The 144,179-nt window shown below is 41.8% G+C and overlaps 1 protein-coding gene and 1 non-coding gene across 2 annotated transcripts; both read right to left on the reverse strand.

The window, feature by feature from the left end:
- Nucleotides 1-34,369: 34,369 nt before the first annotated feature.
- SLC28A3 (solute carrier family 28 member 3) lies at nt 34,370-89,353 on the reverse strand. Its single transcript, XM_064579878.1, has 18 exons — nt 89,276-89,353; nt 68,018-68,113; nt 58,832-58,914; nt 56,124-56,215; nt 55,124-55,313; nt 53,884-54,028; nt 52,525-52,638; nt 51,855-51,932; nt 49,709-49,789; nt 47,988-48,068; nt 45,333-45,458; nt 43,593-43,723; nt 42,080-42,248; nt 41,479-41,676; nt 36,991-37,072; nt 36,201-36,299; nt 35,841-35,961; nt 34,370-34,757 (listed from the first exon to the last, which is right to left on the reverse strand). The coding sequence occupies exons 1-18, from the start codon at nt 89,351-89,353 to the stop codon at nt 34,631-34,633; spliced, it is 2,091 nt and encodes a 696-aa protein (XP_064435948.1). The 3' UTR covers nt 34,370-34,630.
- On the reverse strand, nt 66,668-66,774 carry LOC123850294 (U6 spliceosomal RNA). The gene has a single exon (XR_006792261.1). It is a non-coding gene; the product is annotated as a U6 spliceosomal RNA (small nuclear RNA).
- Nucleotides 89,354-144,179: the final 54,826 nt, after the last annotated feature.

Below are 144,179 nucleotides of genomic sequence, written 5' to 3' on the forward strand. Positions count from 1 at the left end.
AACTATGTTAAATTCTTCAGCAAAATATTGGGGGTCCCTCCGTCACTTCAGGAAACTCTTTAACTATGGCTCCCAATTCAGCCATAGTCCAGGGAACATAAGAAACTTGGGTTCTATTTCAATCCTCAGAAGATTTAACTTTAAAGGGGCAGGTTTTAACAGATTCAGGAGAGGAGGGGGTGGAGGAAGCTTCAGAGGGAAAGAAGGGTTCTGCAAAAGGGCTGGAATGAGGGAGCAGAGATGAGGAAGTGCAGAGAGAATGGAGGAAGATGGCAACCAAGGCGAAGCTGGAGCACAAGATGGCTGCTGAGTGTCAGCGCACAGAGAAGGTGGCGGAGGGGCAGAAGAGACCTCAGACGCTACTCCCCCTTTTTTTAATTGTTTGTTCACCTCATTTAGTTTATAAACTGTAATGGAGAGAGCCAGTTATAGATTCCTGATAGCATTTGGAAGCTTCAAAATACCAGTTAAAATAGGACTCCCATTCAGTTTTGTCAATTTTAGGACCATGGTTATCCAATTCAGCTTTGAGAAAATTAAATTTGGGGAGATTGAAAGTTCCCCATAATGGCCACTGAAATTTTAAATTACTTCTGGTTAGGTCAGTCCATTTATTTATAGATGCACATGTGGAGGGACCATAGTTTTTAAACATAAAAGTGGCCAGAGTTCCAGGAGGGAAGGCACCCTCATAGCATTCTGATGACTGGGATCCCATTTCTTAGAGGTTTTTCAGGAACAACCTGGTTCCAGAAGGAATCAGATCAAAGGCCAGTATAGTTCTAGGAGGAACAGTCCAGTCCCAAACAGGACTTGGACTGAAGGCTAGCGTAGTTCCAACAGGAATGGTCTGATTCCTTTTAAAAATATTTTATTTATTTATTTATTTGAGAGAGAGCTCAAGAGACAAAGAGCAAGCATGAGGCGGTGGGGACGGGCAGAGGGAGAAGGAGACTCCACACTGAGCAGGGAGCCTGACACAGGGCTCGATCCCAGGACCCTGGGAACATGACCTGAGCCAAAGGCAGATGCTTAACCGACTGAGCTGCCCAGGAGGTGCCCCAAGAGCAGTCTGATTCTGAAAAGGAATTGGACTGAAGGCCAAATGAGTATTCTCAAAGATAAGAAAAACCGAGCCTTAAAATAGATCCCCAATAAAGCCTAGGGAGCTCAGAAACAAAGTGTAGAGCGTGAAATCCAGGAGAAAACTTACCCTCAATCCACAGGGTTGGCGAGAAAGCTGAGAGGCTATCCAGCACTGTGGGTACTGCACCTGTTTGCTCCCCAGCCCTGGAGCCATCAAGGGTCCTCTGGATCCCACCCCTGCCACAAAGTAATGTTAACCATAAAAATAAAAACTGTCAGTTATTTTACCAACAAAAGTTGGGTTTAATGGAGAATAAAAGAGAATCGCAATCTGAGACAAACTGTGGCAAAGCCACAGGCAAGTTCGGGGATCAGAGGAGAAGTATGCTTTTTTAAGGAGAAAAGACATAAGTTGGGAAGGCTGTTATAAACTACAAGTTAATTGGAGTAACCTAGACGTTTGAAGTATGGTGACTTCTCATTGGTTGAGCTGTTGCCCAGGGGGATAAAAAAAAAGTGACCCTTCCTCTGGCTAGAATCGTAGAGTACTATCCTCCTGCAAGGTCAAGTCCGTGTCCTCCCATTGTCTGCAATTGACTCTGGGAATGGTAGGGTGTGAGAACGCCCCTTGCTGAAACCTCTCGAATCCATTTTAGTGAGGTTTCCTTTTCCTAATTTTCATAGACCAAAATTGTATCCTGAGCCCTCTGTGGTGGTGAATAAGTGTATGCTCAGAGTTCTTTTTCTAGAATAGTTTTCATAGGAATGCAGGAAACTGGACATTTATCCAGGGACTTTTGTGTGTCAGGATTTCTGTGTGAAGGAGCAGGTTCAGCTAAAGAAAGAATACCACTTCTGAAATCAGAGAGCCCTGGGCTGGGCATCCAGCTCTATCACTACCAGTTGGGTGACCTGAGAAAGTTACCTGACCTCTTTGGATCCCAGTTTGTCCAGCTATAAAATGTATAGGGTTATAATAATATTAGCAAATAACAAGGTAGTATTTGCTACATGCAGATCCTGCTGGAAACACTTAAAGTTTATTTAATCATTTAATAATGTGTATCATTGATGGTTGTCAAGTGGATTAGCCCTAAGATGAGTACTTATTGTTCCTGGTTTATTACACGTTAAAAGAAAATTTTCCACTTCCAGCAGAGCTTGCCCAGGAGATACCAAAACGGAATGTCGTGTGTTATTATAGCTTGTTCTTACCATTGGAAGCTGATAAATGACCCTGAGCCTTCAGTGGCCCGAGGGACACCAGACTCTTCCTAGACCTAACTGAAGACTTTCCTGAGGAACAAACAAGGCTGTTTTAACCAACCAGCATATAGACCTATGGACTAAAGCAGTTCTCCAAAGAGTTCTCAATCCTTAGTTAGCATAACCACCAGGAAACCTCTTTTATGACACTTAAAAATCCCCTACTTTTCCCCTTCTGTGAGTTCCTCACTTAATTTACTCACAAGTGGGTGTTGCCTTGTGTGTAATTTCTCCTAGCACTGGTAGTCTTTGTTCTATTCTTTGACACGTAGGAAGTCAATAAGTGATTTTTTTTTTTTTTTTAAACTTTAAGTGCTGTTTACCTCTCAGTTTCCCTGTTGGGTGAGTGAGGTGAGGAATGATGTCCACAGGGGCAGATGATCCCCTTCTTTGTGCCTCCGTGCCCTGTAACCACCTCCCCTTGCTGAACAAACGGATCAATGGGACCAACCCCCAAGAGGGGCAACCAGGTTGCTTGGAACTTACATTGTTTTGGGGACTGTTTAAAGAAAATAATTTTTAAAACTTTAACAAAATTTTATTTGGAAACGGATATTTAAAGTAAGAAAGCAGAACCCAACAAATGACAATTTTAACACAAGTGAGAGGGAGCCTGGGTGGCTCAGTCAGTTATGTGTCTGCCTTTGGCTCAGATCATGATCCCTGGGTCCTGGGATCAAGTCCTGCATCCGGCTCTTTGTTCGGTGGGGAGCCTGCTTCTCCCTCCGCCTGCTGCTCCCCCAGCTTGTGCATGCACGCTCTTTCTCTCTCTGTGACAAATAAATAAATAAAATCTTTAAAGAAAAATAAAATAAAACAAGTGAGAAATTATAGTCTCCTAATTGGAATGCACATGAAAGATTACCTTTTTTTTATATATGTATCATAAGCCTCCAAAGGAGCTCGGGCAAGTGGAGGGCCCTGAGGCTTGAGCTTTATTAGCTTCACAATAGATCTCTCTGATGACAACACTTCTGACCTTTCAACCTCACTCCCCTGGCAGCTCAATGCTTCTGGCTTTCTTTGGCTTCCAGTAACAAAACATAATTTTGTGAATTGGGGGTGGGAAGTTGCTTATGTATGTAGATGGGTCAATCATTAGATACCGGGTCCTTTCCCTGTGGATTAGTACCCTCCTTGGAAATTAACTAACTGCTCTGAGCTTTGCTCTCTTTCTTTGTAAAATGTAATTAGAGGACTTGCAGGCTTGCCACCTGTAATTCTGTAAGAGGGATCAGTGATGCGAGTGAAGGAATTTTACATTTCATAGCTGCAAGTCCATGAAACTCATGTGATTGTTGGTTTTGCATGGGCTCTATCCTAAGGAAATCTAGTCAACAATACTCTATAAAAAGTAAAGTAACTAACAGGTAATTTAAGATATGGAAATTTATGCTATGTGCCTACAGACAAGTAATAATAAGTGGCTTTAAGTGATAATAAACAGCCTTTCTTCATGGAGGATGGGAGTGGTCTCTGATGGCTGTTCTCCAGATGCTTTCAGACACCTACCTTGAGGGTAAGTTCTGCATCTCCCATTGTCTAGCATTTTAATGTGCCCATAGCAGGCTCTATAAATATTTGATGAATAAACACATGCATTACAAAAGAATCCCATTTTATAAAAGTGGTATCTAAAAATCTCTCTTCCAGGGCATCTAAACTGATCTTACTTTTTCCTCCCTTTCTTAAATATAAACAACTTCTAGGGTCTGGGATCTGCCCCCTGGGATAAACAAATACCTTCTCCCTGGCAATTAAGCCCCTTTATTAGAGACAAGCAAGCGAAGAAAGGCTTTATATTTCCAGGGTCCAGAAAGCAGGCTGGCCCCAGGGTGGGGTTGGAATTTCAGGGCCTGGAGAGGACAGAGCCCAGGCATGGGGGCAAGTCCTGAAGAGCCCTGAGCATGGCTCTCAAGGTGCAGGACCTGGGGCTACCGGGAGTGTTCTGGAGCAGGCTGAGCCTGGGAACCCACAGAGAGTTTCACACGCCTGCTCAGGAAACCTGTTCCCGGCCGAACAAAGAGAGTGGCCAAATGGCGGACCACTTGCTCTCTGCAAGCAGCAAGGGCAGGCAGGAAACCAGATGCCAAGAGATTCCACGTCTGGATTCTGTAAGCCCCTGATGACTGGAGGGAAGGGAAGTGCAATTAGAAAAGGGACCGATTTGGACCTCCCACCAGGTCAGGAGAGTGGGTGCCTGAAAGGGATTACATTTGAGTTAGGCAATCAAAGACACGTGACAACATTCACAGCCCTCCTGCATGGAGCCCAGGGACCGAGTGGATAGGTGAGCACTTCCTAATCCGGGGCGGCTGTGTAGTTGGGCAAACTGGAGCTTGCAAAGCAATCTCAGTGGAGGAGGAGGAGGCTGGTTAATGGAGAGTTGGGTCACCAGGCTGAAGCCTTGGGCACCCCCGGGGCGTGGGGGGGGGGTATGATGGACCATGGGATGGAAACAGAGTGAAGCCCTTGGGCAGATATTTGAGTTTCATCCAGGACGCAGGACTCGGGGAAAGGCTCTGCTCAGTGCCTGTCAGAATGTGGTGGCTGGGGGCGCCTGGGTGGCTCAGTTGTTAAACATCTGCCTTCGGCTCAGGTCATGATCCCAGGGTCCTGGGATCGAGCCCCGCATCAGGCTCCCTGCTCGGCGGGAGGCCTGTTTCTCCCTCTCCCGCTCCCCCTGGTTGTGTTCCTGCTCTTGCTATCTCTCTCTGTCAAATAAATAAATAAAATCTTTGAAAAAAAAAAAATGTGGTGGCTGAGGAAGACAAGTTCAGGGGCTAGGTATGGCCTCTAGGAAGCATCAGGTTATTCTGGAGTCTGTTATTATACCTTATGCTGTAAAACATTCTAGCTCTTCCAGGGCCTTGGGGGGTTCCTCAGCTCGTCTGGGGACCCTACAGGTTATCATTGAAGACATCTGGGGATAACTCACCTGAAAGTGCTAGAGAATCTGCTTCAGGCCCAGTTCAGCCATTTTTCAGACCTTTATCCCGAGGTACTCCAGGCTCAGTGCTCTTGAGTATTGGACCAGACTTTCTAGGGATATTTTAAGCCATACGCCTCTATTCCAGGCAGTCTCATGGCCTTGGAAGCACCTCGGATTCCAGGGCCATTCTAAAAGTTTTCCCCAAACTTGGACCAAGTGGTTATGTGGCAATTTGGGGAACACGCCAAGATGACCCAGAAATCTGCATTCTGCTTTTGAACAGGAACTTGTGTACCCCCTCGAGGCCCCTCCTGGGTGCCCGGACTTATTTGTTTTGAGAGCAGATTTCTCGCCTGGAGTGTGCTTTGTGTGGGGTGTCAGGGAGTCAGGCGGGCTTTGTCATAGCACTTTGCAGCTGTGATTCATGTAACATTTCATTTCGAGAAATGGCATTTCTTTAAGACCCTGCCGTAAATTGAGATGAGATGATAATGTGTTTTTAAAGTACTTAAAGAGAATCAGGGAGTCAAGTGAGGTCGTGCGTGTTAAATGTTACATGGAGCTGTTGACAGGCTGAGTTAAGGTTTTTGGCATTTAAGTAAATTACCAGTGAGGGAGAGGGTTCCATCAAGCCATTTGCTGACATGAAACACTGCATAGTCCTCTGTGTAACAGCCATGCCTGCAGCCTAGAAACGGAGACCCGTGCATTTATGGGGACTCTGGGTTATTTTCCTTAGTTTCATTGTCTGGGCATGGGGAACCGTTTCAGAGAAAGGACTTTGCTATCACTTCACTGTCTTCTCTCCCTTCCTTCTTCGAATGATATGTTGGGTAAGAGACAGCCCAGAGCTCCTCTCCATTTTATGTTCTAGCATTTACCATCACATCAAGAGTCTCTAGGTGACAAAGGATTTCCAATCCTCAGCCTGCGGCCATTCATTTGGAGTAACATTTGATGAGAGTCCCATTACAACAAAACATGTGAAATAAATTCTTGTGGTATGTGTTATGTTAGGTTTTTGGGTCACTTAGAAAAATCAAATTTATGATACAGGGACATTTTGCCTTTCCAATCTTCTTTTTTAATTTTCCTCTCTTAAGTTCTTTCTTTTCGAATTAAATTTTTGGTTTTATCAAAGTAATAGCTGAATCTGGTTTTAAAACCCAAGTAGATTGCCAAAGTTCTTTAAAAAAAAAAAAGTCTCCCTTACACTTTTTTTCTGATTAGAAATCAGTGTATTTTAATTGAAGAAAATTTAGCAAAATTTGAAAAGGTTTTAAAGGAAAAAATTTAGACCTAACAGGACTCTTAAAATATCCAAATGATAAATTCACCTCTAATTTTAAACACAAGAAGCAGCAAAAAAGCCACAGGCTGTAAGTATATGGATTTGCATGATATATTTATATGAAATAAAAGGTTTTAAATGATTATATATGTTTTAAACTTCTTAAATGTCTTATATTTAATATTCCATATTCCATATTATGCCATGTTTGCAAAAAATCATTACTATATCTGAATTCTGTTCCAGGTCAGACACCATATATTTAGGCCAACGTCTTTTTCCAAACTTCTGGTTAGTCATCTCTTTCTTTGTATATAATTGAAATGTAATAATGAAATTTGATTACTAATTCATATTTTGAAAGATGAATTTAGAAAATTGGGTAGTACTAATATTTTCCACCCCTTCTCACCTTGTGTCCCATTTCCCAAAGGCAAAAATGTTTTTAACCATTCATTCCAATATTTGTGGCTGTTTAACCGAAGAATATGCTTATACCATTTCTTGATTTATTGATTTTAGACATATTCTCTCATCTCCCTGTTTGGCTAACAAGGATTTAGATTTCTTACACTGTGTCTCACTCCTCTGCCTCTCATCACACTTTATCCCTTCTTTCCATTTTATTTTATATCAAAACATTTTTTTTTTTTTACAAAATTCAATCAGTGTTCTCATCATTATGTCTTAGCTCTAGAGCGAAGTAGCGTGAATATATCCCACCAGATCTGTCACACGCTGATCAGTTTCATTTTCTAGATAGTCAAAATATCAGATAATTTTTTTTTAAATTTATTTATTTATTTGACAGAGACACAGCGAGAGAGGGAACACATGCAGGGGGAGTGGGAGAGGGAAAAGCAGGCTTCCCGCAGAGCAGGGAGCCCGATGCGGGGCTCCATCCCAGAACCCTGGGATCATGACCTGAGCCGAAGGCAGACGCTTAACAACTGAGCCACCCAGGCGCCCCCAAATATCAAATAATTTATCAACTCATTCCTCCCCCTTGCAGACTTCCCCGCCAGAGTCCTCCACCTCATCCTTCAGCTCCACATTGGACCAACTGTGCTCTATACCAGTTCATCAGTGGGCGTGTTGGGGCTACCCTTTGCACGATCCTGAGTTTTTCTGTGCCACTGTCTTGGTTGAATCCCTTTTTTCTGGGTCCCTTGCCTTCTCTCTCAGGTCAGTCCCTTCTTTCTCCACTACTGACTAGCTGTGAGATTTTGAGCAAATCACCTAACTTCTCTGTGCCTAGTTTCCTTTTGGGAATATGGAATATGGTGAGGAGTAAACTAATTAATATATGTAAAGCACTTCCAATAACACCTGGTGCAGCAAGTGCTTTATACATATATCAGCTATTATTTTGTTAGAATATATCCTTCACAAGCTTCCTTAAAAAGGGCTCAGGGGAAGTATGTTTTAAGAACCTATCTAAAAATATAATTTCCTCCATTTTCCTTGATTGATCATTTGACTGGTTAGAGTGCTAGGCTGAAGATAATTTTCATTTAGGATTTTGAAGACATCGTTCTGTCTTCCAACTTCCAGTTGATGTTATTCTGCTCGCCGGTTCTTTGTACAGGAGTCGTTCATTTTCTCTTAAGATTAGCTTTTGAAATTTCATTTTCATGAGTCTTTTTTCATTCACCAGACTGAGAATTTTCAGTCTGAAGTGTATTACCCATATTGTCCTGATTATTTATAATTTCATCTTCTCCACTTTGTCCATTCTCTTACAAGAACTTCTCTTAGGATGTTGGACTTCTTGGGTTGGACTTCCGTAGAACACTTATCTCCCTCCTCTTGCGGTATATCTTTTTGTCTTTTTGGTTCTCTCTGGATAATTTTCCTGACTCCAACTTCTAAGATGTCTGATAAGTTTTATTTTTACGTTTTGGTCTTGCCAGCAGGTGAATGCTACAGCAGGCAGCCCCTGAGTGGCCTGGGCCTCACTCCTCCCTTAGATTGCTTATGGCTTGCTTGTTTATGATGGGGATAATCTGTGCAAGATTTGCTTGGTTTCTTCTTCTCTCACTTTTGATTTTTTTTTTCTTTTTGCTTTTAGGTTGAAATTACATAGGTATTGAGAATCATCTGTGTGTTTTATTTAACAATTGAAGTCATTATATATAATTAATTTAAATGCTAAGACCTAGGGGAATATAGTCACAAACTGCGTTAGAATCTGTGTAGGAGGGTACAACTGTGAGACCAACCGTCCAATAGACAGCCCGGCTTTCCACGGTCACTTCTAAACAGAGAAGTGTCTCTCCTAGCAGGAGGCAGCGGAAAGAGGACCCTACCCTCCAAATGTGCATACAGGCCCACATACAGGCACACATACACCCCATTAGGAGCAGTGCTGGAACAGACTACAGAGGGCGTGAGGAGTTGGGTCTGGGATTCCCTCCTCCACCCCAAGCATCTTCAGAGACTGGGACTTTGACCTGATCACCGATAATTACACTTCCTGAGTTTCACTGACTGCTACCTAGAGAGAGTTGAAACTGGAGGAGATGTAACCATCACGGAATGATTGAGTTTAACTGGTTGAACGACATTCCATCCTTCTTAAGCGGAATGGGTGGGTGGGCGGGAGCCCAGTCAAAGAACAGTAAAGCCAGCTTCTCCCTTGTTCTTCACTGAACGGAGACTATTCAACCAGTCCTGTTGCCCAGAGAACCCCTGAAGAGGTATTTAGCAAACAGTTAACAGTGCTTAGCTAGGGGGGTAATGTGTGGAAGATTGTATATGTGGAGAATATGTCTCATACATTTTCACTTTGTGGATTATTGTAAATGATTTATATGTATAATGTGTGCTATTTTTATAATTATAAAAGGACAACAACAAAGTATAATTTAAAAATCCAGAAGTTGATCAGCTTACAGATGAGCAGTTTGCTGTGGCCTGTGGAGGTGGCGTGCTGGTCAGGTGTGCTTGCTGATGGAAGCCTTGTCATAAGGAGGAGTGAGAAAGAAAGGCCAGGGGGTGGGGTGTGCAGATTAATGCAAACCCATTACTACCACTAGCAACTGAATTGGAGGTTCCCCTCCACTAATGATGAGTGAGCAGTGTCATCTTCACCTACAAAACATTAATAGGGCACACATTTAACGTATCGTCCATGCCTGGATATTTTGAGAATGAGCAGGAATTCTAGGAATAATTCTGCTGGAGCATTAGTGTAAACCAGGACTGCCCTGTAAACAGGGGCATATGGTCACCCTGAGCACAGGACACTCCTACAACCTTGAGTATATGCCACGTGGCTGTGTTCTAGGAGTAGAGGTCACCTCAGGGCTGTACCCCATGCCCTAAAGAGGATCTCAGCACCTGAAACTGGTCTGTATAGTGAGTATCAGTGATTCAAAGGCTCTAGAGTAGCGCGATGCAAGCCCCATATGTAATTTAAAATTTTTCTAGTAGACATGTTAAAAAGATGAAAAGAAATGGGCAAAATTGATTTTAAGAATATATTGTATTTAATGTAACATATCCATGTGGTAGGCAGAATAATGGCCTCCAAAGATGTCCACATCCTCATTTTTGCAACCTGTGGTATGACAAAAGGGACTTGGCAGGTATGACTAAATTAAGAGATGGAGAGATCTGGATTAGTCTGGATTATCCAGGCCTGATCTAATCACATGGATCTTTAAAAGCTGAAAGCCTTTCCTGGCTGTGGTCAGAGGAAGATGTTACTACATAAGAAGGTCAGACAGGTGGAACAAGTCAATGGCTATGAAGATGGAGAAAGGGGGCTGTAAGCTGAAGAATATGGGTGGCCTCTGGAGGCAAGGAAACAAGAATTTTCCCTAGAGCCTCCAGAAGGAACACAGTCCTGCTGACACCTTGACTTTAGTTCATTGAGACCCATTTCGGACTTTTGACCTCCCAGACTGTAAGATAATAAATTTGTGTTGATTTAAGCCACTAAATTTAGTAGCAGTTTGTCACACTAGCAATAAGAACCCAATACAATTCAGCACAGTCTCGTGTCAACATTTAGTCATGTAAAAATTATTAACGAGATTTTAATTCATTGCTTTTCATGCTAAGTCCTCTAAGTTTTATGTGTATTTTACATTTAAAGCCCAGCTCAGATCTCAGTTCAGATCTCGCCCCATGTCAAGTGCTCAGCTCACATGACTAGTGGCTACCATCCTGAAGAGCAGAGTTCTAGACCCTTTGCCCCAGGATTCAGAAAGCTGAGGGCTCCCGGATGGAAGCATGTGCAGATCATCCTTCTAGCCACGTTTCTAGTCCTTCCCGCCAGTGGTAGTTTGCATATGTGTGAGTGTGTGTGTGTATGTCTGCCCCCCGTGTGTGTGTGTATGTGTAGGTTAGTTCCATGAGCATTTATGCTATGCCTGAGGGAGAGGGTCAGGGCCAGCAGCCTTGGCACACATCCCAGGTACCCCAGAGAGAAAAAACAAGGACTCTTTTTGCAGGTCTTCAATGTCCTTCTAGCAAGAACCAGCTTGCAAATTGATCTCCTGCTAAAGATCCCCTATCCCTGCCCCCGTCCTGCCAATCTTGGCCAGCAGCTAATTCTGGGTCTCCACGGAGGCCAGCATTGACTTGTGGAGGGTTCACATTCCATTTTTTAAAAAAAATATATTTTTTATTCGTATCAGATAATGGATTTTTTTTAAAGATTTTATTTATTTATTTGACAGAGAGTGAGAGCTCGAGGGGGGGTGAGGGGCAGGGGGAGAAGCAGGGTCCCCTCTGAGCAGGGAGCCCGATGCGGGACTCCGTCCCAGGACCCTGGGATCACGACCTGAGCCGAAGACAGATGCTTAACTGACTGAGCCACCCAGGCGCCCCACATTCCATTTTTTAATTAAAATTTTTTATCCCAGTTTTATTGAGATATAATCGACATACAACATTGTGTAAGTTTAAAGTGTACAATGATCTGACACACGTATATATTGTGAAATGTTTACCACAATAAGGTTAGTTAACACATTCTTCACGTGATTACCATTTTGTTGTTGTTGCCATTAAGGTGAGAACATGGGAGCTTTGCTCTCAGAGCAACTTTCAAGGATCCAATACAAATACTGTGAACCATAGCCCCATATCTGCTTTGGTCCTCCTACACTTGCACCTGGGCTGGAGCTGCCCCAGGATGGCTGCAGCACCGTGCTAACAATTCATGAATGGGATTGGAAGAGGAATGACAAATGGTTATGTTTCACGGAGGCAGAGCAGGAAGCATCTTTCCCGTATCTTCACTGGATCCGGTTTACGCTGAGGAGTTGTATTTTCTGCCAGTTCTCCATTAGGTTGTAGAGAAACATCACAGTGTATCGAAACTCTGGCAGAAAGATACAGTTGCCAGAAAGCTTGATTGGAGGCTATGTCAGAGCGCATTCATACAGAGGTAACACGAGCATTCAGATCATTCTTCCGGGCTTCTCCTAAAGCGTGATCCACAATTATCCGGTTACACAAGGCATGGACCAGTGGGGCTGCAGGACTAGGCAGCCAATACATCTCTTTAATTTGTTGGCATATCCCCCCATCAGGAGGAAAACCAGTGGAGGGTAGGGTGGCAGGTGCTATATTCTTAACTCCTCGTGTAATGGTTCTTCATAATATTAGATGTGCGAAAAGGGCACGAGAGACAAATTGCAACTTGCTAACGGTTGTGTTGCTGTCACAAAGCAAGCAGGGAAAAAAAAAACCCTTCCCTCCCCTTTCCCTGGAAAAGTACATGTTATTCTCACCTCTGATTAGATTTCCTGGAGAAGTGACCCATCACTTGGGCCAGTAATCCTAACGTCCATCTGCTTCTTCTGGGTCCCTGCTTCTGATTATAATTCATTTTTCTCGTGCACATGTTGTTTTGTATTTCTGATTAGGAATACAAAAGGTGAAAAATAGGGTGGCAGCTGAATATATTGATATAATTTGCTCACGTAATTTATGCTGTTGATGATTCTGGAGTGCATTCAGAGGCATTAGCCTTCTAATTATGGATTTTCACAGAATCTTTTGATATGCAGATGGCCGGTCAGCCCCAGAGTGGAGGACCACTATCAGAGGTGGGGGGTGGTGTGCGGGAGGTAGAACTATTTTGACTGCAGAAAGCATGATACATTGAATAGGTATGGTCAAGCTTTTCCCTGGGCAGATATCAGAGAATTTGCAACCTGCCATGTGTTTCTACAAAGTGCTGTATACATAAATAAAATGAATTCATCAAACCAGATATAGGAAATATTGTCAGGGAAAGTCTAGTCTCAGTACCACTGTTAGGAAATATTGTCAGGGAAAGTCTAGTCTCAGTACCACTGTGTTTTTATTTTTAGCTTGCTAGCAGAGACTAGCTCAGGCTCCCCTAAGTTTTGACTGTGTGTGTGTGTGTGTGTGTGTGTGTGTGTGTGTGTGATTGTGTGGGTTGCAGCCTCACTGGAGAGGTAGCAGTGTTCTCAAGAGGATAAAAGTGAGAGAGCATGGCACACTCTCACTCAACATTTTTTCTCATCCTTCCATCTTAAGGTGCATTTAAAGGTTCTGTGGTGGATAAAATCCACTGATAAAAGCTCTAGCCCTTTGTGAACATTTATAGGTTAGTGCAAGGCAAGGGGTGAGCTTACACTGGACATCTTATTCTCAGGAATAACATAGGAGGGTCCTGGCTGGACTGCAGGGCTGAGGGATCCTTACAGAGAAGAGCTCAGTGCACTTTCTTCCCACCTTCCTGAGCAGATGCCCAGGGCCGCCATGTTGCTACTTGCTTAGGGCAACTTGAGGTTTCCTTACACCTCTGCTCATAGCCCACCCCTTTACCAGATGTATCCCAAGCTCTTCCTTGTCACCGTGGCATTCAAAGCCCTCCAGGATTGGCCACAACCCTCTTCTAGAAGCTCATTTCCTTCTCTGTGCCTTCCTATGCACAGTGCTTCTAGTCAATTAAATGGCCGGCTCTTCACCACACAGATCTCATGCCTCCCCAGTCTGCCATTGCTCACACCTGCTGTGGTTTCAGAACGTCTCCTCTTTGCTATCTCCATGTTCCCAAATACTACACATTACTTCACCTATGTCACCTCTCCATAAAGTCATGCCCCATCCCATCCCTCAATGTTACCTCTTCTTCCCCTGAAACTCTGGTCCTCTCTCATGATAAATCTCTTACTCCCTTAGATAGTTATATATGTTCATGTCTCATTTCTCCCATTAGACTATCAATTTCTTGAGGGTAGGGGCCCACGTGAAATCTATCTGCCCCTTCAGTGACACCCTACCCATAAGTCACTATTTGTTGAATAAATGAACACAGCATTGATCACAAGCCATGGAGATGAACAGTCTCAGAGGTCACTGCTTTGTCAAAGTGAGTTTCAGGGTTGTTTTACCTGAGATGGGGATAGGAGGTTGTTGAAATTACAGATTCATGGAGCCCTCTAACACCTCCAGGATTAGAGTCTGTGGGAGGTGGGGCCTGGGAATCTGTTGGGGTTTTTTGTTTTCTTTTGTTTCTTGAAGGAAACTTATGTTCACACTTTTCATAGTGAAATTCACATTTTTGACTTTGCAAGACGTAAACTCCTCATTAGACAACTGTCATGGTCCCCTGCCCTTATTTTGGGGGGTTTAGGAACTCTTTTTGTGTGTGTGGTTTTTTCCAAGTTTTTATTTAAATTCTAGTCAGTTGGGCGCCTGGGTGGCTCAGTTGGTTAAGTGACTGCCTTCAGCTTGGGTCATGATCCTGGAGTCCCGGGATCGAGTCCCGCATCGGGCTCCCTGCTCGGCAGGGAGTCTGCTTCTCCCTCTGACCCTCCCCCCTCTCATGCTCTCTGTATCTCATTCTCTCTGTCTCAAATAAATAAATAAAATCTTTAAAAATAAATAAATAAATTCTAGTCAGTCAACATATATGGTAAAATTGGTTTCAGGTATAGAATTTAGTGATTCATCATTTATGTATAACTCCCAGTGTAGGCATCTGTGTTTTAAATAAGATCCCTGAGGGGCACCTGGGTGGCTCAGTTGGTTAAGCGTCTGCCTTTGGCTCAGGTCATGATCCCAGAGTCCTGGGGTCGAGCCCTGCGTTGGGCTCCCTGCTCAGCAGAGAGCCTACTTCTCCCTCTGCCCCTCACCCCACTCGTGTTCTCTCTCTCTCTCTCTCAAATAAATACATAAATAAATAAATCTTAAAAAAAAAAAAAAAGATCTCTGAGAGGTCTGATTTTTGAGAGCCTCTAGGGATTTACAAGATGTGTTCAGCCCAGTTGGGGTTAGGTCCCTTTAGGACAAAGATCTGGAGAGTGATATTGGGGGGCTGGAGCAATTCTGTTCCACTCATGTGCCAGAGTGGCCATTTTATCAGCTTTAAACCTGGGAAAGGCAAGCTGAGGTGAACTTTGGTTATGATTTGTAGGGAGCCCATCCTTGAATGCAGAGATTCCTTCTAAATCAGGGAGAAAAATACACTGTGGAGCAGACAGTTTAATGTGTGTATGCTCATCAACTGAAGCGTTGTCAAGGATTGGCTCCAGCTTAGGAAGAGAACCATGTCAGAAAATGCAAAGGTCACTGGTTTAATGAACAGAATTGGGTGTTTACTTATTAGTAAAAAAGATTTTATTTTGAGTAAAGCCACTGAGGACAATCAGCCAGGCTTTAGACTTCAGGGTGGAAAAGCAGCTCAGTTGAGATGCAAAAGAAAAACACACAGCATCCAAGTGAATATTTTAAATGCTTATAAAATTTTAATAGGAAATGGGAAATGGATTTCTGTGGACTTTAGTTACTGTGGCTAATGGGTAACTAAGGAAATACTCTATTCTTCCCTATTGATTTTTCCAGGTGATTTTAACCAAGTATAAAAGCCATCAGGAAGAAAAATAGCATCCCTAGCTACATAAGGAGAAAGCAAATAAAAAGAAAGCACTTCACCCTTTAGATAAAAAGCTTTTTCCCAACGAAAAGTAATATGGTGGTTGGGGGTGTCCAAAAAGGCAAAAAGGGACAAGTGCTTTAAAACGATGGCATAACCAGGATGCTGCTAATATTGAGAGTCGAGCTGCAGAGAAAATGGCTCAAGGTTCTATTTTCAGCTTTTCCACAGGTCAGAGGCAGCTAATGAGGGTTGTTGGCAGGGCGGCAGGCGTGTTTCCAGCTGAATTGGTTGTACAAGCTTGGACTGAAAGCAGAGACTAGGGGAGCCTTCACAGGGTCGAAGGAGCAGGTACGACAGCCTGTAGGACCCATTTTTTCTAAGTGCTGTGCTCTTTTTTTTCCTTTTAATTTTCAACTTGATGTCCATTAGGAGACATTTACCTGGTTGGATCATTTAGACAGAACTTACTGAGTTTCCGTTTGACCAAAGGCTGTTCATCCACTAGCCTTGCAGAGAGCTCCCTGTTAACTCTGAAGACTCAGAAAGCCACTGCAGGCCGGATGCTCACCAAGTAGTTCCAGGAGACCTAGCAAGCCTTCTTTCGAGACGGTAGGGAAGATGGGGACATTTCCTGGAGATGCCCAAAGAGTTTCAGTTGAACTAGACTGTCTAAATCTATTATAGTTGCTTGAGGCCAAATTCTGGCTTTGTGTGTGTGTGTTTGTGCACGCTTGCGTGCACATGCCCGTGTACCTGGCCTCTGGGACGGGTGGTATTTATTTTCTCCCCATCTCTCATCCTGGGCCACTTTGCCTTATCCAGGTTAATCGCACTTCTTTGTTGTTATTCTGGAAATTAGGCCATCCTGGTAGTCTCAGATGGAGCCACCTCGGCTCTGAGCTATTATGTGAAAGTTTTGCTCAGGGGCAGAGAGGCAAACATCTTCAGAGACATCTTCCTTCTGAGGCCCTCCAGTTGTACTTGCTTATAGGATTGACAAATACAGGTTTTTCCGGCCGTCTTAAATATTGTACCGCCTTCATCTTGAAAAAGCAAGTAGTACGATATGTACTGTGCGGGGCTCACAAGACCACCCAATAGCCTTTGGGTCCCTGGCCCTTGCTCCCCGTGGTGGTAGGTGCTGATGGTCTGTGTACCTGGGAGAAGGCCCCATTTGATGTCCCCTCTCAGGCAGTGAACTCAGCCACCACAGTTCAACAGTCTAACTGAATGGGGTCATTGTCACATTTATTATTGCCCCCAGGATGGAGACTGGAACTAGAAGTAGGCGGGGGTGGGAAATGGGATGGGGTCCCTCTGCTGTTGCCTAGTTGCAGTGACAATGTCCAGCCCATGAGACTGTAGTCAAAACAGATACTTGGATCAGGCCCCTCGGGGGGGGGGGGGATTAAATTCAGATCTTGTTTTGGAAGAACTTGCACGTGTGAGCCTCGCATTTTCATGTTGACTAATGAGTGTTCAAAGGGAAGCCAGAATCTCCTGTGCAGAACTCTTGAGAAAACCAATTACACAACACACGGGGCTGACTTCACCACTTGCGTTGTATCAGCCACATCCTGGGGCTTGTGAGCTTAAGGCAAGTTGCATTAACGTCTATCAATTACTTTGGACAATGGAGGCAGGGTAAATGCCACAGTCGTCCTCCTATCAGCTCTGAGCACTAAGCGGAAGTCTTGCCTTTCACCTGCTCTACCTCATGTACCTACTCCTCCCTGGCTGTTGGTCTCAAACTAGTTCAGTTTGTTCTTCTCTCCTTAGGGTATGGTTTTGGGATCACGATATTGGCTAGAAAGGTTTAGAGTCTGGAAGATAATTTGCCAAAATAACACTCTAAAAGTCACTTCCTGGTTGGATGGATTAAGCCCCTCATCCACTGGGTAATCCTCGCATCATTGATGGTGGGTAACCAAGGGTTACGTGTCTCCCAATGCAGCACAGTATGAAATATACTACTTCTCTGATGGATTCTAGCCAGAAAATGCTTTGATCTAATCCTTTGGACCTAATTTCCAGCTTACAGGGAATATGGGGATTAATGACAACCTAAGGAAGCAAAAAGGCAAATAAATCCAGAGGAATCCAGAGGATAGGACTTTACCTTGGCAACTGGCTTGCTCTCTTCAGCAGCTCCGTGATGTGCAGTAAGAGATGAGTGTTCTAGATGAAAAGAAATGTAAGGAACATGACAACCCAATATAACACATGCTCCTGGATTGGATGTTGGTGTAGCTAAACTAGCAATGACACACATTCGGAGTACAATGCCAGGGGCAGGGATTCGAAAGGTATTAGATTAGAGGAAAATTCATAAACATGAGAAGATGAATGATTACGTGTCAGTATGTATACAGATGACGTATAGATGATACATATAAATGTGCATAAGGAAATTTGGAAGGATACACACATAGGTGGTAACTGTGATAATCTTGGGGAATAAGAACATAATGTTTTAGTTTTCCTTTTTTTTATATTGACGTTTTCTAATTCCCCCTAGCTTTATTGAGGTATAATTGAGATATAACATTGTATACGTTTAAGGTGTACAACTGATGATTTTGTATACGTAGGTTTTGCAAAGTGATCCAGTTTTTTAATATTGAAAAGATACAGCTTTTGTAATCACAAAAGATCGTTAAGAAGAAGAACAAGCAAGAAACAATAATGGAAAGGGCCCTGGAAGCCAGGTCAGCTCAGTTGCTTGGGGGCTGATACAAAGGATTTGAACTGCCTGGGATTTAGCAGGAAGACCCCAACAGAGATCATAGTCCTGCAGCTACATAGCCCCACTATTTTCACTTTGAGGCACAAGTAGACAATTTAAAATTTGTCACAATATAATTGAATGTGCAGAGTGAGTTCCTACCCAAGATTTTTGAGGAGTGGGGATGGTTGGGATGGAGGCACAGGGCATGCTCACCAACGTCTGGGCTGTGAGGCCAGCCTGCCTCTGGTCAGGGCCTGCTTGGTTCTAGATGGGAAGCACCTCTTCTGCATAGGACCTTGATAGCTTTGTTAATCACCTGGTCAACTGCTCAGGGCCAGGTCTTATCAGTGACATTTTTCCTTAAAGCATTTCCTGGGAGGAGTATTCTGTAAGAGGCAGAGGGATGGCACATAGTTGGCCACCCAAATGTGAAATGACATTTTATGCTGAAATAATACCCAGAAAGCTCTATGCTATAACCAATGAGTCCTTTGTCTCTGGCAGGAGAGAGGTACTGAATGATACCTCCTGCATACTCAAATGAATGAAGACAGAGTGGCTTGTCTAGTCATATTTTGATGGTAAATCTAGGATAAGGAGAAAGAAAGCCAGAAATGGAGCCTGGAAGAACCGGAGAGGAAAGATGGCTTGTAGCACAATGACTTCAAACATGGTTTGCAGGGTCACATCTGCCCTCTGGGAGGGAGGTGGGATGGACCAGGGTATACTCTGTTCCTTAGTGAAATTGATTGTGTTCAAATCAGATCATCTGGCCTGTGTAGCCAAGTCCTAGGACGTGGAGGTACCAAATCGACAAACCTGCCTTCGATTATGGCTGTTATTTATACATTATGACTTAGGATAAGACTGATGTTTCTTACAGAACAGCTCTGTTTGGGAAAGGCTGTTTGTTGGTGTGCTTGGCCAACTTTTTCACCTTTAAGATGTGCTGTTTAAATTAGTTCATGAAAACCCTAAATGCATGAAAAGTAGAACTACCAAGGGAGAGGCGCCCGGGTGGCTCAGTTGGTTGTGTCTGCCTTCTGCTCAGGTCCTGAGCTCAGGGTCCTGGAATCGAGCGCAGGGAGTCTGCTTCTCCCTCTGCCTCTTCCCCCCCACCACTCATGCTCTCTCTTTAATAAATAAATAAAATCTTGGAAAAAAAAAAAAAGAACTACCAAGGGAGAAAACTGATGGTTACCTCTTGCAAGGTTGGTTAGCATCATGTACTGGTACATTCCCTGGCAATTCAATATTGACATTCGGGATTTTCATCTTAGCACGGTAATATTAATTAACACTGTTGAATTCCGTTAGCCACTGTGCTAAAATATTAAGATGTCAAATGTGTTAGCTTGAACCATATGATTTTTGTAGGTTGAATATGGTCAAATGGCAGCAATTTCATATGATTCAATCTACTAAGTGGCCTTTCCCTTAGAGGAACTTAAACATCAGTTGGGAGGCAGAACAGCAACTTATAAACAGATGTAAAATGATTAAGAACTGGAATTAAGAGGCCTTTGTTTTGAAATCAATAAGACATATATTATTAGTAAAGCCTTAAGGTTTTTTCCTGGCTGCATCCATGAAGGTGAATCTTTTCCACTAGATGAACCACAGTGGAAAGCAACTCAGTGACTCTATGCAACTCAGTTTTATCCCCAAATGTTATTTTTCTACCTTGACCATCCACCTTTGTCCTGAGCTGACTCTGGAAATTTTCACCCTCCACCCCTCACACCACCAGGATTCATGCCACGGTAGATATTTTGCAGAACATGCTGACTCTCTGAAGGCAAGTCCCCAAGAAGAGTTAAAAGAGCTGCTGTCACTTCTCTGGCCCAAATATGCAGCTTCCCAAAGTGACTGCTTGAGAGGACACCGGGCTCACTTAGAAAGCTCTGGTTGTGTTTCTTTTAAAATCACACACATTACTTCAGAGTCACACCTTGTAAGACAGGGCTCAGGGTCTCCAGAGTCCAGAGAGCATCATTTTGTTCCTCCTCTCTGCATTTTATTCAATTTCATATTGCAGCTGAGTGGCCGTGACCTGGCAGGTTCTTTTTCACGTTCTAGAGAGACTTAACCCTGGGTCATCTGTTAGGGCTTTTTTTTGGGGGGGGGGGGATTACTATTGTAATAATTACAATGCTCCTCAGATAGTTTTTGTCCTAACCACTATTGAATTTCTAATACAGAGCCCGCTGAACTGCTAGAATCACACAGATTCTCTCCTTGTTGCTTTACTTGAGAGTGGTTTTCTATTCTACAGGGTAGAGAAAAATCATGACTTTCTTGACACTGTTAAGTAAAAGGATCAAAATTAGTCCAAACTATGCTGAAAGTCAGGGAACAAAAGTTCTGGTCTCAGTTCTGAATGAACTTTCTGTGTTGTCTTAGGCAAATGTATTAACTTCTGGCAATACTAGTTTCTTCCTTGGGAAAATGAGGGCATTAAAGTGGATAATCTCCCAGATAGAGTCATATGCCTAAAACAACATAAGTCTCTGTAAAACCTTGTATATTGTTAGGCTGTTATTTAAATTATTCTATAATCCACAAACATTCACTTTTGTAAGGAGTAAAAGAGAAGATAGCTCAGAAATAGGTTGGTAGGAAAATCCAGGTATTAAAATGTGTATAGTAATTGGGTTATATGGAAATCATTTAGATTTGACTCTTCTTTCTGAGCTATTTTCATCTTTATAAGAAAATACTGTAGGGCTCCTGGGTGGCTCAGTCCTTAAGCGTCTGCCTTCAGCTCAGGTCATGATCCCAGGGTCCTGGGATCCAGCCCCGCATCGGGCTCCCTGCTCCGCGGGAAGCCTGCTTCTCCCTCTCCCACTCCCCCTGCTTGTGTTCCCTCTCTCACGCTGTCTCTATCTGTCAAATAAATAAATAAAATCTTAAAAGAATAAAATAAAATAAAATACTGTAACCAGAGGGTTCTAGAAATTCTGGAGGGTGCTCCTGACACCTAAAGTTTCTCAGTTCCTTTATACATTTGAAAATTAGGATTCATGGAAACAGAAATAGTCATTTGTATTGGAATAAGTTTATGGTCACCTTGAGGTTCCTTTTTGTGGATGAAGATTGTTGAGATGCCCATTTTCCTGTCTTGATTCCTTGCTGAGCATTTAGACTCATGCATGGCGTTTGCAGAAGTTTGGGCACTAATTTACGTTCAGGGCTAATGTGAGTTAGAATCGTTCAGTCCGTCATCCTGGGCCTCAGACATCAGTCAGTGTCCCTTTCCCCCTCTGACTTGCTCCAGTGTGAGGTTTGGATTTGAGCAAAGATTTGCTCCTGAGTGGAGTGGGCTAGAGAATCCTTGCTGGGGACATGCTGCCACCTTGTGGCCAGCTATGGACTTCAGCATTGTGCATTGTCCCCTCAGCCCAGGCTCCTCTAGGCTGAGCCCAGGGTGGAGAAGCCATTTATGACAGGCATTTCTAGGCTTGGGGATGGCCAGCACAATTATGTGGGCTCTGTCCGTTATTTATAGACTCTTTTCTGGGTCATCAAATATTTGCATTGCATCCCAGCTCCCAAAGAGAGCCAGTATTCCTTTCATTTTTTAAGAGTGGTTGTGAAGCTGATGGGATGGCAGAAATGGAGAAAAGTTAAGTGTTGGAAATATCTGATCTTGGTTCTGCTCCTAAATCTATTCAGGCGTCAGGCAAGTCCCAGATCTGGAGTTGAAGGCCAGGTTTTTCCTGGTTCTTCAAATCAAACTGTTCACCTTTGGGAAACCCCCACCCCCACCCCTCTGTACTCAACTAACAGCTACAGCATTTTACCAGGGCTTGCCACAGGTCTGTTACCACATATCACAGCAGCTCTCTGTGGTAGGTACTACTTTTATCCTCATTTTGTAGCTTTACGGAGATTCAGAGACACTAAGTAACTTGTCCAAGGTCACTCAGTTGACACAAGGAAGAACTGAGACCCAAACATAAGTAGCACATGTCCCCACTACGAACCCCTCCGTCCAGTGTCTGTGAAATGAATTAAAAACACCTACTTCCCTGCACAAAAAGCAGATGTGAGATCAAGGGAGATGATAATGCAAATGAAAGCATTTCTGCATCTCCCCAGATGTTGGTTGACATTTTTAAAAGTTATCATTATTACTATTATGATGCATGCTGTTGAGATTATTGCTAACTGCAAGCAAAGATTGTCTATTTCCTAAATGGAAGAGAAGAGTGACTTCAGGCCACATAGATTAAGGAGTTCCTTGCAGTTGCTGTTAATACTGTTCTTGGATCCTCTCATTTTCTCATTTGCTGCATGGTTTCAGATGAAGCTGATCCTAATTAGAGATTCCATTTGTGGGAAATGAATTTATTTGTAAATTCAATATATAAATTAAAAGGCTGGCTTTGGACCATTGGGGAAACTAGACCTGTGTGATCAAGTTTTAAGGTTTTGGCCTGTTGCTAGGTGAATTGGACAGTTAATTTAAAATAAAGGTAGGAATAAAAGAGGTGCAGTCATTCTCTCTAAAGGATGCAGAGGACTTCATTTTGTGTTCTGTGTCAGTGGGACTTGAGATCCTTGAAATGACTGAGTATCCTGCAGATAGGCGCTCATCAGTCTGCTTTCCCAATGGAAATGCAGTATGTGTAGCACGAAAACAAGTAATGCTCCGAGTAAAACCCAACCAAACAAAAAGCAATGCACCCTTCTTTTCTCAAAGTCAGTGTTGGGCTATCAGGAGCACACACGAACAAAACCTAGCCATAAAGTATAAAGGGACCCCATTGGATGCAAAGTCTATAACCATCTGATTGAGGTAGCACATATTCACCACTCATTGCCCACACACTGCCCTCACCAAATCATTCCTTCAACAGGATAAATCCAGAAAGAGGCCCACGTTTGACGAGCAAGTCTTTGGAGGGCAGGACCCTGCTTGGAAGGCTGTCGAATCAATAGAGCAGGCATGAGGATCCATCAGAGATTTTGAAAATGGATCCTCGTGGCTTTAGGGTTGCCTGTCTTGCTGCCCCTGGCAAAGGGGTGGTGTGTTGGGGACCATTTTGGTTTCCTGTAGGAGATAGAAATTGCTGACGTTCACCACTTTGTGTTCAAGTTGGGACACACGACCCATAAGTTAAATATCTACATTTTTGGTGCCTGTGCTTTATGGGTATATGAGTACCTTACGTAGCTGAATTTTACTATCTACCTGCATTGTATATTCAGAGGTCTGCAGGGACTAGAAGTAGAAAAAACACAGGTTGAGTTCCTCCCCCTGGTACACTCACACACACACTCACACACAGAGAATTTTTAATGGGTTTTACATAACCTATAAAATTTAAATTTATATAACTTTAAGGATGTGTTGAAGGAGAAAATAACTCAATAATAAAGACCGAATGGGGTATGTGTGAAAGGAAGGACCTATCAATTCTGCCCATTTCTCATTGGTGGTGCTGGTGGTAGACAACTTGGATCTGGGTTAAGTGTATAAGAACTTGGCTTTTTTAAGCCCCTTCTTGTCATCCCACAAGTTACTTCTCTAAGTCCTACCTAGCTAGTGTTTGTGGGGAATGGGAAAGGGAGCATTCAATGTAGTAGACTACATAAACCTGTACACAGGGTGATTTCAAATTATCTACACTTTGATTCTCCCAGCCTGTATTGAAGAACATCATAAGACATATTGTTTCTCCCATAAGGAAGTTGTTGCCGTGTTGTTAATTACATTACATGATGGATGTCCACTTTATGAAGACTCTTAGGATAAATTAATTTGTTCACAACATCAGGAACAGTTGTGTTTCTCCTGGACAGTTAAAAACAAACCTCATGACACTGAGAATTGTGTCCTTAAAAGTTTTACTGTCACATTAACCACTATAAGCCTGAAGCTAAATTTGCAACTCATTCATAGTAAATATAAAGACTTTATGGTATATATTTTTGTGTTAAGTTTATTTCTGACTCTTAGTATGTTTCTATCCCCCACTCCTACCCCCATTTATATTAGTAGTAAAAATTAGGTTTGGCTCTGGGGAATGGAAAACCCAAAATACCAGTGACTTAACCAAGATAGAAGCTTCATTTTCTCTTTGGTAAAATTCTGGGTAGGCGGTCCAAGTTTGGAATGGCAGCTCCATGATCATCAGGAACCCAGGCTTCTAATATGTTTCTCTGCCATCCTCAACACATCTTAGTACATGACTTCACCAAGCTGTAAAGACAGCTGGGAATGCCGTTAGCCAAGTATTGTAGCTAAAAATGAGGAAGGGGCCATGAGCTATTTGGGAGACAAGTAGCAGGCTGTGGCAGGTAGATCTATTTGCAATTTAGATTACTTAATGGATCTTTGTGAATCACTTTAAATTGTCTCCATTCTGGGGGAGGGGGAATTTTAAGTAAATGAAGGAATAAATAAGGTTACATTCCTTAGAAGGCCGGTAGATCTTGTTATTGTTTCTGTTTGACATGTTTCAGAATCTCAGAACGGGCTCTTTGACGCAATGGAGTTCCTTAACAGTTTCTGTGGATCCTACTTTGAGATGCTCAGATGACTAAGTGGCCGCAGAGGTAGCACTGGTGAGCTCGGGTTATTCTTTTTATCTCTGAAAGCCTAATGATCAATATGCATTCACCTGCACTGAGGCTGTAAAGGAAGATCAGTTTTCTTTGATATGAAGTGAATTTTTAATTTTTATCGATGCAATAGCTTAATGTGCTTCTCTCTGCCAATCAGGTTGGGGGTTATATAAATCTTTGATAAAAGAGGGGGGAAATCATTACATGCAATTTGTTTGGCAGACAAATATCTTTCAAGCAGCGTGGTTCTTGGGGTGCAATAAGGATGAGGAACATGACAAAAGGATTCAGAATAGAGCAAAGATTTTGGGTGCTGCTCGCTAGAATTGTCATCTTGCCAGGCGATGGTAAAGTTATGGAGCTCCACGACAGCAGTATCTTTCAAACCTGAGTGTGCATAGGACTTTAGGTACACTGTTAAAACTGCAGATACCTGGGACCCACCCCTAGAGGTTCTGAGCCAGGAGCTTGGGGACAGCATTTGGATAAATACTGGGCTAGAGGATGCTGAGGGTCTGAAGTTAAACATTTCTAAATGAGTTAATAAAACTTTCCTTTGAAAAAGAACAAGAACAAGGCATTTAAAAATGTAGTTTGCTTTACATACTTAATTTTCTAGATTTCTAAAGGGACCAGCAGTTCTCCTCCTGCCCCCCCATCTCTTTTGTGAAGCTGGACCATCAGACCAATCAAACACAATAGAATTCCTGCCTAAATGTTAATGATTTGATGAGGGGCCTTTTAGCACTTGCTTGCAGCTCATGGGCACCTGACGGGCCAGGCACCAATGGGCTTGGAGAAAGCACCCTTCAGTCCCTCCTCACCATGGCAACCAGTACTCACTGATCTGTGTGTCTATCTGTTTCCGGGCTGGTAACTCTAGAGGGTCACCTACGACGTCATAGCACCAGGAGGAAGCTGCAGTTGATTTTGGCATTCCAAGTGCCCTGGAAACAGGGTGTCGGTCCCAGGCCCTGACTCATTCCTCTCTGCAGTTTCCTGGGTGCAAAGCTGTTTGGACTCTGGGAGTTGGGACCTGTGAGAAATAAGGTGTGGGGGGCGGGAGGGATTTGGGGGCATGAGTTGTTGGTGGCAGATGTGTGTAAATTGGAGCTGTCAGTTGGGCCAGCAGGAAATAAGAAGTATGAGTCTTAGGGGAAGGGAGCAAAACACATTCATAAAGACAGCTTGAAATTTAGGCCAGGAGGGGAATTACAAGTTCTTCACTCTATGTGGAATATCCAGACACAAGGAGAATCCATCATCCTTGGTCTTTGAGTGTTTGTGGGGGGTTATGGTAAAATTAGGATTAGAAAGAGAGAGGGATGGTAGCCTTGGGTTTTCCCCAACATTTTAGTATAAAAAATTTTTCAAACATACAACAAACTTTCCCTCAATCAACACACCTCATCCACCCAAAGCCATCATCTTTAATGATTAGACCAAGAACATAATGGTAACAACAAAAAGAACTACCATTTACTGAACGTAACAACAAGCACAGTGCTAGCCACTTTTCTTAAATGACTATCGCATTATTTGTCAGAATTAGAAGGAGGTAAAAGTATCCTTTGATGATAGGGAAATGTAGTCACAGAGATAAGTGGTTGAACTAGAATTCAAATCCGGTCTTATTGGACATTGTGCCTTGGCAGGCCAGTTCCAGCGGGGAGAGTAACAGCCCTTGAGATTCCCTTTAAACTGGGTGAGTGAAAAATTCACTAAAATCATCTCAAACCTACCATCAAGGTCATTGGTAATATCATTTTCCACGTGTAAAGGAGTCTTTAGTTCAAAGTATAATGGAAAGCTAACCTTTGGACTACTGTAATGTGCAAACTCTCTGGGTATCTACTTTTCTTTGTACAAGAGTGAGGTAGGCAATATTTTTCTTCCCTTCATCATCATTACTGAAATTCATTGATTTGGCTATGGGCCAAACATTCCACATTCATTTAAATCTTCAGGCTAATTCTCTGGGATAGGTATTATAATCTCCATTTTAGAGATTGTAGGGGAGGGAAACATCTTTTCCTTTACCCTCTTAGGTTCTGTGGCTGGAGCCCATGAATTAAACTTATAAGAGATAGATTAACTAGAGAAGCAGTTTATTTCTTCTGCCTATGGGGGATTCAGAAGAAAGATGTGAAAACCCAAGGAAGTGGTTTGACCTGGGATTATACCATTTTAACAAAGAGTGATCAATTGTGAAGTAAGTAGATAAGGGAAGGGAGTAAACTGTGGGAAGGAAATTGGCAGTAAATTGTGCTTCTGGGGGCAGTGAGTTTTGGAAAGTAAATATATGGGGGAACTAGTGGAAGAAAAGAATTATTCAGGAAGATTATACAGACTCAAGTTGTTGCCTTTCCCAAGGCTACCATCCCTCTCTCTTTCTAATCCTAATTTTACCATAACCCCCCACAAACACTCAAAGACAAAGGATGATGGATTCTCCTTGTGTCTGGATATTTCACATAGAGTGAAGAACTTGTAATTCCCACTTCAGTGATTGAGTTGTGCTTCTCTGTGGTTCAGGGCACAGAGACACCTTTACAAATGGTAGTTAATGCCCTGCTTTTAGAGAGCAAGGGGGAGGATGGAGGGCTAATTGCTTTCAGCTTGAAACAGTCCTTATACTGAAGTGGCATCTTTTGGGGTAGCATACTTTGATCCCCTTCAAGATCAAACAATTGATCCTCACTGGAGTAGATAGATCAATGTAACTGAACGGAAAGTCCACATACACCTCAATATATGGAGCTTTGTTATGTGGTAAAAGTGGCATCTCAAATATACGGGGAAAATATAAATGGCCAGCATTCAATAAATGAAGTTGGGACATGGTTTTGCATGGCAAAAAGTACCACAAAAAAGTAAAAATACAAATGACAGTATTGGGGAAATATCACAGACAATTCATATCACAGACAAGAGATTATGCTCCCTAATAGATAAAGAACACCTACAAATGTCAGAGGAAAAGAAAGCCTACCCAACAGAGATACTCAGCCTCATTTAACAAAAACAGTGTAAATTCAGACAACACCAAGATGCCATTTTCTTTGCATTGTGCAAAAATCCAAAAGTTTAATAAAACACTGCATTGTGTTTGGCTGATGAGAATATCAATCAGTCTAATCTCCATGGAGGGCAGTCTGTGAGTATCTTTCAAAATTTTAAATGTATATGCCTTAAGTTTCAGCAGTTCCATTTCTAGAGATTTCTCCTACAAGTACATTCACACACGTGTAAAGTGAGACAGGTAGATGCTATTTACTGCAGCTTTTTTTTTTTCTTGCAAAATATGGAATACAACATAAATAGAAGACTACTAAATAAATAGTAGTAAATCCATATGATATGTACAAAAGAATAAAATATGTACGTAGTGATTTAGAGCCTTAGGATACATTATTAAGTGAAAAAGAGCCAGGTACAGAACAGTCTGCTTAGTATGCTGCCATTTGTGAATACTGAGCACAGGGAGCTGACCCCCTCTCCCAGCAAAGGAGAATCCATGGCTGCTCTCCCGGGCAGCCAGAGGAGATAGAACAACAATTCTGGATCCTGCTTTTGCTGGTGAAGTTGCTGGTCCTACCCTAGAAAATTCATCTTTAATCAGATAAAGATAACCTGGTATGTCACTTACTAACGGCTTTCACAAAGTGGGTACCAGTGACTAGTGTATGAAATCCTGACAAGCACAGGCTTGCTTTCATGTTTCAACTACCTTCTCGATTGCTAGCAGAATCTGGGATTTTGATTACAGGTAGTCTTAGCTTTGTACTGGAAATATATAGTCCATTCAAAGATTGATCATTTGGCTTTGCCTTGAGGCTTAGCATAAGATGGAAAGCATTCTGTTGGGACATAAATCTCTATGTGTCTGTAGCATTTTTGAATGTCTTGCAAGGCAGTCACTGTGAATTTGTGCCAAGATTTGACTACAAGAATGGTTATTGCAAATGTGTTACTAATCATGAAAAATGGGAAACATCCACTATGGCCAACCATAGGAGGTAGATTAAATTATGGTACAGTCATATAGTGGAATGCTCTGCAGCTATTTAAAAATGATGAGATAGAAGAATATTTAACAACTTGCAAAAGTGTTCACCATATATTAAGGGGGGGAAAGCTGGCCTCAAAATAAATCACAATAGTGATCTCATTTTAAAAGTATTATACACACAGACACTGAATGGCTATAACCACAGATTATTAGCACTTGTTATATTTTTGTGATATGGGTAAAGTTTTTATTTTTTCTTAAGATTATGAATATTTTTCTAAAACAAATATGATCGATTACTTTTGCAATAAAGTATCTGATGAAAGCTATTATGAGAAGGGATAGAGGAAAAATGCCTGTGAGTGCCTTTTCCAATTAGCTGCAGTGGCTGATAGAGGAACCTACCTCCAGAACCAGAATCTCTGCTTTGTCCTTCCAGGCCCATGTGTAAGCTCTCTGGATCTCTGCCCTGTGCCTCACCATGGCTGTCTGGACAGTGTCTGTGCTCTGCACCTGAGCAGAGACACTTGTAAAAACTTCTAACCTGAATAAAATCTCCCCCCCCACCACCCTGCCCAAGCATATTCCTGGTATTCCTACTCAGAATGAGGAGAAAACGTTTAAGAAATTAATTTTATTTTCAGGTCATCTAGATGACCAGCCCCCTGCCAATTTCAGGTGGAATTTGATTGAATTCTTTCTGAATACTTCAGCAGCTTTTGAGAAAGAACTTTCTTGAGCGTCCAGCTGCAGCTTCCTGGGAGCACGTGATGCTTGTTTGAGAACGCTGGCTGGAGTCTGTTGCTATGGAAACAGCAGTCAAGTGAGATTGCCACAAGAGGACCTCTCCTGAGTCCCCAAGAACTTACTGTTTCCTTCTGTTTGGTTTAAGGAGACACAGAAACCCTCATTTTCTGAATAACCTGTTTCCATGGCCAGACATTGATGAATGGATGGTCAAAGGGAGCAAATAATTCTTAACTCTTCGTGATGTCCTTCTCAGAAAGGTCAGGTTGGATTCTGATGGGTGAATTCTAATGAGAATTAGAGTCTTTGTTTTGCACAAGTGCTTTTAAGAACGGGCCGACCTTTCCCATCAATGGGATTAAACTTATTATAGCTCCAAGTAACAAAAATTTCAGCTAATGGATGCTTCTGTACCTTGCAAGCTGTTGGAACCAAAATCTGTTATGGTCTGATCGGGGTTCACCTTGCATGCTCATCAGGCTTTCCTACAGGACTTTCAAACTTTAATGTGTTTTTTACATTTCTTATGCATTTTATTTATTTTTTTAAGAATTACTTATTAGAGAGAGAGCATGTATGTGAGTGGGGGAGAGCAGAGGGAGAGGGAGAGAGAGAGAATCTCAAGCAGACTCCCCGCTGAGCACAGAACCTGATGCTGGGTTCGATCTCACGACTCTGAGACCATGACCTGAGCTGAAATCAAGACACTGAGCCACCCAGGCACCCCAAGGGAGGTGTTCTTTTAAGTGCTTTACATGATTTAACTCATTTAATTCTTACAAAAATATGGGGGAGGAGATAGGTTTATTTGCATTTTACAGTTGGGGAAAATGAGGCAGAGAGAGAGTTATATAAATTTCTAAGGTAAGGGAACTAGCGTCTGGGGCCAGGGTTTGAACCCTGGCAGCTCAGTTCCAGAGCTGGACTCCCAGCTGCTGAAACATACTTCCATCCCATCAGAAGTAGCAACTGGCTTGTTGTTTTCCATTTTCTGTGAGAGCTTTTCCAGATCCAATAGCAGAACAATTGCTCATTTAAGCAGAAGGAATCTGGTTACTTAAAATACACCTATTTATGTTGGGTATTAGGATGCTTTTAATGATTCCATTTAGCTTCAACATAGAACACACTACTAAATTGCAGACTAGCCGTGCAGAGTATCAGGAAGGCCAGACTCCTGAACTTGGTTTTTTAATCATTGTAGAACACAGTGTTGAAAGACAGGCAAAACTGTGTGCCCCATGTTGCCAAGAAATGGAATGTGAAAGTGATTCAGGCATCCGGCTTGAAAGAAGACTCATCCACTTCGGTTCGTTACAACTCACTGTGGTTTATTATATAAAGAGAAAACTTAGCAGCGACACCAAAGTGTTAACTGTGGCTGATTTTGGGGCATAAAGAGAGGTGGGAGGAAGATTTCCAATTTCTCAGTTATACACTGGCGTATCACTTGCAATTTTTATTAGGAATATGCATTTTTGATGAGACTTCAAGAAGTTTTTTTTTTTTATAAAGATTTTGTTTATTTATTTGAGAGAGAGAATGAGAGAGAGCATGAGAGGGGGAGGGTCAGAGGGAGAAGCAGACTCCCTGCCGAGCAGGGAGCCCGACGCGGGACTCGATCCCGGGACTCCAGGATCATGACCTGAGCCGAAGGCAGTGGCTTAACCAACTGAGCCACCCAGGTGCCCCAAGACTTTAAGAAGTTTTTAACAGTGATCCAATTAACTGTTCCTGCTTATGTGGAGATGAGCCATTTTGCAATATTCATTTATTCATGGACTGAACAAATATTTCCTGAATGTGTACTAGATGCCAGGTGCTAGGTACTAGAGATACATAGGAATTAGTAGTCTAGTGGTCAGACAGACATAGGGACAAACAATTATGGAATGAGGTAGATACTCTGCAGTGGAAGGGATTCAGAGTAGACCAGGGAATACTGTACCCAACTCTGCCTTTAGCCATAGTAATCTATGAGTTTGGTGGCTCTATGTGCCTGGGGTGGGGGTGGGGTTGTCTAGAGGAGATGGAAACATTTCTGAATGACCTAGGACTCTACAATTCTCTTATTTTATGGAAATGACTGGAAGCATGCTCAGCATATGGAAGATGGAGGGCTGATTCTGCATGTTAACATAGGGTGCAAGACATCAATTTTTCCCTAATCCCAGTGTCTCATGGCAAAGTGGTTGCCAGAGGACAACATTCCAAGGTTGTCATTTAAATGCTTTTCTCTGTTGTATGATTACAGGCTGTATCCCTCCTATCAGAAATTTGTCCTCCTATTTTGCAAAAGGCATAATGGGTAAGAGGGGCTGGCTTGATGCAGATTTATTGTTTACTTTCTAGAGTCCCTTGAAATGAAAATGCCAACTAGTCCACTAAGGACCGGGGTTAATATGACTCACTGTACATCCAGAGGTCAATCACATGGCCTTTGTAATAGAAAAGAAAACATAATTACCCTAAGCTTATGCTGTCTTTAGATCCAGAAAAAAAATGGGTACCTGTATACTTTCCTTCCTGCTGGAGCTTAAAGCAATTTTTAAAATTAAGTAACAGGTTGTAAAAAGTAGCTTTTCTCAGGACCATATGGTTCATTAGCGCCGTATGGTGCACCTGGACCAGACATTTCTTCTTAAGTCCTGTGCTCCTGCCTGTTTAAAATGTGAATGATTGCCTCCCCTGTCCCTGCCTCCTGTACATGGAGAGTAGTTTAATCCTTCCTGGCACACTGTGTCCTTCAATACCTTCTTTATAAGCATGCCTGGTTTGGGAATTGTTCTGTAATTGGAAGTCAGCTTCACTGGGCAAGTGCACACCTTAAGCTCTTCACAGTGGCCTACCGGCCTAATTAAACTACAGAAATATTAAAACAATTATTTGGGAGCACTTGCAAAATGAATGATTGTTGGTAATCTGTATAGTTAGAGGGACCTTCTCACTCAGATCTAACTGCTTGGGTGTGCCGGTTTTACCAATGAAATTAAAAAAAAAATCAAAGTAAATTCTCCATACCCCAGGACTACAGTCTATTCTTTGCTGAGACCGTAAGGCCTCTGCAGGGTCAGAGAATTTGTTTATAACCATTGCTTCTGGATTGGTGACAGAAATGCCATTTTTGCAAGGCAGTGGAAAACAACAAAGAATAAGAAGCAGCAAAGCAAACTTTCATCTTGATTAAAAATAGGAAACATTCATATCTGGACCCATAATACTGTGTTTAAAAAACGTCCTTCAGACTAGTGGAAACTGTACTGGTGTGAAGACAGACACAGAGAGAAGTATGGGGGCTTCAGATTTCCCAGGCAGACTAGACAGAGTGCAGAATTCTTCAAAAGAGATGTCACCGCCTTGTCTTGAAACAAGCTCAGGGTGCATAGATTCACAGCAACATGCTGTCAGCACTGAGTGACCTGAGACAGCGATTAAACAAACATATAGGAAGCACACAGAAACCTCAGAAGCCTGTGGGTAGGTGGGTGTAGGATAAACTGAGGGGAGCAAACGGCCCTCCAGCTTTTATGTTTGCTAAAGAAGAGTGGAGACATCATCATGTGCCCAAAACTCCATTAAGTGGTTTCACTGGGAGGAGGGAAACTTCCAGCCACCCAAAGCCATTCAGCATTTTATGAAATCTAAATACCGATCAAGTATTGCCAATGAAAATGTAGTGTCTCAAGATATGCTCCAAGTATGAAATATAGACTAGATTTTAAAGGCTTAGTTCAATAAAAAGAATATAAATTCATTGAAATGATAATTTCATGGATCTATTGGGTCAAACGTATTATTAAAATTAATTTTACCAGTTTCTTTTTACGTTATTTTATTTTATTTTATTTTAAAGATTTTATTTATTTTTTTGACAGAGAGAGACACAGCAAGAGAGGGAACACAAGCAGGGGAAGTGGGAGAGGCTTCCCGCTGAGCAGGGAGCCCAATGTGGGGCTCGATCCCGGGACCCTGGGATCATGACCTGAGCCGAAGGCAGACGCTTAACCAACTGAGCCACCCAGGTGCCCCTCTTTTTACCTTTTTAAAGTAGCGACTAGAAAATTTTAAATCACATGTGACTTGCATTATATTTCTGTCAGATAGCCCTGCCATAGAATAAAGCCACTGGTGTGTGAAGTAAGTGGGCAGGTATTGTTCAAAGTAGCCAACACCAAAACAAAACCCCCCAAAGTGGATGCTTTTCCTTAGAAGAATGATTAATACATATACATAATATGTCATGGACTATTATGAAGCTTTTGAAAAAAATAAAGTTTTGCCAGTGGACTAATCATATGATTAGCTTTGGGTAACGGAATGTAGTAGAAGTGAAGGGTCCTTCCTAGCAGAGGTTTTGCGAGCCAACGTTTTTTCCCCCGTCTCCCGACATACCTCACATAGTGGCTGCTTCTTTCGCATGAGTCCTGGAAATGAAGACAACATGAAATACAGCCAAAATTGACCCTCAATAAGCATAAGGTGTAAGGGAAAAATAAATTGTCAGTCACCAAGGTTTTTGGCTTATTTCTTATTGCAGCAAAATTTAGGGTAAGATGACTGGTATAACTCTCTAAACATACAGGATTTAAAACCTGGTTTTAGAATGGTCTAAATGTTCTCCTAAAGGGCTCTTGATTTATGTAGGACTTCTTCAGGGCAGGCAATGAGTGGTTGATAAATGATTGATCCTTCTCCATGTGAGATTCAAGTTCTGGCTACTTCAGGTCAGCCAGGGTGAATGCAGTGACCTCCCCTGAGATGTTTTAGAAGTGAGCCACTCTGGGGGTGGCTGAGCCATAACCCCATTGTTGTGAGCCATCATTTACACCTGCATTCTGGTAAAATCTCATAAAATTCTAGGGTCAGGAAACATCTTTGGGACTGGAGACAATAGCTCATCTTGAAATATCATAGTAGTTCTCAGTGGGGAAGGGTTTACAGAAGGGAGGGAAGAAGGAGAGGAGGATGATGCTGGACATCTGAAGGGTTCACTGCTGTTTTTCCTCTTTCCAGTTGAAGCTGACTCCATGATGGAAATATCCATCCATGAAGAATAGTGGTTATTATTATTTTTTTTTCCTTGCCAAAGCAGAGTTCCTGGAGTTCCATCAGAGAAGTAGCTGAACTCAAAATGCATTAGAGATCCAGCTGCAGTTCAGTGTTGGTGGCAACAATAACATGCAGCAACCCCTTAAAGAAGACAAGCTGTGGTTTCCTCCTGGGATGACCTCACCAGGGCCTTTGACAATAGTGCTGGTGGAAAGCAGAATAAAACAGTTAGTTGAGCCTTAGAAGACAGAAACAGTAGATGAGCAGGAGGAGACACATTAAAAATAGCATAGGGTGGGAAGCTGATTTCCTCCCTCACTTTCAGGTTAGGGTGGGTTAAGGACAGAGGCTCCAGAGAATTGGTTTTGACTCTCAAATCCTGTCTGGCCTCAAGGACTCCCCCTCTTTCTTCCAGAATAAACCAAGAATCAATCCTCATAAAACACATGCACATTAAGAAGGGCAAACGGTGTTGGGATATTGATTTTGCGGATAGAAGCTGTAGAGCGTGGGAGTGGCCAGTATGGGTCACTGGTGGCCCCTCATGCAGTGTAGCCCAACACCATCACTATTGCCATGTCGTCAGGACAGCCCGCACTGCTTGATGCCCTTGAAAGAGACACAGTACCACCTACCTAGTGCTTGGGTACTAGTTAAGGGCATGGACTCTCTGGGCAGAAAGACCTCCATTTTGTATCTGGATTGTGCTTACGTTCATTCTGCTTGGGACAGTGGTGTAGCCTTCTCAAGGCCCGATTTTATCGAACACTAAAAAGAGCAATAGTTCTTAACTTATACGGTGGTTCCAAGGTTTAAATGAGCTAATTCATGCAAAGGGTGTATCACAAAGCTGGTGGCATAAGAAATGTTTGCACAGCACTTGCTAGTATTATAGTTCCTAGTCTCAGCTGAGAAAAGTCAAGTTGAAAGGTGATTTAGAATTGTTGCACAAGTTCTTATTTTTCTCTTTTTAAAAGATTGATTTATATATTTGAGAGAGAGAGAGTGTGTGAGTGTGAGTGGGGGGAGGGCAGAGGGAGAGGGACAAGCAGACTCCCCGTTGAGCAAGCAGCCTGATGAGGGGCTCAATCTTATGACCTTGAGATCATGACCTGAGCTGAAATCAAGAGTCAGCTTGACTCAACTGACTGAGCCACCCAGGCGCCCCACAAGTTCTTATTTTTGAACACAGAGTTATAAAGTTATAAAAATAAGTGGATGGGGTCTTTAGGCCTAATTTGTTTATTAATAATGGATATGAAGAAGTCAGACTCAAGAATACAATACCTGTTCAATAGAGTTTGACAACAAGATACCACATCAGTTGTGTTTGCAGGTAGACTGGAGTTGAAGGCATTCTCTAAAATGTGATGGCAGTTGATGTCTATGGGGGTGCTGGAGAGTATCCCTGGAAGTGAAATAGAGTGCCATCCATGTTATTAATTAACAGCGTTACCGAGCCCTCCTGTTTTTAGCTTCTCCACCATGCTCTGCACATTTCACTTTACAATATGCTCAGCAGCAACTCTGCATCTCAGCTTCTGGCAGCAGCAGATGCTGCATCTTCAGGGTGGGGGCATGGCCCCCCTGAAAGCTGCCATTCTGTGGGCTCCAGGACACAGGACACAAAAGATGGGCATGTAGTACCTGCAATGCAGGCTGTCATGAAGCAGGCGACGGTCCCCGCGATCAGCGCTCTCATTGCCCCTGAGGCAATATCGTGCTTTCTGGAAGGAGCCATGGATGCTGGGAGACATGGAAACAGGAGATTAATGTTGAGGTCATTGATTGGGAATCCCAAACTCCCAGCCCCTGAGAATTGTTCTGGGGCTGGGCGTCTCAGGTGTGACATTTCTTTCTTTCTTTTTTTTTTTTTTTCCAAATTAACTGGGAAAGTCAAGATTCAAGAGCTTTGTGATGAGCTCCACATCCAGAGAAATTCTCTGGTGGGGAAGGAGGGGAAGAAATTTGTCCACACCAGAAGGCCCAGAAGCTTCCATTTTCTACAGAAGAAGCAAGTCCTATGTTTTATTCTAAGTTTCACCACAGTGTCTGGAGGGCATTGCAAAGCAAATGGATTTCAAGGTGAGATCCAAACATCCGCAACTCATCATCACCATCTACTTCTATGCCTGTGGCAGACATCACTAATTAATCACAGCATTTTCCCACTTGCCCTGGGCCTCAGAATCCTTCTCCACGTGGCCATTATAAATCCACTGGAATTGCATGCAAAGTGAAACCTATGTGTCATCTGAGGTTAGCTTGGGTTACATAGGAAAACTATATTGTAGAGCGGGGATAAAAAATAGACCCCAAAGGATTTACTACTGTCACAGGACCTTTTTCCCCCTGACAAATAATGTTACAGAGCAAGATGGAGATCGAAAGTATGTTTATGTCACATATATTGTTGAAGAATATTCTTTTCACTTACTGAGTCCACTGATCACTATTCCTAGGGAACCGAAATTAGCAAAGCCACAGAGAGCATAGGTGGCAATAGTCTCAGAACGAATCTGTAAATAAGCATAAACACACAGAAGTAAACATGGTGTGACTCAGCTTAGTTAATCTGACATCCTAACCAGGCTTCCTTTTCTGACAATGGAATCAATATTGACAAGTGAGTTTGCAACGCATGGTGTCAAACACCTGTTGCTTCCTAGACTTTTTTTTTTTTCCAGTTCCCCTTGAATTTTGAAAGAGGGAAAGGGGCTGTGTGGATTAGGAGACTCTCTACAAAGGATTTGGAATCGGTAGTCTTAGCCTCTACAAATGCTACTTTCTGCCCGATGATAACTCCTAATATTCATGGCCACTTGCTATAACGTGCCAGGCACAGTGCTAACCTACTGAGGATATCAAATTGGTCCCAGAAACTACTCACATTACATTTGTTTGACAAAGGACTTATTGCGAATGTGTAAAGAGCTGTTATAATTTAACAATAAGAAGACAAACACCCAATAAAAAATGGCTAAAGAGATTTCACAAAAGACATGTAAATGGCCAACAAGCACATGAGAAGGTGTTCAGCATCATTCGTCACCAGGAAAGTGCAAATCAAAACAATAACATACCACTACACATCCGTGAAAATGGCTAAAAAATGGACAATACCAACTGTTGACGAGGCTGTGGAGCAACCGGAATCCTTGTACGTTGTTGGTGGGAATGTAAAGTGACACAGCTTATTTATAAAGTACAAACATACTTGGCAGTTTCTTATCAAGTTAATAGATACAGGCTGTATCAGTCAGCAATAACACTCTGGAGTTTTCCCAGGAGAAATAAAAACATATGTACATGAGTGTTTATGGCAGCTACACTCATAATAGCTACAAGCTGGAAACAACCCAAATGTCCTTTGACAGACAAATGGATAAACAAATTATGGATATCTGTAAAATAGAATACTACTCTGCAGTAAGAAGGAAAATAACTAATGCATGCAACAACATGAATGCCAAGTGAGTCCATTTGCATGAAATTTTACAAGCAAAAGTAATTTATAGTGAACGAAAGATCAGGCCATCTGGGAATGAGGGAGTGGGTAAGGGTACTGTTGACTGCAGCTGGCCATGAGAGAAATTTTCTAGGTGTGATAGACATGTTCTATATATTCACTGTGGATGAACTTACACAGGTGATATATTTGTCACAACTTGTATATACACCAAAAAAGGGCCTTTTTTGTGCATAAATTATACTTCAGTGAAAAGGCATTATATTAGTAAAAAGGAAACTCATAGGACATCACAGAGGGTTCCTTTCATTCTGGTTGTGGTGTGTGTTTGCCTTTCTTTGGTCCTCAGATCTAACCATCCCATAGGACTATTAGGTGTCCGCTTAGCAGTGGGAGAATGAGTAATAGTCCTTTCATGGGCAGTAGGAAGATGGGAGGTGAATTTGTAGAAGGATGAGCATGGCCCTCTGGCTCTACTCTGACAGCCAAGAGGTGTTGCTCAGACCAGATAATTCTTTCTCAGGTTGAGGGACCGATCACAGGATACTCAGAAGATTCAGTAGACTTTGTGGTTCACCAGAAACTCACCCAATCTGGCAAAGGCACCCACACAATTGAGGCAATAATTTTCTTTTCCAAAACCCTGAAAAATCTATGATTTGGTTTAAAGAACAAACCAGGAAAATACTACATTCAAAAGTAGTGGTGCCTTTTTATCCCCCAACTAACTGGATTTTTTAAAAGCTCACATCCAAGACTCGAGTGGCCATGGTAAATTTTCTTGTTGATTATAAGGCCCCTCTTCTCTTTCATGGTTTTCTCAGAACGCCTTTGTTGATATTTTCAATCAGCGTGCATATAGCAGGCAGGAAAAAAAATTTCATGTATTTGGGCAGTCTGCTGTTTCTGGAAAAGCTCATCCTCATTCCCTGCTCTCTCTAGTGCTTTTCATTTAGTTCAATTGGCTTCAAAAACAGGCAGGCTTATTAAGAGACCGTGGGGAGGGAGATGGCACAAAGCACTTGAGATATGTCTTTCCTGTTTCTGGGGATCTGCAGGAAGGGATTACACAGATGTGGCCATGTAGGGTTTTATAATAAGAGGAAAAGGAGGCTGAAATGATACTGCCTTGCCTTTTCCCATACATGTGCAAGATTACATGATGGAAAGAGCTCCACTGCTTTGGGAGATGAACAGTATATCATACAGCTCTCCTAGCACCTGAGCAAACGTGCTGTATGTATAAAGACAGTCTTCGTAGCACTGCTTCCAACGGCAGAAAATTGGTAACAGTGTCCATCAACAAGAGACTGGTTAAAATACATAAAGGTGTGTTCATACCAGAGAATACTATTTCACAGACACCGATGGGGAAAGGCATACGAGATGTGTTATTACATGCGAAGAGTAAGGTTAAGAGCTTAATAATGGTAGAGGAAAAAGAGCTGAGTGGCAGAGAAATAGGGAGGATGACTTACTTTTCCCTCTTGCCTTTTTGTACCTTTTGAATTCTGGACCATGGTATGTATACATTAAATGTAAATAAACAAACATGCAAAGTATTACTTTTATGCTAAGAAAGAAAAGATCACGGAGTAGCGAAGAGCTCATTCTGCGGACAACATGCTACATACATATTCTGACCTGGATAACACTGGGTTTCGCCTCATAGACCCAGATCTTATGCTTCGGTCATGTGGTGCCTTTTCCGGGAGATGCTGTGACACCCCCACCACTTGTTGGTTCGTAAACAAAAATTGCAGGGACTTATCCCCATTTTGTCGACTGGAAATAAGAAATTGGGAAAAACAAAATGCTTTTGCCATTATGACTCAACAGTAGCAGAAGCTCTTGGGCTCCTGTTTCCAAATACCCTCTGTGGGTCTGCCTCTGGTTGGGCTCACCCCCAACCCAAGTCAGCCCTCCTGTTCTGTCTATTCTCGTAATAACTGTTCACAAACCTGTTCAGCACTGCCAGGATCGTGAGCTTGCTTTGTTCATTAACAAAACTACTTTCTCCTGGCAACTGGCAGTTGGGGATGGAAAACAATTCACTTAATTTAGCCCATTGTTTACTTTTGGCAGGGGAGCAAACTGGTTTGTGGTGGCATCCAAACAGTGAAGACATTCGGCCAAGCTCCACCGCATGGCCAGTTGAAGAATAAGCATTTGAGAAACAGGAGCCCTACAGAGCCTCTGTTATCAGATGTGTGGGTCAAACGCCCCTGACCATAAAATACAGAACAGTACTCTCCTGGAGTCTTTGTAGAATATGTGGGAGTAGATTTGCATGTTTGGTCTTCAGGAGACTGGGAGAGATGGTGGTGGTGTTCAGTGGTAGGCAATCTTAATTAGAACCTTGGGCAGCATGCTTTTCCTCCCCTTTCCTTTTAAAGCCAAATACATGCCTAGAACATTTATTATAAATCGCTTGTTTCAGTGAATAATGGTGATGGTCCGAAATGTTCACCATTTCCCCGAGAGTTTCCATGTGCGTGATAATTCTGTTTTTCAGGAAAGGAAAAGCTGGAGACTTGGCTGTAAAATATGACCTAAGTCTTGGCTTCACCTGAGTTCCTTATCCCATTCAAGGCCAAGCAGACATGAGCATCTCCTTGGAGCCTATTGACCTGAAGTGCTGAGATAGTTGTAGGATGCTTATCTCAAAAGTTTGGACCATAACCCAAGCTCTTCTCTCACCTCACCCACTTGGAGAGGAGCAACTGTGTCTCCCTATTTCTTTAGGATGTCCAGGCACTACCTTGCCTTTGGCAAGTTTCTCAGAGTTCATGAATTTCTAAAGCTGGAATGAAGAGACCTTCAAGATTATTAGACAATGAGCCCCTGAGGCCACCTCATCACTTGTTCAAGGCTGTGCATTCAGGGCATAGTTGCATTGCACGTAGAAGCCATGTAGCAACTATTTGTTGATTGACTGACTCCAGTCCCAGCTCACAGGACTCTAGTTTTGGATCCACAGCTCTCAAAAGTAAATGATCACAGGAGTAAGGATTAGCTGTGTTGACACACACAGACACACGCATGCAGATTAATTCAACATAATGGAAATTATGAGGTGCTGTGTTCACTATGGTTCCATGAGATCAGGGATATTTGTTCTGTTTTGTTCTTTGATGTATCCCCAAGTGCCTGACCTGCACCTGCACCTGAAGCACCAGTGACTGTTTGACGAATGTGTATACGTGATAAAGAAGTGTATTCTGGGGGCGCCTGGGTGGCTCAGTCGGTTAAGCCACTGCCTTCGGCTCAGGTCATGATCCTGGAGTCCCGGGATCGAGTCCCGCATCAGACTCCCTGCTCGGCGGGGAGTCTGCTTCTCCCTCTGACCCTCCCCCTTCTCATGCTCTCTCTATCTCATTCTCTCTCTCAAATAAATAAATAAAATCTTTTTTTTAAAAAAAAGAAGTGTATTCCGAAATCAGTGTATTTACTCACCGACATATATTGCTGCACACCATCCACAAATTTGGGTCCAGCCTCCTTTCTTAAACTGATCAATTTTGAGAGGTGTTCATAAGCCACAAATTCGTTGAAAAATGTCTTATAGCCTATGAGTTTGGCAACCATAAAGCTGTCTTGCCAGTCTACTCCCATCATGAAGGAAAAGGGCATGAAGATGTAGGAGCATATTACCTACAAAACCCAAAAACAGATACTTTATTAGAGTGGTGATTTACTTCCAGTTCTTCTGCCTAACCCTTGTGACAAGATTTTTCCCAACCCCTCTGTGTCTCCTTTAAAGCATAGAAATCCCCTCATATTGCCTTGCCCATCTCTATCCATTAGGAGTCAAGATTGGCTTTGGATCATTTGAAGTAACCTGGATACCTGGCGTGAGGTCAGTCATTCTCTCCTGGAGGGTGGTAGGAGATTGGGGGGTGGTGAGGGGCAGTGGTGGGAAGATGGGAGATACATGATAAGTGTGTGCATCATGTAAGTATACTACAGGTATTAGGGAAGGCAATTCACAAACCTGTTTTATTTTTCAACAAAGATAGGCAGAAACAAAATGAGGAGAGACATGATGGAATTATACCTCAAAACTCAGTTGTGGGTAGTCAAACATGTTTCCAAGCCAGGACAGGGCTGCATTCACAAAAGACAACAGGGACAGGAAGGCAATCAGATTCACAGCTATGTTTGCCACCAGGGAGATGGATGAGGATGCTCCCTGTGTTGCGGCTTCTAGGAGGTTCCTTGAATCACTTTATCAAAAAAAAAACAATTCCAGAATTATCAAGGTGTTGTCAGTGGATGGACATCACAGGTGTAGAAATGGCATAATCAGAGCTCATTGGTTAGAGACACAAACTCTCAGGCTCATTCCTTGGTCAAAATACCTAAATTCCATGAAACCATGATGGCCTTTGTAACTGCTGAGTGTAGGGGCACCTGGGTGGCTCAGTCGTTGAGCGTCTGCCTTCGGCTCAGGTCATGATCCCAGGGTCCTGGGATCGAGCCCCGCATCGGGCTCCTTGCTCAGCAGAGGCCTGCTTCTCCCTCTCTCACTCTCCCTGCTTGTGTTCCCTCTCTTGCTGTGTCTCTCTCTGTCAAATAAATAAATAAAATCTTATAACTGCTGAGTGTAGGTGGTGGGCATATGGGTGTCTAACTGTTATGCTACTCTGTTAATTGGGGGAGGATCAATAATGAAAAATTTGGGAAATGATAAAAATATTATAGGTTTTAAAAATTACATTAAGGTAGCTAGCAGAAAATATTTATAAAATATTCATGGTATAAGAACTAATAATTCAAAGAAGGCCTGAATATCACTTCATTTAAGAAATGGAATGTCACTGTCACCTTTGAGTACCCCCTCTTCCTTAATCTCATCCTCTTCAGTCTCAGAGGTACCTGGCTCCCTAGAAGTTGCTTATCATTTCCTTTCTTTTCATTTTTCCTCTATGAGTGTATGCCTAAATAATATGCTGTATAGGTTTACACATTTGCTTAACTTTGTAAGTGGAATCACACATATTCCATACATGCATTCTTTGACAACTTGCTTTTCACTGACTGTACCTACATACAAACAAGGGATGAATCTCAGCAACATGCTCGTTGATGGATTCTGTTATTGAATTAGATTCTTTTGACTACCCTAAACCCCTTCATTTTTTTCACCCTTTTTTTCTTTCTTTTGTACAGGGCAAAAGAAAATGAATTGACGAGGGGCTAAAGATACCTATATCACACCTTCATTGTCCTATTATATAAGAGACTTCCAGAAATGGTTGTCCCATGGCTCTCCAATAGTCATAAATCAGGGCTCAATAAACACTATACTGTATTTTAAATGAAATATCTACAATGAACCGTTAAGGAATTGTATTGACATTCAAGTATTTAGGAAGCTTTGCAAATATCGAAAAGAGATTTTTTTTTGGAAGTCTCGTGAAGTCTAATAGTCACTGGGAAATTAAGTTCACCTTAATACCGTGATTCACTGTACTCTCCAGTGATCAACTTTCCGCTGTGCTTTGTATTTGGATCCTCCCCCCGCCCAGGCAACTCCCCAGCTTGTATGAATTAGGCGTCCCACTTACCCACTTTCCATTTGCATGGCATTTTTGAGGGTTATTTTAGGTGTTTCTGTCTCAGGCCAAAAGAGTTTAGCCACGGCCAGTGAGGCAGGTGCAGACATGACTGAGGCAGTTAACAGGTGGGAGGGTGAAACCTGTGATTTCGGGAGAAAGAAGGTCAGCTGAGGTTTGGCTTTTCTGTTGTGTTCAGGATGAATGGCCCAAAAGCCTTACAAGGGAAGAGAAGGGCAGAATTGAACCCTATGCCAGAGAAGTGTTTCTTTGGAGGCTTGGAAGCGCTCAGTGAGCCAAGCCGGCATCACCTTGAGAGTCAGAGGGAAAAGGGAGGAATTGGTGTTAATTGACCACATCCTCTGGGGAGAAGCCCCAAACCAAAATCTAATCATTTCAGAAGAGAATTAATCCTTTGTAAGAACTCCCAGATTCCTCTACCTCTCTGTGGACCTTTTGAATGTTTAAATAGTCCCTAAAGCCCGTATTTCATCACGTCATCAGTTTAGACAGGGGAAGCATCTGAGGGTGCAGGAACGGATACACCCCTCTGTCCTCCTTTCGCTCTCCTGAAATCCGTGGTGTCTTTATATAATATTCATTTATCCAGCGTCCCTTTAATCTGTAAGTGATTTCTGTTTCCCTCACTGTGGGCCTACTTAAACTCTTTTCCCTTTTCTCCCCACATCCTTATTTTGTTTCAGGATTCTCTTGCCTGTATTTCCAGAATGCCAGTATCTGCATCTCCCTCCCCACTCCCATTCCAGCTAGCACATTTCTGCAGGCAGAATTCCTACGGTGGTGGTGGAGTGGACCATCTGCAGGGCCAGACAAGCTACTATTCCTGAGATCTCTGTCACCCTTTTACTCTTCCCTCTTCCTATTGGTTGGCTCTCCAAGGCCCAGATGCCGCGGAGGGATGAAACTCACAGCTGTGCGTTCTTCCATTTCTCCACCGGGGGGTGCCTCATATGTGTGGCTTATAAACTCCATGCTTGGGGCACAAGCATCAGTTACAATGGTCTGCAGCCCTGGGCCACAGACGACCCGCTCTCCAACTGGGTTGTACATTAGAATGTACAGGAGGAGTTTTTTAAAAAATCGTGATGCTTGGGTCTCACCCCAAGAGATTCTGGTTTAATTATTCTGTGGTATGGGCCTGGGCATTAGGGTTTTTAAAAGTTCCTGGATGATTCTAATGTGCAGGAAGATTTGAGAACTGCTGCTCTAAGCCACAGGTCAAAAAACTTTTTCTGTGAAGGGCCAGAGAGTAAACATTTTTGGCTTTTTCAGGCCACAACTACCCAACTCTGTAGCATGAAAGCTGCCATAGAGAAATGAGTAGAAGTAGCTGGTTTCCAGTAAAACTGTAGTTACCAAAAAGGGGGAGCAGTTTAGTTTGACCCATGAGCCATACTTTGCTGACCCCGGGTCTTGTCTGCCTTTACTAGGGACTGTAATAGTGGGTTTTGTTTGTTTGTTTGTTTTACATATTTAAATGTTTGGCCGAAGTAACCTCATAATATGATTTCATTCTGGCATAGTTGGATATCATTCGCATTTAGGTGGCAGGGATTTAAAAGTGAAGCCACAAAGCTCCTCAGGGTCACTCCACTCAAATGCCAAAGGAAGCGTGAAGGACACTCTTTTGGCCTCCTTATCCAGCAGCAGTGGTAAAGAAATGACAGAGATAACAGCAACAAAGAAAGAAGAGGTTGAATTTTCCATAAATTTATCTTCAAACATTCTTACCCCAAAAGAAATGTATGCACCTAACACGCTTCCAGCAATGGTCGAGAACCCAGCGGTCATGATTGCGTGGAGTTCAGACTTGGTGATGTGTGGTAAGTATGGTTGGACTAGCAGGGGAGACTCTGTCTGGAAACAAAGCGAGACCGGATTAAATGTTTCCTTTTAGATCTTAGGAGGGTGTGCCAATCTACTCAAGATTCCTTTTTTTTAAGTGGAACCCAATGAGGGGCTCAAACTCATAATCCTGAGATCAAGACCTGAGCTGAGAGGCACCTGGGTGGCTCAGTCGTTAAGCGTCTGCCTTCGGCTCAGGTCATGATCCCTGGGATCGAGCCCCACATCAGGCTCCCTGCTCAGCGAGAAGCCTGCTTCTCCCTCTCCCACTCCTCCTGCTTGTGTTCCCTCTCTCGCTGTGTCTCTGTCAAATAAATAAACAAATCTTAAAAAAAAAAAAAAAAAGATCTGAGCTGAGACCAAGAGTTGGATGCCCAACTGACTGAGCCACCCAGGTGCCCCAAGATTCCATTTTCTAAAGCAGTTTTTCTTTCTTTCTTTTTAAAGATATATTTATTTATTCCAGAGAGAGAGACATACACATAAGCAAGAGAGGCAGAGGGAGAGGGAGAGAGAATCTCAGGCCGACTCCACAACAAGCATAGAGCCTGATGTGGGGCTCAATCCCACCACCCTGAGATCACAAGCTGAGTTAAAACCAAGAGTTGGACTTAAAGCAGTATTTCTAAGTGTGAACCACAGACAGCTCCATCAGCATCACCTGGGAACTTGGTAGACGTGCAAATTCTCAGACTTACTGATTCAGAAACTCTGGGAATGGGACCCACAATCGTGTTTGCACAAGCCTTCCACGTGGTTCTGATGCATATTCATTTGAGAACACACACCATCGATGTCTGGGTCATGGAACCCTACGTCAGTGTGTATACAGAGTCATGTGTAAAGTCTGCAAAATTTGCAAGGCCAGTTCATATAAGGTCCCCACCAGCCTAGGATTGGAGTCTGATGGCCAGGTATTCTTTTCTAAGGTTGGAACACTATTGCCCAAGTAACTGCCCTGGCCTTGTGAACTGGTAATTTCCCATCTTCCAGCTTCTTCTTGACAGACCATATACCTCTTTGCTTACACCACAAGGACATAGAGATGCAAGTATAAAAAAATACTAGCAATAACAAGGACAGGTGCCCACAGGCACTTTCCTAATTGGGAATCAGACACCCCACTCTTCCCCTTGGGTGGAAAGGAATTAGAGTGTCATTGTGAGGGCTTGAATCCCATTAAGGAGGACAGGCGGCTTGCAACGTGGGGCTCTCCATAAATAATAGCTGTACTTTTAGCATATTAAGTATCAAATTGAGCACCACAGAAGCATGTGTGCAATTTTACAATTTTCCCCTCATTATTTGTAATTGTTCTATAAGATTGAATGTGTTGAGCTTCACTTCATGGACTAAATAGAAACTCAGTACATAAGCCCTCTTACCCCGCAGGTAGGAGTAATCACGTCGAGATGGTGTTCTAATTAGTCCTGAGAGATTTTATGACTATAATTATAATAATTTCAACGCCTAGGGAAGGAAGTGTGGGCCCCGCCCTAAAGGCTATACTCCAGGCTTGCAAGCTGGGCTTACCAACAAGGCTCAGCCTGCCCGTAGCCATCGTAAGCCTGGATCTGGAGCCATGTGTTTCTCTGGGTGACTTGAATTTTGTTTCAAATCCAATTTCCTTGGGTGGTGGTGCTGGCAAGCATTCACACGTTGTTTCCTGGGTGTGTGATTCCATTCTGCCTGAAGCTACGTGTTCTGAGTGATGAGGATGATTACCATTTCTTCCTCATCCACCCCTTAGGAACACTGTTTTTTGTTTTTTGTTTTTTTTTAAAGATTTTATTTATTTATTTGAGAGAGAGAGAATGAGAGAGAGCAAGCACATGAGAGGGGGGAGGGTCAGAGGGAGAAGCAGACTCCCCGCCGAGCAGGGAGCCCAATGCGGGACTCGATCCAGGGACTCCAGGATCATGACCTGAGCCGAAGGCAGTCGCTTAACCAACTGAGCCACCCAGGCGCCCCTCATCAGCATTTTTCTTCAGGCCCCGCTGAGACGGACCGTTGGCCAGTTCAGACAAGTTGAGAATAAGCTTAAGTATTTATACAGCTGCAGGGGCATTGGTGGAAAGTCTTTCTTGGCCTCTTTAATTACCACAAGCCTTACACCAGGAAGGTGAGGCTGCCTGTCACGTCTTTGCAGCTTCAAGATAAGTGGTGAACTCCATTTGAGTGGGTGACCTGCTAGCCTCTGGAGGGCGGGTCAGAGCCCTCAACGATTCAGTCAACTCAGAAAAGACTGGTTGAGAATCGATACAGGAGAAGCCCAGTGCTTCGATAGAAGGATTCCGTCTTTCCTCCTCTCCGTAGACTTTCAAGAACCCAGATTTGACACTGGTGTGCTCGGAAGGGGTCTCTCTCAGACACTCGTCTTCTCTCTCTCTGGAATCTGGACATTGTCAATGCTGGGGGTTCCTTATTTTGACACCCTACCCCAAAACTAAAAAGCAATAATACCATTATATTTCTTATTCTACTTTCTAGGAAGCGTATCCATTTCAACAGGTGTTTTGTTTTTTCGAGATTACAACTTACCTGTCCAACAAATATATTGCCGGCAGCAACTACGGATTCAATAGGAGATGATCCCATAGTAACGAGCATTACCCATCCAACCTAAAAGGGGAAAAGGGACAAAGTCAGTGAAGAGCTGTTTGTATACACAACACTTCAAAGTAGGGGTGAAAATCTTTGGAGGAAAATGCCTTCCACCCTTGTGGGCAGGCCAGTGATGGTGCTAAATATGAGTGTATGTTACCTAGTCTACAGAGCGGACCCATCCAGTCCTCCTGTGTGAATGGTAACGCTGAATCATTGTATATACTTTGAATTCATACATTCAATATACAAACAATTGTCTATTGAAACATTGTATAAGAGTAATAAATTATAATAATTGCTAACAGTCATGACAAGCTTTACTGCATTCCAAGTATTGTTTTATGCTCTTGATCCAGGTAACGTATCTAATTATCATAATAACCCTTTGAGGGAGATCCTGTAACCATAGCCATTTTATAGAAAAGGCATCCAAGGCACAGAACAGTTTAGTTATTTTGTCTAAGATCGCCCAGCTAATAAGCAGTGGGATGTAGCTGAGGTTTGGCCTTTTTACTAAACTCTCAAATGAACATGGTTTATGGTCCCCCTAATGCACTGGCCCTTCCAACTAGAGACTGTGGTGCCCACTTCAGGATGGGGACCTCCTGTTGTATTCTCTCCTTCCTTTCTGCTTAGACGTGAGCACAGGATGCTGAATGTTTAAGTCAACAATCAGAAAAATATGGGCCCTGGCACACTCTTGATGAAATTCTGAATTTTGCTGGGGTTCTGGTTTCTTTCTCTCCCTCCCTCCCTCCCTCCGTCTCTTGTATGTATTTACAAGGATCAAAGGAGGGCTATGGCTATGCCCAAACTCTGTCTGCACTGCTCGGCTTGTGTGCATTTGAACTAACTCACACATTTCCTCATGTTCCGATTTAACACGAGTGTAGTAGAATTGACAGTTGCTGGGGTGGCAGGAATGAGATGAACCTTTTGGACCTTTTATCCCCTAAGTTTGTGTGTGCTTATCAAACTCCCTCAGAAACGCAAAGCAGCTTCCCCTTCTTGCTTTGATCCTCTAGCAACTCCTAGACCAAGAGTCTCCATTTTTGCAATGTCCCGAGGAGAAGCAGGGACTCTGTAAGGCACAGGGAAGACAGCCAGGATGAAGGAAGGATGCTGTGCTCCCCACAGGTGTCTGCTTTGCTGGAGTCAATTCTTTGGTTAAAGAAGTAATTACTAAGGTTTTATGAAGATAGCCAGTAACCACTGACTGCGAATCAAAGCCCCATTAGAAGTCCCTGAGGTAAAATTGCCTCTAGGGCTCCATGTAGGTTTTTTTGGTTGGGGTCTGATAACTTGGAGTGGAAGATGAGGTGGTGGTGAATCTTGCTACAAACAGAAAGGCACTTTGGGAAAACCTGGATAAAACGCATTTAAGACTTTGTCCCTGAAATAATTGCTGTACACCTGTCACCCAATCCCTTCAAGTCCCAGTACCTTTCTTTTTTTTTTTTTAAATATTTTATTTATTTATTAGAGAGAGAGAAAGCACAAGCAGGAGGGAGGGGCAGAAGGAAAGGGAGAAGGAGAAGCAGACTCCCAGCTGAGCAGGGAGCCTGATTGGGGCTCGATCCCAGGACTCCGAGACCATGACCTGAGCCGAAGGCAGATGCTTAACTGAGCCATCCAGGCACCCCAAGTCCCAGTACCTTTCTAATGATCCACTGCATCAATCCAAGGTAGTAGAGCATGGACATTACGGTGCTGAAGAAAATCACGATTGGCAGGACCTAGGGGCGAGGTGGGGCATGAAAGCAATCATGGGCTGATGTTGGCCTCAGTAGGATTAGTAGAGTTCAGATCAGGTCTTTTTTCTGTCTCCTTATCCCTGCTGAAACCATCATCAAAATCATCAGCAATGTCATTTTGAACTAAATGACACTTTAATCAGGCAGTGCCCCCCACCCCCTTTACCCTCTCTTCTTTGAACTTGCTGTGGATAAGCTTGAGTATATTTCATAGGAAATTGACATTTTTTGTTTCTCTGCAATGATGAGCTTTTCTTACTGCAGCTTCTCAGAGAAGGAATGCAGTGTCAAGGGAATTCGTAATAACTAGATCAACAAACTGAAGGCCACTGACAGATATTCTTGAAGTTCTGATATTAAACAGCCTCATTAGCAGAGGATCCTGGTCAAAACTGAGTGTGAGTAGCCTCTCAGATCCTTATTTATAGGGGCTACACAGAGCAGATATAGCGCGGTAGGTGCTTACCCACACTGCCTCTCATAAAGTAAGCACACGTTCGTTTAGCTTTTAAAATATAATTATTTTACTTTTAGATTGTTTTTAATCACTAAAAAAAAAAAAATAAATAAACTTGGGAAACTAGTTTGCTTCTGTGATACCAGAGTTGTCTTTTTCTGGATCCTGTTTCCCTGATGCTATTTGGGTGCCTTTGAGGCAGCCTGTGTTTCCACAGTGAACAGTTTCTACCCTGCAGGGAACACACTTTGCTGTGGGCTGGGTCCCTCCACACCCCTATCCATCTGTACCCTTCCCCTCTGTTCCCCAGCTAAATGACCAGGGACAGGCTGCCACCAGAGGCGTAGAATGACCGAGGACAATTTGTACAGGATCTAATTTAGAAAAACCTATTAATAATATATATTAAAAGACATTTGGTGCCATTATTCAGAGCTCAGTCACTTATGTGCTTTTATTGGCTTTAATGGGCAAGCAGAGCCTTCCTGAAAGCTTCGGGGAATTAAAGGAGCTTATCTCTTGAATGTTCCCACAGGGATTCTGCTTTGGCAGAAAGGATGGAGGCCCCTGCTCTGGGGAAGAGGGAGGAGGGTGGGTAGGAAATGTCTAAAGACACTGGTGCAGTCTGGGCAGCAAGTTATGCTTTCCTTGTGACTTTCTTTTTCCCAGTTCTGGGTTCAATTCATGATATGAGCATATTTCTATCTCAGTTTGTAAACACTTGGCCTTTTGGAGCTGGCTTAGTCATCTCGGCACCAAAGCATCAAATCAGCAGTTTTAAAAAAAAAGAGCAATTAAAAAAAAGATTCAGCATAAACGTTGACCTAACTGAAGCGGGGTGGTTTGGAGGTAAAATCAGAGTCCCTAAGTGAGAAAACAAGTTAGAAGCGTACGAACAATAACACCACAAAAAGAGAATGCTGAAGGAAAAGCCGAATTCATCTTTCTGCCTCATCAACAAATATTTGTAGGGTCTTTACAGGGGAAAGCGAGCTTCCTGGGGCTTGTGGGAGTGCAGGGAGGCCAGCTTGCCTTTCCCCTGGAGCATAATGTCCCTCCTTTGGTTGGGAGAAGGCCCAGCCTCCAGGCCTGCTGTGCTGAAGGAAAGACAGGAAAAGTGTAGCATGGAGATGGCTCTGGAAGAAGAGAGGCTCATGTGGGTGAACAGCTGTCTCCTTCTGGGAGATGGAGGGGGTTCCTGAGCACAGAGCTGTCACTGATCCCGGGCCTGATATGCCTCCTCATTGCCAACTGCCAAATGTTCCTTTCCCTGATGCCTCAGATACTATTGTCCCATATGATTTTTCAGAAGTATCTCAGGCAATGCTAGGAGCCCCCCTCAAAAGTATTTGTATATTTCTGACTTCCTCTAGATGTTTCCCTCCATGCTATGGCAACAAAGTAAAATGTTTGCATTCTACTGACTTCAGAGAAAATCCGATAAATGCAAAAAGGCAGTGATGTGCTATCCACCTAGGACATGCCCGGCAGGTGTATATCTGGTTTCTGGTCAGTTTCTATCAGAATATCTACAAAGATGCAGAAGGTACTGAAAAGGAAGTAACTACTTCGAAAGGGGATTTGGTTTACCTTAAATGCAAAGAAGTGGTCTGCGTATGTCTCACCGAAGACAAATTCAGCACCAGCGTTAGTGTATTCCAAGAAGGTCTGAGTTAAAGGAAGGAAAAACAGATGATCATTACAACCACGGAGTTGGTGGTTAGAGTCCACAGGACCTCCTAGGCTCTGCAGAGGGGGAGCCCAGCAAACTTGCTGGTTAGATATGGCAGGTAAATTTTCGTAGCCTTCCCTGCTCCAGTGGATGGCGTGGAAGAATATTTTTGAACTATACCCGCATACAGATTTCTTGTCATTTGTAACGTTCAGTCTGACTCCAGGATGCTCGAGAAGGAGCCAGGTCTGTCAGTTTGTTCTGGCAAAGCCCTAGATGGCACACAGGTGGTGCTAGTTAGCACTCGATACAAAGAAAGCCTGTTTCTCTGTTTGTGGAACCATCTTAGAAGTGTGACCCCTCTGGGGCAGGAAGAAAGGGACAGTTGGGATAAGGGAGTGATGCAGTGGATGATACGGGGGAGGGACAACTGTAATATTAATAAACTAGACAGATTAATGTGTTTACACAAACAAAAATGTGAGTCAACTCATGCAGATGAAGAAACCTATTTCTGACATGTCTTGAGGATTACATCCAAATGTCAGAAGCACTTATAAGCAAGATGTTCATTTGAACCCAACTTACCTGAACTTGTTGGCCCAACCAATTGAAAGCCATAAATCCAGGGTCAGTCCTTAGGATTAAGAGACCGAGAAGAAACTGTAACCCAATTCCCCAAAAGACAGGCCTCCAGTAAACCTATGCGGAAAGATGAAGAGATAGAGCTTACTAGAAAATGAATGCTAAGCTCAGCATACACGCCCAGAGGGTCACTATTTCCTTGGAAGCTTCTCACACGTGGCCTATGATCCACCTTCTTTGGGAGGCCAAAGCAGTTGTGAGCAGAGAATCCCTTGATAGAATCATGACCCCAGATCTCAGGGTTGCATTCCTTCTTTCAAATCCCGAGTTTGAAGCCTTCAGTCCCTGGAGAGTAGGTAACCATTATATCATGATAAAATAACTTAGACACAAAGAGTAGTCTTAGAGGGGCCATTAAAGGAAGAAGGATCTGGTCCTCTTCATTGTGCTGTAAATGTTAGAGACATGTAATTATTTCCCCTCTCTGGAAAATGGAAAGGCAGAACATGGCTTCTCTCTGTGTGCCCAAGGTTTGTTAATCTGACAATTTGTAAGTGAATTAAGTGAAATTCCACCCTGTTGAGGGGCTCTCATTTCACTGTAAAAGGAGCCAATTAACTCTAATGCAGAGCCAGGGAGTGCAGCAGGAATGGACAATCATCTGCTTTCATTTTGGTGCAGATATGAGTGGGCTGCAAAGAACTGTGGGATCGGAGGCATAGAAACCAGTGAAGATGCTGACCCGAGATGGGAAAGCACTTTGGATCCTATTAGGTGACTTGTTTTTCTTGGGTCAACCTTTCAGAAAGCCAGTAAAACCTTCTGGAGTTTGTCATTCTGAGTCGTGAGTGAAAGCTTCGATGTCTCCGAATTCTTGCCCATTTAATGGGTTACAGGCAGACAGAATGAGAATGAGAATTGAATTCAGTGGGAACAAAACTGTTTAAGGACAGATTTTTGCAGTAAAATAACCTAACTTGCAAATAGAAATTTGATGAACTGCAGAATCCAGTGGTAGAATATTAGATTATTTACTGGCCTGGGGAAACCAGGATCAAAACAGATAAATTTTCTTTGTGTGTTTGATGGACGGAGGTGGGGTACATGAGTAGAAATTGGACTTGGCAGGAGAGAACACCTCACTGGTGGTGTAACTGGCAAATTACTGAGAATGAAAAATGAGAGAGTACTAGTACTAAGAAAGCTCGGGAAGAAAGGCACCCTAGCCACTTAGTATAGCATAACAAGGTAAGACAAATACTGAGTAACAGTGGAATTCTCTCACACTCATTATTTTGAGCAATTTAGACATGAGGGGGAAAAAAGAGGGGAAAAGCTGAAAAGGATTGATTTCACACTTACTTTGGTTGGATACTTGGAAAATAGAAATATCAGGATAATGTACATTATAAGCCCACCAAAGGAAACCAGCTGCTGTTGGCCCAATTTGGCAGTGTCAAAGATCAGCCACAAAATAACTCCCAGGATCAGTGAGCTCCAGATCACCCTAAGAGAATCAGAAAGGAGGCATCAGCATCATTTGTTGCGCTAACCTGAAAATCTGGAGCAAGCTTAAACTAACAAACAAAAAATTTATTAAGAGTAGCATACCCTGGCAAGTTATGCTTCTAGAGATTGCACAGACCCTCTTTAGTTGTGGCTATAAAGGCAAATAGCCAAAAAAAAAAAAAAAAAAAATTAAGCACTGCTTGAAGCACGTTCTATAATTCTTGGGCTCTTCGCTGGTTCAAGGACATACCAAAGGGTTCAGAGATGAGAAAGGATGCTTTAGAGAGGGAAGACTGGTGATTTCTTTGAGAGATCTGCTGGGAGTCCTGACTTCTGTTTTAGGAGATGGGAGAGATTTTATCTTTCTTCCCTTTAGGGGAGAACTTGAAATGTGTTCTCTGAAGATGGGGGACTTCAGTTGAGCTTCAGAGAGCTAAGTTGGACTTCAGGATGTGTTCTGACTCCTTGGCGGATCCAGTGGGCATGACAAGTTTGACTCACAGCTTGGAGGGCAGAGCCAGAAGGCATGCTGTGTTGGGATTGCACAATCCTGTGTTATTAGGTCAAGGATTTGTGAACTTTCCTGGTACATCCCCTGTGAGCCATTCTGGGGAGAACCTGTCCTGTGTCCAATCCACTAGGGCCACCTGGAGGAAGAAGAGGTCCCACAGAAAGAGGCTGAAGGAAAAGCCCTGAGTGGTCACTCATAGGATATGGGGTCCTATAGGAAAGAGTCAGCTTTAATAATTCACAGGGTCTTCCTCTCAGAGAGGCCAGCTTCAGGCCCAGAGCAGAAAGCTGCCTCCCCAAGTCAGAACTGTCCCATCATTTGGACAACATTTTATCATTTAGTGACACTTGAAATTAAAGCAGTTTGTAGGGACATTTGAACATATCTTGAATGAGTCATTGCCCATCTAGGCCTTGATTTCCTGTTTATAAAATGAAGGCATTATAACAAGCATTATAACTCGGTTATTTCTTGTTTCAATAGCCCATAAATGAGGGAGCAATTTCAGAACACGTTTTTGGAACAGTGTTGGAAAAGACTAACATCCCTCTCAAAAGCAACAAGAGGACTGGGTGCATTTACCACTTCATCCAGAACCAATGGCTGTTTAGGAGCGTTTTGCCAGGAGACAGGCACTCATCAATTCGATTCTCATATTTGGCCATAAAGTAATCCCAGACCACAAAGAAGATGGCGGCCACAGTGATCACGAAAAGGGGAAGGGCTCTCTGAAAGTTTAGCACACAAGCTGCAATCACCATCGCCAGGTAACCTGTTGAGAAAGTGAGCACAGACATGGAACATCACCCACACGAAGCTGCCGACCAGCCTCCAGCACTGACATGGCTCAGCCAAGGGGAGGTTCAGTCAAGAAGCCACTGAATGCAGAGTTGTGTGGCGTTCGCTGCATGGCCTGAAAAGCCTAGAATACTAGCTGGCCCAGTACAGAGGAAGCTTTCAACCCTGCTGTTCCCTGTTTCAGCTATCTGAGCACCAACCAAGCCATTGACCTTGGAGGTGCGGTGATCCTCAATTAATGTCAGTGGACTTGGGTGCGAGGGTTCACATTTTATAGACAGGAGTGTTTTGCACAATGGGCTGTGGAACCGTTTGATTTGGAGGGAGTCAATAGAGGGGACCTGCTCATCAGCAAAGATAGGCAAAAGGAATAGCCTACATGACCCCAGGCTCCTGCTCACATTGTATTTGCATGAAGTGTGAATTGCTTAGATTGCCCCCTGCAATTAGGTTCCCACCCGGTGAGTATCACCATGTTTTCTAGTTACCTGGATTTGCATTAACCAACCCTTAAATCCATTACAACAACAAAGGCTGTAAGAGTAGCGGACCTAAATAATTAGCTCTTGGCTGCATAAACTGAACAGGGAAACAATCTGCATAGGCAACCCCAGTCGAGACCCACCACTTGGGGCTTCTTGATTATCCTCTCTGCTTCTCTGGATTCACCAAAGTCCGGGGGAACAGAAAGATTAGAAAAATTTATTTTCTTTCTACAGAAAACTAATATTTGGGGGATTCTCAAAAAAGGACGCTGGCATCCATCCTTCCTTTCATTATTTACCTAGTAGTAAGATGTCCCAGATGATGTACCAAAGGGTGGTTTTGTGTTTCTTATAAAAATCACAAACCGTATCATACTTCCTTTCCAGATACCTGTAACAACACAAAAGCAAAAAGGTAGGCAGAAGTAAACATCAAAAACATGAAATAAACTGACACACTGAGCTAGGTGAGGCTTTGTAAATCAAGCAAGCAAACGAACAAATTGGCGAAGTGTATGTCCTACAAAATAGAAATGGGATACTCATCTCATTTAAGACTACAAACAGCCATGGCTTGGATCAACTTTTGCTTCGTGGATGTGCCAAGCCCTGAGGGCTTACAGAAATGCAGAAAACATGCTTCTGGAAAAAAAGCAGGAGAGCTGGTAACTAAACAAAAGCCGAAAATAAATCATAAGACGAGAGTGTTTCTCACTGGACTCTGAGGGCCTCTGATAGCTTTTAAGCCACAGTTATGAAATGTTGATTTTAGAAACTCTCATCCCTTCTGGTCTCACAAAGTTTGAGTAAGCGGGTTGTTCCCTGTGCTGGCTTACCGTATGTTTTAGTGGGAGACTGACAGACTTCACTGGGTGCTTGAAATGTAAAGAAGGGTTTTGTGGAGTTCAGAGCTACCAGCCAGCAGGTTGTAATATAGCTTTCCAGAAAGTTCTGGCATTGTTGGCATGCCTTTGTTTCTGTCCAGAGCTTTGTTAGGGGGTGGTGGGTAGTGAGTGAGCAATATGTGCATCCGATCACTTGTGCTGGGGAGGACGGTGTCCATCAGTGAGTGAGTTTGGAGGGGCCTCAGGGCCATACACACAGTGACTGTCCTCTACTTTTCCTGGGGTGCTCCTGGTTCCCTCCATTCCTGCCGTGAAATCTGGCTTCCCTGCACTCACCTCTTTCCTCAGTGCCCCTTCTAATGGACACCTCTTCTCCCACTGGAGGAAGGAATTTATTCACACATTTAATCATTGCCACTTCTAGTTCCTAGAGGAGATTCCTCATCTCCAGGATCTCAAAGGACTCAACCCTGAGCTGGGACCTCCCCTCCACTTCTCCACCTTGCAGCAGCTATGCCTGTGTGTCCAAGTCTTGGCGCCCCTTGCACGTTTCAGGTTAGAGCCCAAGCCCCTCACTCCTACAACACCTTGCATCTCCTCGGACAGAGGCATTCCTCTGTGCTTTACTCCTACTGTCTTCTTTGATCATATTTTGTGATGAAGTCTTGACTGGCTAACTTCCTGGAGAACAGATGTGAGCCCAGTTGCACCAGGACCCTTGGAGATGAGGCTGCTTGATGGGCATTTGTTGAATTACCAGATAAAATGAAGTGGTAGTGTGTGTTACTTATCTGGAACAGTATTCTACCATTGTGGGTTGGGACCCATCAGTGGATTATGAAGAGCACAGCATGGGACACCCTTCTTTAATAAGAAAGAATAGGATGTATGAGAGCATATCACACATAGTAATGATGAGTCTTACTTCATGAAAACTTTGATGTTATGTATGTTAGTGAATTAGAAATACTGATCCAGAAGATATGGAGGAAATAAAAGTTCAGTAAAGACTAAGTTTTCATGGTTGAATTTAGGAAAGGTTGATGATCCATCATCTTCAATTTCTGATAGTGTTTCAAAGTGGCAGAGGTGGAGGGCAACATTGAATTGAGCACATTCATGTACTTTAGGTTGGATTCATCAGATTCTTTAATTGCACAGAACGTATGTGGTCCAAGACAGCAATCTCACACTGCATAAAGTAAAGTAGCTTGAAATAGAGGCTTCAGCCACTTGGTTATCTTGACTAGACCACTTCTGTCCTCCTGGTGATTGCTTCTATCCCATTAACATTAGGGGGAACCTGAGTACCTTTGCCCACCCAAGAGAATTTCTCAGCCTCTGGGGTCAGAGATCCATAAAGTAAAATGAAAGATGGAACTCAGGTTTCTGAGGTAGTAAATATTTTGTAAATATTACAGGTTTCTGAGGTAGTAAATATTTTGGATGGTGACAAGAGCTTTTAATCCTAATTCTCACCAACTCCAGAGATACCTTCTGATGCATAAAAACAAAGTTCCTCAGAGACATAGAAATTTAAATAAAATTTAAATGGGCATTCAGAAACTTGACAAATACTTGAGTGTTATGACAAACCAGACAATCTTGGACTAGGAATCAGAAGCTGAAATTGTTAAGTTAGCTTTGTTCCTTGCTAGTTGACTAACCTTGGGTAGGTCACTTCTCTGAGCTTGATTTTCCTGGTCCAAAAAATAAAGAAAACAGTTTGCCTCTCTTACCTCATGGGGCAATAAGGAGTTGGAATACCTTCAGGATACTACAACGTAAGAGCAAGTTTGTTGGAACTTAATGTGGATTGGGTTTTGAGAAATCAATTGCTTATTGATTGACATTGAGAAGATGAATTAACTACTTTTGCATGGACTGGAGCAATTAGTTGGTAATTTATGCCTTTAATTAGAAGACTGTCCTGGATATTGGGTTCCCAAGATATCAGCAGTTTGAATTTACCACAGTGATTATCATAGAGCATTAATTTTTCTGAAAATGGTGTTGGGTGGGTAGTAGGGAAGGGGGATTGGTGGTAGTGGTGGTAATAGATAATAAATAATAATAAATGTTTAAAATTAGATGAGGATAAAACAAAGTGGCAAAACCAAATAGGGGGTCAGTATGGTTACTTCTCTGGTTTAAACCCGTACCCTTTTTGATGTGTCTCTGGATCATCCTCCTCATCTTCTTTGTTTCTTAAAGAATCCTGCTCAATGGTGACTTGCTCTTCATCCTGGAAATCAAACGTTGCAGCAGAGATGGAATAATGAGAATCCAGGGCATAATGGACCCTCATCTCTTTTGCTCAGAATTTTGGCAAAGGACTGACAAAAGCTCTTTTAAAATTATTATGCAAGAAGATAGCTCCTATTATCTACTTCTGCAGACATTTTCCCCTTTATCACAAAAAATCCAGATCACACTTCTCTCTCCTTTTTCTTCCAAAGGAGCTTTTGGGGTTTCCTCTTTTTCTTTAGGGAATAGGCTTATATCTCTACTTTTTGCTCCTGTCTCTACTGCAGTCATTCAACCCCTGCTCTGTTTTCAGGCATGAGCTAAATGAACTTAATATCAGAGGCTGCATAAATCTCCTTTTTTTAGCATTTTAATATTTTATTAACATATAATGTATTATTTGTTTCAGGGGTACAGGTCTGTGATTCGTCAGTCTTACACAATTCACAGCACTCACCATAGCACATACCCTCCCCAGTGTCCATCACCTAGCTACCCCATCCCTCCCACCCCCCTCCACTCCAGCAACCCTCAGTTTGTTTCCTGAGATTGAGAATCTCTTATGGTTTGTCTTCCTCTCTGGTTTCATCTTGTTTCCTTTTTCTCTCCCTTCCCCTATGATCCTGTCTTGTTTCTCCAATTCCTCCTATCAGTGAGATCATATGATAATTGTCTTTCTCTGATTGATGTATTTAGCTTATCATAATACCCTCTAATTCCATCCACATTATTGCAAATGGCAAGATTTCGGGTTTTTTTGATGGCTGCATAATATTCCATTGTGTGTGTGTGTGTTGTGTGTGTGTATCACATCTTCTTTATTCATTCGTCTGTTGATGGACATCTGGGCTCTTTCCATAGTTAGGCTATTGTGGACATTTCTGCTATAAACATCGGGGTGCATGTACCCCTTCAGATCATTACATTTGTATCTTTGGGGTAAATACCCAGTAGTGCAATTGCTGGTCATAGGGTAGCTCCATTTTCAACTTTTTGAGGAACCTCCATACTGTTTTCCAGAGTGGCTGCACCAGCTTGCATTCCCACCAACAGTGTAGGAGGGTTCCCCTTTCTCCACATCCCACCAACATCTGTCGTTTCCTGACTTGTTAATTTTAGCCATTCTGACTGGTGTGAGGGGGTATTTCATTGAGGTTTTGATTTGGGTTTCCCTGATGCCAAGTGATGTTGAGCACTTTTTCATGTGTCTGTTGGCCATTTAGATATCTTCTTTGCAGAAATGTCTGTTCATGTCTTCTGCCCGTTTCTTGATTGGATCATTTGTTCTTTGGGTGTTGAGTTTAAGACGTTCTTTACAGATTTTGGATACTGGCCCTTTATCTGATATGTCATTTGCAAATATCTTCTCCCATTCTTTCGGTTGTCTTTTGGTTTTGTTGACTGTTTCCTTTGCTGTGCAAAAGCTTTTTATCTTGATGAAGTCCCAATAGTTCATTTTTGCTCTTGCTTCCCTTGCCTTTGATGATGTGTCTAGGAAGAAGTTGCTGCAACTGAGGTCGAAGAGGTTGCTGCCTGTGTTCTCCTCAAGAATTTTGATGGACTCCTGTCTCACATTGAGGTCTTTCAACCATTTGGAGTCTATTTTTGTGTGTGGTGTAAGGAAATGGTCCAGTTTCATTCTTCTGCATGTGGCTGTCCAATTTTCCCAACACCATTTGTTGAAGAAACTGTCTTTTTTCCATTGGACATTCTTTCCTGCTTTGTCAAAGATTCGTTGACCATAGAGTTGAGGGTCCATTTCTGGGCTCTCTATTCTGTTCCATTGATCTATGTGTCTGTTTTTGTGCCAGTACCATACTGTCTTGATGATGACAGCTTTGTAATAGAGCTGGAAGTCCAGAATTGTGATGCCGCCAGCTTTGCTTTTCTTTTTCAACATTCCTCTGGCTATTCGGAGTCTTTTCTGGTTCCATACAAATTTTAGGTTTATTTGTTCCATTTCTTTGAAAAAAGTGGATAGTATTTTGATAGAGGTTGCATTAAATGTGTAGATTGCTCTAGGTAGCATAGACATTTTCACAATATTTGTTCTTCCAATCATTGAGCATGGAACGTTTTTCCATTTCTTTGTGACTTCCTCAATTTCTTTCATGAGTATTTTATAGTTTTCTGAGTACAGATCCTTTGCCTCTTTGGTTAGATTTATTCCTAGATATCTTACGGTTTGAGTGCAATTGTAAATGGGATCGACTCCTTAATTTCTCTTTCTTCTGTCTTGTTGGTGTATAGAAGTGCCACTGATTTCTGTGGGTTGGTTTTATATCCTGCCACATTACTGAATTCCTGTATGAGTTCTAGCAGTTTTGGGGTGGAGTCTTTTGGGTTTTCCACATAAAGTATCATATCATCTGCAAAGAGTGAGAGTTTGACTTCTTCCTTGCCAATTCCAGTGCCTTTTATTTCTTTTTGTTGTCTGATTGCTGTGGCTAGGACTTCTAATACTATGTTGAATAGCAGTGGTGATAGTGGACATCCCTGCCGCGTTCCTGACCTTAGGGGGAAAGCTCTCAGTTTTTCCCCATTGAGAATGGATACTCGCTGTGGGTTTTCATGGATGACTTTTATGATATTGAGGTGTGTACCCTCTATCCCTGTACTCTGAAGAGTTTTGATCAAGAAAGGATGTTGTACTTTGTCAAATGCTTTTTCTGCATCTATTGAGAGGATCATATGATTCTTGTTCTTTCTTTTATTAATATATTGTATCACATTGATTGATTTGCAGTTGTTGAACCAACCTTGCAGCCCAGGAATAAATCCCACTTGGTCGTGGTGAATAATCCTTTTAATGTACTGTTGGATCCTATTGGCTAGTATTTTGGTGAGAATTTTTGCATCCATGTTCATCAGGGATATTGGTCCGTAATTCTCCTTTTTGATGGGGTCTTTGTCTGGTTTTGGGATCAAGTAATGCTGGCCTCATAAAATGAGTTTGGAAGTTTGCCTTCCATTTCTATTTCTTGGAACTGTTTCAGAAAAATAGGTATTAATTCTTCTTGAAATGTTTGGTAGAATTCCCCTGGGAAGCCATCTGGCCCTGGGCTCTTGTTTGTTGGGAGATTTTTGAGGACTGCTTCAATTTCCTAAGTGGTTATGGGTCTGTTCAGGTTTTCTATTTCTTCCTGGTTCAGTTTTGGTAGTTTATATGTCTCTAGGAATGCCTCCATTTCTTCCAGGTTATCGAATTTGCTGGCATAGAGTTGCTCATAATATGTTCTTATAATTGTTTGTATTGCTTTGGTTTGGTTGTGATTTCTCCTCTTTCATTCATGGTTTCGTTGATTTGGGTCCTTTCTCTTTTCTTTTTGATAAGTCTGGCCAGGGGTTTATCAATCTTGTTAATTCTTTCAAAGAACCAGCTCCTCATTTTGTTGATCTGTTCTACTGTTCTTTTGGTTTCTATTTCATTGATTTCTGCTCTGATCTTTATTATTTCTCTTCTCCTGCTGGGTTTAGGCATCTATTCTTCTCTGGACAAAATGACAAAACGGAAAAACTCACCTCAAAAAAAAGAACAAGAGGCAGTACTGACTGCCAGGGACCCAATCAATATGGACATTAGTAAGATGTCAGAACTAGAGTAGAAAATGACGATTATAGGGTGCCTGGGTGGCTCAGTCAGTTAAGCGTCTTGCCTTCAGCTCAGGTCATGATCCCAGAGTCCTAGGATCGAGTCCCTCTTTGGGCTCCTTGCTCACTGGGGAGCCTGCTTCTCCGTCTGCCTCTCCCCCTGCTCCTGTTTCTCTCTCTCTCTCAAATAAATAAATAAATAAATAAATAAATAAATAAACAAAATGACGATTATAAAAATACTAACTGGGCTTGAAAAAAGCATAGAAGATCCTAGAGAATCCGTTTCTGGAGAAATAAAAGAACTAAACTCTAACCAAGTCAAAATAAAAAAGGCTATTAATGAGGTGCAATTAAAAAAATGGAGCTCTAACTGCTAGGATAAATGAGGCAGAAGAGAGAATTAGTGACATAGAAGACCAAATGATGGAGAATAAAGAAGCTGAGAAAAAGAGAGATAAACAACTACTGGATCACAAGGGGAGAATTCGAGAGATAAGTGGTACTGTAAGATGAAACAATATTAGAATAATTGGGGCCCCAGATGAAAAAGAAAGAGAGAGAGGGGAAGAAGGCATATTGGAGCAAATTATAGTGGAGAACTTCCCTAATTTGGGGAAGGAAACACGCATCAAAATCCAGGAGGCACAGAGAACTCCCCTCAAAATCAGTAAAAATAGGTCAACACCCCGACATCTAATAGTAAAACAAGTCTCAGAGAAAAAGAGAAAATCCTGAAAGCAGCTTGGGACAAGAGATCTGTAACCTACAATGGTGGAAACATTAGATGGGCAGCAGACCTATCCACAGAGACCTGACAGGCCAGAAAGGACTGGCATGATATATTCAGAGCACTAAATGAGAAAAATATGCAGCCAAGAATACTCTATCCAGCTAGGCTGTCATTGAAAATAGAAGGAGAGATAAAAAGCTTCCAGGAGAAACAAAAACTAAACGAATTTGCAAATACCAAACCAGCCCTACAAGAAATATTGAAAGGGGTCCTCTAAGCAAAGAGAGAGCCTAAAAGTAACATAGACCAGAAAGGAACAGAGACAATATACAGTAACAGTCACCTTACAGGCAATACAGTAGCACTAAATTCCTATCTTTCAATAGTTACCCTGAATGTAAATGGGCTAAATGCCCCAATCAAAAGATATAGGGTATCAGACTGAATAAAAAAACAAGACCCACCGATATGCTGTCTGCAAGAGACTAATTTTAGACCCAAAGACACCTCCAGATTTAACGTGAGGGGGTGGAAAGCCATTTATCATGCTAATAGATATCAAAAGAAAGCTGGAGTGGCAATCCTTATATCAGACAAATTAGATTTTAAACTAAACACTATAATAAGAGATGAGGAAGGACACTATATCCTACTTAAAGAGTCTATCCAACAAGAAGATCTAACAATTTTATATATCTATGCCCCTAGCATGGGAGCAGCCAATTATATAAGCCAATTAATAACAAAAGCAAAGAAACACATTGACAACAATACAATAATAGTAGGGGACTTTAACACCCCCCTCACTGAAATGGGCAGATCATCTAAGCAAAAGATCAACAAGGAAATAAAAACTTTAAATGACACACTGGACCAAATGGACTTCACAGATATATTCAGAACATTCCATCCCAAAGCAACAGAATACACATTCTTCTCTAGTGCCCATGGAACATTCTCCAGAATCGATCACATCCTAGGTCATAAATCAGGTCTCAACTGGTACCAAAAGATTGGGATCATTCCCTGCCTATTTTCGGACCACAATGCTTTGAAACTAGAACTCAGTCACGAGGAAAGTCAGAAAGAACTCAAATACATGGACGCTAAAGAGTATCCCAATAAGGAATGAATGGGTCAACCAGGAAATTAAAGAAGAATTAAAAAAATTCATGGAAACCAATGAAAATGAAAACAACTTCAAAATCTTCGGGATGCAGCAAAGGTGGTCCTAAGAGGAAAGTATATAGCAATACAAGCCTTTCTTAAGAAACAAGAAAGGTCTCAAATACACAACCTAACCCTACACCTAAATCTTTTATATTCTGCCAGCCCTGGAGACCAAGGCTGGTTTATTTTCCTGGCAGCCCAAGGCTTGGTCTGCAGATGTGAGCACGAGCCCAGTATCTTCAAGAGCTGATAAGCTTTCCCTTGGGAACTAGGGTCCTTCTATCAGTGGGCTAAAGTTTGGATGTATTTCCCTTTCTCAGTGAACCCTTGCTCTATTTAATGGAGTGAAGTATATTCCTGGGCTATCTTTCTATGTGCAACTCAAACTTTTAAATATCCACGACCCATTCTGTTCTCAGGATAGCATAGAGGATTTCCTGCCTCCATTTTGCAATAATGTTTCAAATAGGTCCAGCTATTGTAAGCATGGCAAGGGAGGGTGGCAAGGAAGTATGCAGACGTGGAGCAGTTTTGAACGTGCTCTAAGAGGGATAATGCCATATCTCAGCTTTTATTTTCTGTCATATCCCAGGTAGCCAGTGATTCTTTGTACTTTGCGAGAACTCAGAAATAAGTCATAAGTGGGGCACCTGGGTAGCTCAGTCTGTTAAGTGTCTGACTCTTAATTTTGGCTCAGGTCGTGAGACTGACCCCTGCATCGGGCTCTGCACTGGGCATGGAGCCTGCTTAAGATTCTCTCTCTCCCTTTAGCCACCCCCACTCTCTAAAAATAATAATAAAATAAAATAAGTCATAAGCATGTCTCCGAGCTGAAAGGATTCTCAAAGATCATATAGTCCTTTGATGCCAAATTCCATTATATGTTTCATTTAGACTACCTTCATTTTCTGGGCTGGATCCAAGGAATTAGGAAGGTGGAGGGTAATAGAAAAAGAGGCCAGTGGAGTCCAAGCTGCAGCTGTTGAGGACAGGGGTATACAGGAGCCTTATTCATTTCATTCCCATCTAACACCTAGCTTAGCCAATATGTTAAAGTTTGACAAATATTTGATTTAAATAATCATAATTATTATTTTCTTACAGTGAAATTTGAAGTTACCTACTGCCCATGAAATGTCTCGCATTAACTGTTCTTTTTTTCCCCCCAAACAGTTCCCATCTTTATTTATTTGTTTGTTTTTACCTATCAGATTGGTACACTTTTTTCTTTAAAAAATTTTAATTTTAATAAAATTAACATACAGTTTTATATTAATTTCAGGTGTACAATATAGTCTTCAACAATTCTCTACATGACTCAGTGCTCATCATATGAGTGTGCTCTTAATCCCCTTCCCCTAGTTCACCCCCCACATCCACCTCCCCTCTGGTAACCATCTCTCTCTAGTTAAGTCTGTTTTTTGGTTTATCTCTTTTCTTCTTTGTTCATTTGTTTTGTTTCTTAAATTCCACATATCAGTGAGATCATATAGTATTTGTCTTTCTCCGACTGACTTATTCCAGTTGGCATTATACTCTCTAGATCCATCCATGTTGTTACAAATTGCAAGATTTCATTCTTTTTTATAGCCCAATAATATTCATATATATATATATATATATATATATATATATATATATATATATATATATCACCTCTTCTTTATCCATTCATCTATCGATGGATACTTGGGCTGCTTCCACAGTTTGGCTATTGTAGATAATGCTGCAATAAACATAAGGGTGCATGTATCCCTATGTATTCTTTGGGTAAATACCCAGTGGTGCAATTACAGGATCACAGGGTAGTTCTATTTTTAAAGTTTTGAGGAACCTCCATATTCTTTTCCACAGTGGCTGCACCAGTTTGCATTCCCACCAACAGTGCACGAGGGTTCCTTTATCTCCCCATCTTCTTTAAAATTTTAATTAATTATTAATTAATTAATTTACTTATTTATTTATTTAGTTCAGTTAGCCAGCATATAGCACATCATTAGTTTTTGATGTAGTGTTCAACGATTCATTATTTCTCCCCATCTTTGCCAACACTTGTCATTTCTTGTGTTTTTGATTTTAGCCATTCTGACAGGTATGCAGTAATATTTCATTGTGGTTTTGATTTGCATTTCCCTGATGCTGAGTGATGTTGAGCATCTTTTCATGGGTCTGTTGGCCATCTGGATGTCTTCTTTGAAGAAATGTCTATTCATGTCTTCTGCCCATTTTTTAACTGGCTTATGGTTTTTTTGGTGTTAAAAATATGGAATGCTTCACAAATAGGCATGTCATCCTTGTCCAGGGGCCATGCTAATCTTCTTTCTATCATTCCAGTTTTAGTATATGTGCTGCCAAAGTGAGTACCTGTCTCCATCTTTAAACAAACCAAAACCGACAATAACAACAACAAAATCTTCTTGACCCCATAGTCATGGGACATCTACCCACCCTCCTTCCCTTCACAGCCAAACCACTTGAAAGAATTGCCTTTACTTTTAGCGACCCTCACATCCTACTCACTCAGACTTCTACTGAGATGACTGCTGCCAAGGTCATCCAAGGACCATTGTTGCCAAATCCAGTGGCTCCTCCTTGCTCTTTATATTCTTATTTATAACAGTAAAGTATTTAATTTTTTTTGTTTTGATTGTTTCTTTAAACAATAAAAAAAAAAAGACTTCATTTTTTAAAGAGCAGTTTCAGGTTCCCAGCAAAACTGAGGGGAAAGTAGAAATTTCCCGTGTACCTGCTGCCCCTGCTTATGCGTAGCTTCTCCCGTTAGCACCATCTTCTACCAGAGTGGTACATTTGTTGCAACTGATGAATGTACATGGCCCATGACATGGGCACGTGGGTGTATATTTGCCTTAAAAGGCCATATTTTAAGATGTTAGGCACTGATTTTTTTCTGAAATTATATAGGTAATTTTTTTTTTATCTTCCAAAGTTTGCTACAATAATTTCCCACATTTTCTACTTCAAACAAGTTATTCTTTTTATCATGAGAATAACTCCCTCCAATAAATGGCTTGATAGTCGGCACCCAGAATTACCAAAAAAAAAAAAAAAAGGATGGTCTACATGGATAATCTGCTGAATTTTTAGCAGCAGAAGGCTTTCTTCAAATGAGCTCCTACCCAGAATTAAATATATATATATAAAAAAATATAAGTGGCCTTGTGACAGAGTGCCTCAGTCTGCTATAAACTTAGGTGTCCCTAGGGAACCCTAGGGCATGATGGACAGTTTTAGAACCATATCTTAGAACCTTCCTCATCTGCCTCACTTGCTTTAAAATTGAGATGCTTTGGTTTAAGCCAGTGCTTTTTGCTTTAGGATGGAGCCTGGAATCTGTACTAGTGAAGTGTCCAGAGTAAGCCCACATACTCTCCCCAGCAGAAAACTCTGGGGACAGGTGTATCAACACAAGATCTCTTTGTTTGAGCATGTGTGTTTTCTTCATGACTCTGCCTTACACATCCTAATTACCATTTAATTCATTCCTCTGAGTGCCAGCTGAGTGCCCACTTTCTGTCCCCACAGCTCTCAGTCCCTGTTGCACAGCGGTTACCATGGTAATAAATTCACTCAACCATCACTGGAGTACCTGCTTGGCGGTTTTGTGTTCTCTGTTCTGCGCAACTCTACACCTTAGCGAGTTGTTTCCAGATGTGTTCTGGCTTTCATCAAAGTCCTCTTCGTTCTAAGAAAAAAGTACAGATTGCAAAAATACAATTTCAGAACCAAAAAACCCAAATGTTATTTCAAGAAACAGGACCTAGAAGACTTTTGAGGGATGGGGTGGCAAAGATGAGGTGTTCAGATGCGTCAGCTGAATAAAGAAAGAACCAGTGAATCTTGGGCTCAGAAGGAGACAGATGATTTCTGTTTTGCTCTGCTCTGATAGAGGGAATGGTGTGGTCCAACCTGAGAAAGAGAAAGAGGAGGACCAGGCGCCCCCATCTAAGTCATGTGACTTTATAATAAGCAGAGTTGAGACTAGGGTGTGTCACATAACACAGGCTTCCAATGTATAAAATAAAGCGAAATGTAGGCCAGATAGTTTTCTTCTTAGATGTTGGATTTTGAGATGCTAAAATGTGTTTTGTTTAGTTTAAAGCAACCTCTGGTAGTAATGAGAATAAGAAAAATGCCTTCTTTTGTCAGGCTGTGGTGATTTTACTTTAAGGAAGTGAGTAAGCTGTGTTCTTAGAGGAATGTCCTCGCCCCAAGCGGCTGTTCTGAGATGTGACAGACACCTGGCTCATTTCTCTTTTACCTTTTGGGGTGGGGCGGGCGGGGTCCAGTCTTTCTCCCACCTCATCCCAACTTGCCTTCCTCAGTTACTTCATTCCAAGTAAGGCAACAAGATAGATAAACCGTGTCAGGTAGGTCCCTATAGCTTTTCAGGAAATGTCCTCTGTTAGGCCTGTCGGCTGTGACCTTGTCTTTGAAAGAACAAGTGTATGACTTTGATTTTAACTTTAGATTTCTGACTGGCCCCAAGGAGCTATAAAAGAATGACAGTTCTGACCTAGGTTGCATTTTCTTTTCTTTTCTTTCTTTTTTTTTTATGATTTTATTTATTTGTTTGAGAGAGAGAAAGAGAGAGTCCAAGCAGGGGGAGGGGCAGAGGGAGAAGGAGAAGCAGACTCCCCGCTGAGCAGGGAGCCGGATGTGGGGCTCGATCCCAGGACCCTAGGATCACGACCTGAGCCGAAGGCAGACGCTCAACCGACTGAGCCACCCAGGCGCCCCGGTTGCATTTTCTATCTATCGAAACACGAGAGCGTATAAAGCATGAATAAAATCTAACTTCCAGCACATGCATGATTTATGCATGAAAGCCTTGTTGCCATACTGACCTTTTGGTTACGGCTGTATATCTTACTTTAGCACAGTCCTCCACACATAGGAGATGCTAACAATTCTTTGTTGGATGAATGAACCACAGTGATTTTAATGTTGCATTAATGGGTGTGGCCATGCGGTACATCTGAGTTTTTGGTAACAAATACAGTAGGGGGCGCTGTATACAGTATGGAAAGATGACAAAAGTGTTGCTAATTGCAGAAGCTGGCTGGTGGCCACTTAGGGACTCATTTTACGAATCTCGCTTTCACGGACGCTGAAAATTTCCTTAACAAAAAGTTAAAAATAAAACTCAGCATGAGTTGGTGGAAATACAAGACACAGGTAAATGAGGGGGCTGGTCTTCGGGTTCCCTAATTACATGTGTGATGCTGGGTAGGTCACATCTCAGCCCCAGTCTACCCATCTATACCACAGTTTCGATTGTGTGTTCTTGTGATCTCTTCCAGAATCCTGACATTTTCTCGTTCCAGGAGGAGCGACCCAACCTTCCTGGTAATTCCTGCTAATTCTTGATTATTCCTGCCACCTGGTGGCAGAATCTGAAACTTATGGAGCACAAGGAAGGGGCCTGCCTTTTCCAAGTTCATGCAAGAGGAAGGGATATGTGTGTGTGTGTGTGTGTGTGTGTGTGTTTGGGGGTGGGGTAAAGTAGGCGGAAGTGGTGACAAAGGCACTTCTGGATGTATTTTGTAACATGTAATGGGATTATTTTACCCCTAGTAGAGTGTACACCTTGGCTTTTTTTTTTTTAAAGATTTTATTTATTTATTTGACAGAGAGAGACATAGCGAGAGAGGGAACACAAGCAGGGGGAGTGGGAGAGGGAGAAGCAGGCTCCCCGCTGAGCAGGGAGCCCCACGTGGGACTCGATCCCAGGATTCTGGGATCATGACCTGAGCCGAAGGCAGACACTTAACGACTGAGCCACCCAGGCGCCCCTCACACCTTGGCTTTTTAACATGTTCAGGAAGAACAATGTTTCCCATCCGAGGATTTTCCAACAGGAATAATGGGGGTATTGTGGGTGTTGACTGGTGCTGGAAAAATAACCCTTGAGACATTGCTTGGCTTTGTTTTATCGCTTCTTTTCAAATTGGAGTCCTAGGGCCTGAATGGGTGGTCCATAATTACTCCTTAACTCCTTGTTTCTTTACATCTACTTAGCAATTCAGATTAAGTAGATACATTAGTACAGATGACTACATACCTTAGGACACTGAACTACAACCAATATTGTGTTCTAAATGCAAGCTTGTCACTCCACTGAGTGGGTGACAACGTTGTGGTGTTGTGTATGAGTATTTCTAAGCAGCCACTTAATTTCTCTGGTTAGTGTTATTTGCTGGGTGTACTCAATTCTGGCTTGAGATCCTCCGAAGGTCAGATTATTGAGCCTGGAGTCCCTTGTGCCTGGGCTTCGATCCTGCACTTTCCATGCTGCTCAAGCAACTACAGATCTCTAGTGGGTGTTGCAGGGAGTACAGATGAACAGAGGTTTTCTTTCTTTCTTTCTATTAATGTATTCCTTTCATTCAGTTTCTAGACCATACAATTTCTAAAACATAAGAAATTACTGAAACCATTCCCCCCATCTATTTGGGTATTTCCCGTCTATAGAATTATAGCTGAACATATAGCCACCCCCAAAAGAGGCTGCATTTCCACCTCTAACTAGATTCTGGCCAATTGAAATATAAATAGATGTGGTGCCCTGAGTGGGGCAGCTCGGGAATGTCCCTTAAGAGATGGCTGGTGCTCCTTGTTCCTTTCATTTTTCCCTATGTCCTGCTGCCTTGTGTGTGGTTGGTTCCAGCTGGGCCATGAATGCCAGGGTCCCATCCTGGGGATGTCAGAGGGATGAGTTGCAGGGCATCTACTCTGCAAACCTTGAGTAGGTGCTTCCACTCCAGTTCTGTACTACCCACGTCCTGCCTTTTATCTGCTGGAAATAAGCTTCTCCCTTGTTACTTTTGGTTTTTGCTTTTCTTTGCACCTGCATTGATATAATATGTAGTAGTTACAAGACACAGGATTAAACTCTTTAAAGTCCTGCGTTCTCCATTTTGACAGATGAAGAAACTAAGGCAAAGCTAAGTGGATTGCATGACTCAGGTTATACAACCAGAATAACTGGGATGGGACCTGAACTCACTGTCCAACCCAAACTGTACCATGCCTGTAGTGTTTGGACCTTGGGCCAGGACACTTTGGCCTCAAGAATATCTAAAAAGATAGTGGTACACTTTCAGATTAAATTCCCCTTCTATTAAGAAGACCTGATTTGAACTCTATAGATATTTTTTTTTTTAAAGATTTTGTTTATTTATTTGACAGAGAGAGACACAGCGAGAGAGGGAACACAAGCAGGGGGAGTAGGAGAGGGAGAAGCAGGCCTCCCTGCAGAGCAGGGAGCCCGATGCGGGGCTCGATCCCAGGGTCCCGGACCACGACCTGAGCCGAAGGCAGACGCTTAACGACTGAGCCACCCAGGCGCCCCAAACTCTATAGATATTAAACGACCAGTCAGAATGGCTAGAATAAAAAAGACAAGACATAAGAAGTGTTGGCAAGGATGTGGAGAAAAAGGAACCCTCGTGCACTGTTGGTGGGAATGCAAATTGGTGCAGCCACTCTGGAAGACAGTATAGAAGTTCCTCAAAAAATTAAAAACAGAACTACCATAGGATCCATAAATTCCACCTCTGGATATTTATCTGAAGAAAACAAAAACTCAAGAAAACACATGCACCTCCATGTTTACTGCAGCATTATTCACAATACCCAAGACATGGAAGCAGCTAAGTGTCCATCAATAGATGAATACATAAAGAAGACGGGGTCTGTATCGATAGCAAATGGAATATCACACAGCCATAAAAAAGGATGAGATCGTGCCATTTGGGACAACATGGATGGACCTAGAGGGTATTATGCTAGTGAAATAAGTCAGGCAGAGAAAGATGAATACTGTATGATTTCATTTATATGTGGAATCAAAAAAACCCCACAAATAAATAAATAAACAAAAAGCAGAATCAGACCCATAAATACAGAGAACAAACTGCCGGTTGCCAGAGGGGAGAGGGTGGGGGGATGGATGAAACAGGTGAAGAGGAGGGGAGACATAGGCTTCCAGTTATGGAATGAATAAGTCACAGGCGAAGGGTACAGCATAGGGTCAATGGTATTATAATAGCATTGTATGGCAACAGATGATAGCTACACTTGTGAGCATAGCATGGTACAGAAACTTGCAGAATCCCTATGTTGTACACCTGAAACTAGTGTAACGGTGTGTATCATTGTGTTACATTGTGTACACTCAAAAAAAAACCCCACCCCAGCCAGATAGTAATGGCAGAGGTGCTGAAAGATTCCTGAAATGCTTATGGCCACTTTTCTTTTCTTTTCTTTTTTTTTTTTTAAAGATTTTATTTATTTATTTGACAGAGAGATACAGCGAGAAAGGGACACAAGCAGGGGTAGAGTCAGAAGGAGAAGCAGGCTTCCTACTGAGCAGGGAGCCCGATGTGGGGCTCGATCCCAGGACCCTGGGACGATGACCTGAGCCGAAGGCAGACGCTTAACGACTGAGCCACCCAGGCGCCCCTGGCCACTTTTCAACTATATCTAGGCTTCGGTCATTTCTCAAACAGGATAGTGGGCCTCCCACCCTACAGACTGGTTTTAAGTAGATGCTCTCCTTTGGTAGCTGGAGTGGGCCCTCCTGCATTTGTGGACAAGTCTTGTCTCCGTGATTAGTCTGGCGCTTTCTCTTGCAACCATGTCTGCTCTGCTAATTTGGTCTCTCCCTCCCACGGTGGCCCTGATTCTACCATGTGGCTTCCATTTCTCAGTTTTTGTGGTTGGGATTTCTCTGCTGCAGACTGTTTCCCTGTGCCGGGGAGCCTTTCTTCAACCTTCTTCACAGAAACTGCTCTGGCCTGGTGTGCTCTGGCTGCATGACTGGCCTTTCCAAGGGGGCATTAACGGGCTTGAGCCTGGGGCGAGAACGGACACCTTCACCCCTGGAGAGACTTTCGTCCTGACCTTTGATGGGACAAAGATGATGTCACTTTATGACAGATGGGAATGGCCCATCAGGCAAATATGATGTCGATAAGGACTCTGAAAAGTCACTATGAAGATCTTTACCTGGTTCTAGAGCTTGACACTTCACAGCAAGTTTTGTGAAGTGTTTGCTAATCTACCTTGGCTGGAAGGCTTTGTATCACCAGAACAGATTTAGATTGGTGATCATAGTTGTTTATTTTCTTATGTGTGTATGTGTCTATTTGTCTATGTATGTATGTATGTATGTATGTATCTATCCTTCTACCTCTTTATCTTCACATTTCTGTACACCTTTTTTTTTTTAAAGATTTTATTTTTTTTATTTTTATTTATTTGAGACAGAGAGAATGAGAGACAGAGAGCATGAGAGGGAGGAGGGTCAGAGGGAGAAGCAGACTCCCTGCCGAGCAGGGAGCCCGATGCGGGACTCGATCCCGGGACGCCAGGATCATGACCTGAGCCAAAGGCAGTCGCTTAACCAACTGAACCACCCAGGCGCCCTAAAGATTTTATTTTTTTTTTATTAGAGAGAGAGAAACAGCATGACAGGGGAGAGGGTCAGAGGGAGAAGCAGTCTCCCCGATGAGCTGGGAGCCCGATGTGGGACTCTATCCCGGGACCCTGGGATCATGACCTGGGCCGAAGGCAGTCGCCTAACCAACTGAACCACCCAGGCGCCCCATTTCGTTACATCTTTAAAGCAATCTTTTGAGAAACAGTCAGTTGGATATATTCTGAGGAGTGATGCCTGAAAAATTACGATGGCTGTCCAAGTCCCAAGGCCTGTGGCAAAAACGGGACTGTGATGTCATTTGGAAAACTTGGAACTGTGTAAATCTGTATCAATCTATATTATACCCCGAGCCTCTAAGCTGAGAAGACAGATTCTCTGTCCCCTGTTCTCTGCTGAATACCATGTGCGTAACACAATGGCAGGCATGGAAGGGCTTGGTAACTGTTTTGCAACGGAAAGATATTCCTGGGGGCTGCTGAGCTCGTTAAGAGTGCAGCTAAAATAGTGTCTGCACAACTGAGGAGAGAGAGAATGGTACAGGACTGCTTTCTCTACTTCTCCAAGAAGGTTACTGTGTGTTCTAACATTCTAAGCCTTAGATGCCTAAATGAGGGTGTCAGAAATATACCTCCATTTTTTTTTAAGATTCAAGTGATCAGTTTAACCTTTCTGTGTCCATTTCTATGGACATGGAATGGGACAAGATTGGAACAACTGTTTCAAATAGTGGCTTAAAATTCAAAAATGCAACAATTAGATCAAAAGAAGTGGCTCACCATGAATCTTAGAATGACTGCTTTCAGGAATATTGGCAAATTATCTATATTAATTGGTGCTGCATTATGATAAAAGGCTGGGTCCCATGGTCATTTCTGGGTTCATGTCCAGGCTTAATTTCTTGAGGCCGTGTTCACCACTGTATAGGAGCATAGCATTCATTACCTACCTAGTGCCACGTAGAGTAATTGACTTTTGTCAGTTGACGTTTATATTAATTTTATGGTTGAGTTTGCTACTTACTTGCTGGCTTTCAGGCATTTATAGTCACTTTGTTCTCTGTGGTTGAAATTTGGCATGGAAGAGGCAATATCTGTTTGGTGAATCTGATCTTTTCACATTGTTTGGGAACGTCTCCCCCTTTATTTATTTTGTACATTTAAAAGTCTACAAATGTCAAATATTTTAAGGCCATTTTCTCTATAATGTTTCCTCCAAATTGCCTGGGCTTTGCCTCGGAAGGATTGCATTTTCAGAGGCGGTATCCCAGAAGCCTTTGCTCTTTGCCTATTGCGCGTGACCCTCTTGGCTCAGGTGGCCTTCTGCCTCAAGTCTCAGGTTTACGGAATCCTTAATGTAGTTCATGGGCGCTAGCTAGACCGTTCCTCCCTGAGATGGTCCTGTTTTTCTTATGGGCCTGTGTGGGGTTATGGACTGGGTTAAGGAGGTGACCTGGCCAGCCTTGGTTCATTATCACACTTCCCTGGCACAATTCTCTGTCACCTCTGAATGCTCTGAAGGGAGCTTAGAATTGGGTGTGAGGAGACAGGACCACAGGACACTGGTAACATTCTCCCCTTGGGATCTTTGTGAGCCAGGGGCAAATGGAAACCCTAAGTACAGGAATGTAAGGAAAGGCACGGTTCTACATCCAGTGAGAGAAATCAGAGGAAGGTTTATAATGATTAGATTTATAAAAATAAATTGAAGCCTGCAAGTACTCATAGAATACGGTTTCCACGATTTTCCTGAGGATTTTAGCTGAATATAGAGGAAGTGAAAAGTGAAGAGGAAGTGAAGTTCACTTCTGTGAGGTGAAAAACAATGGTTGGATGGGTACAGAACAGATTATAAGCATATCAGTTGTTGACCCTAGTGATCTCATGGCCGACTGGGCAAGGCCCAGCATCACATGCGAAGATCATACTCCATATCGCCAGCCCAAGAAGAGGTCAAAATTCAAAATTCAAAGTACAGTTTATACTAAATGCACAATACTTTCACAACATCATCAGATTGAAAGACAGAAGGGAGGAAGAACTTCAGCCAAACAAAAGATTAATGAGAAATTATGGCAAGAGGAATGATAGTATGTTTTGAATCTATTTAATAAATTAAAACCTTAATCCAGGGATTAAGATTCCAGAACAAATTACAAATATTTTAACCCCTGACAATGTAGAAAAGATACTCAGAAAACTTACTTGAAGGAGAAGGGACAGAAAAGGTAGAAGGTAGGATGAGTATGCCAATTTTCTTATCTTTTAATTTCTGGAAGCTGAAAGAGATTATAAGCAGCAGTGTTTAAGAGGGAAAGGTAAATGCTAAAATATATATTCAGCTAAAATCAAGTGGTGAAAGAGAAGGAAAGAAAATAACAGAAGTTAGAAATATATTAATTTTGTGATTACTTATAATCTTAAACTCATTATAAAAGGAACTATTAAAACAAAAAATGTCTTCAGAAGAAACGAAACAAAAATTAAAAAATACGCGAACATGCAGTGAAAAGATTTTTACAAAGCACAACATAAAATATGCTGAGAGGAGCTGAGAACAAATAAGCCCATCTGACAGATCAATGGGTTTGACTGAATTAGAGGGAATACCAAACAGACACAACCATACACTCACATCTCCTGCTGTCTTTCAATTTGATGATGTTGTAAAAGTATTGTGCATTTAGTATAAACTGTATTTTGAATTTTGAATTTTGACCTCTTCTTGGGCTGGCGATATGGAGTATGATCTTCGCATGTGATGCTGGGCCTTGTCCAGTCGGCCGTGAGATCACTAGGGTCAACAACTGATATGCTTATAATCTGTTCTGTACCCATCCAACCATTGTTTTTCACTTCACAGTATTCAGTACATTACATGAGCTATTCGACACTTTGTTGTACAATAGGCTTTGTGTTAGATGATTTTGCCCAACTGTAGGCTAATGTAAGTGTCCTGAGCACATTTAAGGTAGGCTAGGCTAAGTTATGATGTTCGGTAGATTAGGTATATGAAATGCATTCTTGACATATGATACTTTCAACTTATGATTGGTTTATTGGGGCATAACCCCATTATAAATTGAGGAGGATCTGTCCTGGAAATGACTCAGTGACTCAGAAAGATAAAACATGCAGTGGTCATGATCTTAACTGACCAAGACTGAATACAGGATTAAAAAAAGCAATTAATGCGTTCCAAAAGAAACAACGGTCAGAGTACAATCTCATGCTCTGACAAGCGTGACTCTCTGTGTACAAATGGCATAGATCAACGTAGAGAAAACTGAGGGAGAAATACCTAGAAATACACCTAGAAAGAGGTTGATAGAACTCTTTCAGTCTATGACAAATCAAATGGACAAAAGTAAGGATAATGAAGACCAAAATAACAATAAATAATATGATACGATTAACATCTGTTGAGTTCTATAACCCCAATAGAAAAATAGATTGTGGCCAAGACTGCTAGTTGTCCCTAATATCTATTCTTCTCTATTTCCTTTTTTCCCATTCTTTTTAAAGAGAGAGAGAGTGAGAGCGCAGTGGGGAGGGGCAGAGGGAGAGGGAGAGAGAGAATCCCAAGCAGACTCCACGCCCAGCAGGAAGCCCGACATGGGGCTCAATACCATGACCCTGAGATCATGACCTGAACCGAAATCAAGAGTAGGACACCCAACCGACTGAACCTTCCAGGTGCCCCTTCTCTATTTCCTTTAAATATAGGGCTCTGAATTTTAGCGGGGCCCAAGATTTCCCAGAATAAAGGTACATTTCTAACCTCCCTGTGGCTATGATTAAATTCTGTCACTGTGATTGAAGCTACGTGCAACTTTGGGGAAGTGTCCCAAAGCAGGACAGTTGGTGCAGCCTATGAACTCCTTTCAGAATGGTTTAAAATACATAAAATTAAATATATAATACTAAAAGGGAATCACTTGTATTGAAATCTAGTTATTAAAATATTAAAATTAATTGTGATAGTGTATATGCATCTTTATCAACACTTTAAAGAACAAGGAAAAAAAAAACCCCAACAAGGTCCAGTGGCAAGTTCTTATAAACTACCTTAATTTCAGTGCCATGGATGTAAATTATATTTGGAGGTATTTGCAACAGATACCAAGTTTTTTCTCTACTTGTATATATTAACTCAACGTAGTGAGGGTTCTTTTGCATCTTTCACACCCATTTCAAACAAGCAGTTCTACCTCCTCTTGGTCTGTGGAATGGAACGTGCTCTCTCCCTCTCAGGTGTGGGTAGAAGTCTTCCCTGTCCATCGTCCACCTGGTGCATCTCTTAGTTTGTGTTTGATAATGTGTGATTTCAGCTTGGACAAGCTATCCTTAGAGCAATAATATGACAATGCCTGGACTCCTTACTTACTGGGCCAGACACAATGCTCTGCACTTCCCTCCACACTATTATACTTTCTTCCTTCCCTTGCTTCTCTGATATTTGCAACTTTATCAATTTTTTATTGCTGTGAAACCAAGAATTCATAGATAAACATCCTTTCTCATCCTGTTAAAAACCAGTCTTCTGTCTGAACTTACAGGTTGCTATGGTCAATGTTTGTGTCCCCCCATAATTCATCATGTTGAAATTCTAACCCCCAAAGATGAGGGTATTAGGAGATGAGGCCTTTGTGAGGTGCTTAAGTCATGTGGGTGGAGCCCTCAGGAATGGGAGTAGTGCCCTTACAAGAGAGGACCCACAGAGACTGTAACCACTTCCACTGTATGAGGACCATAGGGAGAAGGCATTGGCTATGGGCCCTAGAATGCAACCATGCTGATGTCTTGTTCTGGGACTTCTAGTCTTCAGAACTGTGAGAAATAAATGTCTGCTGTTTATAAGCTGCCCAGCCTGTGGTGTTTTATTGTAGCAGCCCAAATGGACTAATGTTCCATTTTCTTGCCTTATTTGGTCTTTGACCCATTCCAATATGGCTTCCACTCCTCCCACTCCATGGAAATCACCCTTGCCAAAGTCATGGATGGTTTTCATGTCCTTAAATCCAGTTTTCCTCATCCACAATGGGCCACTTCCTCCTTAAAATACCCTCGTCCCGGGCTTCTGTGATACCACACCTTGCTAGTTTCCTCCTCCCACCCAGACTTCTCCCTCTCCTGTACTCTATCAGCCTTTCTACTCAACCATTAATGCTACACGGCAGTTCCTTGGGGTTCTGTCTTAGGCATTCTCATTCAGTCCTCTAACAAATAGTTTTTTTGTGCATCTACTATGGGCTAGAGAATGCTGTTGCTGAGCACTGAATATATGGTCCCTGGTGTCAGGGAATTTAGAAGAGAAGCTGTCAACCATAAGTTACACAATTAACTATTTTACTGTAGTCATGACAAAGACTGAAAAAGCGCAACTCCTACACATTGTAATGCTTTTACAGATTAATTAGAATGAACTTAACTGTGTCTGAAATTCCAAAGATGCAACCCCTTTAGTCATGGGGGAAACAGAAATGTTCCTAACAGCTAAACATCTTCTTTTTTTTTTTTAAGATTTTATTTATTTGACAGAGAGAGAGATAGCGAGAGCAGGAACACAAGCAGGGGGAGTGGGAGAGGGAGAAGGAGACTCCCTGCTGGGCAGGGAGCCCGATGTGGGACTCGATCCCAGGACTCTGGGATCATGACCTGAGCCGGAGGCAGACGCTTAACGACTGAGCCACCCAGGCGCCCCAACAGCTAAACGTCTTCTTATAGTTGAGAAAAAAAATAAGGAAACAAGGATATAATCCCTTTGACTCTATCAGTTGAAACTAAAGTTCTTATTCTCACTGCCTTCTCGGATTTGTTTTTAGTAGGCAAATCTCTAGTCTGTCTAAAGGGATCCAGGGTGATAATAGATCTCTCTTTTTTTTTTAATATGAAAATCCATTTGATGCCAAAGCCTGAATCACCTCCAGGATGAAGCCTTGGTTTCTCGGGCCGGCCTTACTCTTGTGCTGTTTTGGGAAATCATGGTCACTTCCTAAGTATTAGTCTTAACCTTGAATCAGACTATTTCATGCCAGAACAGTTGATAGTGAGGCATTAAAGAGAATACATCAGTGTGCCATACACATTTGAATTTGCTTACATTTGGAAAAACGTTGCTTTTTGACAATTCCTAAAATCACTTTTGTTATCAAGCACATCTTTCCAAAGAGCATTGACTAGATGAGTATAGATTAATTAGAAACACATGGAAAAAATTTGGAGCCTATAATTTTTTTTTTTTAGAGATGCATTTAACTAAATAAGAAATGGGTCTGAATGAACCAAAGTATTTGAAAAATAACTTTATAAAGTCCTTTTGAAGAGACACAGGTGCTGGGAGCCAAGGTCTCTCAGTCTGGCAGGGACCCAGGGTGGCTTGTGGTTCACATTTGGTTGACATTAAAACAATTGAAAGTTGCCTGTTGGTGTCTTCCATAGTTTCCCATCAGTAGATTCTAGTATCTGCTATATGCAGAAGCAGACTTCACACCTGGATTTCAAAGTTTGGTTTGGCCCCTGCACCAGAATAGCATCCCCACCTAAATGGTTTGGTTAATGGTTGCTGATACCTGAGCATTTGCTACGTGCTAGTGCTTTCTACTAATCTCCCCATAGTCCTATGATGTAGGGTATTAGAACCTATTTTTGGATGGGGAAATAGATACGGAAGTTAGATAACGTGCCTAAATGGAAGGCCTAGCAGTCTGGCTCTGAAGCCTCAACTCTTCACCCAAAGAACCTATGTTTTGCCCTCCTCATAATGATTCAGTATGTGACTTTTAACCACCCACCCCACCCCAGTGTGGCTTTTCTCGAAAGCTCATTCCTTTCTTCTCTCTCCACTTCCTCCTTAAGAAGGGGCCCCTTGTTATCTCCAGCCAAGGTCAAAGTCACGTGCAGTATAGTCAGTTCTTGGGCCATTACAGACCACCTCTTATTCCACCTGTGCCTTTTAGATTCTTCCCCTCCTACTTCTTTCTTCCCTCGTCTCTGACCTCAAGACCTCATGCTCTGAGGAGGAATGAGGAAGTAGCCCTGTGGGTCAACAGGAAGCCTAATTTTGCTGGCTCCTGGAAATGTCTCTTGTTGCTTTTGTGTGCATCTTTGTCTCTCTCTCCCTTCCTTGCTGCACCCAGCATACCATGGACCAAGACCTTTGCTCCCACCTGCTCTATCTGCATGGGTCTGGCCCTCAATTAAGTAATTTCTACTTCAAACCTTCCTGGGCAAGTTAGATCAGTGCCTTCTAACCAACTTCCTCCTTGCAAATGTTTCTAAACCAATGGACTCAGGTGGAGGAGAAACTAGGATGCAGTAATTTGAGTTAGAAAAATAAAAATTATTTAAATGCTAGAAAAGTTGTAAAAAGTAATATAATTCAAAGGGAGGGACACTGACAGGGAAATAGGACCCACAGGAGAGGGGGGACAGCTGTACAACTTTATAGATTGTGCTGTCTGGAACTATGCCATGCTCCCAAAGTTGAGCAGGTGGAGAGAGTAAGGCAAGTAGATAGTCCAGAGCGGAGAAGATATGCTTGTCTTGGCCCCTTTTAATCTATGACTGACACTTTCTCATGGTGCAGAAAGCCTTGCCTCACATTCATGGGCTGTTTTCTGACCATGTTTCATGGAGAAGTTTATACCATTACTTTGATTACCACTCCTTATAATCTGGCTGGATGGTTTATTCTAGAATGTTCCTGAGTCCGCAGAATACAGAAACTCAATTTTATTTTTTTATTTTTATTTTTTTCAGGTGATTTTAAGTGACCAGGATTCTTTCTCTCTCTCCGTCTCTCCCTCTGCCCCTCCCTACACCCAGGATGAGAATTTTATTTTATTTATTTATTTTTTACTATATTTTAAACCTAAACTTATCACTGGTCTTAGATTTTTGGGATCAAGGTTTTGAAATCAGCGAAGAGCCTTGAGGTGAATCAGAGCTGGCCTCTCATCCTTTCTGGCTCTCTCTTTACCACTTTTTCTGTGCCCCTGCACATGCATCTCATACCTTCCCATTCAGGGCCTCGGCTTCTCCACACAGTGTGATACGGAAAAAAACAGTTTTTGACATGGTAACTTAGGGAATTATTTGTGCCCTACTGGGTATTTCCTTCTGCTTAGCATCTACTGAGTAGGTGCTCAATATATATCTGTTGAGGGGCGGCTGCGTGGCTCAGTCAATTAAGCGTCCGACTCTTGATTTCAGTTCAGGTCATAATCTCAAGGTTGTGAGATTGAGCCCCATGTGGGGCTCTACACTCAGGAGGGGTCTGTTTGAGATTCTCTCTCTCTCTGTCTCTCTCTCTGCCCCTCCCTACCCCCAGTGCTCTCTCTCTCAAATAAATAAATAAATATTTAAAAAATATATATTATTATATAAATTATTATATAAGAATTATTAAATATTTAATTATTTAATATTATATATATATATTTTTGTTGTTGTTGTTGTTGAATGAATGAATGAATGAAAGCAAGCAAGCCTGTAAGTATTCATTGCGAACATTTGGGAAATATTCCCCACCTCCCAATCTAGGTGAGACCACCTTCTCATGTCACGAATAGCACTTTTTACAAACTATGTTGTGCTGATTTGCCATTGTTAACTAATTTTAACCAAATGGTAGCTGTTTCCAGCTTTTTGCATAATGCCTGGCACAGTGGCAATAAATTTTTGTTGACTCAATAAATGACACACTTTATGTCAAAGAGTTTTGACTTTTGGAGGGAAAGCAAACAAAGCTTTGAATTTACAGAACTGGGAGACTGAAAGGAATATTGAGACATGCACAGGTCCATTTTCCTGCTTCCCAGTGGAACCATTCCTGGTCATCATGTACTTTGTTCCTGAACACCCACAGGAGGCTCTTTAACCATGTGACTCATAGTATTTTCCTAAGAAACCTCTGTCTTTATTTACTTCCAGAAGACATAAGACACGCATACCATCTTTCTTTTCTTTTCTCTCTCTCTCTCTTTTTTTAAATTTCCTTTCCAGGAAAAAGAAAGAACAATCAGGCATGCCAAGACTGTAAGCGGCTTCTGGGTCAAACCTTAGCCCATGTGTGGAGTAGAATTAGATGCCTCTGAATCCAGATCCCAGCTTTGAGTGAAAATCATACTGTACTATGTGCGCCTAAATCTGCAATCTGAAGACAGAATTCCAAACTTCTGTAGCCTGATGGAGACTTGGGGCTCCTGCTCACAATAATCTGTTCTATGTAAAATTCCAAATGCTCCCACTTCTGATTATTTTCAGTTTGACCAATGACAGTTCAGCTAACATCCAGGGCCGGCTTCTCATCAACATCAACAATGTCTGGATGAAATGGGTCAGTAGGTGCTACCACCTTCATTTTAAATTAAGAGATTGTGAAAAAAATATGTAAATAAAGTAAGGGACTGTGGAGTAAAGTAAAAAGTGAAATCCCTAAGTCCTTCCCCTCTGAGGTGTCATGGAAGTGCCTTGGGTTCTAGCCATCTAGGTTGTTAGAAATAAATCTAGATATGATCTGATTTGAGGAAAAGAGAGATTTTTTTTTTTTTAATTTCCTGCACAAAGGCAATTATTGTCATGTGTTTTCTGTTTTAATTCACTTGTGGAGGAGAGAAGCATCTCGATAGTTCTGGCCAAGCTTGTCTGGAGTTGAGTTAGTGGAAACTTACTCAACCACCTGGTGTGATTCATGTGGCCCTCCCTCAGGGGGTTAGAGAGAAACAGTGCTCTTCCTCTTTACTTTGCATAATTACTTCCAACCTCTGAACTTCTCTATTCAAATGATCTGTGCCAAATATTCTTGCACTTAGATGACCTCCCAAATTTTGACCTCCATTGAAAAAACTCTTCAAACCAGACTGGCTCACCAGGCAATTTAAGGAGTAGGTCAGCTTTTCTCTGTGTAGAGTGGAGGCACATTTCCCATCTAGTCCTGTCTCAGGTCTCACATAAATGGGTCCCAGCTCACTGACGTCAGAGCGAGCATGGGCTCTGTGGCTCTGAGGGCCACCAGTGGTAAAATCGGTGCTGACTCATAGGCAGCAGGCAACTTAGGCTGGGTTTCTAAGGAACACCCTTTAGTAAAAGTATTCCTTCACAAATTGCCTGAATGTTCACCCTTAGGAATTCTGAGCTTTATCTGACCTCTCTTGCTGTCAACTTTCCACTCTCCCTCTTCTCTGGATCCTTCCCCCAACTTGGAGTTTGGAAAAATCTTTCAATTGCCCTATTCTAAAGAGACTTACCCTAAATATGGACACTTGATAAATATGGTATTTGTCAAGTGGGGAAAAGATTTTTTTTTTTTAAAGATTTTATTTATTTATTCATGAGAGACAGAGAGAGAGAGGCAGAGGGAGAAGCAGGCTCCCAAGGAGCAGAGAGCCCGATGCGGGACTCGATCCCAGGACCCTGGGATCATGACCTGAGCCGAAGGCAGACGCTTAACCATCTGAGCCACCCAGGCGCCCAAGATTTTTTTTTTTTAAGTGACGCTGAAATAATTGGATACCTGTGTAGAAAAACAAAAACTTGATGACCACTTTACGCTATACATAAGATCTCATTTCAGAGGGACTAGAGTCCTCAGTGTAGAAGGCAGCAATGAGCTTTTGGAAAATATGGGAGGGTCTTTATGATATTGCAGGGCAGAAAAAGATGTCTTAAACAGGATATATAAAACAGAAACACTTGATAAATGGGACCACAATATAATTACCTTTTGTGCATCCAACTAGTAAAGAGTGAAAGACAGCTTAAGAGGGGTAGAAGGCATTTGGAAAGCATATAACTGAAAAAGGGCTTGTATTCAGAACATTTAAAGAACTCTTTCCAAATCAGTAGGAAAAAGACAAAATCCAGTAGAGAAAATGGGCGAGAGACTTGAACAAGTATTTCATAAAGTTGGCATCTAGTGGCCAATAACAAAGTTAAATGAAAATGACACCTCAAAAAAAAAAAAGAAAAAGAAAAAAAGAAAATGACACCTCAATGTTACACTACTTACTATACATCTATCAGAATCACTGAAATTAAAAAGACATATAAATATTGGTGAGGCTCTGGAGTAAAAGGAACTCACACTTTGTGGATGGAAGTGTAAATTGGTAAAACCACTTGGGAAACCAGTTTGGCATTATCACTAAAGTTGAAAATACATATGCATTCCCAATGACCTAGCAGTTCCACTCCTAAATATAACGCCAAATAAATTTGTTACATATGCATCGGGAGACATGTCTGAGAGTATTTATAGCTGCATTTGTTTGTAGAAGCTCCTAAAAGCTCCAAGCTTAATGACATAAATGTCCACCAACAGTAAAATAGATAAATTGTGCAATGTTTATGGAGAATACTGTGTATCAATGAAATTGGATGAATCAACTCAGTTACATGCAAACAGCATGGCTGAGTCTCAGAAATACAAAACTGAGCAAAAGAAGTCAGATACAAAATTATTCCTCTTGCCCAATTCCATATAAATGTTTTAAAATAGGAAGGAATCTTCTTGTAATTTTCTGTTTATATAAAATTTAAAAGCAGGCAAAAGCAGTGCTTGGGGATTCATAATTATAAGTTAACATATAAAGCAAGGCAAGGAAGTAATTACTATAAAGTTGGGATCATTGTCACCCCTAGGGGTGAGGGGCAGTTGTGGCAGATGTGCAGGATTGGGGCATCCGACCTGAGGGATGGCGATGTCTTGTTTCTTGACATAGATGGCACTTTATAATAAGCTGTCTTTGATTTTGTGTGTTTTTCTGCATGTTATATTTCACAATGAAAAATTTATTTTGAATAAAAAAGCCCCCTGTCTATAGCCCCAATCTTGCCTTCCCTGAGCCTGTCTCTCTCTTCGATGCTCTGCTCTCCACCAGCGGGAGGAATATCCTCTCTTCCCTTATTTTCCCCTTTTCTCAGCTCCCACGCATAACACAAACTGTCCCCCATCCCCACCTCCGGTCACCAGTGACCTCTTGGTTGGCAAATCAAATGAACTTGTCTTTGCTGCTGACCTTGTAGTTCTCTTTTCCCTTGGCTTCCCCAGACGCTTCCCTCTCCTGATGCTGCTCCTCTTTCTCTCCCCATGGCCTCTCTGCTTCATTCTCTGATTGCTCCAACTTCCCAACTCCATAAGCACTGGGGCTTCCTAGGTTTCCCCCCTGCTGGTCTCATTCATGCCACTAGCTCATGGCTGTGCTAACGGCCCCCAAATGCATGATGTCCCCTTCCAGACTCCAGGTGTGCGCATGCCTAGAGCTTCCTGCCTCCTCTTCATCTTCATCTAGGGGTAAAGAATCACCCTAATTTCATCCAACAGGACTCAAAATGAACTCATGGTCTTCCTTGCTCCAACCCTACTTCTGGATTTCCCGTCCACATAAAGGGAATCACTTCTAGGTTGAGCTCTCAAGCTAGAAATGTTGACTTGTCACTCTTTAACCTGCCCCAGCACCAGGACCTATTACTCTTATGTTCATACTGTGTGCTAGGCACTTGCTATGGTCTGAATGTGTTCCTGCCATCCCCCCCAGATTCCTGTTTGGAAAATCTAATGCCCAATGTGACAGTGTTAGGTGGTGGAACCTTTGAGGTGATCAGTGTCCTTATAAAAGACACCTTCTGCCATGTGAGGACACAACAAGAAGACAGCTGTCCATGAGGAAGTGGGTCTTCACCAGACACTGAATCTGCTGGGGCCACCATCTTGGACTTCCAGGCTCCAGAATGATGAGAAATAAATTTCTGTGTGTACACCGCCCAGTCTGTGGTATTTTGTTATAATGGCCTGAACAAACTAAGACAGCACAGTTTTTAAAAACAGATATTACATACTTTTTTTTTCTAACATATTACCATATTACCTCATTTAATTCTCTCAACCCCAAGATATGATATTATCATCCTACTGTACAGAGAAGAAAATGGAAATATTAATAACCAGAGCAGCTCTTACCCCACCCTGACTCAATGCTAATACCATGGCCAAGGGGGCCTACTTCCAGTATTGGTATTTCTGCCCAGTGCTGGTTTCCACCATGATTATCATCCCACCCTCCTAAATGCTGTCCCAGCCACACACAAATCTCTTTCCATTTTGTCCACCCTCAGCAGGGCTAGTAGAGTACTTTAACAACTTGATAGTGTAAATTCTGGTCGATTCTTTCCCAGTGACTTAGCACACATGGAGGCCGTGTGATCTGGGGCCAGCCTGCCCCCATCCCTACTCTCCAGCCCCAGCTCCTCATCTTCTCTATCCCGAGCTCACGTGTTCTTTCAGGCTCCTGGGCCCGTGCGGACAGTTTTCTTTGCTTGTTGTGCTCTGCTGATACCCCTCCCTGTTCATCTGGGAAATCCCTGCCCATCCTGTAAGCCCTAACTGAGAGACTCCTAGGTCAGCCCAACTCCACTTGCATATGTATTTACAATGCACTTGGTGCCAACTTCTAGCATTGTATTTTGTTTTTGTTTTATATCATCTTACAATTGCTTATTGGTTTCTGCCTGCTTTGCTCCTGGAGGGCAAGAATAGTGTATTATCCGTTCTTGAATGGTGTCCCTTTCCAGTAGTGGTCTTATCAGCGGGTGGGGGGAGTCAATGGTTTTGCTGAATAAATATGTGTCTGTGGAAATTCTTGTCAAACAGCAAGCATTGGAAGAAATAACCTGGTCACTGTTTGTTGATGTTGGTGTATGGTGTTCTGCTGGGTTTGAGACATGGAGATGCTGGGTTTGAGCCCTGGAGATGCTTTGTTTTGATAGAAGAGAATGAGGGATAGAAAACAGGGCTATCTTTGGTGGATGTGTGTCCTCCTCACTGACTGGGCTGCCAGTTGCTGGTGACATGGACCCCGCCCCCCCTCCATTGCAGACATCTTTGTCTTGCTGTCATACTCACTTTGACTCTATCCCATTCTATCCCTTCTATTCTCTTGAACCATAAAAGGTCCTTGGCATTATGCTTCTTTTCTCATTTAACCCTTATGAAGGGAATCAGGATATGCCACCCCAAAATATACCACTTTAGCATGAGAGTTATTTTGAGCTGAAAGCAATTGAGAAAAAGCAGACCCAGAAAGAGCTCTTCGGTCTTCCTCTCTCTGTCTAGAAACAGGACATGACTTTCCCTGTGCAGGTGTCCCGTCTCCCATAACGGAAGGAGGACAATGACCCTTGTCACTGGACACAGAGATGATACTGGGTTAAAACTGCGTAAACCTCATATCAAACCTATCTTCCATTAGTTTCTCCTATATATTTCCTGGTCACTTTCCAACAGCCTATTAGCCCTAAAAGCCCCATCTCTCTCTCTTTTTTTTTTTTTGTCTAATCACTTCTCCACAATTTTTTGCTCTCTGTTAAAATGGTATATAAGCCCCTGAGTCTTACAGCTTCTTTGAATTTTTCACTTCTTTTCTGTGAAGTTGCATGAACATAACATTAAAAATATTAATAAAATTTGTATGCCTTTCTCTGGTTAATCTGCTATTTCCCAGTTTAATTCATAAACCTCAGGTGCTGAATCTAAGAGGGTAGAGGGCAAGACTTTTCTTCCCTTACACTTACAACCTATGAGATGAAGATCACTGCAACTACTGTATAGATAACTGAACTGAAGCTCAAGGAAGTCACAGTAATTTGTGGATGGAAGACTTAGGACTTGTGCCAAAGCCCTTTAACCTTCCTCGTTCCTTTCTTGGCTAGTGTCTAAAAGTTTGTTTTGCCATTTTGGTGACCCTGAACCCCAGGAGGTTGCTGACACCTGTTTGTGTGGGCTCTTGTGTCAGCTTAAGGAAGGAAACACAGCTAAGGACATCTCTGAAAAATCCCCATCCCAGAGCGGGTCAGAACAGCCCAGTGTGTCCCTGGGACAGGACTGCTTCCCGGTCTCTGCAGCACCCAGCCCCGAGGTCAGAGGCATTAATCACTCAGTGGGTTTTGGTTGATGACATGAGACTGGTTTGCATAACCTGGCTGCACTGGGGCGGGCACCCAGGCCACCATCGGACAGGGGCTTTGGGACCTGGTGTAAGAGAAGGAACCCCTCCAGTGCTCACTACATCCAGGATCTGGATTCTCCCCATTCTCTCTGTTTTACCAGCTCTTTGGAAAATACTGCAGGGCCTGCAAGCCCAAAACAAAAGCCAGAGAAGGTAGTCTTGTTTCTAAGTGACAGGGAAAGTCAGGAATCAAAACAAGTTCGATTAAAAGAGACTTTTCAGGTTTGTCAGCCCGAGAAGAACCCAAGGAGGAAAAAACAATAGGTTTAAAGAGTTTCCTGAGAAAATCTTATTGCGTTTCAATAACCCTGCTGCTTTCCTTCAGAAACTTGCCAGGGTGGTTAGAAAGAGCATTATTTCCATTGACTGGGTCTTAAACACAAGATAAGATGTCCGCTCACCTGGAAGCTGGTGTTGCTGTAGCCCTCAGCCACGGGGGCTGTCATACTCTTCAGCTCTACAACGTTGTTGCTGCTCATGGAATTGGCTGGGCTCTGAATTCTTTTCAGACGTCTGCTCTAGAAGTTCCTCGGTAGCTCTGAAGAGGATCACAGCCTCTGCTGATGTCAGAATGCCACCTGCTGTTTGTGGGAACCTGGGCAGGGATTGCATTTGCCAAGGTGAATCTGTTGGGGGCGGAACAAGAGTCATAGGTGGAAGGCGGGGAGGCTTTCGGATCCACCCATCTCATTAATCTTCCTGATGAGCCCTAGGATTGCTGGCCCGTTTTTACTCAGGAAAACTCTTGCAGTGCACAGAACAGAAAAGGATGCTTTCTCAACGGTCAGGAGGGAAATATCTGTTTCCTATGGGTGGTGGTGGGGACTAGGAATGGGGGGGAAGCAAGGAATGTAAGGGCTGGTTGCTACCAATTGACCACTATTCTGTGCTAGGTCCATGCTCAGTGCTTTGTATATCCTAGTCTTGGTTTCTCTTAAGTACAAACAAAAACAGAGGTGTGGTAAAGTTAATAGTTTGCTCAGGGTCATTTGGCTAGGAAAGGGACGGTGAGAAGTCAAATTCATGTCTAGATGATTCTGAAGCCTTTTTACTACAACCCTGACTACAGACTGGATTGCTTTTAAAAATCCAACTCCTAGAAGTGCAAATATGCAGCAGATAAATGGAATGTGACCAACTGCTTACTTAATAAAAGGATTCTTTAGGAAATTATTAGCTATAGGATTCCTTCAAAATAGCAGTTTCCTTTTAGTACATTTCAAATGAGCTACAATTGTGGGCCTCTGTGGAAATGTGAAACATGCTTATGATAAGTGAAAAGCTAGAATTAATAAACAGAACACTGGAAGACAATATCAAATATTACTAATGGTTATTTCTGGGTTGTGGTTTTATGGGTGGTTCTTATTTTCTCTTTCAGACTTTGCTGAGTTTTCTATAAAAAGCATGATTTACCATTATCATGATATAGACTATATAATGATTAAGAGCTCACTGGAAACACATGGCCTGGGTTCAAATTCTGGCTTTACCACTTAACTGCAGCAAACTATAGCTCAAGAGCTAAACCCCAGCCAACTGTTTATTTTTTTAAAGGTTTATTTATTTATTTTAGAGAGACTCAAAGAGAGAGAGAGAGAAAGCATATGCATGGCAGGTGGGAGGGAGGTGCCGAGGGAGAAGGAGAATCTCAAACAGCCTCCCCGCTGAGCACAGTACCCTATGTGGGGCTCAATCTCACAACCCTGAGATCACAACCTGAGCAGAAACCAAGAGTCACCAAGAGTCAGTTGCTTTACCAACTGTGCCACCTGGTGCCCCAAGCTGCTTATTTTTATACATACAGCCTAAGAGCTAAGAATCGTTTTTAGATTTTAAATGGTTGGAAAAAATCAAAAGAACAGATATTTCATGACACATGCAAAGTATGTGAAGTTCAAATTTCAGTGTCCATAAATAAAATTTTGTTGGAACACGAACATACCTATCCATTTATGTATCATTTACGGCTGCTGTTGGTGCACAAGGGCAGGGCTGGGTAATTGTGACAGAGACTGGTGTCTGAAAATAAAAAATATTCACTACCTGGCTCTTTATGGAAAATGTGTGCTGACCCCTGACTTACTAGCCATGTGAATCTGGGCAAAGTACTGTGTTCTCTGTGTCCCAATACTTCATCTAAAAAATGGGGATAATAGTTCCCATTTTACACTATATGATTGAGATGACGAAGTGTGTTAGTACACTTAAAAACACATGGAATAGTCCTGGGCACATAGTAAATTTGTTGTTATACTTACCTTAAAATGTTAAAAAAGAAAAAGCATGATGATCTCTAAACAGTAGTTTGCATGTGTCTTAGGGATATTCTTTCTCCCCGAGGCCAGGTACACCTACAGCTGAGCAGGTGAGATATGTTACACTTACACGGGAAGGCACCGTGCCCTCGCTGGACTGGCGGTCAGGTCGTTCTCTCCTCAAAGCCCCACCATATTGGTGGTGGGAAAAGTGATCTCTGACTTCTCCCTGTGTGCTCCTGGACCCCTGTTCCAAGTCTTCACCATTTAGCAACACCCTCAGAGCTTTCTTTATGCTTTTGCTCTTTATTGTGTAATAAATAAATGCGTAACTTGATAAATGGGAGACTTGGGATTTTTTTTTTATCAGTTATTCTCCATAATTGTGATATGTTGTAATAAGTTGCTGCCATGTTATGAAAGGCAAAAAGTCCAGTTGGAAGTGATCAAGAGAGGGGCAGATAAGCAGAAAGCAGATAATGTGGGGAGCTTTCTTCGTAAAATGTTGGAAGAAGCCAGTTGGGGCAACCAGATATCAAAACCATCATGAACTCAAGACTCAATCTAGTTAAAGGTTATGGAAGATTCTTACTCTCTTGAGGGAAAAAACAAAACAAAACAAAACAAAAAAACCCTTTATTCTGCCATTTGTGGTTATAAGTGCAGGAAGCTTGACTCGCATACCTGACATTCCTGCAAATACTCTATATGAACCTTTTACAAGGCACAACCCGGTGTTTTCTCAGCCCCTAGGCTGTTTTCAAACTTAAGTTTGAAGACTACAAGCATATTTGAGAACATGTCACTGTGCAAGCAAGAACACTCTATAGTGTTGATTAAAAGACACAGTGACTTGCCCTTTCCATTCTCTACCTACATCAGTGAAAAGGAAAAATGGAGACCTAAATAGAATAAATTATACATACAACAATGATGCTAAAATGCAAAAGTGATGGTCAGTTACAGAGAAATTTTAACTCAAAATGTTATCTATCTGAAACCTGTAGTTAAGAGCTTTAAGAACTAATGAAAATTCAGACTTTCTTTGCAGCGTAAGAATTAACTTGATTTATGGGACTATCGCTTAAAATGATGGGTACCTTGGTAGAAGCTATGCTCATTTTACCCAATTTGGAAATAGAAATTGTGATCAGAAAATGAGGTGAAAGACCCTTTCAACTTTACAGGACTACATTTTAAGTCCTTCCCTAGTCATGAAGAATCATTATTTGTAAGGAATAGCTTGTGCCAAGACCAAAGGAATGGTCCCTTAAGTCTTCTGAGTCTGAGCTATTTTTATTACAGTGTTCCTCAAACTCAATTTTAAACTTTGAAGCCGTTGTGTAGCAACTAATCACTGGGATTTTTAATCAAATAGTTTCTATATTCCATTCCCCAAGAATTGGCTTATGAAGACTGAAAACTCAAGCTCATTAAAGAAAAACAAATGAAAAAACCCCAAGTCCCTCCAAATTTATTAAAAATATGAAAGTAAAAAAAATTTAAATACATGACAAAGGTCATGCCTTGTGCATGTAATTCTACAGAAAGGTCACTCTTTTTTTTTGGTGACAGTGTTTCCAAAAAGAGTAAAATGAATTTTTAAAAATTATGCATAACATCTGTCCCATGTTAAGACCAATGTATTATATGTAATAGCATGAGTTTTATCTGTTCCTTGCTGTTTTCCCCCAAGGAACATTTCACGTATTACAGATGAACATTTGTTTATAAAATCTTGTAGTTTAATAAACCAAAAATGTAATCCTGGGATGCTTACAAAGCTTAATCTAATTAACCAACTCTATTCAGATCATTCAAGAGAAAAAAAAAAAAAACACGATAAAATGTATTTGACATAAGAAATACTTTGGGATGTTTTCCAACAAAAAAGCCTTTTGCTTTTCAATACTCCCACTGTACTAGGAGAGGCCAGCCAGTGCACTTGCCATAGTCAGAGATGGGTCAGAGGATCTGTAGCCTGAATAAGACCTAACTGTGATTTAAGATGGTTTGGCAGTCGGTATCACTTTATTGTTTTAATTTTTGTTTATTTATTTTCAAAAAGATTTTATTTATTGATTTACTTGAGAGAGAGAGAGTGAGTGTGAGCAGGGAGAGGAGCAGAAGGAGAGGGACAAGCAGACTCTGCTGAGCAGGGAGCCAACATGGGACTCGGTCCCAGGACCCTGAGATCATGACCTGAGCAGAAACCAAGAGTTGGACACTTAACAGACTGAGTCACCCAGGCGCCCCATGTTATCTCTATGCCCAGCCTAGGGGCCTGAATTCATGACCCAGAGATCAAGAGTCCCATGTTCTACTGACTGAGCCAGCCAGGCATCCCTGTTTGCACTACTTTAGTTAGAATCCTGGGAAGGATGATCTTGGCCCAAGGGTGGGCCAGTAAAGAAGGGGAGAGAACTAGTCTGTGGAACACTACCATGTGCCTTTTAAGTACTTAATTTTGTGTCCATTTTATCTTCACAACAACTCTGCAAATGAGGTATTAACATCCCCATTTCACAGACGAGACACCTGAGGCTCAGGGAGACAAATTGACTTTTTCCAAGAACATAAGTGGCAAAGTCTAATTTGAGCCCATGCCTCTGAAACCTAGTCCTATCAAGAGCTCCAAGTTCTGGAAAGAAACACAGCCTAGGGGAAGCACAACTGAGTTAATACCCAGAAGTGCTCATTCTATCAGTGGGGAAAGCAAACCACCACCAAGCTAAATGCAAAAAGGTGAATAAAATGGAAAAATGATGGAGTTGTCATGACAGCAGAGTTTCATCCATCTGTGTACTTTACAATCTTCAGAACAGTGTACCAGTGCTAGTTGAGGGGATTCATAAGAAGGCCCAAGTACTGACTTGCCATATTGGTTCCATGGGAAATGAACGTTTGGGCTGCAACCTCTAGGAAGGGCTGTACCCATCTTCATCTCTGCTCTCTCTTCAGGGCTCTCGAACAGAGTAGGCTCAAGGCTGAATAGCTTGTCCATTGATCAAAGGAAGAAACCTGAAGTCCCTACATTCCAGGGAGCCTAGAGATATGTGTGAGTCCCACAGTGAGTTGTTAGGGAGATCAGTTCACAATGACCAGCCCTCCCTGAGAACCAGGGCTGGTCAGAGGGTGAGGTAGACGAAGAGCCTTAGGTGCAAATTTTAAGGGGCCATGCATCTCAGTGCCGTGCAAATGCAAGATCAGCACCTGAGAGTGAGGGCCTTCTTAAACTTGGCTCCCTAGGCACCTTGCTCAGCTCACCCTAACCCTGGTCCTGCCAAGAACAATCTCTGAGTTTATTTTGGACCAGTATAATGTAGGAGTGAAGAGTACAGGCTCTGGATTGGGTTCAGCTTCCAATCCAGGCTTTGCGTCTGAGGAGCACTAACTAGCTGGAACCTCAGGCAAGTTACTTAACCAGTCACCTCTCTGTACATCTGCTGTTCTCTGTGAAATGAGGTTTACAGGGGCACCGATCTTACAGCAGCCCTACTGTGGGGGTTAAACGAAGTATTGCTTGGAAAGTGGTGGATGCTGGGTAGTAGGAGTGTACACACTCGAGATACCAAGGGAAACCTGCCAGCCGCTTCCCAGAAGGCAACCCAGAGTGGACTTCTAGGGCTCTGGAAGTGCCTGGTAGGCTGGTAGGTCACTGGCACCCCTAGTTAAATAAGGTTAACAAAGGGAGTGAAGAAAAAGCATGGATTTTGGTCTGGGTTATGGTAACAGCAGCATAATCCTTGTGGAGGAACAAAGGCTTTCCAGGAAGCCCATTCTTGAGGCTAAGAAAATGAGATTCCCAGAGATAAAAACCTTCCCCTTTATTTTCTTAGTTCAGCGAAGAAGACTGCTGTGTGAGTGGTCTGAAGAAAAGCTCCATTCTGGTCTGGGTCTGGGTACAAATTCTCCCCAGGTCTTACCCACAGGAGTGCTTAGCGGTAGTGGCAGCTGTGTTCTTCTGATGGGCTCAGGTGGGATCTTCCGTGATTTCAGGGTCCATGGACCCAGCCCAAGGTCTGAACACTTAGGCATCATTTCCTAAGTGCCACAGTGCTGGTCATTCTGTTGTGGGAAACACTCATTGTCCCTTTTCATGGATGAGAAAACAGGACACAGCTCATGAGGGAACGGTGGGTGGTTTTGGATGGTCAGCTAAATAAGGCTGTAACTGGGGGAAAAAAACCACAACATTGTAATTTCTGGAAAAGGGAACACCCAAATATGTTTACTTCATCATTTCATAACTATCATGGCAAAAATCATGAACGGGCGCTAAACTTAGCTGGAAAATTTTGATGGGAAGAGAATTTATAATGTGGAAACTTTATAACTGTGAAACCTGAGAGATGCCATCTTAACGAAATGGTCACCAAGGATGGGACAAAGCAACATCACGTGCCTCCTGATATGATGCACAGAGGAGGACAGATCACTTCTGTGGTACTCCTGCACTTAATGCGTATCTTGAATCCAATAATAAAGACGTTAGAACCAATCAAATCAAATCAAATATTTGACAAAATAACTAGCCTGTGTTCTTTAAAATTGTTAAGGTCGTAGAAGGCAATGAAGGCAGAGAGACCATTTCAGATTATAGGATACCAAAGATACAGGATGAATAAATGCAAGACATCATCCTGGGGTGGATCCTAGACCAAGGGCAGTGTTTTTTATAAAGGACAATATAGGCACAAGTTGACCAAATTTGAATTTTGGTCGTAGCAATGTATCAATGTTAAATTTCTTCATAACTATACTGTGTTATAGAAGAGAATGTCCTTAGGTAGACATTGGTTATTTAGGAATAGAGGGATGTGATGTCTGTAATTTATTCCTGAATGGCTTAGGGAAAAAAGCAATGACATATAAACGTATATGAGTATGAGAGAAAATTAAAAAAAGCAAATGAGGCAATGTGTTCATGGTGAATCTGATGAAGTTATGGGAGTTTATGTTATTCTTGCAACTTCTCTATACGTTTGAGATGATATTGGAGTAAAAAGTTAAAAAAGGAGATGTTTTCTGAATGATTGACATATTGCTGGGTCCTAGGGTAGCTCTATTTTCAACTTTTTGAGGAACCTCCATATTGTTTTCCAGAGTGGCTGCACCAGCTTGCATTCCCACCAACAGTGTGGGAGGGTTCCCCTTTCTCTGAATGCTAGCCAACATCCGTCGTTTCTTGACTTGTTAATTTTAGCCATTCTGACTGGTGTGAGGTGGTATCTCATTGAGGTTTTGATTTGTATTTCCTGATGCCGAGTGATGTTGAGCACTTTTTCATGTGTCTGTTGGCCATTTGGATGTCTTCTTTGCAGAAATATCTGGAAACAAGGAAGATTTTAAGCCTGAGTTTGTATCTAAAGGAGTGATCTGAAAAGGGCATCAAAAGGAGTCCAACTCAAGGTGATTTTAACACCAAAAAGAACAATGTTCATAGTGGAAAGACATCAAGTATATGAAAATGCATGAGTCCATAATGATTTTTAAAAGAGAAAATTCTAGAAAACACCTCTCATATTTGTGGTCGTTTAAGCAGGATTAATTCCTTACTGTGAAAGTAGTTAAGGGGAAAAGCAAACATTTATATTGTTTGGCAGGGATTGCATTTCAAGGTAATCAGAGAGCCCAGTTGATGAGGAGCTGTACTGCACGCAGCAAATATAAGAGGAATGATAAGATTCAAAAGGTGTGATTTGGAGACCCCATGAGTAAGGATGATTGGTTGGCATTAAATTATTTGGTGGATAGTTGGTGAGGTGCTGGACATTGTACGGGGCCAAAGTCTCTACACACAGATGACATACTGGTACAGGGAACCACGAAAGAGCAGAATAAGGAGATCAGGCCAATTTTAATGCAAATGGGCCTACGCTTTTTTTTTTTTCTTCTTTTTTTAATTAGAGACAGTGCAAGCAGGGGAGTGGCGGAGGGAGAAGGAGAGAATCTCAAGCAGGCTCAATGCTTAGCACATAGCCCAATGCGAGGCTCAATCTCAGGACACTCCTCCCTGCCCCTCCTCCCCCCATCATGACTCGAGCCGAAATCAGGAGTCGGACGCTTAGCCGACTGAACCACCCAGGTGCCCTCTGCCATCTTTTTAAAGGGGGTCCACCTGCTATTATGAGCCTCTGATGTGGGATAATATGAAGTATATATTATCACTTCTCTTTTTGTACATGTATGTTTTGGTTTCTTTTTTTCTCAAGAGCTCTGAAACGAGACTGCCGGGGTCTAGTCCCAATTCCCTCACTTCTAGGTTGGGATCTTGAGCAGTTTATGCAACATCTCAGAGCCTCGGTTTCCTAGACTTCTTAGGGTTTTGTGAGGATCTAATAAGAATATTTGTGAAATGTTGGACCAGGGCTGCACCATACAATGCTCAATAAGTTATTTTATTTTATTATAAATAATTATTTCCTGAATAAATGAATACTGTAGCCACAAGAGCTATCTACCTCTGGCTCTCCTCTCTCCCTTCACCCACCCCAATCCAGCCCACGAGATTCTACACTTCTGACGGGATAAGTCGAGGACCTATAAACGTGTCAGCACCTGGGCTCCAGGTTCTCCCGTCATTAGCTCACCTGCAGGCTCTGAGTGAGTCACTCAAGTGCTCTGATCCTCAGTTTCCTGATCATGAGCCTGGAAAAGAGGTGGGCAGAGTAGATGGTGCATCAAATGGGCAGCATATGAGGGAGGGAGATGACACAGACCAGGTTAGGAAGGTGGTATTCAGCATGACTATGCTCTAAAACCCAGGGCACAATGTATATAAGATAAAATGTGATGGTTCTCCCGCTCAGGGGCATAGCACACCGACCTTATTTTTCTTAAATTTTCCAAAATAAAACTGGGGGCTGCCCTGATTCTACTCCTTCCAGGATTTAGTGAACAAATATTTGTTTATTAAATCCTTAAATTTTTTAATGATCATAATTCTTATTCCAGAATAAAAAGTCCTTGCACTTCGCCCCTTTTAAAATAGTACGACGTACTTATTGACTACATTGGTTGCCTGCTTCCCCGCTAGACTGCAAGCTCCATGAAAGCAGAGATCTTTGTTTTGCTCATTGATGCATCTCCAGCACCTACAACAGTACCTGACATGCAGTTAATATTTGACACATATTATCTTAATTGTTCAAAAATCCTAAGTTAGCAGCATGGATATTGGTTGCTTTTATAAAATGTGAGGCTTATGTCTGCAGCCTGTAAAATGGGTATATTCACTTATCTCCGCCCAAGACTGTTTTGAGCCAGGGAAACACGGGCTGTTGGACACTGCGGTGGAGGCCTGATGTAAGGATGTGTAATATGTGTCCACACTACACAGCAGGTTGGGTTTTGCCCAAACAATCCAACCCAGCCTGTCTGCCTTAGAGACTTGGGCTTTTCCCCACTGTTTCCTGTCTGCCTTTGGCATCTCCAGCTCACAAATACTTACTGAGCACTTACCTTGAGTTAGGCACTCTTTTAGACACCTGGAAGTCATCAGTGAACAAAACAAAGATCTCTGACCTGAACTGTGGGACATGGAATTCAGGAGAAAGAGCTGAAGATCACACCGAGAACTTTGCCTGAGCTCCTGAATGGAGTCGCTGTTGCTTGAGATGGGGGAGTCTGTGCGGGGCAGAGACTGAAGTCCAGCTTTTGAAGCATCTTGTAGAAGTTCTCCTTGCTCCTCCCCTGTCCTGCCTGAATATTCTGCCACACAATTCGCCTGAGCGTTAAAACCTGTTCTCTAGATGGAGCCCTGTTAGTCACTGTACTTCAGTTTTATCTCAGTCTTTGGTTTGCTAATGGCATTTCGGGTGCAGTAAACAAGTGCGGGATTTTTGGAGTGTGTGTGGGGGGTAGCAGTGTCGTGTTCCTTAAACAGGAGATAGGCAGCAGTCAGGTGACAGTAAAGGGACCGTTTTACCCGTAACTGCCCGTGGCACCAGCAAATCAGATTGGAAGAATATGAGTTACATTCATGGCAATAATTGCAGAGCACACGAGGAGGAAGGATGGTCCAGGGGCCAAGGGGCCCTTGACGAGAGTTGTCTGTGTGCACGATTCTGATTCTTCAAAAAAGAAATGTCATAGCACGAGTTGGATTAAATGTTAGTAGTGTTCTAGCTGGTGGGAACATGGTGGTTTCTTATTTCACTCTTGCATTTTCTGTGTGGTAAGCATATAGGTTAGAATGAGGTGGTGGTGGTTAAGATTACCTGGCTTCAGCTCCAGCTCTGTTACTTATTAGCTGTGTGACCTTGGGCAGTGACTCAGCCAGTCCCTCTTTTCTCATGTTATAAAGATTGAGTGAGTTTATATGGGAGACACACAGACTCATTCTCAGCACAAAGCTAAGGGCTATTGAAGGGCTCTAATTCTTGGTCCCAGAATTAAGAATAGAATGATAAGTAATTATAAATCAATCAACAAAAGATTCCTAGGATTTTATAACTGCAAAGAAATCTTGCAGCCTTGATGAAAGAAGTTCTGCTGAGGCCCTAAGACTCCCTCCACATGGGCCTGTGTGTGGAGGGAACCATGAGACCGTGAGCTAGGTGTGGAGGGAAGGCTGGCCGTGTAGACGCTCAGAGCATTTACTTGAGTCACTCAGAGACATAGCAGGAAAGAAAGGCCCTTCCTTGTGGTTCCAGGAAGAATTAGTAATGTATATATGGGAAGCATGAATTCTAAGAAGCAAGACACAAGGCTATTTTCACACCCTCCTATACAATAAGGCTCTCTCTCTTTTTTTTCAAAATTGTTTCCTTGCTGCCCTTATCATCGGTCTTTCAATGATAACCCTTGCTATCTACGTGTGCAGTTGGTTTAGCCTCACTGCAGATGTGGATTATTTAAGTGCTTGCCTATTTTGAAGCTAAGTTTTTTTTCTCCTTCAATTAGTTTGTAAACCAAATGCATTTCTACTATCTTTGCTGAGAGGACACTATCTCTTCTTTGTATATTGCCTCTTAAGTGCAAATGACACTCCCAGCATGTTTGTTAATTTCTGACTTCACATGTAGAGTAGGAAAGCAGGTAACTCAGGGTTTGGTCTTTAAAGGAAAAATACTCATGCACACACATAGACTGGGTCAAAAATTCCCTCCGTAACTCCCACCTCTCCAAAGCTTTTGCTTTTCTCCTCCACTCACTGCTCTCCGTTTCCTTACTCTTTCTTCAAAGTATTCTCATATTACTTGACTTTATTGCCTAAGAGGCTCAAACTGTTGAAAGACATAGTGATGACTGGTTATTTGTTGCGGGGGGGGGGAGGGGGGGGAGGGAGGCAGTTATGGTGCCTGCAGGGGGCTCCGTGGCAATCTGTGCATAATGACCTCAGATCTCATCAGACCCCAGCTGGGAGAAAAGTCTGCTCTTATTAAGTCCACGTCATCTGTGAGTCACTTCTTGGTGCCTTGTGCCTCACTCATCACACTACAGACTCTTCACCGACGCCAGCAGCAAGTCCTCCTTGCAAGCCCATAAACCCTTGCAAGTGCTTGTTCTGATGCTGGATCCTGGCCCGCCCTGGCTGCAGTTGCCTGCACTTTGCCTGCCCCGCCGCCCCCCCCCCCCCCCCCAACGCCTCCTCTTTCAGCCACTCCCTCTTAGTTGCCTTTGTGGCTACCCTTGGAGTGTCCTAGGGCTTCCTTTTACTCTGCCACGGGTGTGTGACTCAGTTTCCCAGATAAAATCCATGCATAGGATCTTTTGAGATCACCCAAACATTTTGCATGCATGCTGTGATACTGTGACTTAAATAAAAAATATGCAGTTGGGGTTTTGTTCCCTGTTCTTGGCACAGAGCTCCCCAAAATGCGAGTAAACCCTAAGTGATAAGAGCACTAGGGGCATCTTTTGTTCTATTGAGGTGACTCTGGGTGGGCTCCTGGATGGCTCCTGGATGGGGGCCGGTCACCAGAAAGACATGACCATGATTAGAAGCTTGGAATTTTCAGCTCCAGCTCCCATTCTGCAGAGAGGGGAAAGGGGGGCTGGAAATGGAGTTATTGATCAGTCATGCATATGATCATGCCTCCATAAAAATATCAATAGTATGGGGTTCTGAAGGCTTCTGGGCTGGTGAACACATGGACATGCAGGGAGAGTAGCATGCGTGGGGAGGGCGTGGATGCTCTGCACCCCTTCCCACTGACCTTGCTCTATGCCTCTCTTCTCTCTGGATGTTCATCTGTATCCTTTATCCTTTCCTTTCCTAATAAACTGGTAAAGAGTAAGTAAACTGTTTTCCTGAGTGCTGTGAGCCATCTAGCAAATTAACTAAACCTGGCGAGGGGTTTATGGAAGCCTCTGATCTAGAGCCTATGGGTCAGAAGCACAGATGACAACTTGGATTTGTGACTGGTGTCTGGAGTGTGTGTGTGTGTGGCGGGGCTGGGGGGTGGAGAGGGTCTTGTGGGACTGAGCCCTTAACCTGTGGGATCTGATGCTACATCCAGATAGATGGTGTCAGAATTGAGTTGAATTGTAGGACACCCAGCTGGTGTCACAGAAGTGCTTGGCGTGGGGTAAAAGCCGGTGGGTTGGTAGTCGTATGAGAGTAAAGGAGATGCACAGGGAGAGAACAGGTGTCTCTTCTACATGTGTCCATATATGTTTTCCTAGGGAAAGGGTCTGGAGCTCTCATCATTCTTGAGAATCCATGACCCCATAAGAACCAGTGGGGAGAGGGTAGGAGGAAATGATGGAAGGACACAGATGGGGAAGTCCAAGTGTGCAGGTGGCAGGTGCTCCACACCCATATTTGGAAACTACCCATTGGACGTCTCCACCTGAGGCTCCCACAGGTGCTTCCAGTAACTAAAACTGACATCAACCCCCCAAACAGGTTCCTGTTCCTGCTTTCTTTCACCTGTGCGTGGCATTCTTTGTTTCCCAAGTCAGAATCTTGAGGGAGAGTTTAGTGGGTTAATTTGCTCTCACATCTACATCCAGCCAATTGCCAGTTTTCCCTCTCCATCCCTGCTTTCTTTCCATCCTTCAGCATCTGCCCTGTTCAGATACTCACCTAAATCATAGCCATAGTTTCCTTGCCAACTTCCTGCCTCTCATTCTTATTTGTCTAGTTCATCTTCACATGACTGCCCAAGAAGTATTTCATACATGGACATTTAATCATGTCACTCTCATGCTCAGTATTCTTCAATGGCTCCCCATTGCTCACAGAAAAAGACATCTGAACCAGGTAAGGAAGGCCTTGGTCCTTGCCTACCACTTTCCATTATCTTTCATTCTCCAGCATGATTTGGTTCAGCAGTGCTGAACTCCTTGTGGCCTCTAGAACATGCTGGCTTTGCGCATGCAACTTCTCTAGGGGAATGTCATACTCCAACTCCTCACCCCACCCCCCAGTTCTCCCCATCCAATTCACCAGGCAAAGCTCCCCCTACCCTTCAAGCTTCCCCTTCAAGGGATGCCTCCTCTGTTATGCTTCCTGGCTTTCCTAGGTGACATAAGCCAGACACCTGGGTTCTGCCCACTTCCCAGGTAAGCCCACATAGCTATAAATCTCCAAGGTTCACATAACCCCCACTTATACTGCATTTTCATTTTATACTGCAGCGAGGCTCTACAAGCGTAAATGATTTACACAAGGCAGCACTCAGCTCTGTATATAGAGAACCAAAGCGAGATTAATGGAAGGAACAAAAAGAAAGCCTACCATGCAGAGGTCTGGGCATATAAATCTTCCTAAACTAAAAGGGAGTGAAGGGGATGTATGGAGCATTTTACAACTCAAACGTGGTAGTCCCTCATTTAATTTCATTTGTATCATCCATCCCTCTATGACATGTTGAGATTTATTTGTGACTGTGGGGATTAAACAAGATAGCAAAGTGATATTGTACCCAGAGCTCAGTGCACTTTATAGTGATTATCTACTTCCTTTATGTCCTCTGCTGGCCGATGATGGCCTTGAATGCAAAGACTGTGTTTTCAATTTTTTTCCCCTCAGAGCCCAGAATTAACTAGGCAGAGAACTCCGGAAGTTCTCCATCAGTGAGGAAAGAATTCTTCGTAACAGACAAGCAAAGGTAGTACTTTTTTATTGTTAAGAAATCAGGACTTTTGGGGGTGACTGGGTGGCTCTGTCAGTAAAGCATCTGCCTTTGGCTCAGGTCATGATCCCAGAGTCCTGGGATTGAGCCCCGCATGGGGCTTCCTGCTCAGCGGGGAGCCTGCTTCTCCCTCTCCCTTTGCCCCTCCACCCTGCTCCTACCCTCACGCTCACACTTTCTCTCTCTCTCAAATAAATAAATAAAATCTTAAAAAAAAAAGAAATCAGGACTTTTTTTTTTTTTTTTAACAACTGGAAGCCTGTATCTCCCACTCCCCCTCACGCATTTTGCCCATCTCCTACCTACTCCTCTCTGGCAACTGCCAGTTTGTTCTCTGTATGTATGGGTCTGTTTCTGCGTTTTGTTTATGTATTCGTTTTGATTTTTAGAGTCCACATATAAGTGAAATCATATGGTATTTGTCTTTCTCTGTCTGACTTATTTCACTCAGCATAATAAGAATCCAGTACATTTTCTGAATGAATGTGCAAAATAAGGAACCAAAAAGAAGACATTTTCTAATAATTCTTATAAAGATAATTAATTCATCGTGCCTTTGAGTAAGCAGGGTGCCCATCAGTCGCTAGCTCCTCTTCTAACAGCTGGAGAGAGAATACTGAATGACAGCAAATGCTTTCGTGGTGCCCTGTGTCAGCCCTCAGGCTCTAAACGCCACCGCCTTCGGGCTCCTCACAGTAGTCTGTGGTGGTGGTCGTTATCCCATCTCATCAATGAGGCAGCTGAAGTTCAGGCGGATTAGACAGCGTGCGAGTTCCCTGACAGAGCCGGATTCAAACCCAGACAGACGAAATCCAGAGTCCGTGCTCTGAGCCTCTGTACCACACTGCCTTTCCATCCAGTCCCTGTCCCGCTACCCCTCTCCCAGCTTTCATTCATCTATGAAGAGCATTTTCCTAAGCTCACCACATATATTCCCTCATTTAATCCTCGCAGTGACCTTGAGGCAGGTTCTCTTATTTTCCTCTCTTTTCAGATAAGGAAACTAAGGCTCAGAGGCATCAAGTAAGTGGGTCCACATCACTTGGCTAGTAAGTGGTGAAGCCAAATGTTCAGCCCCAGTAGACACTCTGAAGTCCAAACTCTAACCCACCCGGATGTATTGCTTTTCTCTTGACGCGCTCACTCAAACAACAGTAGTGTCATCAGAGAGACCAATACCATGAGGTGACACAAGTGAGTGAAACGGTCAGGCCCCTAGGTGCGCCTGGCTCATCTGCCTGCTGGGATGGGCCCCTCCGCACTGCGGGCTGTGGGCGTGGCCTGGGTGGGTGTGTCCGATGGGCGTGGTTGGCCAGGATGGGCGGGACCTGAGCCCCACTTGGAAATGGTCAGGAGGTCCTGGATACCTGCTCCCGCCCTTCATAGGGACGGGGAAGACTAGGTAACTCAACACTTTTAGAGCTGGGATTTTCTGAGCTAGTTCAGGGGACACCGGCAGCTTCCTGTGTTGAGGGAACACTGTGGTTCAGGTGAGGTTTTAACCCCTCACCAGCTGTGTGATGGAGGTCCTTGACCTCTCTGTCTCATAGGTGGCCTAGAGGGCGTTAGGGCAGCTAGACAAAAGAGATGAACATTTAAAATGCACATTTCATGTACGTTCCAGCATTCCACTTGTAGAAAACTGACTTACAGAAATACCCAAGTCCTCAGGGACACATGTACAAAGATGTTCATTGTAGCATTAATAAAGGAAAAATATTAGAACAGTTTATAGGGGAAACTGCAAATTATGGTACATTCATACCAGGAGAGAGTAAGCAACAGAAGGAATAAAGCACATCTGTAAGAACCCATATAAAAGGATTCTGTAAAATACATTTTAGAAGAGTAAGTTGGAGAACAATATTTGTACTATCATCCTGTTTGTGGGTGTGTTTGAAAGCATGTACATGAAATATAAATCAAGGTTTAAAACAGGGTGTCCAAATTAAAAAGTCTTTGGACCTAACCTGAAAGCTACAGCTGGTATCAGAGCCTAAGAACCAATGACAGGACCTCACTGTAAAGGAGTAATTGCAAAAAATCTAAAGACAACTCTCATGTTCTATCTCTATGGGTGTGGAGGAGGTAAAGATCCTGACATGGGATGGAATCTGGAACCTGCAAGGCCTTTGTGGCTAGTGTGGCAGAAAATAAAGCCGAAGTCTGGGGTTTCCCCTTAAGACATCTGCATTCTGTTCTAAGAAACTATGAGAAGCCACTGGGAGGTTCTGAGTGAGGGAGAATGGATGTGTGAAGGGGCCGGACTGGAAGCTGGGACACCAGTTGGATGGATTTTGAGAGTCAGGCCAGCATTTGGGGAAGGGGTAGTGGCAATGTGGAAAAAATATGGAGCCTGTAAAAGTAATCTGGCTATCATTTACTTAGATAAGCAATCTTGGAGATTTAGCAGTTTGGTGGGGTGACCTGGCAGGGCATGGAGAGTCCTGGCAATGTTTGGGGTTCTCACAGGGGATCTGAGCAGAGAAGTGGAGAGGGAAGTTTGAGTGAGTTTGGATATGCCCTTAGAAGCCAAGCTGGAGGTAGAAACATGAGTTGACTGCATGTAGACATGTAGAGTGAACAGGAGACAATGGTCCAGGATTAATCCCAAGAGATCCAACATTTCATTGAGGATTAAATAATATCACACATGGAAAACCCCCAGCATCTTGCCTGGAATGGAACACATACTCAGTAAATGTTAGTTTCCTTCCCCTCATGAAATATTTGTTAAATGAGCTCATGGTCAACAATTAATCCCAAACCAGACTGACCTTTACGGCTAAACATACAAATAAGGTCATGGGTCTAATTCAGAATATGAGCCATCACACACTTGTTGAGTTACACAAAGAAAAGCATTTCAGGAAAGGAAGTTCTGTTCTCTGTACCATCATTGCAACCACAGATGATCTCTACACTTTCCAGTGCCTCCTCCCTTGTGGATCTGAGGGGAGGGCCAGATGCCAGGTTCGCTCCCTTGCTCACCCATGATAATGCCTTATATCCTTTGAGAATGCCTTGTGAGTCCTACTGGCTGAGTGTGGATAAATCCATTTTAAAGGATCTGTTTGTTTTCATCTTCCATTCTTCCCCACCCACCCTGATTTGTGCCACCCTAGAGTAGACCTCAAAAGGATGGACAATATGAATTTTTAACTCTCGGTCGGGGTGGGGGGTTGCGGAATTCATCCCTAGCAACTACTAAGGGAAGTTTCTAGTTTGGAAATTTTCTGAAGAGGCTCATCCTAGCTATTTCAATCCTTTTGTGCTCCTTTCTTCAAAATAAGAATCAACTTGCCTTTTCTGGGGGATACCTGGCTTGTTATTTTTTCCTGAAGCTCATTGATTAGAGAATTTCAGGGGCTGTTCTGGAGGTGGTGGTCCTGGAGTTCCAGTGATTCAAGGGGGAGACTGGAAGAGTAGCTAGTGTGGAGCCCCTGAGCTTATTTCTCTGTTTCTGATGTTGAGATGCCTACTGGACATCCACTGTGGAGGGGTCAAGGAGGCAACTGAATTTATGAAGCTGCTGCTAGAGCCAACTCAGAACTGAAAATAGAAATTTAGGACTTATCACTTAAATCAAGAGTGATTCACTTTCCTTATGCCATGGACCCCTTTGGAATCTAGTGAAGCCACTAGACTTTTTCTTAGAATGATGTTTTTACATGCATAAAGTAAAATGCATAAGATTACACAGGAAACCATATTAAAATATAAACAAGTTTTTAAAATTTGTGTTGAGCAATATAATGTGCTCCTGTATTAATACATTAAATAACAAATCTAGTGGGAAGATGTGTTAAACTAACAACCTAAGCTCTGAGAAATTAATGACCATAATTTCAAAGTTATAAAAAAGTAAATGATATCGGGGCGCCTGGGTGGCTCAGTTGGTTAGGCGACTGCCTTCGGCTCAGGTAATGATCCTGGAGTCCCGGGATCGAGTCCCGCATCGGGCTCCCTGCTCAGTGGGGAGTCTGCTTCTCCCTCTGACTCTCCTCCCTCTCATGCTCTCTGTCTCTCATTCTCTCTCTCTCAAATAAATAAATAAAATCTTAAAAAAAAAAGTAAATGATATCTTCAGATATCTGGAACAACTCTAATGTGAAAATGTTTGTGATTTCTATTGGTGACAAATTCACAGTTAACTGCAGTTAGTGCTTAGCTCTTTTATTCATGAATATAAAAAATATTAAATTATGGTTACAGATTAGTGAAAATAGGATATTTTCCCCATCCAAGTTCATGGATCCCTTGACTGGTATTTAAAACCACAACACAATGAAACCAACTAGTGTATAGATAAAGAAGAACAAGATTCCTAAGACTAATCTCTGGGATGTTCTGACATAGGAGGTTGAGCAGAGGAGGAGCTCAAAAGAGATTGAGTGGGTGCCCACAGTGAGGTAGGAGAGGAGCCAGGAGAGGGTGGAGTCAAGAAGCCAAGAGAAGAAAATGTCTCTGGGGGAGGATCCAAGGATCTCCATTGTTCATAATCCTGCGTTTGTATATTGGGATTTACTATGTAGAACATTTTAGATTCCTCTCTACTGGACCATTCCCATTGATCGTTCATTCATTCATTCATTCATTCACTCATTCATCCATTCCTCCATCCATTCATCCTTTATTAATTTTTGTCAACTCCAACAATATACCAAGAAAGGTGTTGTTCTAAGGCTGTTCTAAGTAAGAAGCAATGGCCTCTTACTCTGTGACAGGCCCTCAATATTCATGATTTTAATTCTTTTTATTTTTTACTTTTTTTAATTCTTATGTTAATCCCCATACATTACATCATTAGTTTTAGATAAAGTGTTCCATGATTCATTGTTTGTGCATAACACCCAGTGCTCCATGCAGAATGAGCCCTCCTCAATACCCACCACCAGGCTAACCCATCCTCCCACCACCCTCCCCTCTAGAACCCTCAGTTTGTTTTTCAGAGTCCATCGTCTCTCATGGTTCATCTACCCCTCCGATTTCCCCCGCTTCATTCTTCCCCTCCCGCTACCTTCTTCTTCTTTTTTTTCCCTTAACATATATTGCATTATTTGTTTCAGAGGTACAGATCTGAGATTCAACAGTCTTGCACAATTCACAGCGCTTACCAGAGCACATACCCTCCCCAGTGTCTATCACCCAGTCACCCCATCCCTCCCACCCCACCCCCCACTCCAGCAACCCTCAGTTTGTTTCCTGCAATTAAGAATTCCTCATATCAGTGAGATCATATGACACATGTCTTTCTCTGTTTGACTTATTTCACTCAACATAATACCCTCCAGTTCCATCCACGTCCTTGCAAATGGCAAGATCTCATTCCTTTTGATGACTGCATAATATTCCATTGTATATATATACCACTTCTTCTTTATCCATTCATCTGCCGATGGACATCTTGGCTCTTTCCACAGTTTGGCTATTGTGGATATTGCTGCTATAAACATTGGAGTGCACATACCCCTTCGGATCCCTACTTTTGTATCTTTGGGGTAAATACCCAGTAGTACAATTGCTGGATCATATGGTAGCTCTATTTTCAACTTTTTGAGGAACCTCCATACAGTTTTCCAGAGTGGCTGCACCAGCTTGCATTCCCACCAACAGTGTAGGAGGGTTCCCCTTTCTCTGCATCCCCGCCAACATCTGTCGTTTCCTGACTTGTTAATTTTAGCCATTCTGACTGGTGTGAGGGGGGAATCTCATTGAGGTTTTGATTTGGATTTCCCTGATGCCAAGCGATGTTGAGCACTTTTTCATGTGTCTGTTGGCCATTTGGATGTCTTCTTTGGAAAAATGTCTGTTCATGTCTTCTGCCCATTTCTTGATTGGATTCTTTGTTCTTTGGGTGTTGAGTTTGATGAGTTCTTTATAAATTTTGGATACTAGCCCTTTATCTGATATGTCATTTGCAAATATCTTCTCCCATTCTGTCGGTTGTCTTTTGGTTTTGTTGACTGTTTCCTTTGCTGTGCAAAAGCTTTTTATCTTGATAAAGTTCCAATAGTTCATTTTTGCCCTTGCTTCCCTTGCCTTTGGCGATGTTTCTAGGAAGAAGTTGCTGCGGCTGAGGTAAAAGAGGTTGCTGCCTGTGTTCTCCTTTAGGATGTTGATGGACTCCTGTCTCACATTGAGGTCTTTCAAGCATTTGGAGTCTATTTTTGTGTGTGGTGTTAGGAAATGGTCCAGGTTCATTCTTCTGCATGTGGCTATCCAATTTTCCCAACACCATTTGTTGAAGAGACTGTCTTTGTTCCATTGGACATTCTTTCCTGCTTTGTCAAAGATTCGTTGACCATAGAGTTGAGGGTCCATTTCTGGGCTCTCTATTCTGTTCCATTGATCTATGTGTCTGTTTTTGTGCCAGTACCATACTGTCTTGATGATGACAGCTTTGTAATAGAGCTGGAAGTCCAGAATTGTGATGCCGCCGGCTTTGCTTTTCTTTTTGAACATTCCTCTGGCTATTCAAGGTTTTTTCTGGTTCCATATAAATTTTAGGATTATTTGTTCCATTTCTTTGAAAAAAGTGGATGGTATTTTGATGGGGATTGCATTGAATGTGTAGATTGCTCTAGGTAGCATTGACATCTTCACCATATTTGTTCTTCCAATCCATGAGCATGGAACGTTTTTCCATTTCTTTGTGTCTTCCTCAATTTCTTTCATGAGTATTTTATAGTTTTCTGAGTACAGATCCTTTGTCTCTTTGGTTAGATTTATTCCTAAGTATCTTATGGTTTTGTGTGCAATTGTAAATGGGATTGACTCCTTCATTTCTCTTTCTTCTGTCTTGTTGTTGGTGTATAGGAATGCCACTGATTTCTGTGCATTGATTTTATATCCTGCCACTTGACTGAATTCCTGTATGAGTTCTAGCAGTTTTGGGGTGGAGTCTTTTGGGTTTTCCACATACAGTATCATATCATCTCCAAAGAGTGAGAGTTTGACTTCTTCTTTGCCAATTTGGATGCCTTTGATTTCTTTTTGTTGTCTGATTGCTGTGGCTAGGACTTCCAATACTATGTTGAATAGCAGTGGTGATAGTGGACATCCCTGCCACGTTCCTGACCTTAGGGGGAAAGCTCTCAGTTTTTCCCCATTGAGAATGATATTCGCTGTAGGTTTTTCATAGATGGCTTTTATGATATTGAGGTATGTACCCTCTATCCCTATACTCTGAAGAGTTTTGATCAAGAAAGGATGCTGTACTTTGTCAAAACCTTTTTCTGCATCTATTGAGAGGATCATATGATTCTTGTTCTTTCTTTTGTTAATGTATTGTATCACATTGATTGATTTGCAGATGTTGAACCAACCTTGCAGCCCAGGGATAAATCCCACTTGGTCGTGGTGAATAATCCTTTTAATGTACTGTTGGATCCTATTGGCTAGTATTTTGGTGAGAATTTTTGCATCCATGTTCATCAGGGATATTGGTCCGTAATTCTCCTTTTAGATGGGGTCTTTGTCTGGTTTGGGGATCAAGGTAATGCTGGCCTCATAAAATGAGTTTGGAAGTTTGCCTTCCATTTCTATTTTTTGAAACAGTTTCAGAAGAATAGGTATTAATTCTTCTTGAAATGTTTGGTAGAATTCCCCTGGGAAGCCATCTGGCCCTGGGCTTCTGTTTGTTGGGAGATTTTTGATGACTGCTTCAATTTCCTTAGTGGTTATAGGTCTGTTCAGGTTTTCTATTTCATCCTGGTTCAGTTTTGGTAGTTGATACATCTCTAGGAATGCATCCATTTCTTCCAGGTTATCGAATTTGCTGGCATAGAGTTGCTCATAATATGTTCTTATAATTGTTTGTATTTCTTTGGTGTTGGTTGTGATCTCTCCTCTTTCATTCATGATTTTGTTGATTTGGGTCATTTCTCTTCTCTTTTGCTAAGTCTGGCCAGGGGCTTATCAATCTTATTAATTCTTTCAAAGAACCAGCTCCTAGTTTCGTTGATCTGTTCTACTGTTCTTTTAGTTTCTATTTCATTGATTTCTGCTCTGATCTTTATTATTTCTCTTCTCCTGCTGGGTTTAGGCTTTATTTGCTGTTCTTTCTCCAGTTCCTTTAGGTGGAGGGTTAGGTTGTGTACTTGAGACCTTTCTTGTTTCTTGAGAAAGGCTTGTATTGCTATATACTTTCCTCTTAGGACTGCCTTTGCTGCATCCCAAAGATTTTGAATAGTTGTGTTTTCATTTTCATTGGTTTCCATGTATTTTTTAAATTCTTCTTTAATTTCCTGGTTGACCCATTCATTCTTCATTAGGATGCTCCTTAGCCTCCATGTATTTGAGTTCTTTCCGACTTTCCTCTTGTGATTGAGTTCTAGTTTCAAAGCATTGTGGTCTGAAAATAGGCAGGGAATGATCCCAATCTTTTGGTACTGGTTGAGACCTGATTTATGACCTAGGATGTGATCTATTCTGGAGAATGTTCCATGGGCACTAGAGAAGAATGTGTATTCCGTTGCTTTGGGGTAGAATGTTCTGAATATGTCTGTGAAGTCCATTTGGTCCAGTGTGTCATTTAAAGTCTTTATTTCCTTGTTGATCTTTTGCTTAGACAATCTGTCCATTTCAGTGAGGGGGGTGTTAAAGTTCCCCACTATTATTGTATTGTTGTCAATGTGTTTCTTTGCTTTTGTTATTAATTGCCTTATATAATTGGCTGCTCCCATGTTAGGGGCATAGATATTTACAATTGTTAAATCTTCTTGTTGGATAGACCCTTTAAGTAGGATATAATGTCCTTCCTCATCTCTTATTACAGTCTTTGGTTTAAAATCTAATTCGTCTGATATAAGGATTGCCACCGCAGCTTTCCTTTGGTGTCCATTAGCATGGTAAATGGTTTTCCACCCCCTCACTTTCAATCTGGGGGTGTCTTTGGGTCTAAAATGAGTCTCTTGCAGACAGCATATCGATGGGTCTTGTTTTTTTAATCCAGTCTGATAGCCTGTGTCTTTTGATTGGGGCATTTAGCCCATTTACATTCAGGGTAACTACTGAAAGATAGGAATTTAGTGCCATTGTATTGCCTGTAAGGTGACTGTTACTGTATATTGTCTGTGTTCCTTTCTGGTCTATGTTGCTTTTAGGCTCTCTCTTTGCTTAGAGGACCCCTTTCAAGATTTCCTGTAGGGCTGGTTTTGTGTTTGCAAATTCCTTTAGTTTTTGTTTGTCCTGGAAGCTTTTTATCTCTCCTTCAATTTTTAATGAGAGCCTAGCTGGATAGAGTATTCTTGGCTGCATATTTTTCTCATTTAGTGGTCTGAATATATCCTGCCAGTCCTTTCTGGCCTGTCAGGTCTCTGTGGATAGGTCTGTTGCCAATCTAATGTTTCTACCCTTGTAGGTTACATATCTCTTCTCCCGAGCTGCTTTCAGGATTTTCTCTTTGTCTATGAGACTCGTAAGTTTTACTATTAGATATCGGGGTGTTGACCTATTTTTATTGATTTTGAGAGGGGTTCTCTGTGCTTCCTGGATTTTCATGCCTGTTTCCTTCCCCAAATCAGGAAGTTCTCTACTCGAATTTGCTCCATTATACCTTCTGCCCCTCTCTCTCTTTCTTCTTCTGGGATCCCAATTATTCTAATATTGTTTTGTTTTATGGTATCGCTTATCTCTTGAATTCTGCCCTCGTGATCCAGTAGTTGTTTATCTCTCTTTTTCTCAGCTTCTTTATTTTCCATCATTTCATCTTCTATATTACTGATTCTCTCTTCTGTCTCATTTATTCTAGCAGTTAGCGCCCCCATTTTTGATTGCACCTCATTAATAGCCTTTTTGATTTCTACTTGGTTGGATTTTAGTTCTTTTACTTCTCCAGAAAGGGTTTCTCTAATAACTTCCATATTTTTTCAAGCCCAGCTAGTATCTTTAAAGTGATGATTCTGAACTCTAGATCTGACATCGTACTAATGTCCGTATTGAATAGGTCCCTGGCAGTCGGTACTACCTCTTGTTCTTTTTGTTGAGGTGATTTTTTCCATCTTGTCATTTTGTGCAGAGGAGAATAGATTAATGAGAGAACAAAATGCTAGCAGAGTAACAACGTTGCCAGAAAATATACTCTAAACAAATCAGAAAAGACCTGAAGCAGTGGGAAAAGAAAGGGAAAGAGAGAAAAAAGAAAAAGAAAAAAAAGAAAAAGAAAAAGATAAAAACAAAAACAAACAAAACAAAACAACAACAACAACAAAAAACCAGAATGTGTTCAAATATGATCAGGCTGGTATATTGATCAGTGCCACACACTAGATTTGGGGTGTATTTTGGTCTTTTAGAAGAAAGTTCCTCCCAAAATTTTAAAGAAAGAAAAACTTATATATGTACAAAAATAAGGGTTGATATGATGAAGGGATGGAATATGACTGTAAAGATGGAAATTATAAAAAATTTTATAAAAGGAATTGATAAGAAGTTGTTTGAAAAAAGAAAGAAGAGGATTTAAAAAAAGAAAAAAGAAAAAAAAAGGGGGAGAGAATGTGATCAGGCAGGGGAATAGAAAACACCATATACTAGAGATTTAGGGTATATTTTAATCTGTTAGAAGAAACTATCTCAAAATTTTAAAGAGAACAACTTATATATATAAGCCAAAAATATGGGTAACTACTATGAAGGGATAGAATATGACTCTAAAAATGAAAAATAAAAATGTTTTTTTTAAAAAAAGGGATTGATAAGATGTTGGTTGAAAAAGGGAAAAAGAAAAATTCAAAAAAAAAAACCAGTTAAAAAAAATTAACTTTGAAAGACTAAAAAATCATGGTAAAAAAGCCGTGAATTCTATGTGCAGTATTCCCCTAGCGCTGGAGTTCTGCCATTGTCATTGATCGGTAAACTTGGTCTTGGCCGGCTGTTCTCGCTGATCTTCTGGGGAGAGGCCTGTTGCCGTGGTTTCCAAATGTCTTTGCCGGAGGCGGAATTGCCCCGCCCTTGCCCCCTCCTGGCTACGTAATCTGCTTGGGTTTGCTCTCCGGGGCTTTTGTTCCCTGCGAGCTTTCCGTACAGCTTTGGAGGCGGAGAGTGAAAATGGCGGCCTCCCAATCTCCGCCCTGGAGGATCCGAGAACTCGGGGCCCGCTCCTCAATGAGCCCCCAGAGAAAAGCCGTCAGTCACTCCCGTCTCCCTCGTCTCCGGCCGCACTCCGTGCTCACCCGGCCTGTGACCGCGCGTTTCCATCTCTGGCACCCGACCCCGGGTGGAGTCTCCAAACCCAGCAGATCCCTGCGGTGCACTCCCGCGCGGCTCCTCCCGGGGGAGGAAGGTGAGTCTCCCCGGATCTGCCGCTTGTTGGGTCCCTGCTGGAGGAGCAGGGGCCCGACGGTGCCGCGGATCCCGGTTTATGGCCACCCCGAGCTGAGAGCCCGCGCCTGGGCTCCGCCTCTGCAGCCGGCTTCCCTGCTCCGTTACCTGGGAGCTCTGCCGCACTCAGGCACCCCCGGTCTTTCTGTGACCCCGAGGGTCCTGAGACCACACTGTCCCGGAGGGTTCCACCCCCCGCTTAGCCACCAGAGTGACGTCCCTCGGCGGAGCAGACTTTTAAAAGTTCCGATTTTGTGCTCCGTGGCTCTATCACTTGCCAGAAGCGGCCGACGGAGGCCCCTCCCCCGCCGTCTATCCTCCCGAATATCGCCTCGGATTCACTTCTCCGCACGTCCTACCTTCCAGAAAGTGGTCGCTTTTCTGATGAGAGAGTTGTTGCTCTTCTTTTCTTCGATCTCCTGTTGAGTTTGTAGGTGTTCAGAACAGTTTGATCCCTATCCAGCTGAATTCCTGAGAGGAGACGAAATCCAGGTCCCCTACTCCTCCGCCATCTTGCTCCGCCCCCTCCCATGATTTTAATTCTTACAACAACTCTTTTATTATTATTCCCGCTCAGTAGATGAAATCAGGGCAGGAGAGGTTAAATAAATTATCCAAAGAAAGGGATATAGCCTGGATTTAGAGCTGACTCCTGCACCCTACACCTTTATTTTTTATTTATTTATTTATTTATTTATTTATTTATTTATTTATTTATTTATTTATTTATTTATTTTTGAGGATTTGGAAGGTTGTTCATGGTTCTCATTAAATTCTTTTTATCTCTACTTTATTGAGATATAATTGACATAACTTTGTGTAAGTTTACATGATGATATATATACATTGTGAAATGATTACCACAATAAAGTTAACACATCCATCACCTCACATAGTTAGAATTTTTTGTGTGTATGGTAAGAATATTTAAGATCTAATCTCTGTGGGGCGCCTGGGTGGCTCAGTCATTAAGTGTCTGCCTTTGGCTCAGGTCATGGTCCTGGGGTCCTGGGATCGAGCCCCACATCGGGCTCCCTGCTTCGCAGGAAGCCTGCTTCTCCCTCTCCCACTCCCCTTGCTTGTGTTCCCTCTCTCACTGTCTTTCTCTCTGTGTCAAATAAATAAATAAAATCAAAAAAAAAAAAAAAGATCTAATCTCTGCAACTTTCAAGTATACAAAACAGCATTGTTAATTATAGTCAGCATGCAGGGCGCCTGGGTGGCTCAGTTGGTTAAGCGACTGCCTTCAGCTCAGGTCATGATCCTGGAGTCCTGGGATCGAGTCCCACATCGGGCTCCCTGCTCAGCAGTGGGTCTGCTTCTCCCTCTGCCCTCTTCCCTCTCGTGCTCTCTGTCTCTCATTCTCTCTCTCTCAAATAAATAAATAAAATCTTTAAGAAAAAAAAAATTATAGTCACCATGCAGTACATTAAATCTCCAAAACGTATTCCTCTTTTTTTTTTTTTTTAAGATTTTATTTATTTATTTGACAGAGACAGCGAGAGCAGGAACACAAGCAGGGGGCGTGGGAGAGGGAGAAGCAGGCTTCCTGCTGAGCAGGGAGCCTGATGTGGGACTTGATTCCAGGACTCTGGGATCACGACCTGAGCCGAAGGCAGCCACTTAACGACAGCCACCCAGGTGCCCCAAAACGTATTCCTCTTATAACTAGAAGTTTAAACACTTTGACCAACATCTCACCTTTCCCCAGTCTCACCTTTCCTCAGCCTCGGCAATCACCAAACCTACTCTTTGTTTCTATAAGTTCAACTTTTTTAGATTCCACACATAAGTGATATCATTGCCATATTTATCTTTCTCTGACTTATTTTACTAATGCCCTCAGGGTTCATCCATGTTGTCATAAATGGTGGGATTTTCTTCTTTTTATTTTCTAATGGCTGAATAATATCCCCTTCTATCCATACACCACATTTTATTTGACCATTAATCTGTTGAAAGACACATAGGGTGTTTCCATGTCTCAGCTATTGTGAACAATGGGGCATTGAGCATGGGGGCACAGGTGTATCTCTTCAAGGTATTGTTTTCCTTTTCTTGGGACATACACCCAGAAGTAGGATTGCTGGGTTATATGGTAGTTCTACTTTTAAAATTTTTAAATGATTTTATTTATTTATTTGAGAGAGAGTGAGAGAGAGATAGCACAAGAAGCTGGAGTGGCAGTGGGAGAGGGAGAAGCAGGCTCCCCACTGAGCAGGGAGCCAGATGCGGGGCTTGATGCCAGGACCCTGAGATCATGACCTGAGCAGAAGGCAGGTGTTTAACCGACTGAGCCACCCAGGTGCCCCTATTTTTAATTTTTTGAGGAGCTTCTATACCGTTTTCCATAGTGGCTGCACCAATTTACACCCCCCCCAATAGTACACTAGGGTTCCCTTTTCTCCACATGCTTGCCAACACTTATTATCTGTTATCTTTTTGATAATAGTCATGCTAACAGGTGTGAGATGATGTCTCACTGTGGTTCTGATCTGCATTTCCCTGACGATAAATGATGTTGAGCACCTTTTCATGTATCTATTGGCTATTTGTATGTCTTCTTTGGAAAAATGTGTATTCAAGTCCTTTGCCCATTTTTAATCAGATTTTTAAGAAGTTGTATGAGTTTCTTATATATTTTAGATATTAACCCCTTATCAGAAATATGATTTACAAATATTTTCTCCCATTCCTTCGGTTGCCTCTTCATTTTGTTGATTTTTTCTTTTGCTTTGCAGAAGCTTTTTTGTTTGAGGTAGACTTACTTGTTTATTTTTGCTTTTGTTGCCTGTTTTTAGTGTCAATTCCCATTTTATCTCTTCTCTCTCAACCTCCATTCCACTTTTTGAAGCATGTTCTTCTGGTTTCTGTGACTCATCACTCTCCTCATTTCCCTTCTATCTCACTGCTCTTTCTCTCCTATGCTCTATATGAACAATAATTATCAAACTTTGGGCTACATCAGAATGGTGTAAATGTTTTGTTAACAAAGAAGAAAAAAGAAAGATGATGAGGCCTAGCCCTAGACATTCAGAGGCAGAATAGGTGGTCAGGGTGCCCATGTCCCACTGTATTTTAAATAAATGGCACAAGTGATTTTCCCATAGACTAAAGTTTGAAACCTAGTGTTAGCTGGGATTTAAAAAATTACTTTTTCATAGATTTACTATACTAAAATCAACAAAGTACTCCTTTCATACTTTGCATGTTATGATAATTCCGTTTCTAAAATGAGGTTATTTCTGTGATTTCAGTCCAGTTATCAAGAGTGCAGGAAAGTACACATTCTAAAAACCAATCATAAAGATAATTTCTCTTGTTCCCATCTTATGTCTAAAAATAGAAGCAGCAGCAACACTGGATATGGGGTCAGAAAACCCAAGTTCAAGTACATTTTATAGATGTGATTTTTCCAGTCCTGGACAAGTCATTTAACCTTTTTGGACCTCAGTTTTGTCTCATTCACCATATGAGGATTGTCATAATCCCTATCTAGACATGATTCATTGCACTATTGGCTTTTCTCCTTCCCCACCTTAGAATACTTACAAATGGGCAAGATGGCAGAGGAGTAGGAGACCTGGATTTCGTCTGGTCCCAGGAATTCAGCTGGATAGGGATCGAACCATTCTGAACACCTACAAACTCAACAGGAGATCGAAGAAAAGAAGAGCAGCAACTCTCTGAACAACTCTCTAGAAGGTAGGACGTGCGGAGAAGTGAATTCGAGGTGATATTCGGGAGGATAGATGGCAGGGGAGGGGGCCTCCATTGGCTGCTTCTGGCAAGTGATAGAGCCATGGGGCACAAAATCGGAACTTTTAGAAGTCAGTTCCGCTGAGGGACGTCGCTCCAGTGGCTAAGTGGGGGGTGGAACCCTCGCTGGGACAGTGTGGTCTCAGGACCCTCAGGGTCACAGAAAGACCAGGGGTGCCTGAGTGCAGCAGAGCTCCCTGGTATCGGAGAGGGGAAGCCAGTTGCAGAGACGGAGCTGAGGCATGGGCTCCCAGCTCGGGGTTGCCATAAACCATGATCCGCGGCACAGCCGGGCCACTGCTCCTCCAGCAGGGACCCAACAACTGGCAGATCCGGGGAGACTCCCCTTCCTCCGCTGGGAGGACCAGCACGGGAGCACACCGCAGGGATCTGCTGGGTTTGGAGACTCCATATGGGGTCGGGTGCCAGAGATAGAAATGCGTGGTCACAGGCCAGGTGAGCACGGAGTGCCGCCGGAGACCAGGGTGACGGGAGTGACTGACTGCTTTTCTCTGGGGGCTCACTGAGGACTGGGGCCCCGAGTTCTCGGCTCCTTCGGGGCAGAGATTGGGAGGCCGCCATTTTCACTCCTGTCCTCCAAAGATGGACAGAAAGCCTGCAGGGAACAAAAGCTCTGGAGAGCAAACCCGAGCAGATTACTTAGCCCGGACCGGCAAGGGCGGGGCAATTCCGCCTCCAGCAAAGACATTTGGAAACCACGGCAACAGGCCCCTCCCCCAGAAGATCAGCGAGAACAGCCAGCCAAGACCAAGTTTACCATCAATGAGAATGGTAGAACTCCAGTGCTAGGGGAATACTGCACATAGAACTCATGGCTTTTTTTTTTTTACCATGATTCTGTAGTCTTTCAAAGTTAATTTTTTTTAACTGTCTTTTTTTTTTTTAATTTTTCTTTTTCCCTTTTTCAACCAACATCTTATCAATCCCTTTTTTAAAAAACATTTTTATTTTTATTTTTCATTTTTAGAGTCATATTCTATCCCTTCATAGTACTTACCCTTACTTTTGGCATATATATATATGTTGTTCTCTCTTTAAAATTTTGAGATACAGTTTCCTCTAACAGATCAAAATATACCCTAAATCTCTAGTGTATGGCTTTGTTCTAGTCTCCTGCCTGATCACATTCTCTCCCTTTTTTTTTTTTTTTTAAAACCTCTTCTTTCTTCTTTCAAACAACTTCTTATCTTATCAATTCCTCTTATAACATTTTTTATAATTTTCATCTTTACAGTCATATTCCATCCCTTCATTGTATCAACCCTTATTTTTGTATATATATAAGTTTTTCATTCTTTAAAATTTTGGGAGGCACTTTCTCTAACAGACCAAAATACACCCCAAATCTAGTGTGTGGCACTGATCTATGCACCAGCCTGATCATATTTGATCATATTCGGTTTTTTTTGTTTTGTTCTGTTTTTGTTTGTTTTTATCTTTTTCTTTTTCTTTTTTCTTTCTTTCCCTTTCTTTTCCCCGGTTTCAGGTTTTTTCTGATTTGTTTAGAGTATATTTTCTGGCAACGTTGTTACCCTGGTAGCATTTTGTTCTCTCATTCATCTATTCTCCTCTGGACAAAATGACAAGACAGAAAAAAATTACCTCAACAAAAAGAACGAGATAGCACTGACTGCCAGGGACCTACTCAATATGGACATTAGTACAATGTCGGACCTAGAGTTCTGAATGATGATTTTAAAGATACTAGCTGGGCTTGAAAAGAGCATGGAAGTTATTAGAGAAACTTTTCTGAAGAAATAAAAGAACTAAAATCAAACCAGGTCGAAATCAAAAAGGTTATTAATGAGGTGCAATAAAAAATGGGGGCACTAACTGCTAGGATAAATGAGGCAGAAGAGAGAATCAGTGATATGGAAGACCAAATGATGGAAAATAAAGAAGCTGAGAAAAAGAGAGATAAACAACTACTGGATCACGAGAGCAGAATTCGAGAGATAAGCGATAGCATAAGATGAAACAAGATTAGAATAATTGGGATCCCAGAAGAAGAAGAAAGAGAGAGAGCGGCAGAAGGTATATTGGAGCAAATTATAGCAGAGACCTTCCCTAACGTGGGGAAGGAAAGAGGCATCAAAATCCAGGAGGCACAGAGAACCCCTCTCAAAATCAATAAAAATAGGCCAACACCCCGATATCTAATAGTAAAACTTGCAAGTCTCAGAGACAAAGAGAAAATCCTGAAAGCAGCTTGGGAGAAGAGATCTGTAACTACAGTGGTAGAAACATTAGATTGGCAACAGACCTATCCACAGAGACCTGGCAGGCCAGAAAGGACTGGCATGATATCTTGAGAGCACTAAACGAGAAAAATATGCAGCCAAGAATACTCTATCCAGCTAGGCTGTCATTGAAAATAGAAGGAGAGATAAAAAGCTTCCAGGACAAACAAAAACTAAAGGAATTTGCAAACACGAAACCAGCCCTACAAGAAATATTAAAAGGGGTCCTCTAAGCAAAGAGAGCCTAAAAGCAACATAGAGTAGAAAGGAACACAGACAATATACAGTAATGGTCACTTTATAGGCAATACAATGGCACTAAATTCCTATCTTTCAATAGTTACCCTGAATGTAAATGGGCTAAATGCCCCAATCAAAAGACACAGGCTATCAGACTGGATTAAAAAAACAAGACCCATCGATATGCTGTCTGCAAGAGACTCATTTTAGACCCAAAGACACCCCCAGATTGAAAGTGAGGGGGTGGAAAACCATTTACCATGCTAATGGACACCAAAGGAAAGCTGCGGTGGCAATCCTTATATCAGACCAATTAGATTTTAAACCAAAGACTGTAATAAGAGATGAGGAAGGACATTATATCCTACTTAAAGGGTCTATCCAACAAGAAGATTTAACAATTGTAAATATCTATGCCCCTAACATGGGAGCAGCCAATTATATAAGGCAATTAATAACAAAAGCAAAGAAACACATTGACAACAATACAATAATAGTGGGGAACTTTAACACCCTCTCACTGAAATGGACAGATATCTAGCAAAAGATCAACAAGGAAATAAAGACTTTAAATGACACACTGGACCAAAGGGACTTCACAGACATATTCAGAACATTCCATCCCAAAGCAATGGAATACACATTCTTCTCTAGTGCCCATGGAACATTCTCCAGAATAGATCACATCCTGGGTCACAGATCAGGTCTCAACCGGTACCAAAAGATTGGGATCATTCCCTGCCTATTTTCAGACCACAATGCTTTGAAACTAGAACTCAATCACAAGAGGAAAGTCAGAAAGAACTCAAATACATAGAGGCTAAAGAGCATCCTACTGAAGAATGAATGGGTCAACCAGGAATTAAAGAAGAATTTAAAAAAATTCATGGAAACCAATGAAAATGAAAACACAGCTGTTCAAAATCTTTGGGATGCAGCAAAGGCAGTCCTAAGAGGAAAGTATATAGCAATACAAGCCTTTCTCAAGAAACAAGAAAGGTGTCAACCTTACCCTACACCTAAAGGAGCTAGAGAAAAAACAGCAAATAAAGCCTAAACCCATCAGGAGAAGAGAAATAATAAAGATCAGAGCAGAAATCTATGAAGTAGAAACCAAAGAACAGTAGAACAGATCAACGAAACTAGGAGCTGGTTCTTTGAAAGAATTAATAAGATTGATAAACCCCTGGCCAGACTTACCAAAAAGAAAAGAGAAATGACCCAAATCAACAAAATCATGAATGAAAGAGGAGAGATCACAGCCAACACCAAAGAAATACAAACAATTATAAGAACATATTATGAGCAACTCTATGCCAGCAAATTAGATAACCTGGAAGAAATGGATGCATTCCTAGAGACATATAAACTACCAAAACTGAACCAGGAAGAAATAGAAAACCTGAACAGACCCATAACCACTAAGGAAGTTGAAGCAGTCCTCAAAAATCTCCCAACAAACAAGAGCCCAGGGCCAGATGGCTTCCCAGGGGAATTCTACCAAACATTTCAAGAAGAATTAATACCTATTTTTCTGAAACGGTTCCAAGAAATAGAAATGGAAGGCAAACTTCCAAACTCATTTTATGAGGCCAGCATTACCTTGATCCCCAAACCAGACAAAGACCCCATCTAAAAGGAGAATTACGGACCAATATCCCTGATGAACATGGATGCAAAAATTCTCACCAAAATACTAGCCAATAGGATCCAACAGTACATTAAAAGGATTATTCACCACGACCAAGTGGGATTTATCCCTGGGCTGCAAGGTTGGTTCAACATCCGCAAATCAATCAATGTGATACAATACATTAACAAAAGAAAGAACAAGAATCATATGATCCTCTCAATAGATGCAGAAAAAGGTTTTGACAAAGTACAGCATCCTTTCTTGATCAAAACTCTTCAGAGTATAGGGATAGAGGGTACATACCTCAATATCATAAAAGCCATCTATGAAAAACCTACAGCGAATATCATTCTCAATGGGGAAAAACTGAGAGCTTTCCCCCTAAGGTCAGGAACGTGGCAGGGATGTCCACTATCACCACTGCTATTCAACATAGTATTGGAAGTCCTAGCCACAGCAATCAGACAACAAAAAGAAATCAAAGGCATCCAAATTGGCAAAGAAGAAGTCAAACTCTCACTCTTTGGAGATGATATGATACTGTATGTGGAAAACCCAAAAGACTCCACCCCAAAACTGCTAGAACTCATACAGGAATTCAGTCAAGTGGCAGGATATAAAATCAATGGACAGAAATCAGTGGCATTCCTATACACCAACAACAAGACAGAAGAAAGAGAAATGAAGGAGTCGATCCCATTTACAATTGCACCCAGAACCATAAGAGACCTAGGAATAAATCTAACCAAAGAGGCAAAGGATCTGTACTCAGAAAACTATAAAATACTCATGAAAGCAATTGAGGAGACACAAAGAAATGGAAAAACGTTCCATGCTCAATGATTGGAAGAACAAATATGGTGAAGATGTCAATGCTACCTAGAGCAATCTACACATTCAATGCAATCCCCATCAAAATACCATCCACTTTTTTCAAAGAAATGGAACAAATAATCCTAAAATTTATATGGAACCATAAAAGACCCCAAATAGCCAGAGGAATGTTCAAAAAGAAAAGCAAAGCTGGCGGTATCAGTAATCTGGACTTCCATCTCTATTACAAAGCTGTCATCATCAAGACAGTATGGTACTGGCACAAAAACAGACACATAGATCAGTGGAACAGAATAGAGAGCCCAGAAATGGACCCTCAACTCTATGGTCAACTCATCTTTGACAAAGCAGGAAAGAATGTCCAATGGAAAAAAGACAGTCTCTTCAACAAATGGTGTTGGGAAAATTGGACAGCCACATGCAGAAGAATGAAACTGGACCATTTCCTTACACCACACACAAAAATAGACTCCAAATGGTTGAAAGACCTCAATGTGAGACAGGAGTCCATCAACATCGTAAAGGAGAACACAGGCAGCAACCTCTTTGACCACAGCCACAGCAACTTCTTCCTAGAAACATCGCCAAAGGCAAGAGAAGCAAGGGCAAAAATGAACTACTGGGACTTCATCAAGATAAAAAGCTTTTGCACAGCAAAAGAAACAGTCAACAAAACCAAAAGACAACCGACAGAATGGGAGAAGATATTTGCAAATGACATATCAGATAAAGGGCTAGTATCCAAAATTTATAAAGAACTCATCAAACTCAACACCCAAAGAACAAAGAATCCAATCAAGAAATGGGTAGAAGACATGAACAGACATTTTTCCAAAGAAGACATCCAAATGGCCAACAGACACATGAAAAAGTGCTCAACATCGCTTGGCATCAGGGAAATCCAAATCAAAACCTCAATGAGATATCACCTCACACCAGTCAGAATGGCTAAAATTAACAAGTCAGGAAACGACAGATGTTGGTGGGGATGCAGAGAAAGGGGAACCCTCCTACATTGTTGGTGGGACTGCAAGCTGGTGCAGCTACTCTGGAAAACAGTATGGAGGTTCCTCAAAAAGTTGAAAATGGAGCTACCATACGACCCAGCAATTGCACTCCTGGGTATTTACCCCAAAGATACAAATGTAAGGATCCGAAGGGTTATGTGCACCCCGATGTTTATAGCAGCAATGTCCACAATAGCCAAACTGTGGAAAGAGCCAAGATGTCCATCCGCAGATGAATGGATAAAGAAGAAGTGGTATATATATACAATGGAATATTATGCAGCCATCAAAAGGAATGAGATCTTGCCATTTGCAATGACGTGGATGGAACTGGAGGGTATCATGCTGAGCAAAATAAGTCAATCAGAGAAAGACTTGTATCATATGACCTCACTGATCTGAGGAATTCTTAATCTCAGGAAACAAACTGAGGGTTGCTGGAGTCAGAGGGTGTGGGAGGGATGAGGTCGCTGGGTGATAGTCATTGGGGAGGGTATGTGCTATGGTGAGCTCTGTGAATTGTGTAGGACTGTTGAATCACAGACCTGTACCTCTGAAACAAATAATGCAATATATGTTAAGAAAAAAAAAAAAGAAGATAGCAGGAGGGAAAGAATGAAGGGTGGGAATTGGAGGGGGAGAAGAACCATGAGAGATGATGGACTCTGAAAAACAAACTGAGGGTTCTAGAGGGGAGGGGGTTGGGAGGATGGGTTAGCCTGTTGATGGGTATTAAAGAGGGCACGTTCTGCATGGGTGTTATGCACAACAATGAATTATGGAACACTACATCAAAAACTAAAAAAAAGATAAAAAATAAATTCAGACACTGACAAAAAAACATACTTACAAATGACTGTTACAAATATATCCAATCATCAATTTCTACCACTGGAGGGGTCGGAATCTTTATCCAGATACCATTTGATACCTATAGTTGTCCAATGTAGTTATTTGAATAAACTGAAAGATTATTTTAATAAAAGATGAAAGGCTGGATCATAGTTTTTTTGCTTTGGGGCACAGACTTTTTGCAAGACTAGATAATAAAGAATAGATAAAATGTGAACTGAAAAAATTATGAATGTGAGGGAAAAGCAAGATGAGGATTCATCTCTAAGTAATAGATCTAGCAAATCTTAAAAAAGCCTATGCTCATGTCCTTTTGTTCTGTTTTTCTTTGTGTAAGAAAAAAATCTCTGCAAGATTCTGATTATGATGTAGGGTATGGCTGGATAGAAACAGGTCACATAAATAGTAAACCCATTTCTAAAAACAGGGAATGAAAACTGTCCTGGACAGATCTGGTTGGAGTGTTGTTTTTTCTCCCTCTCAATCTATAAAACAAACATTTGGTAGCAAGCTGCCATAAACCCAATTCATATAACTTGTTTTGGCACCTTAATAAAATCTCAGCTCTCTCTCTTTGTAGACACTCTGGCCACCACCTTCCATGAAGGGTTTGCTCAAGGCAGATATGATATATTCTAGAGCTGTGTTGTCCAGTTTGGTAATCTTTAGCCACATGTGGCTATTCAGTTTTTAACTTGAATGAAATGAAATAAAACTAAAAATTCACTTCCTTGGACACATTAAGCACACTTTAAAGGTTAGTAAAGCATATGTGGCCATGGCTTCTGGGTTGGACCCATGCAGACAGAGAACATTTTCTTTTTTTTTTTTTAAGATTTTTAAAATTTATTTGACAGAGAGAGACACAGCGAGAGAGAGAACACAAGCAGGGGGAGGGGGAGAGGGAGAAGCAGGCCTCCCGCGAAGCAGGGAGCCTGATGCGGGGCTCGATCCCAGGACCCTGGGATCATGACCTGAGCCGAAGGCAGACGCTTAATGACTGAGCCACCCAGGCGCCCCGAGAACATTTTCATCATCACAGAAAATTCTATTGAATAGCAGTACTTGAGAGACATTTTGCTCCCGCAAGAGTATTTGGTAATATCTGGAGATGTTTTTGTTTATCAAAAGAGAGGGTTGGGTACAGGGGTGCTGCGAAAAATCCTACAGTGCTTAGGATAGTCTTCAACAAAAAAGAATTATCTGGGCCAAAATAGCAACAGTGCCAAGGCTGAGAAACTGTGCTCTAAGCGTAGGATTCTGTTAGACTGATGCTTGGCATCAGGTAACCAGCACACTGAGATCATGGTGGGACACCATAGGATTTAGCTCAGGGCATTGTCCCTAAGATCACAGGTGACAGGTCTCCCTGGATTCTTTTATTCTGTTTGGGCTATTGTTGATTGGGTAGAGTCTCTGAAATATTTGAACCAATCCACGTATCATGAATACCATTAATTTCCCCCCAAAAAGCTCACTTTTGGGGCGCCTGAGTGGCTCAGTCGGTTGGGTGATGGACTCTTAGGTTTTGGCTCAGGTCATGATCTCAGGGTCATGAAATTGAGCCCTGTGTCAGGCCCCACACTCAGCAGGGACTCTGCTTGAGATTCTCTCCCTCTGCCCTTCCCCCTGCTCACACGCATGCACACATGCAGACTCTCTCTCAAATAAATAAATTAAATCTTTGTTTAAAACAGCTCACTTTTAACAACTCTTACGCTAATTGCCAAGCCTATTAATTTCAAAAATGAAAAATCTATCTGTGACATTCATTATATAAACCACAACGGCTCTCCTATAGCCAAGAAGCCTCTGGTAGCTTTCTGATAAAAAGTGGCTGACTACTTGTCCCTGATCACTGCCAAAACACCTCAACCTTGGCTGCCGAAGCAAAAGTGTTTTTCAATGACTTCAATTTGATCTCTAATTCTTAACTCCCATCTTGGATAAAACAAGCCAGAACATAGCAAAGATCCACCTTAAATTATAATTATTTTTCAAAGTATTCAAACATCGATATATCACACACACCAAAAAACTAACCGCAGGGATATGTGGGAGTCTTCATCTTTCCGCTACTTCTTTTCCTTCTTTGACCCCAAAGCTCAGGGCCCTCATTCCTCAAATACACAAAAGTAGGCAGCCAGGGTGATTCATTCCCTGTCCAGTGCTGCCTGCAGTGAGTCATGTCTTAATTAACTGGACCAAAGGCCAATTTTGCATGCATTGCGGTTTGTCCACTTTGTCTGTAGCTTCTCCCATTTCCTAGTGCTTTTACACTGATTTGGGTCCTTTCCCATAATGAGGCATACCCTTGATTTGGGGGCTTTGTTTCCTTTGTCTATAAAATGAAAGGGGTTGGTCTGCTAATCCTTTAACTATCTTAAGAAACATACTCTTTCTTTACAAAAGCTGTTGACACACTGAATGAAAAGACCAGGCAAAATGGCCCCTCCCACCCCACTGGCTTTGGAGAATGCCATGGTGTAACCCTTCCACTTGTCCTCTTAACAAATAAGGAATACAACATTATCTTCTCCTCCCAAAACTTGAAGGTATGGACATAAGACTCTAAAACATGTTGAATTACAGCTTTGAACATGTTGAGAACACATGAGGGATGTACAGTTGACCCTTGAACAATGGGGGTTTGAACTGCATGGGCCCACTTACTTGTGAATTTTCTTTCAGTAAATAAAGTACAGTAATGTACTGTAAATGTACGTTCTCTTCTTTATCATTTTCTTTTTTTAAAATAGGTTTTTAAATTTCAGTTAGTTAACATACAGTGTGATATTAGTTTCAGGTGTACAATTTAGTGATTCAACACTTTCATACATCACCTGGTGCTCGTCACAACAAGTGAACGTCTTAATCACCATCACCTGTCTAACCCATCCCCCACCTACCTCCCCCTGGTAACCATCAGTTTGTTCTCTGTAGTTAAGAATTTGTTTCTTGGTTTGCCTCTCCCCCCCACCCCATGATTGTCTGTTTTGTTTCTTAAATTCCACATATGAGTGAAATATGGTATTGTCTTTCTCTGACTTATTTTACTTAGCATTATACTCTCTAGCTTCCACATTGTTGCAAATGGCAAGATTTCATTCTTTTTTTATGGCTGAGTAATATTCAATTGTATATATATGCCACGTCTTCTTTATCCATTCATCAGTTGATGGACATTTGGGCTCTTTCCATAATTTGGCTATTATAGAGATAATGCTGCTATAAACATCTGGGTGCATGTATCATTTTGAATTAGTATTTTTGTATTCTTTGGGTAAATACCTAGTAGTGCAATTGCTGAATTATAAGGCAGTTCTATTTTTAACTTTTTGAGGAATCTCTATGCTGTTTTCTGGGGTGGCTTCACAAGTTTGCATTCCTACCAACAGTGTAGAGGGTTTCTCTTTCTCCACATCCTTGCCAACATCCTGTTGTTTCTTGTGTTGCTGATTTTAGCCATTCTGACAGGTGTGAGGTAATATCTCATTGTAGTTTTGATTTGTATTTCCCTGATGATGAATGATGTTGAACATCTTTTCATGTGTCTGTTGGACATCTATGTGTCTTCTTTGGAAAAATGTCTATTCATGTCTTCTGCCAATTTTTAAACTGGATTATTTGTTTTTGGGGTTTGAGTTTTATAAGTTCTTTATACATTTTGGTTACTAACTCTTTATCAGATATGTCATTTGCAAAGTATCTTCTCCCATTCTGTAGGTTGCCTTTTAGTTTTGTTGATCGTTTCCTTTGCGTGCAGACCTTTTTTTATTTTGATAAAGTCCCAGTAGTTTATTTTTGCTTTTGTTTCCCTTGTTTCAGGAGACATATCTAGTAAGAAGTTGCTGTGGCTGATGTCAAAGAGGTTACTGCCTGTGTTCTCTAGGATTTTAATGGTTTCCTGTCTCACATTTAGGTGTTTAATCCATTTTGAATTTATTTTTGTGTACAGTGTAAGGAAGATATCCACTTTCATTCTTTTGCACATAACTGACTAGTTTTCCCAGCGCCATTTATTTATTTTTATTATTTTTTTATTATGGTATGTTCATCACCATACATTACATCATTAGTTTTTGATGTAGTGTTCCATGATTCATTGTTTGCCTATAACACCCAGTGCTCCATGCAGTACGTGCCCTCTTTAATACCCATCACCAGGCTAACCCATCCTCCCACCCCCCTCCCCTCTAGAACCCTCAGTTTGTTTCTCAGAGTCCATAGTCTCTCATGGTTCGTCTCCCCCTCCGATTTCCCCCCCTTCATTCTTCCCTTCCTGGTGTCTTCTTCTTCTTCTTCTTTTTTTTTTTTTAAACATATAATGTATTATTTGCTTCAGAGGTACAGGTCTGTGATTCAACAGTCTTACACAATTCACAGAGCTCACCATAGCACATACCCTCCCCAATGTCCATCACCCAGCCACCCCATCCCTCCCACCCCCCCTGACTCCAGCAACCCTCAGTTTGTTTCCTGAGATTAAGAATTCCTCATATCAGTGAGGTCATATGATACATGTCTTTCTCTGATTGACGTATTTTGCTCAGCATGATACCCTCCAGTTCCATCCACGTCATTGCAAATGGCAAGATCTCATTCCTTTTGATGGCTGCATAATGTTCCATTGTATATATATACCACTTCTTCTTTATCCATTCATCTGTCGATGGACATCTTGGCTCTTTCCACAGTTTGGCTATTGTGGATATTGCTGCTATAAACATTGGGGTGCACATACCCCTTCGGATCCTTATATTTGTATCTTTGGGGTAAATACCCAGGAGTGCAATTGCTGGGTCGTATGGTAGCTCCATTTTCAACTTTTTGAGGAACCTCCATACTGTTTTCCAGAGTGGCTGCACCAGCTTGCAGTCCCACCAACAGTGTAGGAGGGTTCCCCTTTCTCTGCATCCCCACCAACATCTGTCGTTTCCTGACTTGTTAATTTTAGCCATTCTGACTGGTGTGAGGTGATATCTCATTGAGGTTTTGATTTGGATTTCCCTGATGCCAAGCGATGTTGAGCACTTTTTCATGTGTCTGTTGGCCATTTGGATGTCTTCTTTGGAAAAATGTCTGTTCATGTCTTCTGCCCATTTCTTGATTGGATCATTTGTTCTTTGGGTGTTGGGTTTGGTAAGTTCCTTATAGATTTTGGATACTAGCCCTTTATCTGATATGTCATTTGCAAATATCTTCTCCCATTCTGTCGGTTGTCTTTTGGTTTTGTTGACTGTTTCTTTTGCTGTGCAAAAGCTTTTTATCTTGATGAAGTCCCAGTAGTTCATTTTTGCCCTTGCTTCTCTTGCCTTTGGCGATGTTTCTAGGAAGAAGTTGCTGCAGCTGAAGTCGAAGAGGTTGCTGCCTGTGTTCTCCTTTAGGATGTTGATGGACTCCTTTCTCACATTGAGGTCTTTCAACCATTTGGAGTCTATTTTTGTGTGTGGTGTAAGGAAATGGTCCAGGTTCATTCTTCTGCATGTGGCTGTCCAATTTTCCCAACACCATTTGTTGAAGAGACTGTCTTTTTTCCATTGGACATTCTTTCCTGCTTTGTCGAATATTAGTTGACCATAGAGTTGTGGGTTCATTTCTGAGTTTTCTATTCAGTTCCATTGGTCTATGGGTCTATTTTTGTGCCAGTACCATACTTTTTTTTTTTTTTTAAGATTTTATCTATTTATTTGAGAGAGAGAGAGGGAGAGAGAGAATGAGCGGGGGGGGGGGATGGGGAGGAGCAGAGGGAGAGGAACAAGCAGACTCCACGCTGAGGATGGGGTCCAGTGCAGGGCTTGATCTCATGTACCTGAGATCATGACCTGAGCCAAAATCAAGAGTCGAGGCTTAATGGACTGAGCCACCCAGGCACCCCTACCATACTGTCTTGATCCCTACAGTTTTGTAATATACCTTGAAGTCTGGAATTGTGATGCCTTCAACTTTGTTTTTCTTTTTCAAGGTTGCTTTGGTTATTCAGGGTCTTTTGTGATTCCACACGAATTTTAGGATTGTTTGGTTCTAGTTCTATGAAAAATGCTGTTGGTCTTTTGATCGGGATTGCACTAAGTGTGTAGATTGCTTTGGGTAATATAGACATTTTAACAATATTTGTTCTTCTAATCCATGAGTGTGGAATGTTTTTCCATTTCTTTGCATCATCTTCAATTTCTTTCATCAGTGTTTTATAGTTTTCAGAGTACAGGTTTTTTACCTCTTTGGTTAGGTTTATTCCTAGGTATCATTTGGTTTTCGGTGCAATTGTAAATGGGATTGATTCCTTGACTTTTCTTTCTGCTGATTCATTATTGGTGTATAGAAATGCAACAGATTTCTGTACATTGATTTTATATCCTGCGACTTTACTGGATTCAGTTCTAGCAATTTTTTGGTGGAGTCTTTTGGATTCTCTGTATAGAGTGTCATGTTGTATGCAAACAGTGAAAGTTTTACTTCTTCCTTGCTGATTTAGATGCCTTTTATTTCTCTTTGTTGTCTGATTGCTGAGGCTAGGACTTCCAGTACTATGTAAACGTGAGATGGGATGTGAGGTTGGACATCCCTGTCTTATTCCTGACTGTAGAAGAAAAACTCTCAGCTTTTCCCCAATGAGGATGATATTGGCTGTGGGTGTTTTGTATATGGTCTTTATTATGTTGAGGTATGTTCCCTCTATCCTACTTTGTTGAGGGTTTTTATTGAGAATGGATATTGTACTTTGTCAAATGCTTTTTCTGCATCTATTGAAAGTATCATATGGTTCTTATCCTTTCTTTTATTAATGTGGTGTATGACGTTGATTGATTTGTGAATATTGAACCACTCTTGCAACCCAGGAATAAATCCCACTTGATCATGGCAAATGATTCTTATAATGCACTGTTGGATTTGGTTTGCTAGCATTTTATTGAGAATTTTTGCTTCCATGTTCATTAGGGATATTGGCCTGTAGTTCTCCTTTTTAGTGGAATCTTTATCTGATTTTGGTATTAGGGTAATGCTGGCCTCACAGAATGAATTTGGAAGTTTTCCTTCCTTTTTTATTTTTTGGAATAGTTTGAGAAGCATAGGTATTAACTCTTCTTTAAATGTTAAAATTGCCTGTGAAGCCATATGGCCCTGGCTTTTGTTGAGAAATTTTTTATTACTGATTCAATTTCTTTGTTCGTTATAGGTCTGTTCAAGTTTTCTGTTTCTTCCTGTTTCAGTTTTGGTAATTTAAATGTTTCTAGGAATTTATCCATTTCTTCCAGTTTGTCCAATTTGTTGGCATATAGTTTTTCATAATATTCACTTATAATTGTTTGTATTTCTGTGGTGTTGGTTGTTATTTCTCCTTTCTCATTTGTGATTTTATTTATTTGGGTCCTTTCTCTTTTCTTTTTGATAAGTCTGGCTAGGGGGTTATCAATTTTATTAATTTTTTTTCAAAGAATTATCTCCTGGTTTCATTGATCTGTTCTATTTTTTTTTTTTTTTTTTTAGTTTACATATCATTTACTTCTGCTCTGATGTTTATTATTTCCTTTCTTCTGCTGGCTTTAGACTTCACTGGTTGTTTTTTTTCTAACTCCTTCAGGCATAAGGTTAGGCTGTTTATTTGAGATTTTTCTTGCTTCTTCAGGTAGTTCTGTAGTGCTATCTATTCTCCTCTTAGGACCACTTTTGCTGCATCCCAAAGGTTTTGGACCGTTGTGTTTTCATTTTCATTTGTTTCCATATATTTTTTAATTTTTTCTTTGATTTCCTGGTTGACCTATTCATTGTTTAGTAGCATGTTGTTTAACCTCCATGTACTTGTGGTCTTTACAATTTTTTTCTTGTGGTTGACTTCAAGTTTCATAACATTGTGGTGAGAAAATATATATGGTGTGATCGCAATCTTTTTGTACTTGTTGAGGCCTGATTTGTGACCTACTAATTCCTTATGATTTTCTTTTAATTAATTAAATTAAATTAAATTAAATATTTATTTGAGACATAGAGGGAGAGAGTGAGAGAGCACAAGCAGGGGGAGTGGCAGAGGCAGAGGGAGAGGGAGACGCAGGCTTCCCACTGAGCAGGGAGAGTGATGCGGAGCTCGATCCCAGGACCCAGAGATCATGACCTGAGCCAAAGGCAGATGCTTAACCGACTGAGCCACCCAGGTGCCCCCTTATGATTTTCTTAATAACATATTCTCTGTAGCTTACTTTATTATAGGAATACAGTATATAATACATATAACATACAAAATATGTGTTCATTGAGTGTTTATGTCATGGGTAAGGCTTCTGGTCAATAATAGGCTATTAGTAGTTGTTTCTGGGGAGTTGAAAGTTATATTTGGATTTTTGTGCAGGGGCCAGTGCTTCAAACCCCTGCATTGTTCAAGGGTCAAATGTAATTTGGTTCTTATTTAGAAACAAACAGCAATACTTTTACTGGTATAAATGTCACTTATTCATCTCACAATATTTATTGAGGACCAACTATATGCTATGTACTATTCTGGGTGTAAACCAGTGAGCAACAAAATTTTTTGTCTTTGTGTTCTTACATTCTAAGAGGTGCAAATAGAAAAGAAAGAACAGCTATAATAAAATATGTTCATTATATTATGCTAGATAGTGATCAGTGATGTGGGAAAATGGAGTAAAGTGGGGGCATTGGGGTCCCAGGGGGCAGGAGGGCTGGCTTCAGTGTTCATGGGGTAGCCTCACTGAGAATGGTGCAAGCAGGTGTCTGGCAGAAGAGTGGTCAGGGCACTGAGGCTATGCAAAAGTGTGGTGGTTTGTCAGGAGATCTGCAGATTGGCCAGGGTGGTGGAGCTGTGGAGAAGGGGGTCGAAGGTGAGGTCAGAAAGATGAATAGGGTCTGAGGAGGGTCCTAGAGGGTGTGACATGATCTGATTTACCTCTTAAAATAAATTGCTGTGGCTGCTCTGGAGAGTAGACGCCCTGAACCCATCCCCTCTGAGTTGATGTGGTTCTAGGGCCACCTTCTGCTTTTGATTAGGTTCAGCAAATCGAATGAGTTCTAAATACTGGCCCTGCCTGGCCTGGTTAGAGGTGATGTCAGATCTTTATTTTTCCCTGGTAGCTGCCATTTATCTTTATTTTTGCTCCTGTCACCCTCAGCTTTAAACTTGGCATTTCTGGTAGGTTCCAGTTAGGGCCTGTTGTTTTCAAAAAAACTTTTGTTCAGTTAGTTACAGTACATCTGTTTCTTATTAAATATGAATTTCATGCATCTTTAAATCTTTGAAAACACAGCTTCCCCCTATGTTTGTTCTCTTCCACCCCTGTAGACCTGATAAATACTTTAGAAAAGCTTCATTCTGATAGCATAATTAAGGCATACTTTATTGTGTTTTCTTAACCTCTGTTACTCAAAGAGGAAGCAAAATAGAATTTGTGTGGCTGGAAGGACAAGGTGACAGTGATTTGTTTGTTATGTCAGGATGGAGGGGGATATTAGTATTTAGTGAAATAAAGTGGAAAGACAGTAAATGGTCTTCTAATGAGAACCTGGTTAGCATCATCCATGTGGAAGGAGGAGTAGTGACTGGCAGAGCCCGGGAGGTGCTTCTGTTTCTAGTACAAGAGATAAAGTGCCAGAGGGAAAAGGTTACATAGGAAAAAGAGAATGCTCACCCTTAGCACAGGCTGGTTGCAGAGCTCTCTGGCTGGATCCAGGAGCTAAGCCTTGTCTGTAGAATCATGGCTGAATTCCTAACTACATTCTTCTTGATCCTCCCTGGTCCTCTCCTCCCTTTGCAGACTGATCTTGGGAAACAGGGAATGCCTCAGGCACATAACTAGCCTCTCTCTCCAAATTGTTGCCTTTACCTGAATTCTAAGCCTCTAATTTTGTGAAAGCTATTCATCCTGGAATGCGCAAGATGTAACGATTGGGTCCCTCAGTGTGTTCCCATAGCACTTCAGAATGATGAGGACGGTTCCTGGAGAGAGTACTCACAAGTGCGCCAGGCACCATAGCATACTCTCTATGTGGATGTTTCAGTTGTTTCTCTCACTGACAATAGAAGTATGGGTTTTATTGCATTTTTCAGATGAGAAAAGGGACACCCAGAAAGACTAAGTCACATGCTAATGTTTATACAGAAAGACTCCCCAGCCAAACTTCTCACCCCTGCATGAATGATCATGATTATGATATATATATATATCATAATGATCATGATTATAATTTGTACTATTGTTACTTGTCTACATGGTGGGTTATAACCTCCTTGAGGAATAAGGAACTATCACGTTTGTCTTTATCTTTTCCATAGCTCCTGGTATAGCACCTTCTACATAGTAGGGACACACTAACTGTGTGATGGAGTCCATGATACTCAGGATGCTTAATATCACACTTGGAATTCTCAAGGTTATTCATGTCCTTCATCAGTGAAGAAGGGTATTTTAATAGTAATTGTGAGAGAACTTAACTGAAAGCAAAATTTGCCAAGAAATCAGAAAAAAATTTTCAGGTTGGTTCTGAGGCTAAGTCACATGGCAAGGGAAGGAGAAAATGCCTCTGTGGGTAGAGGTACTCAGGAAAGGTTCTATTACAACTGATTCAAAGCAGAATTCTGTGAAGTCCCATTCTCATGGGGTTGAGATCAAGATCCCCATTTATAGATTAACATGCTGCTAATCCTGAGAATCAGCAGCAAATTGGTTGCCTGGAGAGGGTATGCTTTGTTAATCTGGTATCAGGCTGTGCTGGGAATGACTGGAACCCAACCTGGGAAGGGCTTTTTGATTATTACAGACTGGACCTGGAGAGGGCTGGGCCATGTCTAGATGTTCTTTGCACTTCACCTTTATAAGCAGTTGTTATTAGCTGTCTTAGCAGCTCCATGTTAATGAGCTAATGAGGACCTAAGGTGTGCAAGCTTTCTTTGCTCTGTGTTCCAAGGATACAAGTTGCCCTTGATAGTAGATGAGGTCCAGCAGATGAGAAAGCATGGGTTCATCAGATCTGGATACACACAGGAATTTATTACATGAAAAAGGTGGTATATCAAATTAGTGGGGAAAAGATGATTTACTTAAGGCATGGTGCTGGAAAAACATATGACCATTTAGAAAAAAAAAAGTGATATCCCAATTTTACTTTTTCTGTCTGTTAAAAAGAAACCACATGCCTAAAATAGAGTCACTTGTGCTAAGCCACAGCAAGAATACCTAACCTGATCACAGTTTCAGCCTCTATGGGAGTGGAATTTTAAACCAATCAGTCTGGAATTCTCTGATATTAGGGAGGAAAAATATGCCTCTATCCTTAAATGTTTTTTTGGCTGGTCTAAGAATTAAACTAACATGAGATGGGTTAACAGAAGAAAATCAAATTTAATTATGTACGTACAGTGGCTCTATAAGAATATGAGGCCCACAGGCGGTCAGGCAAATAAAGCTCATATGTCATCCAGAGCTAAGGAGAAGGGGGTAGGGGTCTGGGACTTCAAAGGGAAGGAATGCAATTCACAGGAATATGAAAGAATACATTTATTTTTTTATTTTTTTATTTTTGATGTAGTGTTCCATGATTCATTGTTTGCATATAACACCCAGTGCTCCATTCAATATGTGCCCTCCTTAACACCCACCACCAAGCTAACCCATCCTCCCACCCCTTCCCCTCTAGAACCCTCAGTTTGTTTCTCAGAGTCCATAGTCTCTCATGGTTCATTTCCCCCTCAGATTCCCCCCCCTTCATTTTTCCCTTCCTACTATCTTTTTTTTTTTTTTTTAAACATATAATGTATTATTTGTTTCAGAGGTACAGGACTGTGATTCATCAGTCTTACATAATGAAAGAATAAATTCTTGGTAAATAAATGTCTGCTGAGCCATACAGAAACAGTAGAACTTAGAGAGGAAATTTAACAGACTTTGTTAAGATCCTCCCCTCTACCACGTCTACTTCATATTATACTGCAGTTATTTACATTCCTTTAGATAGTTAAGGGGAATATCAAAGGTTCTTCCAGAGACTTCTGTTTCTTAAACATAATTAGCCTAGAATAATTCACATGCCAAAGAGATACATTTTGTGTTGGCAAATTTTGCTCCCCTCTACTGATCAGTACTAGTGAGGTAACCTGCCTGATAAGACCCTCTGACTTCCCCTAAGGGAAGGTAGCCCTGTCTGAAGTAATCCACTCTTAACTTCCTTGTCCCATCCTCTTGCCTATAAAATCCTCCCATTTTGTACAACTCCTTGGAGCTCCTTTCCACCTGCTAGGTGGGATGCTGCCTGACACATGAATTGTTGAATAAAATCAATTAGATCTTTAAATTTACCCAGTTGAATTTGTTTTTTCAACCCGCCAGAAGAAATTACAGATGGTAAAAAAATATTTATGTTAAAAACAAATCCATAAAAGTGTCAGTAGAAAATATGAGAATTAAAACTTAGAATGGGAAAGGTATTTGTAAGTATGAAGAAAGCCATAAACAAACCCACAAAGAGTTTGATGAATTTGCAATATTAAAACTTAAAAGTTTTTTTGAAAAATATCAACAAAATCAAGAGATAAGAAAAAAGCTGAGGAAAATGTATTTGCATATGAAAAAGCTATTGAAAAAATAAAAGGAGCTCCTGCAAATAAATGTGAAAGAGCTCAACATTTCAATAGGAAAACAAGATAGATATAGAATAAGACAGTCTAATACATTATAATGCAATATATAATACAGGATGTAGCATGCTGTATGTGTTATGGTACCATATGTGTAAAAATGTGTATATATGCATCCACAATGGTATGTGCTTGGAATGTCTCTGGGGATGGTGTCCTCTAGGGATTGGGGCACAGGGATAGAGGGAGATATACTTTCTACTCTAAATCATTTAAATCTTTTATTTCATTTGGAAATAATGAAATATTTTATACCCCTAAGAGAATAAATAAAATACCATATAAGTTAGGAGATGTAATATAAAATAAACACATATGAGCCAATCCCTCAGCATGGAATACTCTTGACATTCTCTATGGATTTCTCTCTATCCCATTACACTGCCTCCCATCCCACCTCATCCCTTCGGGTGATCCTTGTCCTAAATTTGTTGGGTCATCCCCTTGCCTTCCTTTATAGATTTGCTATATAGGTATGTATCCTTAGATGACATATTCTTTGGTTTTGCTTATTTATAAACTTTACAAAAATGGTATAATACTTTGTGTATTCTTCTGCACTTGTTAATTTGCTTTTGTCCCCTGAAAGGTAGCAGAATACTCCACGCTAAAATATACCTCTTTGGCATAAGGATTATTTTGAGAGATAATAGACATGGGGGAAGCTCTGAAAACAGAGTAGAAGTTACCCTTCAGTAAGGGATATTTACATTTATAAAACAAATCTACATTTGTAAAGATGTCCTCTTTTCTATACCTTGAAGAGAAGAAAGACTAAATCTCTAGGAACTCTTATCAATGGAGGAGGCACTGACTTAAACCTACATAGCAAACCTTCGTTGTTTACTATTTTTTCCTGGTAACTACCCATGACTGGCCTCCCTCCTCAGGATCTCTCTTTTGTCTTTAGCTGAAGATGGTATTTAAGGTGCTGGCTTGGGCCATCTCTGGGAGAGTTACCCATATAGTTGGAAGTTATATATATATATTTAAATATTTTATGTATTTATTTGAGGGAGAGGGAGAGAGCACGAGCATGAGTGGGGGAGGGGCAGAGGGAGAGGGAGAAGCAGACTCCCTGCTGAACATGGAGCCCCACTCGGGGCTCCATACCAGAACCCTAAGATCATGATGTGAGTCCAAGTGCAAGGCTTAACTGACTGAGCACCCAGGTGCCCCTGGAAGTTATATATGTTAATAAACTTCTGTTTGTTTTTCTCTTGTAGATCTGTCTTTAATTACATGAGGGTCTCAGTTAAGAATTCAGAAGGGTAGAAAAAAATTACTTACCCCTTACATCTCTCCACATTCTTTTTTTATTCTTTTCTTTTTTTCTTTTCTTTTTAAGCTGGGCAGGGAGCCCAATGCAGGGCTTGAATGCACCACCCAGAGATCAAGACCTGAGCTGAGATCAAGAGTCAGACACTTAACCAGCTGAGCCACCCAGGCACCCCTCTTTTCTTTTTTTTTCTTTAAAAAGATTTTATTTTTAAGTAATCTCTATACCCAATGTGGGGCTTGAACCCACAACCCCAAGATCAAGAGTCACATGCTCTACCGACTGAACCAGCCAGGCAACCCCCTCCACATTATTTTCTAAGATTCATCTATGTTGAAGCTTAGAGCTATGGTTTGCTTATTTTCATTGTTGTATAGTATTCCTTTGAATCAATATATCAACATTTACTTATTTAGTCTTCTGTTGATGGACATTTGAGTCATTCCATTTCTTTATATCACAAACAATGTGGCTGAGAACATTCTTGATTTAGTGTAAGAGAACATTCTATATTTTAGTGCAACAATTCTGAGGGGATATAGATATAGATATGAATGTTTATTTTGTCAAGATAGTGTATCTTTTCATATGCTTGTTGGCAATTCTGAGAAATGCCTGTTCATGTCTCTTGCCCATTTTTCTATTGGATTGTTGGTCATCTTATTAAACAGTAGGAATTCTATAGTTACGTGTGGAAAGCCACCAAAATCCTATTGCACTATTAGATTTTTTTTGCATTGTGAGGGTATTAACTATTTAAAAAAATTAAAAATAGCTTACTAGAAGTCTTAAGTGTTGGTGCACTCAAGAATTACAGGAGAGGAATAAATCTTTCTCAGTCCTCTTAGGGTCCCTAGCTGGGGCTAAAAATTAAATTGATAAAGATTAACAGAAGAAAGGCATACACATTTTATTGAATTTTTACATGTTAATAAAAGAATGAAGATGTCAGGAAGTGACTAGAGCGGGAAGCTTTTTACCTTTTAGGCAAGGAAACAATATATTTGTGAAGCACTGACAAGACAAAGGGGTTTGGGCTAAGGGCAGTTCAACTAGGGCTAGGTAGTTTGTCCTTTCTTAACTGGGAAGAGAAGGGTTAGTTTAACAAGGTTTGTCTGCAGGTTCCTTTGGTGCCAGCTCTGGGCCAATATATGTCTATCTCCAGTGGAAGGAGAATTTATTTCCTGCCTTTAGGCAGAAATGGGAAAGCCTTTTCTGTGTTTACTAATTGTGTTCTTAATAGCCTTTAGTTAAAAATAATTTTTATGTCAAAGAGGCATATTTTGGGTGACATATTCTGGTTTTCTTCAGAATCATCTGGAAAGTTAAAAACACATACAGTAAACCCTTGAATCCCCTGCATAGTCAAAAATACGAGTATAACTTTTGGCTTTTCAGACTTAACTACGAATAGACTGCTGTTGACTGGAAGCCTTGCTAATAACATAAACAGATGATTAACACATATTTTGTATGTTATCTATATTACATACTATATTACAATAAAACAAGCTACAGAAAAGAATGTTATTAAAAATAATAAGGCAATCATAAATCATACATTTACAGTACTGTTCTTACTGAAAACAAAATCTGTAGACCTGTGCAGTTCAAATCTGTGTTGTTCAAAGCTTAACTGTATTTTTTGATCTCCACTCTAGAGAGGCCAATTCATTATATCTGAGGTAGGACATAGCAGTCTGTGTTTATAGCCATTGATGGAGTTGATTCTGACTGTCCTTGAAGAAACACAGCTTCTGAGGGCATATAAGGGAGCCCTAGGGAGGTAAAATTGGGCAAGAGTGGAGGAGAGAGGAAGTGAGAGAATTCAGAGAAATTCTGTGGTGAAAAAGAGAGAAGTTTGGAGAGCCAAGGTTAGAGGACATAGTCTAGTCCAATGTGAGGACAGTTGAATGTTGAATGTGAGCAGGTCTCAACTGCAAGTATGAGGAGAGGAGATAGAGTTTAAAGCAATGCCAGGAGGAATAATTCAGGAAGCAAATATATGAGAAATGAAGGTTGGCTCAATAAGAAGTAAAGCCTCAACTGAGAAATATTCATTCATTTATTCATTCATTCATTCATTTTACAAATAACTGCTGAATGGTTACCATGTGTCAGATGTTGAGTAAGATGTTGGGAAAGCAAAGATAATTAAGAAAATGTTCCCTATCCTGAAAGGGGATGGGAGAGGTTGATGCACAAAAGAGGTGCAAGTATGGAGGGGGTGGAGTGGGCAGGTGGGGGTAGGTAGATGGGAGGGCAGGGAGAGCATGCTAGACAGAGGGAACAGAAAACTGCACACACTCTTACGTGGGCTTGAATTTAACTGGTGGAAAACAAAGCTGCCACAGAGAGGGGAAGGGAAATCGTCAATGAAGTAGGAGAAGAAATCAGCCTGATCCTAAAAGCCAAGGTTAAAGAATTTTATTTTGTTCAGTGTCATAGAAACTGACTAGAGGATTTTAAAGTGGGGAGTGAAAGAGATTTGATTTATATTTCTAAATAACATTCTGGCTGCTTTATAGAGAATGGCTTGGGGTTGGAAGCAGGAAGAACACTAGAAGCCTATGGTAATATTCCAAGACCAGGGACTGAGCAGTGGAGATGGTAGTAGTCAACAGCGTAGGTGGGAGAGCTTGGAGGGTCTGGTTACTCCATGGTAGAGAAGGCGGGACGTGCTATTGGAGCAGCTGTGGGCTGTGAAGAAAGGTAGGGGTCAAGGCTGGCTTTTGAATCCCCAAAGTTTGTCCAGTCTATCTACCTCCTAACTTCTTCGTGAATGTGTGTATCCCTTCTCTGTCCATCCCACTCTCTCGGATTTAATTATCTCTCATTGAGCACTGCAAGAAGCTGTCAACAAACTCTTCCATCCATCTTCACATTGCTGACTAAATGATTTTTTTAATCAATGATTTTTCTAAACAAAGCTAATCACTCATTCCCCTCCTTAATATTCTTGGTGAGTTCCTAAATGCCCTTAGACCAAACTCAAACTTCTTAGAGATAGGGAAAGGAATTATAATGTTCAGGTATTTTTCCTACACTGAATCTTCCTTTAATCCTTCCCAGGATCTCATTAGGAAGTGATTATCCTCATTTCATGGGTAATAAACTGAAGTCAGAGGTGAAGGAATTTGCCCGAGGTCACAGGGCCACAGAGCTATTAAATGGCAGGCAGCAGTTCACTTAAGCAAGTGGTTTCTAAACATAAGTGTAATACGGACCCTTACTGGGGGATAGGGGAGCCCCCAGGGCAACAATATCTGAATCTGAGAGGAGCTGAATTTTTTTTTCTTTTTAAAGGAGATAGACCTTATTTTTAGCACAGTTTTAGGTTCAAAGCAAAATTGATTGGAAAGTACAGAGATTTTCCATATATCCTCTGCCCCAACACATGCAGAGCCTTCCCCGTTATAAACATCCCTCACCAGGGTGGCACATTTGTTACAAATGATGAATCTACATTGACACATCGTTATCCCCCAAAGTCTACAATTTACATTAGGATTCACTCTTGGTGTTTTATGTTCTATGGGTCTGGACAAATGTATATTGACAGATATCTACCATTATGGTATCATACTGAGTAGTTTCACTGACCTAAAAAGCCTTTGTATTCTGCCTATTCATCCCTCTCTCCTTGGAAACCACTAATGTTTTTACTGTCTCCATAGTTTTGCCTCTTCTAGAATATCATGTAGTTGGAATCATATGCAGCCTTTTCAGGTTGGCTTCTTTCACTTAGTAATATGCACTTAAGTTTCCTTTGTATCTTTTCACACTTGATAGCTCATTTGTTTTTAATGCTGAATTAATCTATTCACATACTGAAGGACATCTTGGCTACTTGTAAGTATTGGCAATTATGAATAAAGCTGCTATATATATCCACGTGGAGGTTTTGGTGCGGACATAAGTTTTCAACTGCATTGAATCAATACCAAGGAGCATGATTACACTTGATCATGTAGTAAGAGTATACCTCAGTTTACCTCAGACTTCAGTTTTCTCACTTATAAAATGGGTATTATAGCTTCTATCTTGTGGTTATATGTAAAGTTTAGCAAATCTTAAGATTAAGAATTCAATAACTTGTAAAAGAGCCAATTTTTCTTTGCCTACATTATTACTAAAGCCAGGATTAGGGGGGATACAGTTTAGCAGGGACATTTCCATTACATACCATCAAAAATGGTTTTGTTGGTGAAAAGGAGGTGCAATTCTTTCTTGTCTGTTTGTGTTCCTGTAATGGTCTTGCCAGCCAGTCAGGAGAGTGGGGGACTGCACTCTGGTGCCTGCATTAATCATGTGACCAACTTGGGGTGAGACATGGAACTTTGTAGCTCAATTTTCCTTGTCCGTAAGATGGGGATAATAATCTCTGTCATTGCTATTGATGAGATGATGAATACAAAACAAAAAAATGGGAAGAGTGATTCCAAATTGTGATACCAAGACTGTTGTCTGCAGGCCTATCTGAGGAGTGAATCGGAGAACCCTGGTGGTGCCTTCCCACTGGTGTCCCATTGTAACAGCCTCCTGGTAAGGCGTGGGTCCCCTTGAAGGGCCACACCAGCCCCTCTCTCCTTTTCCTTTTTCTAATGGTCTTCACTCAGCCTGGATTGGAAGACTCATCTGAGTGAGACTACTTCACACACCCTTGGTGCCAAATCTCTTCCTCTTAGAGAATTTCCTGATGGGTTTAAGTGTTGCTGAAGCAGCCAGTGATGTTCGAGTGCAAACTCTTGTCTTATTATTGTTGCTTGGTGTGGGGTGTTCAGGGACTATGCTCACTGCAAGTTGGTCAGAAACAGTCCAGGGAATGGTGTCAGAGCACGTGGTGATTCTGTAAGGTTCTGAGGAACAGCAGGATTAAGGAATAGAAGAAAGGCAATCAGCTGAAAAGAATTCTGGGTTTTAAAAGTATCATTAGGTATGTAAGTTATGCTTTCCTCAAAGGCAGAAAGAGTAAGTGCAATGGGGTGAGACAGATATTCATAGTTCAAAGCTGCCCCAGCCACCACCAGGTGCTAATTCCTTATCAGGATAAAGTAGTTCCATGTGATTATCTCCACTGAAGTTGATGGTCTGTGACTTAACCAAATCCACAAAGTGTTTCTAGCTTATACTT

This window comes from Mirounga angustirostris, unplaced genomic scaffold, assembly GCF_029215605.1.
Source record: "Mirounga angustirostris isolate CCGP_5_RB_7025 unplaced genomic scaffold, mMirAng1.0.hap1 SCAF_15, whole genome shotgun sequence".
NCBI classification, from domain to species: Eukaryota; Metazoa; Chordata; class Mammalia; order Carnivora; family Phocidae; genus Mirounga; species Mirounga angustirostris.

Coding starts and splice junctions, on each gene's coding strand:
- SLC28A3 (XM_064579878.1), bottom strand. CDS start 89,353: ATGAGCAGCAACAACGTTGTAGAGCTGAAGAGTATGACAGCCCCCGTG. Junction 52,639..53,883: donor TTTCCAAGTATCCAACCAAA/GTAAGTGTGAAA, acceptor CTTTCCGCATAG/GTTTACTGGAGGCCTGTCTT. Junction 42,249..43,592: donor GCCATGCAAATGGAAAGTGG/GTAAGTGGGACG, acceptor TTTTTGATAAAG/TGATTCAAGGAACCTCCTAG.